The 144,179-nt window shown below is 39.0% G+C and overlaps 5 protein-coding genes across 11 annotated transcripts in view; 2 read left to right on the plus strand and 3 right to left on the minus strand.

Moving 5' to 3' along the window:
- Nucleotides 1-5,690: 5,690 nt before the first annotated feature.
- LOC308680542 (rhamnose-binding lectin-like) lies at nucleotides 5,691-9,372 on the plus strand. Its single transcript, XM_081348726.1, has 12 exons — nucleotides 5,691-5,800; nucleotides 5,964-5,996; nucleotides 6,203-6,247; nucleotides 6,350-6,479; nucleotides 6,601-6,710; nucleotides 6,790-6,834; nucleotides 6,928-7,063; nucleotides 7,603-7,718; nucleotides 8,300-8,344; nucleotides 8,488-8,626; nucleotides 8,864-8,973; nucleotides 9,125-9,372. Coding segments are annotated over exons 1-12 (987 nt in total). The 5' UTR covers nucleotides 5,691-5,724; the 3' UTR covers nucleotides 9,127-9,372.
- Nucleotides 9,373-13,426: 4,054 nt separating this feature from the next.
- ywhabb (tyrosine 3-monooxygenase/tryptophan 5-monooxygenase activation protein, beta polypeptide b) lies at nucleotides 13,427-78,324 on the minus strand. 5 transcript variants are annotated; one of them, XM_081349458.1, is made up of 7 exons: nucleotides 78,192-78,279; nucleotides 77,375-77,433; nucleotides 75,459-75,617; nucleotides 66,070-66,193; nucleotides 14,587-14,750; nucleotides 14,159-14,254; nucleotides 13,427-14,079 (listed from the first exon to the last, which is right to left on the minus strand). In XM_081349458.1, exons 2-7 carry the CDS (start codon nucleotides 77,396-77,398, stop codon nucleotides 14,029-14,031), a joined length of 618 nt encoding a protein of 205 aa, XP_081205584.1. In that variant the 5' UTR covers nucleotides 77,399-77,433; nucleotides 78,192-78,279; the 3' UTR covers nucleotides 13,427-14,028. The 5 variants fall into 5 exon arrangements, with proteins under 5 accessions (XP_081205584.1, XP_081205581.1, XP_081205582.1 ...); XM_081349455.1 differs by having other exon boundaries at nucleotides 75,318-75,617; nucleotides 78,192-78,273; XM_081349456.1 differs by lacking the exon at nucleotides 77,375-77,433 and having other exon boundaries at nucleotides 75,318-75,617; nucleotides 78,192-78,324.
- Nucleotides 78,325-112,865: 34,541 nt separating this feature from the next.
- Nucleotides 112,866-119,988, minus strand: LOC308680667 (eukaryotic translation initiation factor 2 subunit 2-like). 2 transcript variants are annotated; one of them, XM_081348920.1, is made up of 9 exons: nucleotides 119,762-119,988; nucleotides 119,281-119,458; nucleotides 118,987-119,087; nucleotides 117,600-117,732; nucleotides 115,251-115,345; nucleotides 114,973-115,121; nucleotides 114,126-114,182; nucleotides 113,941-114,026; nucleotides 112,866-113,221 (listed from the first exon to the last, which is right to left on the minus strand). In XM_081348920.1, exons 1-9 carry the CDS (start codon nucleotides 119,774-119,776, stop codon nucleotides 113,046-113,048), a joined length of 990 nt encoding a protein of 329 aa, XP_081205046.1. In that variant the 5' UTR covers nucleotides 119,777-119,988; the 3' UTR covers nucleotides 112,866-113,045. The 2 variants fall into 2 exon arrangements, with proteins under 2 accessions (XP_081205046.1, XP_081205047.1); XM_081348921.1 differs by having other exon boundaries at nucleotides 119,281-119,431; nucleotides 119,530-119,884.
- Nucleotides 119,989-123,807: 3,819 nt separating this feature from the next.
- chmp4bb (charged multivesicular body protein 4Bb) lies at nucleotides 123,808-127,098 on the minus strand. The gene is made up of 5 exons (XM_081350100.1): nucleotides 126,539-127,098; nucleotides 125,774-125,951; nucleotides 125,580-125,694; nucleotides 124,950-125,082; nucleotides 123,808-124,423 (listed from the first exon to the last, which is right to left on the minus strand). Exons 1-5 carry the CDS (start codon nucleotides 126,720-126,722, stop codon nucleotides 124,359-124,361), a joined length of 675 nt encoding a protein of 224 aa, XP_081206226.1. The 5' UTR covers nucleotides 126,723-127,098; the 3' UTR covers nucleotides 123,808-124,358.
- A 1,106-nt stretch (nucleotides 127,099-128,204) lies between these two features.
- Nucleotides 128,205-144,179, plus strand: part of pabpc1l (poly(A) binding protein, cytoplasmic 1-like) — a 70,486-nt gene continuing 54,511 nt past the window's right edge. For both annotated transcript variants that reach the window (XM_081349452.1, XM_081349453.1), the window contains exon 1: nucleotides 128,205-128,357. The gene's annotated coding sequence lies outside the window, so the exon portion shown is untranslated. The remainder of the gene's footprint in view (nucleotides 128,358-144,179) is intronic.

The raw sequence follows: 144,179 nt of genomic DNA on the forward strand, positions 1-144,179 counted from the left end.
CTTATCATTTTCAGAGTACCTCATTAAATGTATATACTTGCATGGCATTTGCAGCAGACACATTTCTTGAAGATTGTGGAAAAGGATGTTGATGTTTCCTTTGAGTGTCAAACATTGAAGTTGCAATCGTTTTCTTCTCCATTGGATGAAGAAGATATGATGAACTTGCATGGTTAGTTCACCTCTGTTCTGGGTTGGAGTGCAGATTGTGGCCTGCCGGCCCTGGGCCGGAGAGGACACGCAGAGCAAATGGTGGGAGTTGCGATGGAGTTCTTCTGCATTAAAAGAAGACGTTGTGCCAAACTCCTGAGGTTGTTCTTGATTCTGTTGTGGTTGAGAGAGTCCTCTCTCTCCTGAATGAACACATGGCGAGTTGTCCCCACAGACATCAATCCGAAGAAGCAGCAGTAGAGAGCCAGAAGAAGAGAGAGGAGGGTCACTGTGAATTTGTCTCTAATAAAGCCTGAGAAAGGCCACACCTCTCAGGGTTTGCTTGACCAATGAGAAGGGTGGAATTTCCAAGCGGGAAAATTCCTCTGTAATTGATTTATGAATCTTTGTTTTAAGCGTGCTCATTTGCATGTGCAGCTAGATTGGTTTCTGATGAAGAAACTAAGAAAGATTCTTGTAATACTAATATGCTGCGCAGCTACTGGCATATCATGTACACAATCATTTCGATCTTCAAAGTACCAATTTATAGAGATCAAACATGGTATAGGTGAAGTTACATTGACCGTTGGTTCTATCATAAAATACACAGTATCAAAAAAATAATAGAATTAAAAACACTACACAAGACAGTAAATCATTCACACAATTTACTGGGATGCATGTTCATTTATAGATCAGATTAATGCAGCAAAGTCTGTTTTAAAGTCTGTTTCTGTCTTCCCCATTGTCTCTGTCTTGACCAGTGACACATTTTTAACAGCCATAAAACCAACTTATCTGATCGTGGTCATGGCAGAGATGCTCACAAGAGTCCTAGAGTCCAAGTCAAGTCTCAAGTCTTTGAGCTAGAGTCCAAGTCAAGTCTCAAGTCTTTGAGCTAGAGTCCAAGTCAAGTCTCAAGTCTCTGAGCTAGAGTCCAAGTCAAGTCTCAAGTCTCTGAGCTAGAGTCCAAGTCAAGTCTCAAGTCTCTTGTGGTTATAATAAGTGTGGCATCACGTACAGCAACCCATCCAGGCTGCTTAGAACACTGCATAGCTATATATAAGGAATTCAAAGCATGTAATATGTTATTATGACTCCTTTATTTATTAGCATACAGTATCAGCTTTGATTTTGGTATATAATCAGTGTAAACAGGCTATTGCAACATGACAAAAACACCAAGAATGCTTTACTTTTTAAGTTAATATCTGTATTTTGCCTCGTAGCATGAACATGCAGTACAGTACAGACCAAAAATTGAGGTTCTGAAGAAAAAGGACTCCCTTGTCTGTCACTGAATTATAATGAAAGGCCTTGGCTCCTATTGTGCTGGCTCTGTGGGGCCATAAGACCAAATATAGAAAATGTTATACCTTATAGTACTAAAATTGACATACTCCTATTTAGTGCAAAACTGCAAAACATCACATTGTACACTGTTAGACTTTTCTGTAATTTCTACAGTTATTTACTTTAAATCCCCCAGTATTATACTGCTATTTCTCTTTACAGTAAATAACTGATTCCCATTGCATCATGGGAATTTTATGTGACGTCTAACACCACATACAGAGACTTACTGTATTTTTTAAATTTGCTGTATACTACTGTATTTGTCTAACACCACATACAGAGACTTACTGTATTTTTTAAATTTACTGTATACTACTGTATTTGACGTAACGGCCTCTCTGGCTGGCACCATTCCATCGTGCTTTTTATTTCCTAATTTTTGCCTTACACTGCGTGTCAACAACGCTATAATAGCCAGAGGCTGTCTATATTGGACACATTGAAGCGACCGGACCTTTAATACAAAATGCAAACCTGTTTGTCCCTTGTCAGAAATAGCGTGAGCGCTTGGACTCGGAGTACAGTACGTCAGAAATATAACGGCGCATCACTACACTGTCTGGGATTTGTCGTGTCGCGCCAGAGCATCCAGTGTAATATCACTGTCTTTTGTTGGATCGCGCCGTTCGTGTCTGGCCCGGGGAAGAGACGGAATTCACTTCACCTAGAGAGAGACCAGGAAGCAAGGTAAAAAAAAAAAAAACATTCTGTGTGTGTTGACAGGATTGTACGGTGCCCAGTTTAACCTAACGTTATGTTATAAAGATAGCCTACTCGTCAACATGGCGGTAACGAACTTTACCACGGTAAACTGAGCTAACGTTTCATTTTACAGACTTTGTTAGATTATTGAATTGTCGAGTTAAAATATGCCAACGAGCAACGCGTTTACATTAACAATAAATGTGAATAAACTAATGTGAAATTCTGTTTTGGTTGTAGATAATGTTGGCCTACTGATGAGAACCTTTATAGTTTTAGCATTAGTTTGCAAACTATAACATATTATAGGTTTTTTAATGGAATTTAATATTTACTTCCATTTTTATATGTGTTTAAAGGCAACTGCAACAAAGCGCCAATTCGCGCCAGTGACTTCAGCAAGATTCCGGAGGTAACGTTAGGCCATTTGTGATATATTTTGAGATAAGTTTGCTGAAATGATTAGCAATATGTGAAAATTGCTTTGGAGCCACTGGTGCAGACTAGGTAGCTTACAATATCTTATAAAATCTATATAAAATTGGCTAACTTTATATCAAATAAGTGACCTTTGCATCATGTCTAACATTATATTTATTACACAGCAAATGAACCAATCAGAAGATGGACCATTTTCTATGTTCAATCTCATCAGATTAAATGTATCCAGGTAAGCACTGCAGTAAAACTCACTAATTCATTCATACCAAATCTAGCATTCTAAACAACTTAAGTTTATATTTTTGCATTTTTGATATTTTATTAGCCAGAAGACTCTACCATTGCAGTCCCACCTGACCAGGAAGGTCCTAATATCAGTGCACAGGTGGGTTAACTACTGTAGGAAGGAGAACGATCATCACTCAGTGATTTCTTGCATGTGTCTTACTGTGTATTTGTCTCAAACAGGTACCGCTTCACTGCAGACAAGCTGAAATGGGCTAAAATCATCGATTTCAGTCTTTCTGTCTATGGATCTCAGCATTTTTGGACATAATTTAGGATTTGTAAGTATTAAAATTTAATCTGGCATAATTTAATTTAGTTCTTTTGTATGCTATTTATTGACAAAAGCTGTTTACAAATATATATTCTTAAGTTTTTGAGAAAATAATAAAAATTAACAAAAAAGGTGGTTAAAAATAATGTGACACTAATATTCTCTCTCTCTCTCTCTCTCTCTCTCTCTCTCTCTCTCTCTCTCTCTCTCTCTCTCTCTCTCTCTCTCTCTCTCTCATATATAGTGTTGGAACGGGGATCTCCTCTGAAGGACTGAGTACATTTGTGTTTGTGGACACACATACAGACCAGGGAACATTCTGACATTGTCAATCAAGTTCTGAACAGGAACTAATCTTTGGAGAAGTTCATTTATTCGCAAAGGTGGACAAAAACATTGAAAGATGGCTTTTTAAAGATTATTTTGATGATGACTTTTACTCCTATGCTGTAGAAAAGATGTAGGAGTAGACAGTCAGACATTGATAACAATAAGAAATGTTTCTTGAACATCAAAGAGACTTCTTTCAAAAACATTAAGACACTTAAATACTTTTTTGGCCACAAGTGTACATGAATCCAACAATTTTTTGGAAATAAGTGAAATTATTTTGAAGGTGGGGTTATGTGTCATGTATTGTGAAAAGAACTGTTTTGTCCTGTGTTGGACATTTCCTCTTTGACTTCTTAAAATGTATTTATATTCTGCAGTTTTATGAATATAATGTTTGATATTTCATTATAATAGCCTACTTGTATAAGCTAAACAACCAATGACTCTACATTCATTTAATCAAATGCTAACGTTTTGTTTAGGATTTTATGTATGTTTTTAACAATGTGTGCAGTGAAGGACAGCACATAATGTGTTAATTTAACACATTTACACATCTTTGTGCTAACCTTTCTGACAAATTTACTTTGTTAAAATCATTAACACAATGAATGAGTTAAAATTAAAACAAAAAACGTTGTCCCTAAACTCACCCATTAATGTGTAAAAATTTCACACATCATTTCCAGCATTGGCATACTGTTTATTTTGTGATGTATATGAAATGTTTTAAATAAAAAAATGGTATTTTGTGATAACTTTGTCTAATTGGTTTGTATGTCAGTAGTACTTATGTAGGATAAAAATAAAATTAATCATATATCAAAATTATGAAATCGAATTTATATTTAGTACAAATAAAAAAAAAACTAATTACAGTAGTGTACTGATTAGCTTCGTTTTTACAGTAATGCACTGTATTACACAATTACAGTACCATTTACTGTAAAACTGAAATACGGTTTGGTACTATAACTCTTAATTACAGTAACTTACTGGCAACAGTGTTGCCAGTAAGTTACTGTAAAAAACCCTTCTATCTAACAGTGTAGCTCTAACAGTAAATCTAACAGTGTAGCTAAATGCAAAACACTATTGCAACGAACCAAATGATGTGAAATATACTATTATAAAAATATACTATTAAATTTATAAGCAATAACTAACTTTTTTTCACTTACAGAGCACATCCATGTAATGTGCACTGCCTATGCAACTAATCATAGCTTATAAACTACTGTAAGTCAACACATCCCAGACTCTCAAACCAGTGTAACGTTATAACTAAATGAAACTGTAACGTTACATGATCAACACTAATCCTGTAACCTGTTTGCAGACAACGTTAATAATTAACGTGATGGCAGCCAGCGGCACGTAAATGATTACGCTAATCTACCACCACAAGTTTGGCAATTAAACAAACTCGAGTCCAAGTCGAGTCTAAACTCTTTCGAGGACGAGTCTCAAGTCGAGTCTGAAGTCACTTGTTTGTGCGACTTAAGTCGCACTCGAGTCCGAGTCTCAAACTCGAGTCCCCATCTCTGGGTCATGATAACTAAGACCTTCTTGCCCTTGTTGGGGGGATGGGACCACAGATCCCAGAGTGAGTTTTAAATATTATTTGTTAAACTATAACAAATATTTGTGTCTGATTTGTCTCAGTCATTACAGATTATTCTGTGGTTAGTTAGTTGATTTGTTAGTGATATTGACTTTATTTATTATCCTTTAAAAGATGTGATGGACTGAGAGAGTGTGAGTTAAACACTCAAGGACTTGAAGCTCAAGATCCATGCTATGGAACCTACAAGCCTACATATTTTCACTAAGTATTTGCACTAACTCCTGAGAAATTATTCAGGAAGTTTCTTTAACCAATAGTGAGTGTTTGCACAAGATCACATTTTTTACGGGAAATATTTGCATTAAGTTTTGCACTAAATACTAAGAAACAGTTAAGGAAGTTTCTTTAAAAAATAGAGAGTGTTTGCACAAGATCATATTTTTATGGGAAATATTTGCACAGATGCCTGAGAAATTATTCAGGAAGTTTCTATAACAATAGGAAATGTTGACACAAGATTTCACGGTTTCAACATTCTTACACGGATGTATTTACTTTCAAATAAGTTTAGAGGGAACATTGGAGAAGCAATCAGACAACAGGCCATATAAATATGAATCAACTTATCAGAGGCTACATGCACACCAACAGCAGAACCATGTTCATGCTCAGTGTCCTTCTGCTTACTTGTAAGTTTCCAAGTTGAATTAGATGCACAGTAAATACTGAGATACTTTTAGACATTTCAACAGCTCTGTTCTGGGTTAAACTCAGGATGGAGAATAGTGTGAATGGATTCAAGATTAGCATTGCAAAGGTATTTTAAACATTTATCTTATGTTGTTGTCTTAGTGGTGCAAGACTCCAGATTGCTGATTTCTGCAGGTATGTTATTTAACCATGTTAACATCAACAATCACCAGTTAAACAAAGATCATGTCTTAATTGTTAAGTCCAGTTTTAAATGTCATGTTTTTTGTTTGTGTGTGGGGGTTGTGGTGTCAATATGTCACCATACTGTATTTTTTTTATTATTATTGTTATTACAAATGACAAATAATACCTTCAAGGGGGACTCTTTTAATTTTCAGAGACTGTAGTTACATGTGATGGGTCTGTTCAGCGTCTAAAGTGTGGTAAGAGTTGTAGTTACAATAATTAGTTATAAGTTATTTATTATACTATTTTTTGTTATTGTTTTAACAGTAATCCATTAATGATGATTTTCTTATATTCAGATTCTGGTGTGATCAGTGTACAATCAGCAACATGTGGCCGCACAAGCAACATCATTTGCAGTGTTGGACGACCACAAGGCGAAACATCTAATACTCAGTGTTCGATAGATGTTCCTGCGGTCTCTAAACAGTAAAGATCTTTTTCATTGTCTTTTTGCTTGTGACAAAAGAATAGAATTAGTCTCTTGATTACTCTGTGGTTAGTTAGTTGATTTGTTAGTGATATTGACTTATTTATTATCCTTCCAAAGATGTGATGGGCTGAGAGAGTGTGAGTTAAACACTCAAGGACTTGCACCAAAAGATCCATGCTATGGAACCTACAAGTACTACACTACCAATTACATTTGCATCCAAGCAGGTCTGATTTTCTCTCTCTCTCCTCCATTTACATCTCTTTGCAAGCCTGTAACTATCTTCTGTACTCTAACTTCTTCCAGAAATAAGTGTGACTTGTCATGGTGGATACAGTTACTTGAAATGTGGTGAGCTATATTTCCACAACTCTTATTTTGTTTCAAGAAATCAGATCACATTGATTAAATTAAGAAATGCTATTATTTTTTATCTACATGAAGATAATGGGAAGATTCAGATAAATACTGCGAACTATGGACGTACAGATAAAATCACCTGCTCGGAAGGACGTCCATCCATTGAGCTCCAAAACAACAAGTGCTATTCTCCCAAAGCACTGGCTCCTGTGTCGAAAAGGTAGATGGATCAACTTGCCTTAAATTTAATTTGGTAATTTGTAGGTACATTTATATTCTTGGTCTTCTTCAAATACCATCCCAGCTAAGGGACATTCTCTAAACATTCTGGCACGGCTCTCTCAAAGTTATGAACAAACGTTCCTCCAGTAACGTTAATAGATCGTTCATTGTTTCATTGTATTCTGAAGTATTAATAATAATAATAATAATAATAATCAAACCAAGTCCACTCTCAGCTATTCTTGGGATATCTGGTAATTTTGAGAAGGTTGATATACATGAAAGACAAGCTATATTATTTGGTATAATAATTGCCAAGAGGCTGATTTCACAAATTTGGAAAACTGATTCTGTGCCTCAGTTTGAAACATTTAAAAGTAATATTCCTATATTGTTTTCTCTAACGTTTGAATGACATGTTTAAAAACATTCAGAGAACATTCAGAAATGATGTTTTTAAATGTTCTTCAAACATATTTTGTTAGTTGGTATAAATATGCAATGACTAATGTAGGCCTCTTTCTTTGACATGTAAAGCTGCAATGGCCTGAAAAGTTGTGAGGTTTTTGCGACACATACGGTCTTTACTGATCCCTGCCCTGGCATATACAAGTACCTTACAATCTCCTATTTTTGCCTCCCACCTGAAATTCGTGAGTATTTCTTAACCCGTTAGCTCCTGTTTTATCCTGTTTGCACAGAATGTAATGTTTTTAGATACTTAATTGCATTTTAATTGCAATTAAATAGCTTAAATTTATATTAAATTCAATTAACTGATCTTTATGATGCTTTTTGGCCAACTTAAGTAGGATTTAAGTACAGCTTTATATGTAATTTAATAATTTATTCTGTTGTCTTTGAAATATGGTTAATGTGTAAAGTAAAACTGTTCACTTTAGATTATTACAAATTCCTTTTGTGTTGTGTGGTATAAAAAAAAGTCATGAAAGTGTTCTCTCTTGTACTTAAGTGGCCTTTAATTTAATTAATATTACATTATCTGCAAGTACAGTTAAAAAAAAGTAAGATTTGAAGTACACTACAAGTGCACAATCAGTACAGCTAAGCACACTTCTTTTTCACTAGATAAAGCGCATAAACCACAGTCTCCATTTGATATGCTTTTAAAAGGCATGATCACAGTATACACATTAACTCACATAGACTTTTACTTCTATTTGAAATTTACTTTATTTTTTATTGCTTTACAACATCTCTCCTTTTTCTGTAGGTTCAAGTATGGTCTGTGAACACGAGACTAATGACCTGAAGTGTGGTGTGTGTTCTGTTGTTACTTGACTTGCTTATTTTTACTGTTTCATCTGTTAATCCAGAGTTTATTACTAAATGGTAAAACGTATAGTATATCATTACTTTTTTCATCCAAGAGATTGTAAAAGTTGGAACTGTTGTTTTCAGAGGATGGAACTGCCATACACATTCACAGCGCTAACTACGGGCGAACTGATAGCAGCACATGTTCTACTGGACGACCTGTTTCTCAGCTTACCAAAACTGATTGCTACGCCTTAAATTCACAGACAATAGTCACTAATGGGTCAGTTTACATGCACAATGTACACATTTCCACAGGTAATTAAGTCTTTGCTCTGATAAAAACAAACAACAAACAATCCAAACTATGCTGATCAGGCTGGGAGACCACCTAAGACCAGCCTAGGCTAGTTTAAGTGTTTCTTCCCAGCAGGGTAATACAATAATTTTAACAATAATAGAATCAAGCTAAGTTTTTTAATCAAGTTTTTGTTTATCAATTGGTATTTTTATGGTGTAGATGTGAAGGGAGAAACGGATGCTCCATTTCAGCCTCCAACAGTGTCTTCTCGGAACCATGTGTCGGCACATTCAAATACCTGTACATCTCATACTCCTGCGTATCCAAGTGTAAGTGTTACTGTACAGAGCAATGAATTTGCATACTTGAGCTAGTTTTCTAATCTGTTGATTAGTTTTGATTTGGTTTTAGGCCTACTCCTGAACTCACTCATCAGGTTAGATTGATTATTACTGTTGATGTTTTTTTCTTGTCTTGCAGAATACGTTAGCTGTTCTTAAGGATTTGGGCTCTTCAGTTCTCTATCAATATCTTTTCCACTTCTGATGTGCTGAAACTAAATCAATTTCTTGTTAACACCTCTGTAATATTATGCCGTCTTGGGAAATAAAATATGACATCTTCCCTAATGTAAAGATATAGCAGAAATAGTAATAATAGAATAATAGTATGCTATTCTGATTCTTTGCTTACACTAATTTCCTCACAATAAATGCTTTGAAAATGAGAATCTGTGTGCATCCCTGTTCTGAAAGTTTGCATGAAACGGAAGTTGTGATAGTCATTTCTTCCCTATTGTGACACATCCGATTGAAACGGTTTCTCAAACAAGAGAAATGTAGGGCAGGACTTGACTTTGATATCCCTGCAAGGCACATGAATTAAATAATAATAATAATAATGTGCATGCATAAATAATTTATAATATATTCTGCCACAATCCATAACAATATAAGAATTGCCCATTTTGATTTAATGGTTACTTTTAAGCACAGAGTTTGTACACACCAGCTTTATGTCATTTAGCAAGCATTTAGAAATAGAATCTAAAAGAGTACACTGTTTATTTATGTGCCTCTGGCTTCAAAGGGGTGGTTGATTATGATTTCACTTTTCTAACTTTAGTTAGTGTGTATGGTGCTGTTTGAGCATAAACAACATCTGCAAAGTTACAATGCTCAAAGTTCAAAGCAAAGGGAGATATTTGCTTTTAAAGAAATCGTTTTTTTTTAAGGACTACAACAAACGGCTGGTAGGGAACTACATGAGCTTCCTCCTGGGTTAGTGACATCACTAACCCTAAAATTTACATAAACCCCACCCCGGAACACGATTTACAGATTATAATAACAGAATATGCTAATCAATGACTAGAAGACAACTACACATAAGGTACATAAATTCATCAACTAACCATTCAGTAATGTCCTGTTGCATTCTACATGTTGTTACTTCTTTAGTCTCTCCATCTTTGTCTAACTCCGGTTTGAACATTAATTGAAATTTAACAGAAATTGTCAGTGCATGTGCATGTCTGTGTGAGTGCAAGCTGTTGAAGCTCCGCCCTCTGTGCCAGGAGCAGCAGCTCATTTGCATTTAAAGGAACAGACACAAAACGGTGCATTTTTGCTCACCCTCAAAAAGTGACAATTTTAACATGCTATATAAAAATATCTGTGGGGTATTTTGAGCTAAAACTTCACATACACACTCTGGGGACATCAGAGACTTATTTTACATCTCGCGAAAGGGCATTATACCACCCCTTTAATTTGGGACACTTAATATTCAACAATATAAATGATCTGTCTGTACTGATGCTGTTGTATGAGAAATGAACCGAGCTGGACGATGACAAAAAAAAAATTAAATAAAATTTCACACTGAACTAATCAACAAAACTGAATTAACACTGGACTGACTTCAGCTGAACAACAGCCGAAATGCATAATTTTCCTGTCATCACTGTAAAGCAGTGGTTCTCAATCCTGGGGCACGTTCAAGTTCAAAACGGTGCGCAACGTTTTGCTACGGTTTCCGGGTTGAACGTCATGTTTCCTGGAAACGGCGTGCACCGGGGTTTGAGATACGTTTTCTCTTGTTTGGTGGGTGTGTCAGAACTGCAGTCCAATCAGCAGCAACATGTATATAAAGCACGCGGTATTAAAGTGAACTCGCACAATGGGTTCAAGGAAAGTAATTTACAATGGTTCGATGCAGTTCGGTATACGCAACAACTGAGGATATTAGAAGACATGTTTGTAGTAAGTTTTATTGTAAAAATATAGGATATCAACATAATGATGTAGTTTTTAGCTTCATTGCAAGTGTATGACATTTGGTATAGAAATAAAAAATGGTAATTAAGTGCTTTTCCTAAAAATGAGAAAGAAAATACAGGGTATTAAAACAGTATGAACTACAAATAAAGTCAGTATGTGAGGCTAAATAGATGTGTTTTAGTCTGAATTAGGTAAGATGTGTGCTTCAGTTTCAGCAATCCCTTCACTCGATTGGGATGTTCTCTTTTGTTCTGGGCGGCAAGTGCAGTAACTGTAACATCGGGCATATTTTGTAGTATTAAACACATATTTATACCGACTTCATCAGGCTCCGAAAATTCTTCACAAAGAACACAAAGAATGGCCTTCTCAGCTGCCATAGTTGCAACTCTTGCGTCATCAGAACAGTGTGTTCAACGCATCACCGTTTCTGTTTAAAAAACGTTGTGCAACGTTTTGTTGGGGCTGAACGCAGCCCTGGTCCTGGGGACCCACAGCTCTGCACATTTTATATGTCTCCTTTATCTGACACACCCAGTTCAGTGCATTAGAGCTCTTTCCTAACGAGCTGATGATCTGAATCAGGTGTGTTAAATGAGGGAGACACACAAACTGTGCAGCGCTGTGGGTCCCCAGGACCAGGATTGAGAACCACTGCTGTAAAGCTACTTTGAAACTATTTGCGCTATATAAAGGCCACTTTACATATACTACCGACATTGGAACAACATAAAGCTGGTTGAAATTCAGCCAACATATCCTATAACATATGAAGTGCAAATCATTCCCCTGAAAAACTAAATGCCAGCTGTAAGGTTCAACCTTGTGAACCTTTTTATATCGTGCAACTGGACACGACGACAACGCAGTCCTGACGTGTCAACTAGTCTCTCCCCTGTGAAGGCCTCCTTCCCTTCCTTTTACCTCTGTACAGATAAAACATTGTCGAGATAATTCCGGTTCACATGGCTACGCGGAAGCGATAAATAATTCGGTATTATACATTTTTAAGGCCAGACAAGTAGTTTGTTGAGGGTTGGTTTGTAAAGGACTACACGCATGCGCACATGTTCAAGGCTTGCACCTTTGAACCTATTTCAATGTTTGCGTTCTTGAGCCACCAGGCACGGTTTCATGAGTTCACACTTCCATACAATTAGAGGGGGTAAAGTTTAATGCGTATTTGGCGTGCTGTCCGGGAGGATCCGAGCTCAGAGTTCGGCCTGAACACAGAGTACTCCCCCTCGTATGTAAGTGGTTAGGACTAGAAGTGTGGAGAAGGGGTGGTGGAGGGATGCTGCTAAACTGTCAATGGATTGAGGTGAGACTGCTGAATGTATATTTACCTCTTACCATTGATTGCTGGGTGCGAGTCTCCACTTGTATTAATTATCTGAACATGCTCCTCCCGAACTTTGTTAATAAAACATAATTTTGAGCAGATGAGCGGGCCGGAGCGCATTGAGGGTTTTCTGTTAGAACGGTATCGTGTTAGCAGCCCCTAAGTTAATAACTAATGATCTTTGCAACGGAAGTAAATCAATCAAAACTGACTTTAGCTGGACAATAACATTATTCTAGAGCTGCTGTAAAGCCAAAACAATCTCTGTTACTGTAATGTCCTATTATCACTGTAAAGCTGGTTTGCTTTATATAACCTATATTGTTAAAAGCGCTATATAAATGAAGGTGACCTGACCATACAAAATTGGTAAAACTGGAATTCCCCTTTTTTGCTTACTCTACCATTTGGGGTCAGTAAGATTTTTTTAAATGTTTAAGAAAGAGGTCTTGTATGGTCACCAAGACTGCATTTATTTGATATTGTGATATTATTTTTATATAGTAATATTGTGAAATATAGCAATTTTTACAACTATTTTCTGTTTACTACTGTTTTCTATTTATGTATATTTTAAGATTTAATTTATTCCTGTAATGACAAAGCGAGTGAGTTTTAAGCATCCTTACAATAAAGAAATCATTCTAATGTTTAAAAAAATATATATTTTTTAGAATGATCAATGTTTAAAACAATTATTTAAAATAGAAATCTTTGGTAACAAATGTCTTTAACTGTCCCTTTTGACCAATTTAATGCATCTGTATTGAATAAAAGTAGTAATTTCTTTCAAAATAGAAATCGCACTCAACACCTAGTGGCAAAAAATATGGGACTTTTCAAACATGCCATTCCAGCCTCATGTTAAAACCTGTTTAAATATTTAACTTCTGTTGATTTATATTGACTGTCAGGTTTTATAATGTCGAAGCAAAAACTATTTAGTATAATGTCGAAGCAAAAACTATTTAACACATAGGGCTTTTGTTTGCAAGAGAACTTAAAAGCTGTCTTTACTCATTCAAGTTACTACCATTTAAATAGTATGTGAAATACAATAGTGTCCTCTTATCAATGTTAAAAAAATCAAATGGCTTGTGCTTAAGAATATGAAGTAAAAAAATACAGCTTAATCAGAACAGATTCAAACAAGAAAGCAGAGAAGTCAGAATTAGTATTTGGTGAAAATAAACTGCCAGTTTAATAACCATACAATAAAACCTGTAAATACCAATGAATTATACTAAAAAATATGATTGTAAAAAAAAAAAAAAAAAAAAAAAAAAAAAAAAAGCACAACCAGCTAAAGTGGAACAAAGGGAATTATTAGGAAGGACGATTAGAGTTCACAACCCCTGATCCCCAATACACTCACTCTTACACTCACTACATACAAACACACATACTCACACAGCCACTCAGTTACTCTCTGTTAGCGATAGTCACTTACAGACACTCAGAGACACATAATGGACAGGGTTAAATAATCAGTACACATTAAATTCACAAGCAAAATGACTGGACCTGCTATAACGTCAGCATGTCTCCCTGTGACCCACCCCCCTCCCAGCCACTGGTGTCTGTAAGGGGCTGTGCTGAGCGTCTTTCTGTGGGTGATCAATCAGAAGGTATAGGGGAAGGGGCTAGGAACTGAATGGAGAGGGGTGGGTAGTTTTGGGTGGAATGAGGTGAAGGGTTGGTGGAAGCCATTTGTGTATTTAAAATGGATGTGTGAGTGTTTGGAGATCAGTGCAGCTCCCCTAGTTCTCATTATCGCCTGCTTCGTCACCTTGGTTTTCTGACGTCCAAAGCTGCAGGCATAAGAATCAATATATGAATTAATAAAGCACTTAAACATAACTGGTGCAGTATGTGTGATGGAGGACTCACAGTGAGGTTGTCCCTTAGAAGCTGCATGATCAATGTGCTGTCTTTGTAGGAGTCCTCATTTAAAGTGTCAAGCTCAGCAATAGCTTCATCAAAAGCCTGTAATAAAAAAAAGCTCAAATTTCTCATTTGGGCTGAATGAGTGAAATATACAGGTGCTTCTAATGGATACAGCTCAAAAATCAATGTAGTAAAAGGAATAAAATACACATTTATGTGATGAAGTGTATAGACTAGAGGCTGTTAACACAGGATGAGTTGTTACATCTATCTGAGATAAAAACAAAACAAAATGTAAACATGCATGGCTGTTTTTGGCGACTGTCCCTTGTCTCAATGTTTGTCAAGTTGAAAACAATCCAGCTTTTGCTAAAGACAAGAACTTGTCCTGTGTGAACAGCCCTTATGCTGCTAATCATTTCGATACTAACTGTCTTGGCGAGGTGACAGGCATTCTCAGGAGAGTTGAGGATCTCGTAGTAAAAAACTGAAAAGTTGAGGGCAAGACCCAACCGTATGGGGTGCGTGGGCTGCATGTCCTTCTTGCTTATCTCAAAAGCATCCTGGTAAGCCTTCTGAGAGCTCTCAACTGTGGCTGAGAAGAACAAAAAGATAATTTTGTATTGATCACATTCATAAAAGCCAAATATACTTTATAATTAATTTAGTATAAATGTTATACAGAGAGACAGATAGAAGACATTTCCTGATATAAGGTAATACGATATAGCACGATAATAAACATGCACTGTACTGTTATTGTGGGCACTAGTACAGATCTCTATAGTGGACCTTACGAATTATTCAGATTTTTAGAACACGGATGGGAGGCCAGCAGAACGAGTGGAGGTGCAACTGAATGAAAATGGCACTTAGATGTAGATGGCACTTATGGAACAACAGAAATGCAGCTTTTACCCCAGTAACCCCCATAAACAAAGCAGCTGTGCTACATTCTGTTTCTGAACAGTATTTAAATGTGTTAAACGGCCATTTGGATTTTTGTATTTGCAATGGTGTTCATCACAGCACCAAATACTTAAATTTAATAACAAATAATTTATTTTCACATTTAAACTTTTACATTTCAGCTATAGCAATTATCAAACATGAAAATATAATACTGTCAAATGAATAATAGACACACAATAGTGATTTCTTTTGCAGAAAACAAAAGTTAAGTTTACATTTAGCTGAAAAACCAAAAATAAAATGTCTTGAATTAAATTTGGGTAACTGAACTCTTCATGATGTTCAGGGGGTTGTATTCTCAGGTGATAAATTAAACCAGTCGTAGTTAAGTTCTTCGACAACAATCCACCTTTCTATATTTCAGCTGTACAAATGTTACATATTGCAAATCAGCATCATTTTGTGTCACAAAAAAAAAAGTGCATCAACATTGCTGACATGTTTCCCTGTAGTAGCTTATCCATTTTGTATTCACAAAGACACTAAAATATTGTTTAATATTCAACAATATTATTGATCTGCCTTATTTAGGGTGGACGATGATGCAATTTTCTTCTAGAAACAAACTTTGTTGTATTATTTTCATGTTATCAATGTGAAGCTGCTTTGATACAATCTGTATTGTAAAAAAGCGCTATATAGGTGACTTGACACTTAACCCCTTCAAGCACAAAACCACTTTAAGCCCAAAACAGGAAAATGACATGCTTGAACTCAAATGCTTGTCTTTCCTAAACCCTTTGCGGAATAATTTTAAAGAAAACAAATGTAGCTTTATTTTCCAAGTTTCAGAATTAATAAGTAAAAAAAAAACCTTGTCCAAAGACTATAGAGATAGGAAGACGGTTCACTCCTATTACTTATGAATGGGAGAAACTGCAACGCGCAATATGACGGAATAGTCCCACCTTCTAAAGTAAAAGAGCCATATGTAAAATAAGTAAAAAAAAAAAAAAGAAGAAAAAAAAGCATACCTTGTTCAAAGACTATAGAGATAGGAAGACGGTTCACTCCTATTACTTATGAATGGGAGAAACCGCAACGCGCAATATGACGGAATAGTCCCACCTTCTAAAGTAAAAGAGCCATGTGTTGATTGGTAAAGTTATAAAGCCACTGCAGCTGCCGTTAATAGACTTTTAAAAAAAATTAGGACTGCAAAGCTTTTTTAACGCTATTTGAGCATAAGAAACAACATTTATGGGACAGTTCATGTCAGATTTTGTTGCTAATTTGAAATACGTTATTTTTTAATTGTGAACTCGGAAAGCAGTTTTTGAGATTTCAGGATTCCTCCATTCAAATAAATAGAACTTGGTCTTGGATAGGGTTGGGTATTGGTTGGGTTTTATCCGATACCAGTACCTACTCTGTATTTTTTAAACGGTTCCGGTGCTTAAACGGTTCTTGAACCGGTACTCAATAAAACGAAACCGCACACACTTTTATCAAAAAAATAATACCTGTGTGTGTGTGTGTCCAAACTGGACACAATATTAACTTAAATCTTTAAAGATTTTCTGATTTCTGATTAAATGAAAAATTGCGCCGTTTAATAGGCTACTGATGTAGCCTAAAATTTAAGTTAAGATCAAAATTTTGTCTTCTCATTATGACTTCTACTTTAAAACAGAGAAATATCTGACTTATCAGAAATATCAGAAATATTTAACACACACAGTATAGCCTCATATAAATATACTTGATATACTTCATACTTGATATGCAAGATTTGAAGTTGGCATTAAAATACTAGACTTACCATGTCCACCACGATACTGGCAGCTGACCTTGAACTTTCGTCAAGCGTGTCAGAGGTTTTGGGTTCTAATCTGCATTCGTACAGTTTTTTTTTTTTTTTTTCAAAAGTGTTTTTTTTTTTTTTTCAAAAGCTCATCAGTGGTTGTATATCAAGCAGGGACACGTTTGTGTGCATTATGTTTTGTGATTTCACCGGAACGAATAGAGAGCCTCTGCAACGTATTGAAGCGCGCGTCCGAGTGAAGACAGTGCGGTGTGCGCGAGCCAAAAAAGAAAACACTGTATCAACGCCACTGATCGCAGTGGCAACGAGCACTTTGATCACTTGATTTAAAAAACACATTTCAGTGCTAGATCGTCTCTTATTTAACAAACAAACGAAATGAATGCTCTGCTGGTTAACTGGAGATGTTTTATTATTGGAACATTCGTGCCACGAGATGTTTTATAGGGGGCGGTAAAAAAAGTCAGGCACCGAAATCAGGCACCGAAAGTTTCGTTCTTATTCGGTCTCGTTACTACTGTTTACGTCGGAACCCAACCTTAGTCGGTTTCGGTACCTTAGTCTTGGATGCTCGAAATAGCTGCCCAGAGGCGTTGCAAATATGGGTTGGCGAGAGAACCGACTTTCCTTGAAAGGGACTTTGACCAGACGCGAGCGGCACGACTAAAAGCAATAAAACTTCTTATAAACAGTGATTCTGTCTACACTGAATGTGGTCGCGAGTGACAAATCTCCGACAGTAAACTGATGCCTCGTTCAATTTATGACATATTGACACGAAGGACATATACTTTGCAATGAGCGCTTTGAAGTTCTTGCAAGGTTTTTCCTCTGACTAGTGTCTTGAAAAATGGCCACTTGGAGCTCCAAAGTGCCACTTGATCTTAAAGCTATATAAAGTTAGTTACTTTTACATCTGCCACATATATAGTAAACCATTCTTTAAAAAAGTTAAATAAAGTTGTTGGGTTTTTTTACTTTTAAATCTGTGCACACGATTTTAGTGAGTTCATTACTAAATTCACACAAACATAGCTTTACACACAAAAAACAAAAAACAATTGGAGGCTATACATAAACTATTATCGCATCGATGGCCAATCATTCAGGCAAAAGACAGCATTTAGTCTCCAAAAAAAATTGGTCGTCTCAATACAAAGACATGCTCAAAGCAAGACATGCTGTGACAATAACTGTGACGTGACTAGTGACAGATGCAGCTGTCAAACAACCTCTGATTTCTGAATGGCCCAGACAGCTGTAAATAATCATAAAACCGCCTCTATGCGGAAAATAAACAGTACACGTTGTTGGAATCATCTTGACATTGGCTAAAAGATTTGTCCGTCAAAATTACTACAATGACAATGGGAATAGAATATGCCTCTCAATGTCACAAAATCCAACAGCACTGCTTGGAAATTGTAAGAAAAACTGCTGCCCTGTTTTGAAGAATAAACTTGGAGGCGGGCTCATTTGTTTGTGAGGGTCTAATGTACAGTTGGCACTCAACCAGAATAATACTTTTACAGTGGCTGTAAAATTGTGGATGTGTATTTGCTGCCTTTTACCGCTAAGAGGCGCTACAATCACAGACTTTGAAAACTGTCAGTTTATTCTATTGCGTAATCTGCCGCGGCACGTTGAGAACTGGTGGCAGATAAGTTCAAGTGAAACATTGTAGTTAAACGAACTCATAATCCCAATACTGTAATTACAGCACAAATTTGGAACTGAAACAAATGTAGGCTTCTATTTTTGCATCACATTTAAGCAAAGTAGGCTAAACGTTAACATTGTGTGCCCAGCTTTTCAATAATTTAGAAAGGCTAGATCTTATACTTTGTGTAATTTTAATTTGTTAGTAGGCCTAGATTTATGAGCTGAAACATAAGTGAAATAAACAATGTTAGTCGGTCGCATTTGTGTTTTAGCGTTAAGAATTAAATAGGCTTACAGTAGGTAGTTATGATAAATAATGAAAACACTTCAACATTAAACATTGCAATAGAAAAACATCACATTAATGAGGCTTTGCATGAGCATAAGACGTTAAGTTAAGCTCATGCTCATATTACAGCGTTCAAACGATAGCTGTGTGGTCCAAGCTTCAACGTGCTTCGCGGTGCTTCAAGCGGTCCGAGTTCAAATCTCAGCTCTACCATCTTCATTATTTTGTTTCTAGTTTAATAGGCTATTTGTCAAAAAAAAAAAAAAAAAAAAAGCTTCTGAAATGTTAATTTATTGATTCGAAATACTTTTCGGAGCTTTGTTATTAAATGTCTGTCATTTTTATCAATAGGCGTCTAGACGATAACATAGCCTATGCTGTTAACCGATGTTGGCCGATAGCATTTATGTTTTACCGTTCTTGATGCTTAAAATGGGTAACAAATTATTAAAGGGGTCATCAGATGCAAAATTCACCTAACCCTAACCCTTTTTTTATCCTCAAAAAGTCTAAACACTCTCAATAATCAAGCCGTTTGGATTTTCTGAGCAATATAATGTCATAATGCTCATGCTCCGCCCACGACCAAGTATGACATCCAGTGTCAACTGTCAAGTTTTAGCATATTTCCACCCTCAGCCATACGACACCCCCCATGGAAGAGAGGGTTGGGGTAAGCATTTGCTCATTATCATTTAAAGGGGAACTGAAAAGAACTAAATAATTCGATAACATGTTGGTTATTAAAATTGTAAACAAACTGATTCAAAAATAATATTGAAAACAAAACATATTAAGTTTTTACAGATACTGAAATTTACATTTGTTACCCTGGACCACAAAACCAGTCTTATGTGTAATTTTTTTTTAATTGAGATTTATACATCATCTGAAAGCTTAACACATAATCTTTCCATTGATGTACGGTTTGTTAGGATAGGACAATATGTGGCCGAGATACAACTATTTGAAAATCTGGAATCTGAGGGTACAGAAAAATCGAAATATTGAGAAAATCGCCTTTAAATTTGTCCATTTCTATTGGCGATAGTGCTGCATCCATTCACAAAAATAAATGTTTTATATATTTAAGGTGGGAAATTTACAAAATATCTTAATGGAACATGATCTTTACTTAATATCCTAATGAGTTTTGGCATAAAAGAAAAATCTATCATTTTGACCCATACAATGTTTTGTTGGCTATTGCCACAAATATACCCATGCAACATAAGACTGGCTTTGTGATCCAGGGTCACATTTGTTGTTATCAGAGCGCAGCCGTGTTCAATGACAACACTGGCATGGTACCACTGTAGGCTACTCTACTGCTACCACTCCTAAGGAGGTAAAAGAGTGAATTGTGTTTCACAATAGTTTTAAGAAGCAAGTGCCTTTTGAAATACACACTTTCACAGTACATATGAAGTAAATTCATACTAAATCTCATTGTTTATGAATATTGGTATATATAAATAAAAGTTAAGTGTTAATTAAAGAAGGTAAAAATTAGGAAATGAGTGACAAAAGGTGATTTATTTTGATGTTGGTGACTAAAGTGGTGTAATGAAACAGATGAGAAGAATGTGAAATATAGCTGCGAGCAGCGATTACGGCACCGGGGTGGCGGTACCGCCGGCTTTGGCCCTTCATCGCTGCTCGCAGCTATATTTATATATATATATATATATATATGTATATATATATATATATATATATGGCTATAATGGACAGGCTGCGATGTCAAGATTGCAATGCTGGAATGTGTGTGTGTGTGTGTGTGTGTGTGTGTGTGTGTGCATGTGTGTTCATGTTTTTATATCCCGGTGGGGACTTCAACCTGAATGCACACAGACTCATGGGGACTCGTGTCACAGTGGGGACCTAAATAGAGGTCACCATGGGTAAACAAGCTTAGAAATCATACAGAATGAGTCTTTTTGGAAATGTAAAAATGCAGAAAGTTTTCTGTAATGGGTAGGTTTAGGGGTAGGGTTAGTGTGAGGAGATAGAATATACAGTTTGTAAAGTATAAAAACCATTAAGTCTATGGAGAGTCCCCACAAAGATAGTAAACCGTGTGTGTGTGTGTGTGTGTGTGTGTGGGGCGTGGGCGCGATGGAACAGTGGACACATAAAAACATACGTCATTATACAGGACCACATTCAAACTGCAAAGTGTTAACTTATATTTGTGTACTGTCGCAATAAAACACAACATTGTGCTTTTGTAAAATAATTTCAAGCAATCCACCCCCCGAAAGGCGCTAATTTTAAAATTAAACTAAAATGCTCATGGCTGCACGGGCATTCATGGTGCGCATCCACGACAAGGAACGAGCAGAACAGAGTGAACGTTTTTCAGTTTATTCCTACTTCCATAGGAATTCATTTGAAACGCCCGCTCAACCGCTCACCCTGTGGTCTGTGTGAGTCCTAATGCCCCAGTGTAGTGACGGGGACACTATACTGCCAAAAGAGCACCGTCCTTCGGATGAGACGTTAAACCGAGGTCCTGACTCTCTGTGGTCATTAAAAATCCCAGGATGTCCTTCGAAAAAGAGTAGGGGTGTAACCCCGGCATCCTGGCCAAATTTGCCCCTTGGCCTCTATCCATCATGGCCTCCTAATCATCCCCATGTACTGATATACTGATTGGCTTCATCACTGTCTCCTCTCCACCAGTAAGCTGGTGTGTGGTGGGCGTTCTGGCGCAATATGGCTGCCGTCGCATCATCCAAGTGGATGCTGCACATTGGTGGTGGTTGAGGAGATTCCCCCCATCTATGTAAAGCGCTTTGAGGTCTCAGAAAAAGCGCTATATAAATGTAACAAATTATTATTATTATTATCAACCACTATCAATGTCAGTGCGGACGAAAATATTTTACTTTCATTTTGAATTTTGCGATTCAAAAGCCCCCAGTGGTGTCACACGTCGATTAACCGGTGGTAAAATATTCTCACCGTCACATACCTAGTATATTTTTATGTAAATACAATAGGCCTACCTGATTTTGAACACAAGAGGGCAGTATAGCCCTATGTATGACTTGACTTTTATGAGACTAAATAGTACAATTACTATTTTTAAACTTATAAATAATTATTAAATTAAAAAAAAAAAGAATAAAATGAGTTTGGTTGTGATATTTGTATACTTTTATAGAAATAAATGGTGTATAATTACATTTTTAGAAGATGAGGCTTTTAGTGTTTAATTTTTGTACATTACTTCAGTCCCTCACTATAGCAAAATCATTTGAGATGTTTAATATCCATTCACAATTTAGCATCTTTAATGTATTTTCATCATTTTGAAAAAGTTTGGTGTGAATAAAATAAGCCAGTTTGGAAGAGTAGCTAAAAACTCAGAGTCTGAAATATCCCAAAAATCCACATTCAAACCAAAATATCTGACTTTCTTTTGCTCTGAGCTAATGACTGTTAATTAGAAAGTTGTCCGGCTCGGTGAGACCAATATATATACTCATGTTTGTAACTGTTGGTAAAACTAACCCCCCCACTTTTGTCAAAAGCATGTTGAAAGTGACACACTTCCTGCTGCCAGTTGGTGGCGCTATAACTTTGACTCACAATAGTTACATCCATCTGATCGGCCTCTTACCACAAACACACTGCTGAAGTTTCATCAAGATCAGTTAATGTATGCAGAAGTTATAACACTTCGTGTCTCTCTTTTCTCGCCATAAATTCATTTCCTCGCCACGGCCAAACCGTTCAAGATATCAAAAATCCGTCCGCAATTTAGCATCCTCAATGCCTTGACTTCACGCTGACCGAGTTTGGAGGCGAATCGATGTATTTCCTAGGAGGAGTACATTAAATTCCACAGCAAGCGTTTCCAAACAACCCTAAATAGCCGACTTCCTGTTGGGCTGGCGTAAAACTTAGAGCACGAAAGTTGTTCGGCCCGATGAGATCTATATGTGTACCGAGTTTCAAATTAATTCATGCAAGCGTGTTTGATATATGGACCAAGTTTTAGAACCCCGTTCAAGGGGGCGCTGTTGAGCCCCCCTGCCACGCCCGGCTACCAGATTCAGCCCCGCCCTGATGGCCGCGGGTTCTGACCTGTGTGCAAAGTTTCAAGAGTTTTAGAGCACGTTTAGGGACCCAAAAGCCCCAGAAACCTTGAAAAACAAATGAAAAAGTAAAATCTCACTCAACTGACAAATCACCCCCACCCCTCACACACTCCGAGACAGAGAGAGAGAGAAAATTCTCCAAAAAAATCACATTCAAACCAAAATATCTGACTTTCTGTTGCTTTGAGCTATTAAGTGTAAATTAGAAAGTTGTCCGGCTCGATGAGAACAATATACATACCGATTTTTGTGATTCTAGGAAAAACTAAGCCCCCATTTTTGACTAAAGGTGGCGCTACTGAGCCATTCCACCACGCCCGTTTTTTAAACTTTGCACATGTCTACTGGCTAATAAGTGTGATGTGTCTGTCGAGTTTCATGCAATTTCAAGTATGTTAAGAGTCTCAAAAGCATCAAAAAAGAATAATAAAGTTTGATGCGTTGCCACGGCAACAGTATCTAAGATATCAATAATCCTTTCACAGGTCTACATCTGCCGTGTGTCTACATTATACACATAAAGTTTGAAGCAAATCGGATAAAAATAAGAGGGTGATTTCAAAGCATTTCGAAAGTGACACACTTCCTGCTGCCAGTTGGTGGCGCTATAACTTTGACTCACAATAGTCACATCCATGTGATCGGCCTCTTACAACGAACACACTGCTGAAGTTTCATCAAGATCAGTTAATGTATGCAGAAGTTATAACACACTTCCTGTTTTCATTATTCGCCATAAATTCATTTCCTCGCCACGGCCAAACCGTTCGAGATATCAAAAATCCCCTGGCAATTTTTCATCCTCAATGCCTTGACTTCATGCACACCGAGTTTGGTGGCGATCGGGTGAATTCCCTAGGAGAAGTGTTTCAAATACCAGACCATGCGTTTCCAAACAACCTTTAATAGCTGACTTCCTGTTGGGCTGGCGTAAAAAGTAAAAGTACGAAAGTTGTTCGGCCCGATGAGATCTATATATGAACCGAGTTTCATATTATTACATGCGAGCGTGTCTGATTTATGGACTAAGTTTTCGGACCCCGTTCAAGGGGGCGCTGTTGAGCCCCCCTGCCACGCCCGGGTACCAGCTTCAGCCCGGCCCTGATGGCCGCGGGTTCTGACCTGTGTGCAAAGTTTCAAGAGTTTTCGAGCACGTTAAGGGTCTCAAAAGTGCCCGAAAGGTTGACAGAAAAATAAGAATAATAATAAATATAGCTGCGAGCAGCGATTACGGGCCCAAGCCGGTGGCACCGCAACCCCGGTGCCTTTAGTTACCTAAAGGCACCGGGGTGGCGGTACCGCCGGCTTTGGCCCTCCATCCAATATATATATATTATTGTTCAAAAGTTTGGGGTCAGTAAGATTTTTAATGTTTTTAGGAGAAGTCTCTTCTGCTCACCAAGGCTGCATTTATTGATTAAAAATACAAACAAAAACAGTAATATTGTGAAATATTATTCCATTTTAAAACAGCTGTTTTCAATTTTTAAATATTTTACATAGTAATTCATTTCTGTGATCAAAGTTGAGTTTTCAGCATCATTACTCCAGTCTTCAGTGTCACATGATCCTTCAGAAATCATACTAATATGATGATTGATGCTCAATAAATATTCATTATTATTTTCAATGTTGAAAACAGTTGTGTACAGATTTTTTTTTTTTCAAAATGCTTTGATGAATGTAAAGTTCAAAAGAACAGCATATATTTCAAATATATATATATTTTTAACATTATAAATGTCTTTACTGTAACTGTTGATCAGTTTAACTCATCCTTCATAAATAAAAGTACTGATTTATTTTATTTATTTCCCCAAAAAATAAAATTTTAATTATTACTAACCCAAAACTTTTGAGCGGTAGTGTTTAACGTTACAAAAGCTTTAGATTTCAGATAAATGCTGTTCTTTTGAACTTTCTATTCATCAAAGTCTGTACACAACTGTTTTCGACATTTAAAATAATAATGATTGTTTCTTGAGTATCAATCATCATATTAGAATAATTTCTGAAGGATCATGTGACAGTGACGACTGGAGTAATGATGCTGAAAACTCAGCTTTGATCACAGGAATAAATAACAGTTTAAAATATATTAAAATAGAAAGCAGCTGTTTTAAATTGGAATAATATTTTACAATATTACTGTTTTTGTTTGTATTTTTAATCAAATAAATGCAGCCTTGGTGAGCAGAAGAAACTTCTCTGTTATGTGCGCGCCACAGACTGCACGCACGTCCGCTTAGAGTTCCGCCTTTTGCCTTCCGTCAATATTACGTTATTAGAAAAATATTTTTTTAGAGAATCGATTTTTTGACATTTGTGAATCGATTCAGAATCGTCCACGTCCGCATCGCGATGCATCTAAGAATAATTTTTTTCTCCCACCCCTAGATTTCATACAACAGGTTAATAAACAGTTACAATTAAGTCACTTACATTTTAGATGCAATGTTGACTGTTTTTGTTCTGTTTCAGCAGCGAAAATAGTTAAACAAAGATCACGGCAGAACCATCACGCATCACGTGTTTTCTCATAACTGAACGATTCAGCAGTTTTAACGAATCGGTTGACTCAAAGATTGAATGATCAATCCATAAACATCTGTCCTAATCATGATCGACTCATTCGAACAAATCGTTTGAACGAATGAATCAATGACTCGCTTATTAAGATGGATGCCTGGCGACACCTAATGGCGGTTTAGTGTTGTTTAAAAGCATCATTCTTTCCCACATGTGTGTGATATGTGTGTGCAACATTATCATTATTTTTCTTACACTATTATATTAGCGATTTAAAAGCACCCACTCGTGTCACACGTCGATTAACCGGTGGGAAAATATCCTCAGACACATACCTAATGCCGACAGTGGATTATATGGAGAAACTGGATTACATTGATAACCAACACAGAAGAAATAACATCTTAGTGGATGGGATTCCAGATGTAAAGGGAGAAAATTGGATTGAATCTGAAAGAAAAGTCAGAACCATCTTGGAAACTAACATGGGTCTAGATGCCAAGATCATTGAATTTGAGCGTGCCCATAGAGTTGGCCACTACCAAGAAGGAGGTAGGCCTAGACAGGTAATTATTAAACTTATGCGCTTTAAAGACAAACAGACCATTCTTTTATGTGCAAAGAAATTAAAAGGCACCAACATTTTCATAAATGAAGACTTTTCAGAAGCGGTACAGATAAAGCGGAGAGAACTTCTCCCCGAGCTGAAGGCTGCACGTAGCAGGGGAGAAATAGCTAGTTTAAGGTATGACAAGCTCATTATCAAAACCAGGAGTGGAAATGTGCTAACAACAGGCTGTTAATTACTTTATTTGTACTATTTTCTTTTATTTTGGAATGTTTGCTAAATTTTTTTCATTAATCAGTCATACGTCCAGGTCAAACCCCTGAAACTTTGGTCCATTGTTCTGGTGTACAATGTTTGAACACTTGTCCAGTTGATAGTTCTAATTTAGACAGCCAGATCTTCAAGCCCTTTGATTCCTCTGTTTTTGATCCTTACAATGGTGATATTGATCCTGATCAAAATTTCTTTTCTTCATTTGATGTTTCCAGCCTCTGTCTTCGTTATAATGAAACCCAGTTTAATGACTTATGTACTTCTATGTCTGGTGATATTTTTTCTACTTTTCATTTGAATATTAGAAGTCTTCCGAGTAATTATGATAATTTCATCCATTATTTATCTTCACTTAGGCATACTTTTTCTGTTATAGCCTTATCTGAAACATGGCTCACGGAGGACTCTAAAGAAATGTTTAAAATACCAAAGTATAAATCAGTTCATCGTGTTAGAGTAAACAGATCTGGGGGAGGAGTATCTTTGTTTTTTGAGGAAAATTATGACTTTAAAATTAGGGAAGACCTCACTCTAAAAACAGTTCAGGATGATGTGGAGTCGCTTTTTTTGGAGCTTATTAGTGCTTCTCATGAAAAGAATATTATTGTTGGGGTTGTCTATCGGCCACCTCATTCTATTATCAAAGATTTCAATGAAAGTTTGCTTTGTTCACTTGAGCGTGTTAACAATGAGAATAAGCCTTGTTATATACTGGGGGATTTTAATTTGAATCTCCTTAACTATGATACAGACACTCTCACTGGGGACTTTCTAAATGTTCTTTATTCTAGTTATTTTTTTCCTCTCATCCATAAAGCTACCCGAGTTAAAGAAAAATCTGCAACTTTGATAGATAACATTTTATGTAACTCTTTAGGTAAAGAAATGAAATCTGGGATTCTGTATTCTGATTTGTCTGACCATCTTCCTATATTTCAGTTATCTGTGACTAGAGCAAATGGATACAAGAATACAAACCAAGTATTGTTTATAAGAAATATGAGCGATGTAAATATCTGTAAGTTCAAGGATAGGCTTGACAATACTTCTGTCACAGTGTCTGGTGGTGTTCCCCGGGTATCCACTAGATGTCCTCCTTTTCCCCACGGAGTCATTCACAGGAACTACCTTTCCCACAATTCCAGTCTGTGTTATTTCACCCAGGTGTTTGTAATCTGTTACCCAGCTGTATCTCGTTGTCATCTCGTCTGTTCATGTATTTAATGCCCTGTTTGTTCCATGTTCTGTGTGTATCGTTGTTTATGTCACACCGTGTCGGTTTCTTGTGTTCTGTTAGCCTGTTTATTGTTTCGTGCTGCCTGTCTGGATTTTGAACCCTGCCTGTTTTTTGACTACGACTCTGGATTACCCCTTAAATAAATTCACCCAACTGCAATTGGATCTATCTTGCTTCTTTCCTAGTGTGGAACGTGACAGAACGATACACCCATGTTTGGATCCAGCAGTACGGGGGTTCGTATCCTTCCTCCCACCACTGTGAAGGAGAGGAGGGGAAGAATTCAAAATTTAAGGGCCCTACGCCAGCAGGGTCAAACAGTGAGTTGCTTATCTCAAACCTTTTGGACTCTATCTAGCGGTATGAACTATAATGATGCAACTCTGAAGGACCTTTTTAATCGCTGTCTGGATGACCCGTTGCCGCAATGGGAGATGAAGGGGGTGGAGATCCTTGATTTTTGGGGATTTACTAGGTATCTACACCATCGTAGCCAATGGGATACACCAGCCTCGCCTTCATCTCCAAGCGAGAATGCATCGCCGCTGCCCAGCCCGGAGAGTGCATCGCCGCTGCCCAGCCCGGAGAGTGCATCGCCGCTGCCCAGCCCGGAGAGTGCATCGCCGCTGCCCAGCCCGGAGAGTGCATCGCCGCTGCCCAGCCCGGAGAGTGCATCGCCGCTGCCCAGCCCGGAGAGTGCATCGCCGCTGCCCAGCCCGGAGAGTGCATCGCCGCTGCCCAGCCCGGAGAGTGCATCGCCGCTGCCCAGCCCGGAGAGTGCATCGCCGCTGCCCAGCCCGGAGAGTGCATCGCCGCTGCCCAGCCCGGAGAGTGCATCGCCGCTGCCCAGCCCGGAGAGTGCATCGCCGCTGCCCAGCCCGGAGAGTGCATCGCCGCTGCCCAGCCCGGAGAATGCATCGCCGCTGCCCAGCCCGGAGAATGCATCGCCGCTGCCCAGCCCGGAGAATGCATCGCCGCTGCCCAGCCCGGAGAATGCATCGCCGCTGCCCAGCCCGGAGAATGCATCGCCGCTGCCCAGCCCAGAGAATGCATCGTCGCTGCCCAGCCCAGAGAATGCATCGCCGCTGCCCAGCCCAGAGAATGCATCTCCGCTGCCCAGCCCAGAGCTCCATCAGTCATTAATTCCGTCCAGACCTGAACAAGCACCTCACCATCGAAGACGGCGGAGGGGGAGGAAAACCTCGGGCCTCTCCAATGACCTGGAGGCTGTCCCCAAGCAGCCCGTCGTCGTCCCGGAGGTCGTCCCCGAGCAGCCCGCCGTTGTCCCCGAGCTGCTCGTCCTACCGCCCCCGCCCACACCTGCCGAGTCTGTGTCTTCGGACAAGATGACCGCCGCCGAGCCTATTCAAGTCACGTCTGCCCAGTCAGAGACGGTTCCCGTCACGTCTGCCCAGCCAGAGACTGTTCACGTCACGTCTGCCCAGCCAGAGACTGTTCACGTCACGTCTGCCCAGCCAGAGACTGTTCACGTCACGTCTGCCCAGCCAGAGACTGTTCACGTCACGTCTGCCCAGCCAGAGACTGTTCACGTCACGTCTGCCGAGCCTGTGTCCCCTGACAAGATGGCCGCCGCCGAGCCTGTGTCTGGGCCGGTGGTGTCTGTTCCTAAACCTGAACCCTCAGTGACCGCGACACTGGCCATTATGGCCACAGCCATGTGGTGTGTGTGAGCTACGCACACACTTGAGCCGGTGGTGTCTGTTCCTGGGCCGGTGGTGTCTGTTCCTGGGCCGGTGGTGTCTGTTCCTGAGCCGGAGCCCGTGTCTGTTCCTGAGCCGGAGCCCGTGTCTGTTCCTGAGCCGGAGCCCGTGTCTGTTCCTGAGCCGGAGGCCGTGTCTGTTCCTGAGCCGGAGGCCGTGTCTGTTCCTGAGCCGGAGGCCGTGTCTGTTCCTGAGCCGGAGGCCGTGTCTGTTCCTGAGCCGGAGGCCGTGTCTGTTCCTGAGCCGGAGGCCGTGTCTGTTCCTGAGCCGGAGGCCGTGTCTGTTCCTGAGCCGGAGGCCGTGTCTGTTCCTGAGCCCGAGCCTGTTCCTGAGCCGGAGCCGGAGCCTGTGTCTGTGTCTGTTCCAGTGCCTGAGCCGGTGGTGTCTGTTCCAGTGCCTGAGCCGGTGGTGTCTGTTCCTGTGCCTGAGCCGGTGGTGTCTGTTCCTGTGCCGGAGCCAGTGTCTGTTCCTGTGCCGGAGCCAGTGTCTGTTCCTGTGCCGGAGCCAGTGTCTGTTCCTGTGCCGGAGCCAGTGTCTGTTCCTGAGCCGGAGCCAGTGTCTGTTCCTGAGCCGGAGCCAGTGTCTGTTCCAGTGCCGGAGCCGGTGGAGTCTGTTCCAGTGCCTGAGCCGGTGGGGTCTGTTCCAGTGCCTGAGCCGGTGGGGTCTGTTCCAGTGCCGGAGCCGGTGGGGTCTGTTCCAGTGCCTGAGCCGGTGGAGTCTGTTCCAGTGCCTGAGCCGGTGGTGCCAGTTCCAGTGCCTGAGCCGGTGGTGCCAGTTCCAGTGCCTGAGCCGGTGGTGCCAGTTCCAGTGCCTGAGCCGGTGGTGCCAGTTCCAGTGCCTGAGTCGGTGGTGCTAGTTCCTGTTTCAGAGCCGTTGGTGCCAGTTCCAGTGCCAGTTCCAGTGCTTGAGCCGGTGGTGCCAGTTCCACCGCCCGAGGGGTTGGCTCCGCCCTGGCCGCCCGAGGGGTCGGCTCCGCCCTGGCCGCCCGAGGGAAAGTCTCCGCCCTGGCCGCCCGAGGGAAAGTCTCCGCCCTGGCCGCCCGAGGGAAAGTCTCCGCCCTGGCCGCCCGAGGGAAAGTCTCCGCCCTGGCCGCCCGAGGGACAGTCTGCTCCGCCATGGCCGCCCGATGGACTGGTTTCTTCGCCCTGGCCGCCGGATGGACTGTTCTCTTCACCCCGGCCGCCCGATGGTCTGTTGGCTTCGCCCCGGCCGCCCGATGGTCTGTTGGCTTCGCCCCGGCCGCCCAATGGACTATTTGTTTCGCCCCGGCCACCAGATGGACTGTTTGCTTCACTCTGTTTCCCCGATGTACTGTCTGAGTCACCCTGGCCCCCTTTGAGTCTGTTACCCCCTGTCTCTGTTTCCCTTCATGGACCTGGCCCCCCGTCCCTCCCCCTGATCCTCCACCGTGCCACCTCCCTCCTGAACTTTTGTATTGTTCCGTGTCCTGTCTTGGAGTGTCTGGGAGCCACTCCGTAGAGGGGGGTCATGTCACAGTGTCTGGTGGTGTTCCCCGGGTATCCACTAGATGTCCTCCTTTTCCCCACGGAGTCATTCACAGCAACTACCTTTCCCACAATTCCAGTCTGTGTTATTTCACCCAGGTGTTTGTAATCTGTTACCCAGCTGTATCTCGTTGTCATCTCGTCTGTTCATGTATTTAATGCCCTGTTTGTTCCATGTTCTGTGTGTATCGTTGTTTATGTCACACCGTGTCGGTTTCTTGTGTTCTGTTAGCCTGTTTATTGTTTCGTGCTGCCTGTCTGGATTTTGAACCCTGCCTGTTTTTTGACTACGACTCTGGATTACCCCTTAAATAAATTCACCCAACTGCAATTGGATCTATCTTGCTTCTTTCCTAGTGTGGAACGTGACAACTTCATGGGATGACCTATATGAGGAGAGAAATGCAAATTTAGCATATCAAAAGTTTATGAGTATTATTACCAGTAATTTCAATGAATGTTTCCTTATGGGTAAATTGTCCAAAAAACAGACCACAGCTCTAAATAGACCTTGGTTTACAGTTGAACTAAGGAAACTGTTAAAGAAAAAGAATAAATTGTACAAAAAGTATGTTTCAAATCGTACTCCACTTATTTATGCTGTTTATAAATCAGCAAGAAATAAATATACAAGCTCAATTAGGTCTGCGAAAAAAAAGTATTTTAGTAATGCATTTCTTAAGTGTTCAAATAATGTTAAATCTACATGGAAAGTAGTGAATCAATTGCTTCAAAAAGAAAAGGTTACCAATGATTTACCCTGTTTTTCAGAATGGTGACGACTATTTAAATAATCCAAAGGAAACAGCTGAACATTTTAATAATTTTTTTGTCAGTATAGGTCCGAAATTAGCCAAGTTAATTCCAGATAGTGATGGAAATCCTTTGGATTTTATCTATCGGACATTTCCTGTTATGTCTTCATTCAAACCTATTGATGGCCATGAAGTAAGTGACATCATTGATCAGTTAAAACCAACCGCAGCGGGTCATGACAACATTTCAGCATACCTTGTTAAACAGGTAAAGCAATCCATTCTACAACCACTTTCTCATATTATGTCTTTGTCTTTAGAAACAGGAGTTGTGCCAGATGATTTCAAAGTTGCCAAAGTCTTTCCCTTGTTTAAAGCTGGTGATCCTTGTTGTTTTACTAATTATAGACCCATTTCTATTTTGCCATGTTTCTCTAAAATATTAGAAAAAATCATACATAAAAGGATAATTTCTCATTTAGATTCCTATATGATTCTTTATAACCACCAGTATGGCTTTCTAAAAAAATCATTCAACTTATATGGCTTTACTTCATCTTATTGATAAGGTTATTTCTGCACTTGAAAATAATGAGTTTACATGCAGTATATTTTTGGATTTTTCAAAAGCATTTGATACAATAAATCACAATATCCTCCTTGCTAAATTATATAAATATGGTTTCCAAGATATCACCTATAAATGGTTATCAAGTTATGTTTCAAATAGAGCACAGTTTGTTTCTTTTAAGGGTTATTTTTCCAATAAAGCTAAACTAAAATGTGGGGTCCCACAGGGGTCTATTCTTGGACCACTGTTGTTCCTCATTTATATAAATGATATGTTTAGTGTTTCGGATGTGCTTTCCCCCATCATGTTTGCGGATGATACAACCCTTGTTCTTTCACATTCACATTTTAGTACGTTAATGAACAATGCAAATGTTGGCTTAGTTGCTTACACTGCTTGGTTCACGTTAAATAAATTATCTTTAAATATTAAGAAATGTAATTTTGTTATTTTTAGTGGTAAAAAAACATATAACAAAGAACTAGCGCAAATTAAAATTGGGCCTGCTGAGATGCTTCACTTAACAACAACATTTTTAGGAGTTATTATTGATGAAGGTTTGAGTTGGAGAGGACACATAGACTATGTTTGTGGCAAAATTAACAAGTCAATTGGTATAATAAGGAGGATTAGTCATCTTGTTACTCCAAAATGTCTCCGTACCCTATATTACAGTTTAATTTATCCGTATTTGTCATATTCTAACATGGTGTGGGGGAGCACATTTCCTACAAAGCTACATAAAATTGTAATTCTCCAGAAACGGTTTGTCAGGATAGCGGCTCGTTCAGGTTCCCACACATCTTCAGCTATGTTATTTAAGAAACTGCAGATTTTTTCAATTTTTGACATTAACACCTTCCAAATATGTGTTTTCATGTATAAACTATTTTCATCGGAAGGAAAGATTCCTGGTCAGTTCATGTTATACTTTAAAGCTAACTCAGCTGTTCATGCCCATAATACCAGGCAGGTAATGGATCTCCATCCTCCAAACTTTACCACATGTAGAGGCCAATTTTCAATAAGATTTAAAGGTACACAGATATGGAATAGATTTTCTCATGTGGCGAGACAATGCACCTCAATAGAGAGCTTTAAAAGAGTTTTAAGAGGTCTGCTGATGAACTAGTTTGTGCATTTGGTTGATTCTATATTTTTCATTGTATTTTCATTTTACTGAGAAATGCTTGTTGTTTTATCACCAGTATTATCATGACATGATATTTGTGTGTGTTTTTTAATTTTTTATTTATTTATTTATTTATTTTTATTATTATTATTTTTTATTTTTTTATTAATGTTTGTATGAGTTGTATTATATTGTGTTTGCATTCTTTGGTTATTTTTTATCTTTCTTTGGTGGAGGCTTTAGATAAGCCATACTGGCTTTTTTGCCTTCTCCGGCACTGTATATGCATCAATATGTCCTTGGTGTTGTATTTTCTTTTAATTTGTGCAAATAAAAAATAAAAAAAATAAAATAAAATAAAAAATAATAAATGTATATTTAAATACAATATTGGCCTACCTGGTAAAAAGTTTTATATACTATTTTGATGTCCTTTTGGACACAAGAGGGCAGTATAGCCCTATGTTTTTGTTGAACCAAATAGCACTAAATAGCCTGTTTTAACTTTTTCATTCTTCTTGAATTGCAAAAACAGAATAAAATGGGTTTAGTTGTGATATTTGTATACTTTTATATAGAAATAAATGGTAATTACATTTTTAGAAGATTTTTAGTGTTTCCTTTTTGGACATTATTTAATCCCTCGCCATTGCAAAACCGTTTGAGATATTTATTATCCATTCACAATTTAGCATATTTAAATGTAGTTTCATCATGTTGAAAAAGTTTGGTACGAATAAAATAAATAGTTTAAGAGGAGTGGCTAAAAATTCAGAGGCTGATTTTGCAAAAAAAATTCACATTCAGACCAAAATATCTGACTGCCTGATGGCCAGAGCTATTGAATATAAATTAGAAAGTTGTCCGGCTTGATGAGAACAATATACAAACTATTTTTTCTTTACTGTAGTTAAAACTAACCCCCCCACTTTTTTCAAAAGCATGTTGAAAGTGACACACTTCCTGCTGCCAGTTGGTGGCGCTATAACTTTGACTCACAATAGCTACATCCATCTGATCGGCCTCTTACCACGAACACACTGCTGAAGTTTCATCAAGATCAGTTAATGTATGCAGAAGTTATTCCACTTCCGTGTTTCTCTTTTCTCGCCATAAATTCGATTCCTCGCCACGGCCTTACCGTTCGAGATCTCAAAAATCCGTCCGCAATTTAGCATCCTCAAAGTCTTGACTACATGCACACCGAGTTTGGAGGGGACACGGTGAATTTTCTAGGAGGAGTACTTCACATTCCACAGCAAGCGTTTTCCAAACAACCCATAATAGCCGACTTCCTGTTGGGCTGGCGTGAAACTTGACAGAGGGAAAGTTGTTCGGCCCGATGAGATCTATATGTGTACCGAGTTTCATATTATTTCATGCAAGCGTGTTTGATATATGGACCAAGTTTTCAAACCCCGTTCAAGGGGGCGCTGTTGATCCCCCCTGCCACACCCCTTTCTGAAACTTTTCACATGTCTACTGGCTAATAAGTGTTATGTTTCTATCGAGTTTCATCCAATTTCAAGCATGCTAAGAGTCTCAAAAGCATCAAAAAAGAATATTAAATTTTGAAGCGTTGCCACGGCAACAGTATCTAAGATATCAATCATCCTTTCGCAGGTCTACATCTGCAGTGTGTCTACATTATACACATAAAGTTTGAAGCAAATCGGGTAAAAATAAGAGGGTGATTTCAAATTATTTTGAAAGTGACACACTTCCTGCTGCCAGTTGGTGGCGCTATAACTTAGACTCACAATAGTCACATCAGTGTGATCGGCCTCTTACAACGAACACACTGCTGAAGTTTCATCAAGATCAGTTAATGTATGCAGAAGTTATAACACACTTCCTGTGTCCCATTATTCGCCATAAATTTGTTTCCTCGCCACGGCCAAACCGTTCGAGATATCAAAAATCCGTTCGCAATTTAGCATCCTCAATGTCTTGACTTCATTCACACCTAGTTTGGTGGTGATCGGATGAATTCCCTAGGAGGAGTATTTCACATTCCATTGTATGCATTTTCCAAACAACGTATAATAACCGACTTCCTGTTGGGCTGGTGTAAAACTCAGAGCACGAAAGTTGTTCGGCCCGATGAGATCTATATGTGTACTGAGTTTCATATTATTACATGCAAGCGTGTTTGATTTATGGACCAATTTTTCCGACATAATTCCAGGGGGCGCTGTCGAGCCCCCGTGCCACGCCCGGGTACCAGCTTCAGTGCGGCCCTGATGGCCGCAGGTTCTGACGTGTGTGCAAAATTTCAAGAGTTTTTGAGCATGTTAAGGGCCCCAAAAGTGCCAGAGAAGTAGAAAAAAATAATAATAATAATAATAATAATAATAAACAAATATATAAATATAGCTGCGAGCAGCGATTACGGGCCCAAGCCGGTGGCACCGCAACCCCGGTGCCTTTAGTTACCTAAAGGCACCGGGGTGGCGGTACCGCCGGCTTTGGCCCTTCATCACTGCTCGCAGCTATATTTATATATATATATATAAAAGACCAAAAATATTACTTGACTTACCTTATTCTGATTTTATGATACACTCAAAATATTCCACAACAAATCCTTTAAATTTAATGTAAAAATAAAAATGAAAGAAAGCAGTGTTGGGCTCACGTAACCCTCTTGTTTCAACATTTGCGATGTATTTGGATGCTAAACTATTCTTTATTATAGGCTTTGTTCTTCACTCATGTTCCAATATCGATGGAAAAAATCATCCTCTTCACAAGCGCAAAAATGTGCTTGGAAACATCACAGTGGAGCGGTGCTTACTGTGAATGTATGAATTGTACTACTGACTATTTAGAGCAGTGTAATTTTTATATGTTAGGTTGACTATTTTATTATTATATTTTATGAAGGCTATAATGGACAGGCTGCGATGTCAAGATTACAATGCTGGAGTGTGTGTGTGTGTGTGTGTGTGTGTGTGTGTGTGTGTGTGTGTGTGTGTGTGTGTGTGTGTGTGTGTGTGTGTGTGTGTGTGTGTGTGTTCATGTTTTTCTATCCCGGTGGGGACTTCAACCTGAATGCACACCGACTCATGGGGACTCGTGTCACAGTGGGGACCTAAATAGAGGTCCCCATGGGTAAACAAGCTTATAAATCATACAGAATGAGTTTTTTTTGGAAATGTAAAAATGCAGAAAGTTTTCTGTGATAGGTAGGTTTAGGGCTAGGGTTAGTGTGAGGAGATAGAATATACAGTTTGTACAGTATAAAACCATTAAGTCTATGGAGAGTCCCAACAAAGATAGTAAACCGTGTGTGTGTGTGTGTGTGTGTGTGTGTGTGGCGTGGGTGCGATTGAAAAAAAAAAAAAACATACTCCGTCTTTATACAGGACGACATTCAAACTGCAAAGTGTTAACTTATATTTGTGTACAGTCGCAATAAAACACAACATTGTGCTTTTGTAAAATAATTTCAAGCAATCCTCCCCCCAAAAGGTGCTAATTTTAAAATTAAACTAAAATGCTCATATTAGCGATTTAAAACGGTGCGCATCCACGGTGAGGAACGAGCAGAACAGAGTGAACGTTTTTCAGTTAATTCCTACTTCTATAGGAATTCATTTGAAACGCTCGCTCAACCACTATCAATGTCAGTGCGGACTAACATATTTTACTTTCGTTTTTAAGTTGGCAATTCAAAAGCCCCCAGCGGTGTTACACGTCGATTAACCGGTGGGAAAATATCCTCAGACACATACCTAATAAATGTATATTTAAATACAATATTGGCCTACCTGGTAAAAAGTTTTATATACTATTTTGATGTCCTTTTGGACACAAGAGGGCAGTATAGCCCTATGTTTGCTTTTTTGTTTAACCAAATAGCACTAAATAGACTGTTTTTAACTTTTTCATTCTTCTTGAATTGCAAAAACAGAATAAAATGGGTTTAGTTGTGATATTTGTATACTTTTATATAGAAATAAATGGTATATAATTACATTTTTAGAAGATTTTTAGTGTTTCATTTTTGGACATTACTTTAATCCCTCGCCATAGCAAAACCGTTTAAGATATTTATTATCCATTCACAATTTAGCATATTTAATGTATTTTCATCATGTTGAAAAAGTTTGGTGGGAATAAAATAAATAGTGTAAGAGGAGTGGCTAAAAATTCAGAGGCTGATTTAGCAAAAAAAAATCCACATTCAGACCAAAATATCTGACTTCCTGATGGCTGGAGCTAATGAATGTAAATTAGAAAGTTGTCCGGCTTGATGAGAACAATATACAAACAATTTTATTTTCTACTGTAGTTAAAACTAACCCCCCCACTTTTGTCAAAAGCATGTTGAAAGTGACACACTTCCTGCTGCCAGTTGGTGGCGCTATAACTTTGACTCACAATAGCTACATCCATCTGATCGGCCTCTTACCACGAACACACTGCTGAAGTTTCATCAAGATCAGTTAATGTATGCAGAAGTTATTCCACTTCGTGTTTATCTTTTCTCGCCATAAATTCGATTCCTCGCCACGGCCAAACCGTTCGAGATATCAAAAATCCGTCCGCAATTTAGCATCCTCAAAGTCTTGACTACATGCTGACTGAGTTTGGAGGTGATTGAATGAATTCTCTAGGAGGAGTACATCACATTCCACAGCAAGCGTTTTCCAAACAACCCATAATAGCCGACTTCCTGTTGGGCTGGCGTGAAACTTGACAGAGGGAAAGTTGTTCGGCCCGATGACATCTATATGTGTACCGAGTTTCATATTAATTCATGCAAGCGTGTTTGATATATGGACCATGTTTTCAGACCCCGTTCAAGGGGGCGCTGTTGAGCCCCCCTGCCACGCCCGTTTCTGAAACTTTTCACATGTCTACTGGCTAATAAGTGTTATGTGTCTGTCGAGTTTCATCCAATTTCAAGCATGCTAAGAGTCTCAAACGCATCCGAAAAGAACATTAAAGTTTGATGCGTTGCCACGGCAACAGTATCTAAGATATCAATAATCCTTTCACAGGTCTACATCTGCCGTGTATCTACATTATACACATAAAGTTTGAAGCAAATCGGGTAAAACTAAGAGGGTGATTTCAAAGCATTTTGAAAGTGACAAACTTCCTGCTGCCAGTTGGTGGCGCTATAACTTTGACTCACAATAATTACATCCATCTGATCGGCCTTTTACCACGAACACATTGCTGAAGTTTCATCAAGATCAGTTAATGTATGCAGAAGTTATAACACACTTCCTGTGTCCCATTATTCGCCATAAATTCGTTTCCTCGCCACGGCCAAACCGTTCGAGATATAAAAAATCCGTTCGCAATTTAGCATCCTCAATGTCTTGACTTCATTCACACCGAGTTTGGTGGCGATCGGATGAATTCCCTAGGAGGAGTATTTCACATTCCATTGTATGCGTTTTCCAAACAACGTATAATAACCGACTTCCTGTTGGGCTGGCGTAAAACTTAGAGCACGAAAGTTGTTCGGCCCGATGAGATCTATATGTGTACCGAGTTTCATATTATTACATGCAAGCGTGTTTGATTTATGGACCAAGTTTTCCGACATAATTCCAGGGGGCGCTGTCGAGCCCCCGTGCCACGCCCGGGTACCAGCTTCAGTCCGGCCCTGATGGCCGCGGGTTCTGACGTGTGTGCAGAATTTCAAGAGTTTTTGAGCATGTTAAGGGCCCCAAAAGTGCCCGAGAAGTAGAAAAAAATAATAATAATAATAATAATAATAAACAATAATCCTACCGAAAACAATAGGGCCTTCGCCCCTTTCAGGGCTTGGGCCCTAATAATCCTACCGAAAACAATAGGGCCTTCGCCCTTTCAGGGCTTGGGCCCTAATAATAATCCTACCGAAAACAATAGGGCCTTCGCCCTTTCAGGGCTTGGGCCCTAATAATAATAATAATAATAATAATAAATATATATATATATATATATATATATATATATATATATATATATATATATATATATATATATATATATATATATATATATATATATGAAAATATAAATATATAAATATAGCTGCGAGCAGCGATTACGGGCCCAAGCCGGTGGCACCGCAACCCCGGTGCCTTTAGTTACCTAAAGGCACCGGGGTGGCGGTGCCCCCGGCTTTGGCCCTTCATCGCTGCTCGCAGCTATATTTATATATATATATATATATATATATATATATTAATGTATTTTTATCATGTTGAAAAAGTTTGGTGTGAATAAAATAAACCACTTAGGAGGAGTAGCTAAAAACTCAAGAGTCTGACATATCCAAAAAATCCACATTCAAACCAAAATATCTGACTTCCTGTTGCTCAGAGCTAATGACTGTAAATTAGAAAGTTGTCCGGCTCGATGAGACCAATATGCGTACTGATTTTTGTAACTGTGGGTAAAGGTAACCCCCCCACTTTTGTCAAAAGCATTTTGAAATTGACACACTTCCTGCTACCAGTTGGTGGCGCTATAACTTTGACTCACAATAGTTACATCCATCTGACCGGCCTCTTACCACGAACACACTTCTGAAGTTTCATCAAGATCAGTTAATGTATGCAGAAGTTATAACACTTTGTGTTTCTATTTTCTCGCCATAAATTCGTGTCCTCGCCATGGCCAAACCGTTTGAGATATCAAAAATCCATCTGCAATTTAGAATCCTCAATGTCTTGACTTCATGCTGACCGAGTTTGGAGGCGAGTGGATGAATTCTGTAGGAGGAGTACATCAAATTCCACAGCATGCGTTTTTCAAACAACCCATAATAGCCGACTTCCTGTTGGGCGGAGCTAATAACTTAGAGTGTGGAAGTTGTTCAGCCCCATGAGATCTATATGTGTACCGAGTTTCATATTAATTCATGCAAGAGTTTTTGATATATGGACCAAGTTTTCAGACCCAGTTCAAGGGGGCGCTGTTGAGCCCCCCTGCCACGTCCGGGTACCAGCTTCAGCCCGGCCCTGATGCCAGGGGGTTCTGATTTGTGTGCAAAGTTTCAAGAGTTTTTGAGCACGTTAAGGACCCCAAAAGCCCCTGAAACCTTGATTAACAATATAAAAGCAATAGTCAAATCCCCCCTCCCCTCACACACACAGAGACACAGAGAGAGGGAGAGAAAATTCTCCAGAAAATCCACATTCAAACCAAAATATCTGACTTTCTGATGGTCTGAGCTAATGACTGTGAATTAGAAAGTTGTTCGGCTCGATGAGACCAATATACATACCGATTTTTGTGATTCTAGGAAAAACTAAGCCCCCATTTTTGACTAAAGGTGGCGCTACTGAGCCCCTCACCACGCCCATTTCTGAAACTTTGCACATGTCTACTGGCTAATAAATGTGATGTGTCTGTCGAGTTTCATGCATTTTCAAGCATGTGAAGAGTCTCAAAAGCATCCGAAAAGAATATTAAAGTTTGATGCGTTGCCACGGCAACAGTATCTAAGATATCAATAATCCTTTCACAGGTCTACATCTGCCATGTGTCTACATTATACACATAAAGTTTGAAGCAACTCGGATAAAAATAAGAGGGTGATTTAAAAGCATTTTGAAAGTGACACACTTCCTGCTGCCAGTTGGTGGCGCTATAACTTTGACTCACAATAGTCACATCCATGTGATCGGCCTCTTACAACGAACACACTGCTGAAGTTTCATCAAGATCAGTTAATGTATGCAGAAGTTATAACACACTTCCTGTTTCCATTATTCGCCATAAATTCGTTTCCTCGCCACGGCCAAACCATTCGAGATATCAAAAATCCCCTGGCAATTTTTCATCCTCAATGCCTTGACTTCATGCACACCGAGTTTGGTGGCGATCGGGTGAATTCCCTAGGAGAAGTGTTTCAAATGCCAGACCATGCGTTTCCAAACAACCCTTAATAGCCGACTTCCTGTTGGGCTGGCGTAAAAAGTAAAAGTACGAAAGTTGTTCGGCCCGATGAGATCTATATATGTACCAAGTTTCATATTATTACATGCAAGCGTGTCTGACTTATGGACCAAGTTTTCGGACCCCGTTCAAGGGGGCGCTGTTGAGCCCCCCTGCCACGCCCGGGTACCAGCTTCAGCCCGGCCCTGATGGCCGCGGGTTCTGACCTGTCTGCAAAGTTTCAAGAGTTTGAGCACGTTAAGGGTCTCAAAAGTGCCCGAAAGGTTGACAGAAAAATAATAATAATAATAATAATAATAATAATAATAATAATAATAAATAATCCTACCGAAACAATAGGGCCTTCGCCCTTTCAGGGCTTGGGCCCTAATAAATAATCCTACTGAAAACAATAGGGCCTTCACCCTTTCAGGGCTTGGGCCCTAATTAATGCTTTAAAAGCAACTGTTGTACTTAAAATTAACTTGTTGGTATTTAAACATATCTGCAGAGGAGCTGTGAAAGAGCAGACGCGACTCGTTCTTCACATTTTAACCTGTTTTACAGATAACAGTAATCTGTCAGCTGGGTCTCCTGAGCCGAGGCCTGCAACAGATTCTTGGGGGCTCGTCCGGGATCCACTCAAGGTGCTAGATTCCAAAAAGAGATAGGATACAGAGATTCCAGGACCGTGGGACAAGGTGGCACTGGGGCTAGAGGCTAGTGGCTGCTGCATCAATGGTGACAATGAGACGCACACAGAGGGCTGAACAGACGGCTGTTTTCATCCAGAGGATAAGGCAGTTTCGGAAAGAACAACGGAGAACGATGTCATGGGAGATCGTATGAGGAAACACTTGTTATGCGACATCAGAAAAGACCTGATCACACTGCCTGCTGATGAACTGTTTCGCATCGCCAAGGTCATCAGGCCAGTACGAGGTAAAGACTCATTTGAACTTGACCTGGAAGACAGTGAGGGTTGTTTCAAGTACATCGATGCCTTCATGTCAAGTAAATCTTTGCTCGAGACTGAGGACCAAGGTATGAGTGAACTGTTGTCATTGCAAGAGACTGTAAAATCAGTAAAACAGATTTGCACTGCTGTATGGACATCTGATATTGATACGACACTCACCTTACACATGTTAAATCCACCCACCTCTGATAACACTTATCTGACATCACATGTTGCACCTGACTCTGGGAGTGGTAAGGGAGCTGTACCTGAAACAAATACAGACATGCGTAAAATGCTTGCGGAATACGAAGAAATTGGCAGGAAAATGCGCCAGTACATAACACCTACCCAGAACACTAACTTGAATCACACTATAGCACAGGGAGGCGCCACTACAACATGTACCAGACTAAGCAGCCCAAAAATGTAGCTCATAACTTCACCTTCCCTATTGGGGGGGGGGGGGGGTTAAGTAATCCCTGTGAGTTTAAGATACATGGAAGCCAGATTGGAAATTACTCGTTAGACATCATGTTCAACAATGTCTGCAGGTAAATAGACAGCGGCCTAAAAGAGAACTTGAGCAATGCCAACGTTGTTAGAGGTGTGCTGCAATTTATCAAACCAGGCAGTTTTAAAGATATGCTGATGAACAAAGATGACATGACTGTAGCTGAGCTAAAGGGGTTCTTACAATCACACTTGGGGGTCCGAAATAGCACAGAGCTGTTCCAAGAACTGATGTGCACCAAGCAAAGTAAACACAAAACCCCTAAGCAGTTCTTTCGGGGTTGCAACAAAAAATACTCTTTGCGGCGAAACAAGCTGATCCAGACAGGAAGTATAGTGCAGCTACTGTGCAGGATGTGTTCTTACACACTGTTTACCAGGGTCTAAGCCACTGGTGTAAAGATATTTGCAGCAAGCTAAAACCCTTGCTAGCTGATAGTGATGTAACTGACGATGCTATCCTCAGGCACGTTATGAAAATCATAAGTGACGAGAATGAGAGGCTGCGCTGACTGGGCCCACCAACCAGAGCAAGACCATCCATGACTAATAGTGCCCAAGCTACTGATGAAACTGACCGAGATGTGAGTACTACAAAAGGGTCTGCTGCACAAAAAGGTCAGAATGACCAGATTAAACTTCTTACTGCCAGGATTGATACTCTAACCAGCATGGTAGATGCTATACAACACTCCATAACAGTACGAACTGAGGGTGGCTGCCAATGGTCCTCCAGCCAACCATCCTCTTGCCGGTTGAGCCACTGGTGTTGCTGTCCACGGTGTGCGGACGAAGGGCGACATGACTACACACCGTTTCATCTGTGGTGAGGATGGAGACCAGGCAGTGGGGTGCCTACAACGACCTCAGCGACAGGGAAACGGGAGCCGACCACTGCAAAGGGGCAACCTGCCAGGTTATGAAAATCACATAACATAACCTGCTCCCCCCAAAGCCGGCCAGGCCTAGGGAGAGAGAAGTGCTAGGACAAGAACACAGGCACAGGAGACAAAAATAAACAAAACTATAAACAAGGTGAGGTCCAGGAGTCAAGGAGCAAGTGTTCAAACATCAAACTGATCGGAAGCAAGGCACTGACCCATTGCAACTTGAATGGCTTGACCGTAAGGGCATTACTCGACACAAGTGACCAAGTAAGCATGGTCAACCATGAGTGGAAAGAGAAATATCTGAAAAGTGTTGAGGTGAGGCCGCTTTGGAAGCTTCTTGGGTGTCAAAATTATCTTAAAGTCTACGCTGTAAATGGAAATCTTATCCCATTTGACGACTGGGCGATCACCTGCTAGGAAATGAGGACCTAAGTCTATCTATTAATGTCCCATTCCTGGTAAGTAAGATGCCAATTGAGAGACCACTCCTAGGTTTCAACTTAGTTGAAGAACTGATTCAAGGGCAGTTGATTCTAAGTAGTTGATGCCAACACTTACAGTGAGGAAAATAAGTATTTGAACACCCTGCTATTTTGCAAGTTCTCCCACTTGGAAATCATGGAGGGGTCTGAAATTGTCATCGTAGGTGCATGTCCACTGTGAGAGACATAATCTAAAAAAAAAAAATCCAGAAATCACAATGTATGATTTTTTAACTATTTATTTGTATGATACAGCTGCAAATAAGTATTTGAACACCTGTCTATCAGCTGGACTTCTGACCCTCAAAGACCTGTTAATCTGCCTTTGAAATGTCCACCTCCACTCCATTTATTATCCTAAATTAGATGCACCTGATTGAGGTCGTTAGCTGCATAAAGACACCCGTCCACCCCATACAATCAGTAAGAATCCAACTACTAACATGGCCAAGACCAAAGAGCTGTCCAAAGACACTAGAGACAAAATTGTACACCTCCACAAGGCTGGAAAGGGCTACGGGGAAATTGCCAAGCAGCTTGGTGAAAAAAGGTCCACTGTTGGAGCAATCATTAGAAAATGGAAGAAGCTAAACATGACTTTCAATCTCCCTCGGACTGGGGCTCCATGCAAGATCTCACCTCGTGGGGTCTCAATGATCAGGTGAGAAATCAGCCCAGAACTACACGGGAGGAGCTGGTCAATGACCTGAAAAGAGCTGGGACCACCGTTTCCAAGGTTACTGTTGGTAATACACGAAGACGTCAAGGTTTGAAATCATGCATGGCACGGAAGGTTCCCCTGCTTAAACCAGCACATGTCAAGGCCCGTCTTAAGTTTGCCAATGACCATTTGGATGATCCAGAGGAGTCATGGGAGAAAGTCATGTGGTCAGATGAGACGAAAAGAGAACTTTTTGGTCATAATTCCACTAAACGTGTTTGGAGGAAGAAGAATGATGAGTACCATCCCAAGAACACCATCCCTACTGTGAAGCATGGGGGTGGTAGCATCATGCTTTGGGGGTGTTTTTCTGCACATGGGACAAGGCGACTGCACTGTATTAAGGAGAGGATGACCGGGGCCATGTATTGCGAGATTTTGGGGAACAACCTCCTTCAGAGCATTGAAGATGGGTCAAGGCTGGGTCTTCCAACATGACAATGACCCGAAGCACACAGCCAGGATAACCAAGGAGTGGCTCTGTAAGAAGCATATCAAGGTTCTGGCGTGGTCTAGCCAGTCTCCAGACCTAAACCCAATAGAGAATCTTTGGAGGGAGCTCAAACTCCGTGTTTCTCAGCGACAGCCCAGAAACCTGACTGATCTAGAGAAGATCTGTGTGGAGGAGTGGGCCAAAATCCCTCCTGCAGTGTGTGCAAACCTGGTGAAAAACTACAGGAAACGTTTGACCTCTGTAATTGCAAACAAAGGCTACTGTACCAAATATTAACATTGATTTGGTTCAAATACTTATTTGCAGCTGTATCATACAAATAAATAGTTTAAAAAAATCATACATTGTGATTTCTGGATTTTTTTTTTTAGATTATGTCTCTCACAGTGGACATGCACCTACGATGACAATTTCAGACCCCTCCATGATTTCTAAGTGGGAGAACTTGCAAAATAGCAGGGTGTTCAAATACTTATTTTCCTCACTGTAACTAGGGTGAAGAAAAAATCTTCACGCCCTGATGAAACTTACCAATTCACAAAATTAATGGAATGCATAGCTGATATAAAAAACTAGATGACTAGTAATTTCCTACTACTTAATTCTGAAAAAACAGAGATTCTATTTATTGGATAAAAAACTTCCACACGCAATAACCTAGAATACTGTCTAACACTTGATGGCTGCTCTGCCGAGTCTTCGTCGTCAGTTAGGAACCTGGGTGTGCTCTTTGATACCAATCTTTCATTTGAAAGTCACGTGTCTAGTATCTGTAAAACCGCATTTTTCCATCTTTAAAATATATCTAAATTACATCATATGCTCTCAATGACAAATGTGGAACAATTAGTTCATGCATTCATGACATCAAGGCTAGATTATTGTAATGCTATTATGGGTGGTTGCCCTGTATACTTAGTAAATAAACTACAACTGGTCCAAAATGCAGCAGCTACAGTTCTTAACAAAACCAGGAAGTATGACCATATTAGCCCGGTTCTGTCGACACTGCATTGGCTCCCTATTAAACATTGTATTGACTTTAAAATATTGCTGATTACTTACAAAGCACTAAATGGTTTAGCTCCCCAGTACTTGAGTGAACTCTTAAAGCATTATAGTCCATCACGTCTATTGCGATCTCAAAATTCCGGCCAGTTGATAATATCTAGAATATCAAAAGCAACTGCTGGCAGTAGATCCTTTTCCTATTTAGCACCAAAACTTTGGAACAGTCTTCATTGTCCGGGAAGCAGACACACTGTCAGTTCAAATCTAGACTAAAAACACATATCTTTGGCCTAGTATACACAACACACTATAGACCAGGGGTGGGCAAACTTTTTGGCTCAAGGGCCACACTGGGTTTTAAAATTTGACAGAGGGCCGGCCCAGTAGCAGATTATGAAACACGATCTCATGAAAGTGCGTATCTATACCACGAATTTTATTTCTCGTGCCATTTATACGCCAAAAATGTTTTTTGCGTGCATATGCTACGCACTGTAAACCTCTTGGTCAGGATTAGGGGTGCGGAGTGCGTGCCTATTATACGCCATAAAGTGCATATCATATGCACGTGAAAACTGCGTATCATAAGCACTACAAACACAATTCGTGGTATTCGCACTTTCATGAGATCGGGCTGAGCAAACACATTTACATTGTGGCAACGTCTGCGGGAAATTCAACAACTGAGAGACGACATTCTGACAATAAATTTTTTTATGCTAGATATCCCCCATTTAGCATGTTATGTTTTGTGTTTAATTTTTAATTAGTCAGATGTTAGATAATTATAGCCTATACTTTTTAAATATTGTTTATCCTTATTATTATTTAATGGGCCTAACAGTAAATTAGAAACAAAACACCTGCAAGTGTACACTTACAAGAGTAAAAATGACAGAAGGTTACGTTAATTCAACATTATTAAAACTGCATATGGAAATCAATTTGCACTTCCAAAAGTCATACATTTGTGGAAAAAAACAAAAACGAATATACAAATTTATTTAAAAAATAATAAAATAAAACATAAAAAGCAAAGGCAGATCAGAACATTTAATGAACAAAACCGGGTTCTGTACATCATGGCAGACAGGGGAGCGTAGTCGAAAGCCGGGCGATAAAGGTCGGTAAACGAAATCAGTCAGGATACATCCACAAATCCAGAGGAGCAAAGAAACTAAATAGCAGAAAAATCAAAGGAAACACTAAACAGGTGTGCAAGCGGTTACCAAACATTTTTTTTTAAATGGAAAAAACATGAACGTGCAACAAGTCTATGCGCTTAAGTCGCTGTCTGTTTGGTTTCCATGGTGACGCGTCATTGCTTTTTACGTGACACACCGCAGCCACAACAGCGCTGAATGAATGATGATCTGCTTTTATGTCATTTTTCCTTTTTTACATTTGTTAGCTGGCATGAAATATCTGATATTCCGATTGTCAAATATATGCAACGCAATACATATATATATATGCAAGAAAAAGGCCAAATGAATGCGATCTTAAGACAATTTTTTAAATACTCGACGGGCCGGATTAAACAGCCTAATGGGCCGTATGTGGCCCGCGGGCCGTAGTTTGCCCACCCCTGCTATAGACTTATATAATTCAATGTTAGGCAGCATAATTTAGGTCAGCCGGAACCGGGAACACTTCCCATAAATCCTGAAGTACTTGTTACATCATAAGGATGGCGTCTAAGCTAATATTAGTCTCTCTGTTTATCCCGAGGTTTACTGCAGTCTGCCGGATCCAGGCTGTATCCAGATCTGATGAAGGTTGTGTAAAGAAGAACTTTTTAAAGAAGGACTACACGCCTGCACATATATTCAAACGCGCATACCTATGGACTGAACATGTGATGCGCATGTTTGCGACGTCAGTGTTTGTGCAGAGGTTGTGTAGGTTTGCGCAGAGATAACTGATAATCATTTGCACCTTGAAACCCATTTCCTGGAGTGCGTTCTTCTGTTTTGTGCGGATGAGCGGACGGAGCGTGTTGAGGGTTTTCTGTCAGAATGGTGTTGTGTTAGTGGCCCCTAAGTTAATAACTAATGATCTTCACAACTGAAGTGAGTCAATCAATCAAAACTAACTTTAGCTGGACAGTAACTTTATCCTAGAGTTGCTGTAAAATGAAAACAATCTGTTACTGTAATTTCCTATTATCACTGTAAAGCTTGCTTTATTGTTAAAAGCGCTATATGAATGAAGGTGACTTGACTTGACATGAAGTGCAGAATCCCTTTGAAGATGGCACAGTCTGACTCGGTGGTCTTATTTGAGCCTCATGAAAATAGTGACCATTTAAGATTCTTGGACATTGGAGAGGGGATTAGGATTACAACCCCAAAGTGACCCTTGTGTTTCCATACCCATCGGAAATAGCACAGTGGGTGATGTGACCCTGCCACGTGGCATAGTGATTGGAACATTACAGCGGATTGAGAGGATACTAGTGGAGCCTGGTAAAACAAGTGAGCCAAGGCAGACAATGATCCCCACTCGAGAGGATGAGGTGAAAACATCATTGTGGCATTCAACCTTCAACCTGGAAGAGGGCCAACGAGAGGTTGTTCAAAGGATGTTGTAGAGGAGTCTGGTGCCTTTAGCAGAGATGACAATTACATTGGTTGCATACCCAGCTTGCAGATGCCAATCACACTTAAGGACGACATCCCAGTTTAGAAAGCGTACTCATCAGTACCAAAACCCCTGTTTAACGAGGTGAAGATGGATAGATAGATAGTCAGGATAGATAGTCAAATCAAAGTACCTATACACCACTCCAGTAGTCTTTGTCCACAAGAAGGATGGCAAGCTGAGGCTCTGTGTTGATTACAGTCTCCTGAACAGGAAAACTATCTCTGACCATCACCCATTACCAAGGACACAGGATCTGATTGACACCCTTGGGGGATACTCCTGGTTCAACATTCTCGACCAAGGCAAAGTGTACCACCAGGAATACATTGCAGAGGGATTCAGACACATGACAGCATTCATTGCACCCTGGGGGCTTTATGAGTGGGTCCAAATCCCCTTTGGGTTGTCCAATGCACCTGCTGCGTTCCAACGCAGTATGGAAGAAATGTTTGACTCATTCAGGGATGAGTGCTGCATTCCGTATTTAGATGATGTCTTATGCTATGCGAGGTCCTTTGAGGAGCATATTGAGAGTATCCGTAGAGTGTTGAGGGCCCTCCAGTATCAAGGTGTAAATCTCAAACCTGAAAAGTGTGAAATCTTCCGGAGTGAAATCAGGTACGTAGGACGGCTAGTGTCAGCAGAAGGAATGCGGATAGATTCTAAGGACCTGGAGGCTGTTTGGTCCTTAACAATCAGGACTCCCCAGACAGTAGGTGATGTGAGGTGGTTACTTGGGTTCCTCAGCTACTACAGTGCCTTCATTCAAGTTTTTTCCAGGACAGCAACACCCTTGTACGAATTGCTGCAGGCGAAGTCTGGAACAACACAGGATACTCACAGCAGGAAGAAAGCTAAAGGCCCACAAGTTCCCTCCAGAACTCCAGTAGAATGGACCAGGGACCACCGCCAGATCATGGAGGAACTAATTGGTATGTTAGCAAGCACACCTATACTGTCATATCCGGAGTTCAACTTATCCTTCACACGCCACACTTACGCATCCGAAAGGACTCTCAACCTCCCGTCTTGTCGCTGGTATAGGATGGCACCTACGCCAGAGTAACAGGGTACGGATCCAGAACATTGACAATGACGGAGAGGAACTACAGATTACACAGTGATAAACTTGAGTTCTTGGTATTGAAGTGGGCAGTGTGCGAGAAGTTCGGAGACTACCTGTTCTACGCCCCACACTTCACAGTGTACACCAACAACTACCCCCTGTCATACTGGCCATACATGAAAGCTGAAGTGGAAGAATATGTGACCAGAAAGTGCCCGTGTATAAAATAGAAGAAACCGACTCTACATGTACGAGCGCTCATGGGTAACATCACAACAAACTCAGCTATAGAGCTGGTCTGCATTGACTACATGCACCTGGAGTCGAGCCGTGGAGGATTTGAATATATCCTGGTCGTTATGGACCAATTCACAAGGTTTGCCCAAGCCTACCCAAACAAGAACAAGACAGGGCAGACTGCAGCTGAGCGCTTATTCCAAGATTACATTCCGCGCTTTGGATATCTGGCCAAGTTACATCACAACCAGGGTCGTGAGTTTGAGAATTAACTTTTTCGCTCTTCAACAGTTCGATGGAATCAGCCACTCTCGAACATCGCCAAACCACCCCCAAGGAAACCCAGTCGAGAGGTTCAATCGGACCCTACTACAGACGTTGAGGACACTGGCAGACAAAGAAAAAGAAAGGTGGAAGTAGCACTTACCTGGTGAAGCCAATGGACGGAGTCGCTCCAAAGGGATATGCAAATCTGTGGGCGGCGTGGATGGCTGAGGCATACAAGATTGCTGAAGGAAATAGCCGTCAAGCAAGCGCGAGAGGGAAGGCTCAATACGACCGAAAGGCGAGAGGAGTGGAACTGAAAGTGGTAGACCGTGTGCTCGTCAGAAACCTTGAAGCTACAGTGAGAATGTCTCCTAAAGAGAAAAGGCCACGACAGATTTACACTTATAATAATAATAATAATAATTAATAATTCCTTACATTTATATAGCGCTTTTCTCTGCACTCAAAGCGCTTTACATAGAAGGGGGAATCTCCTCAACCACCACCAATGTGCAGCATCCACCTGGATGATGCGACGGCAGCCATATTGCGCCAGTACGCCCACCACACACCAGCTTACTGGTGGAGAGGAGACAGTGATGAAGCCAATCAGTATATGGGGATGATTAGGAGGCCATGATGGACAGAGGCCAAGGGGCAAATTTGGCCAGGATGCCGGGGTTACACCCCTACTCTTTTTCGAAGGACATCCTGGGATTTTTAATGACCACAGAGAGTCAGGACCTCGGTTTAACGTCTCATCCGAAGGACTTATGACGCTTTAAGTCAGCCTGTGCTACAGCCATAGCCAACACTTAAGGCAGTAACAGCTTATCTGATCACCCATATACCTGTCTGGGGTATAAATAGTTACTTACCACAAATTGGTTATCTCAATTCATACACTCCTCACACATACATACCTTACAATTTCAATGTGCCTGTGTGTTGATTGCACATATGGGAGGTAAGAGGTTGACCACTGTAGCTTTTCTTATTTTGTCAGGGAGAGTGTGATAAAGTATGTATACAATTGTGTTTATTTTTCTTTGCTTCTTCTTTGAATATGTATATTGTTATGAGTAAAATGATTGCATTATTTTCTTATGCAGTGTTGATGTGCAAATTAACAAATGAATATTTACATTTAAATGGACAGAAAAAAAGACTCTTATTTTGATATTTTAGTTGGAGAGTCGCGAACGGAACAGTGAACTGCACGTGCTCCCTCATATCTGCAGAGGAGCTGTGAAAGAGTAGACGCGACCTTCTCGTTCTTCACATTTTATCCAGTTTTACAGGTAAAAAAACATGGACATTCAAGAGAGGAACCTTTAACTATACGACAGCGATTGCACTATTACCATGTATGGTGAATGTAAAGTAGGGATGGGCATAATTAATCGACGATCGATAATCGATCGTTAAGAATTTCGTCGATCACGTTTATTTGTTATCGATTAATCTAATGCAGGTTGCGTTGCGTGAGTCTTGAAGCAATGGAATTGATTTTAGCGCGGAGGTACCTGTGCATCCCGGCAACGTCATTCCCCTCAGAGCGGGTGTTTTCGGCGGCTGGACTGGCTGTCACCAGGTTGCGGTCGCATCTGATCCCAGATCATGTCAACATGCTTATCTTTCTCAACAGAAATCAGTGGACTGGTGCAGAAGTTCTATGGGAACTAAATGCGTTTTCTCAGATCGGATAGCTATCTGATTTATCAAAACGATTCCATTTACACCCGGTCATATAAATGTGTTTTTGCAAAACGGATATAAATCCGATCTTGAAATCCCGCGCTACATTTTTAAATTGTTGCACGTCCGGAAGCAACTGATATGAGCTGCATTTTATTGATCATCAGCGAAAATTTCTAAATCAAAGACTGCAACAATATTGCGGCAACAGCCCTGGTAAGATCATTTCGGTTCTTTACTTTTAATGAAGATGATTGTGTTTTGATGAATGACTTTCACTTTGATTTGCGATAGTTTGCACGTTGGCTTGAATAGATGCTCATCTGTGGTGATGCGTGTTCCAGTAACGCCGTCATATCTGGCTATAACATGACATATAGCCTAGGCCTATAAAACGCTCTCACATGTTTATTTCTTAGCATTTTTGGGATAAGTCAAATTTACATAATGTAGTTTCAACAACCAGATGCATTTACTCTTGTCCAGTTTCGTCTGGAATGCGTCTCAGTTCTCCTCCTGAAGTGGTTTGAGCGATCGGGTTTAAATCCGCCTCGAATGCGTTTCGGAGGGCATTTACATTTGGTCTTTTCACGATCGGATAGTTATCCGATCACAGAAAACGGATGAAATGGCCATGGGTCTCTGTTCAAGAACGCCGGCTCGCTGTTCCGCTGTTTTAGAGCACCGCAGGGCATCTTCAAGTCTAACGTTACCGAACGTGCAGTTTCACTGCCACAAGTTGATCTTCTTGTAATAAAGATCTCATCGAGGACAAACAAACTGTATTTTTGTATTTTCATTGCATTTTTAATTTATAAAAAGTTGAAGAAATAATGAATTTCAACATAAAAATATTAATGATTAATCGATAGTCGATCGTTAATTCTCCCGACGATCGACTAAGAAAATTTAATCGAATGCCCATCCCTAATGTAAAGTGTTGAAATTGTTTTAGTTGGTCATGATATATGCTCACTATAATATGAGGAAAATTATACAAGTATGCTCCAGTGGTCATTATATCTAACTAGTGTTGTATTAATAGTTTTTGGATCATAAAAAGTTTGTTTGCTCATGTTAATGAGTTAATAGGTAGCATTAAGTGCATCTTTGATGCTCACTCTGTGATCGCGTTTGGCGTGCTTGCCAGTCACGTGACCAGGCACTGAAGAGAGCATAGAAAGCCACTGAGTCTCTGTGTATCCATCATAAATCCACTCCTATGTAGGTAAAAGAGTGAATTGTGTTTCACAATGGTTTTAAGAAGCAAGTATCTTTTGAAATACACACTTTCATAGTACATATGAAGTAAATTCATACTAAATCTCATTATGAATATTGGTATTACTGTTTTGTTAATCTGTCAGATCGGTCTCTTGAGCAGAGGCCTGCAACACAATTAAATGAATCAATATTGCAACATTTCGACAAATAAATGATCTGATTTTACATTTAATTAGAGTGAGATTTTCACTCTTACCTTGTCCTTTCCTCATTGGGACGCGCTCATACACATGATAAACATGTTTGAGCAGATCCTCTGTAACTCTCGGTTTCATATGGATTACAAAATCAGATAACATTTATTAAATATTTAGACATTTAAAGCTTTTGACATATTTATTATTCTGACTGAGCTGAGGCAAGTGGCTTTCGGTTCATTCTTGTGACGCATAGTTCCCGGAGACAGAGACCACAGAAAACGTTTTGTTGTTAGCCTATTGTGAGTGTACATGACTAAAAGTTTAGTTTTGAATGATATACTCTTATCTGTAAGAACAAAAAACGGCAGAGTATATTAAGTTCTTTTAGCTGTTATGAGAAAAATAAATCCAAATGAAAGTGACGCTGCATCTGTCGAACGCTAATTCAACATGCCCGAATAAAACCAGATTTTAGAACAATGCGTAGCGCCACTCGTCGTGGTACAAATAATTCAGCAGAAGCAAGGATATTTAGACCAAATGGAAATCCCCATCCCCCCCGGCAAATCGCACCTTGCTTACAACGTTTTTAAAAACTCTTTCTGTATAGAGAACCCCATACATTTTTTTTTTTTTTTTAACAGAACTGCTTTTGAAATTACAATTGAAATTATTATACAAATGTAAATTCAGTCATTCTGTTAGATAATATTTGTTCTTTAGTGTAAAATGGAAATGCATGGTCATTTTATTTTATAAATACAAGCAATAAAAACTATATGGTGTAACAGTTTTAGAACTAGACAAATCTCTGCATTAATAAAAAAAATAAAAAAATTACAGTAGCCCATGTTTGTTCGGGATTTGAACTAGTGTTATCTAAATTATTGAAACCTAAATTATACTACTCGACCACGAATTTACTAGAAAGCCCAGAAGTTTGGTTGTCCATCAGTCAGTGTGTCCGCGTACTTAAGAGAAAAGTGCTCTTCATTTGTCACATTCCTCAATAGAATAGTAAAAATATTCAGCGTCATTGCACCCAATTTACTTTCACTGACTGCGAGATAGACCTATGATTTTTCTGTTGCCCACCAATGTCTACAGCATGAAGTATAGGCTATATTGTTGTCATCTCTATTTTTAACTTTTTATTCTATTTTTCTTTTCTAAGATTGTTCTCGTTTAAAATGTAATTTTACATATTGAACTTTTGCTTTTGTTAAATTTAACTAATTCTGTTGTAGCCTAATAGGCAATTTAAAAAAAAAAAAAATATATATATATTTATATATGTTTTAATAATCAGATTATTATAATAGTTCACTGTTCGTTCAAATAATAGTCTATATGTATGTATCGTTTGTTGAAACATTAACCAAATTTTCTTTATTTAATAATAAATTATTCATGCAGTTTCAACTCCACCAAATCTTAAGTTGTTTCATTAGTGTGCAGCAAATGTCAATAGTTATGTTTGTTGTAGGCTTATTTGGAAATTACCATAGTTGTAGTATTTCATCCTTATTGTTAATTGACATTAGCCCCACTTACGTTTCAAAATGCAGCAATTGCAACTGTTTTGCAAAATGTCCCTTTGCGCCACCTGGCGGTCATTTTGCGAACAACTTTAAAATGCAACTGGTTTATTTTTACACGGTGGTAATAGGCATTCTGGTTGACTACCAACTGTATATCATCATATAGAGTTATACAACATAAACGGTGCCAGGATTGCATAATTTCTTGAAGAACAATGATGGATAGATTGTTCAGGTGAAATTTGCCATAAACAATGGACAATATAATCAATATTTCACAGATTTAATGCTTTTGTGGACAAAAAGTGCTGTTGGATGTTTTTCAATAGACGCTTGTCATGGACATTTTACCCAAGTGTGACGGATTGGATTCATCCCGTGACCACTATTTCGTAACATGTATGAAGTCCTGTTTTGATTTTGCACGTTGTTACTTGCACTCCCATCATAAATTACAATATTACTGTTGCTGGAGCATCTATATTGTAAAACAGACACTGCAGATTGACACTAAACCCTTAGAACTTTCAAATGATGTATAATTCGTTATTCTTAATATTTTTCAGGGGTGCAAACACATGTATGGTCAAAAAAGAGAGAGGTAATCGAAGCCCTCGTCCCGCGGCAAATATCTACATTACTACATTACTACAAATATCTACGATACTACATTGCCACCATCCCCAACCCACCCCTATAGGCACATAGAGTCAAATGAAATTTAGAAAAACTATCTTGCACTACTTCTTCTTGCTTTACTGCTACTTCCTGAAAACAATGTCACCTGATGATTTGAATAGCTCTTTTTGTAAAGAATTAATAATTCTAGGATGATTGGGGTAATTGTGTAGGGTAGGCCTAGTGCATTTGAATAGAAAATAATAAACAAAATACAAATATAAATACAATAAAACACAAATACACAAGAAATAAAGCAGTGCTTTATGTTTTTCAGGTAAATTAACTGTATTAAATATTAATACAGTTTATCTTTTGACAAAACGTGATTTTTCTCTTTCTCTTTTGTTGTTTGATTAACTTTGGTGACACAAACAGCTGCAGGTATATTGGGTGCTGTCCCTTTAAGACGAATGCACGTATTTAATACCGGTAATGACACGCATCCGTTTTATTTTGACTGCGTTTACGGGGAAACTCGTTGAGACGGACACTGGCTTATTTTTTCGTGCACATGTCTGTTCAAACACAAATAGATAAGAAAGAAAAGGAAATTCGGTGTTCACGAACTTCACGTGCTGTCTGCGACTGCGTGGCTCTGTGCGCCGACAGACCATCTACATTTGGATGTTAAACATAATATGTATAGCCTGATACAGCAAAGACAACGTCGGCAGTATTGACGGCAAAATAGGCTACAGAATATTTCGTTCTGTAGGCCTATTGACAGGGGCAATATTTGAAAATCGATAATTAGGCCTATTTTTTAAATTACAATTATATATGCATTTGTCAAAAACCGAGAGACTTTCAAGCATCAAAATGTAATTTATTAATATGTATTTGCGCCTTCTATTTTGTCTGAAAACTTCCAACACTCTTGCGTGTCGCGTGAAAAATAGGCGTCGGTTGCGGTTCTATTTCTAGCACGCGGTTTCGGCGCGGCTCGAGAAGTGTGTGTGTCACGCAGGCATTGTGCTCTAACACAAGCTCTAACCAGTTAACATGAGAGCCGACATAAAAACGGACACCACGCCACGCAGAGAGAAATGTGATGCAGTGGCAGATCCAGAGTGAGACAGAAACACTAGTGGTTCACGCTTGCGCACATACTGCTGGTTTGGCACGCAGTGTTCTGATTCGCTTATTTCCCATTTACTTGTTGGTGGACGCAATCCAGAATTACTGTTGGTTAAATTATAATCAGACCCTCTCAAACCACCACCACCCCCCCCCCCCCTCCTTAAAAAAAACCTCTTCGGATCTGCACGATTCACACAAGTCACCCAAACTGACGTGAAAAAAGCGGGAGACGCCGAAAAGCGCGCTGTTTGCACCCCTGATTTTTAGACAGTCTCCTATATACAGGGGCGGACTTAACCAATAAGCGAGGTAAGCAGCCGTTTAGGGCACCAGAGAATTAGGGGGCCCCCGACAAATACCACGAAGCCTATAGGGTTCCCACACCTTGGTTGACTTCTAATTCAAAGACCTTTCAAGGACTTTCCAGGTCCAATGCCCTCAAATTCAAGGACTTAATGTGGGGACACATTTCAAGTAAGAGCAAGGTTACATCGTTTGACCGTTTTCATGTGTCAAACACAACTATGCAAAAAAGTTTTTTTTTTGCATTTATTTTTGGCCATATGACAGAGATCTGATATTCTGTGTCACATTTCTGTTTTGCATAAAACTGAAGAATATTCTTAAAATGATCTGATATTAACTTATGCATGAAACGTTGAGGTATCATCGTAGTAGTTTTGTGCTCACGTGAACGTCATGACAACGTACTACACAAAGTACCTCATGTGGGAAACACTTAACATAACGCGTAAATGCGCATAACTAACGTAAATCAAGCAAGCTAGTATGCATAGGCCACGAAGTGTTGGCGAAATAACACATTAGCGGACCGGAGGGAATAACATGGAATTTTTCTCCAGAAATTTCTTGCACAAAATAAATGGCTGTGTTTACTGCATGTACACGTTTTGTTTTAATCAGACTGAATTCATTCCGATTGATGAATCCCAACGTAGTGTTTACATGAAAACGAAAATTGATGGTGTGTATGTGCGTGTTTATATGTCACAAGCTTTAAATCAGAATTGATTTTGATTGATTGGATTAGAAACGGAATAAACCACCCCTTTCAATCCGATCGAAATTTCATTCAGATCAAGCTCAATTGGATCGAAGTGTGCCAGTTAGTGTAGCCCGCGAACATGAACAGCACAGAGGGAGTTTTAATGAGTGACGATCCTGCTTTCTGGCCGAAACACCTATCAGATAATGAGCTTTGAGTTTGTGATTTTTTCTTATATTTGTGAATTAATTTTTATTATTATATGTTACATTGAAAAAATACAACAGTTCCCGGTTACAGAAATTGACGCATAATATTAAAAGTGTAGTCTAAAAGTGTAGTTTGTGAATTTAGTTTTTTTTAATTTGTGAATTAAATTGTATTTAATTTTAAATTGGGAAAATAAAAGTTTCAGGTTACAGATATTTTTAACATGCAGTTTATCTACAAATGTAGAGAAAGAAAAAACAGAGAAAGAAAAACCATGGTAAACAAAGTGACAAAGCTTGAGGTCTGGACAGTGATCGTCAAGAGGTTAAATAGACAAAACAATGACATTTAAGTAGCACTAATTAAAGGGATACTTCAGGATTTAGCATTAAGCTTTGTATAAGTAGAAAACCTGTAGTATTTTCGAATTACCGTGCTTTCCACACTCATATCCCCCTGAGACGAGAGATTTATGTATTTTTTTGGCTAAAGACTACAGCCAGTAGTAGGGGCTGTCCCGCATGTTTTCAACCCGCCCATAGAGGGTGGGATCTCACTCACAGAATGTACACATAGTGTCAGCCGTCTTTCTTTGGAAGCTAAGCTAGCAGGCTCTTGTTCTGTGGAGAAAGCTGAGTAGTAGGAGAAAGCTGAGTAGTAGGGGTTACCATCCTCTTTTTCCCGGACATGTCCGGCTGTCGAGATCGTCCAAAATGTCCGGGATTCGGCTTTTGCTTTCTGCAATCGTCATTCATTGTTTACATGCACACCTTTTGTTTCAATCTAACTGAATTCATTCCGATTGGTGAATCTGAATGTAGTGTTTACATGAACGCTAAACAAGTGATCGGTTGATGTGCGTTTTAACATTACTAAGAAAATTCCCGCTCCTCAGTGAGAGATACGAGACTGGTGCGTCTCACAGGTGCCGCTCATCAGCAATCACGCCACCAGCCTCGCGCCGTTCTCCCGCATCCCTCAGTCTCGTCCTGCTCGCCACAGTAAACATAATGAATGGTGACTGTAGAACGCAAAAGCCGAATCCCGGACATTTTGGGTGATCTCGAAATCCCGGGAAGACTCGTCTTGGAGACTCACTAGTAGCCTAGCCTTTTTGTTTAAGCTGGTAGGCGTGGCTTGGGAGTGGCCTCCTAGGGCAGCGAAGCAAGTGCATTCTGGGAGTTGTTGTCTTTCATCCACATACAGTGAGGAAAATAAGTATTTGAACACCCTGCTATTTTGCAAGTTCTCCCACTTAGAAATCATGGAGGGGTCTGAAATTGTCATCGTAGCTGCATGTCCACTGTGAGAGAGATAATCTAAAAAAAAAAAAATCCAGAAATCACAATGTATGATTTTTTTAACTATTTATTTGTATGATACAGCTGCAAATAAGTATTTGAACACCTGAGAAAATCAATGTTAATATTTGGTACAGTAGTCTTTGTTTGCAATTACAGAGGTCAAACGTTTCCTGTAGTTTTTCACCAGGTTTGCACACACTGCAGGAGAGATTTTGGCCCACTCCTCCACACAGACCTTCTCTAGATCAGTCAGGTTTCTGGGCTGTCGCTGAGAAACACGGAGTTTGAGCTCTCTCCAAAGATTCTCTATTGGGTTTAGGTCTGGAGACTGGCTAGGCCACGCCAGAACCTTGATATGCTTCTTACAGAGCCACTCCTTGGTTATCCTGGCTGTGTGCTTCGGGTCATTGTCATGTTGGAAGACCCAGCCTCGACCCATCTTCAATGCTCTAACTGAGGGAAGGAGGTTGTTCCCCAAAATCTCGCAATACATGGCCCCGGTCATCCTCTCCTTAATACAGTGCAGTCGCCCTGTCCCATGTGCAGAAAAACACCCCCAAAGCATGATGCTACCACCCCCATGCTTCACAGTAGGGATGGTGTTCTTGGGATGGTACTCCTCATTCTTCCTCCAAACACGTTTAGTGGAATTATGACCAAAAAGTTATATTTTGGTCTCATCTGACCACATGACTTTCTCCCATGACTCCTCTGGATCATCCAAATGGTCATTGGCAAACTTAAGACGGGCCTTGACATGTGCTGGTTTAAGCAGGGGAACCTTCCGTGCCATGCATGATTTCAAACCATGACGTCTTAGTGTATTACCAACAGTAACCTTGGAAATGGTGGTCCCAGCTCTTTTCAGGTCATTGACCAGCTCCTCCCGTGTAGTTCTGGGCTGATTTCTCACCTTTCTTAGGATCATTGAGACCCCACGAGGTGAGATCTTGCATGGAGCCCCAGTCCGAGGGAGATTGGGGATCTTACGGAGGTGGACTGATTGTATGGGGTGGACAGGTGTCTTTATGCAGCTAACGACCTCAAAGAGGTGCATCTAATTTAGGATAATAAATGGAGTGGAGGTGGACATTTTAAAGGCAGATTAACAGGTCTTTGAGGGTCAGAATTCTAGCTGATAGACAGGTGTTCAAATACTTATTTGCAGCTGTATCATACAAATAAATAGTTAAAAAATCATATATTGTGATTTCTGGATTTTTTTTTTTTAGATTATGTCTCTCACAGTGGACATGCACCTACGATGACAATTTCAGACCCCTCCATGATTTCCAAGTGGGAGAACTTGCAAAATAGCAGGGTGTTCAAATACTTATTTTCCTCACTGTAAGCCAAAAATACATTTTCTGGCTTTTCTCAGTCTGAAATCTCCAAATTCAAAAATAATTTCACATTTCTTCTACATAAATGACCAAATACACATTCATCTTTCCAGAGGTGAAGTATACCTTTAAATGTCACTGTATGGATGGATGGAAAAATATATTTGAATAGGAGTTTATTGGCCTGGCACATCTTGCCTTGGAAATATTTGCAAAAACATTCATTCCAAAACATTAATCTTTCTTTGCTGAAACCATTCTTTTGCTGATTTAGATGTGTGTTTTGGATCATTGTCATGCTGCAAGATGACTAGTTCTCTTCGTTTATGCTTCGATTAATCGGCTACCTATCGCTATGGGCCGATAATTAGGGGGCAAGCACTGAAAGTGCGTAGGCACCTATTGAAATCGTTGGCGTTCTTATTCTTCTTCTGTATAGAAGTCTATGCCAGCCCATAGAACCACATTTGGCACACTGATAGAGGACAGTCGGAACGGTCACCATAACAAATTTGGAGTCTCCAACTCAATGCCACTAGCGCCACCAATTGTCCAAACTTTTACTCATGTGTCTGCTAATAACTTTTGAACCATAAGGGCTAGAAACAAAATTTTCCCACTGATTCCTTGGCTCAAGACGATTCGATTGCATCATATGACGTAATTCTTTCTGCCATTTAGAATTTCTTTTTAAAAAACCTACTTTTTTAAACTCGTCCTAGATGTTTACTCTGATTTTCACAAAAATTTAACCAGATCATCTTAAGACCATGCTGACAAAAATGTATGGAATTTTTGGAAAAATTCATGGAACATTTTGGTATTCAGACCAAACTTGGTATATGTCATCACAAGCATGACTTGAGGCTACATGCTGCGTTTCGGTGCAGTGCCACCTACTGGGGTCCAGTGCTATTTTTGGGTATAACTTCTTAACAATTTTTTCATATAAGTAGTCTCGTTAAATATCGGGCGCCATGCCGAGTCAAACGGTATCCAATTTGTCCATATCGGCAATTTTGAAATGAAAAATTGAAAAATGCTGTATTTTATGAACGCATAAACGCATCATTACAAAACTTGGTATGGGCCATCGACACAATGCTCTGAAAGAGTCTGAGAAGTTTAGGATGTTTAGAAATTATTGACATGCTTATAACTTTGGATTTGGTTGACTTATTTTCACAGGAGTCATATCCTTACATTCCTGAATCCTTGAGTCCAAACATGCTAGGTTTCGCAACGTTGTAAATTAGCGCTTAAACTTTTGCGAATATCTTTGCAAATCTGTTTGAGACTAAACCACTGTAGGAAATTCGGAAAGTCACTAGCTACATGTTTGTCAATTTTGATAGTAAGTGGCAAATAAATCTAATCAAAGTCGCCCATGGGTAATTTTTATGCTCTCATTCATATAAATGTCTATAACTCTGACTATAAACTATAAAAATAATTTATATTTTGACCAAATTTGACACGTATGGACTCACTCTGAGAACACACAAAAAAAGTGGTGGAACTGCACCCCTTGGTGGTGCTATAATAGAACAAAACAAGGACATTGCCATTAATTACAATATAATATCATGATATTAAATGCTACACTTTACGAATGCAATGTGGCTCTTCAGCTATCAGGTTAACCATAAGCATTAGCATTAAGATAGCTTAGCATGCAAATCTGGTTAACATGCTTTTGTGTGCTAATTCTAATAACCGAAGCCTCTCCTCGGCAGTTTGGTAAGTCAGCGTCAACTTATTATAAATAATGTTCTTACACTGAATGTTTGGATTTTGTGAAGGTTTGTGGTAATATAATAAAGTTCTGTGTAACAAATTATTAACGAAGGAATTATTTTGAATTTCTTTTTTCTGTTGAACATGAGTTATTTTGAAGAATATGGGTAACCAAACAGTTGCTGGTCCCCAGTGACTTCCAAAGTACAGTAGGGGAAAAAATGTTTTGATCCCCTGCTGATTTTGTAAGTTTGCCCAATTTAAAACCTATATATAATGTGTTTTTCTGGATTTTTGGTTGATATTCTGTCTCTATCCGTTAAAATAAACCTTCCATAAAAATTATAGACCCTTAATTTCTTTGTAAATGGGCGAACTTACAAAATCAGCAAGCAATCAAATAATTATTTCCCCCACTGTATATTTTTATACTATGGAAGTCAATGGGGACCAACAATTGTTTGGTTACCCACATTCTTCAAATTATCTTTTTTTTGTGTTCAGCACAAGAAAGAAATGAATACAGGTTTGGAACAACATGAGAGTGAGTAAATAAAGACAATTTTCATTTTGTGGTGAACTATCCCCTTTAAGGACAAGGGGCAGCATGTTTACTATTAGGCTGATGTCACTTTAAGACCTGTGTGGGAATGCAAATTTGTTAAAATGTTTCATTTAGGTTTACTTATTACATATAAGGTTAGGTATAAATTATGATTATCAGGGTTTTCTAGCAAACGACTCTGGTCAGTCCTGTTTTACTGAATCTCTTGGAGTTTGTGTTTTAGCAAGAAAGTCCAGCCAGTCCTGTACTCGGGTCTCAGTGTTTGAATAGATATGCTGAGTGGACTAGGGTGGGTTCCTAAACCTGTCTTTTTCGGTTCCTGCCCCTAAATGTATATAAACTGTAAGAGAACATTCACGTCAGGCTTGGTGACTGCAGCTATCGACGGCTCGTGTTCTCAATAAAGAAACCTGCTGAAGAAACAACCAAGTCTCCTGGTTTTTCGATTCTAAGTTCACAACACCTGCATGCACCTAACTTGCATATAAGCATCCGATTTTCTGTCAACTGTGTAGTTTGACAGTATTAAAGCAATCAGACGCGAAAAATAAAGTCTTGTAATCGGGCGCTATTTGATAGGCTTCTAGTGAGCGTGCGCTTCGTGTGTACACGCTCAGAAAAAGCGTCAGAAGAGCACGTGAACAAAATGTTTAACCACCAAAGCACATGCAAAAAATTATGCTCTCAGCCACTTAGTTCGCTTATGCCATGGGCCAGCTCTGATTGACGGAATTGTCTCTGATTTTCTCTTTGTCTTTCGATGTTTGATAAACAATAATGACACTCTGCACACTGCTCTTGAATGATTAACATTTGTAACTTTAATTTTAAGGATTTAACTATTTAATTTATGCAGGGAAGACTATCCAGTATATTATTTTACATTTGATTCTTTATTCAATTTCTTTAGTATTTCTTACCTCAATACTACTGTTAGACCTACCTGGAAAAAAACAACAACTTAAAGCACTGTTTATTTCATTTGCATCTTTATTGTTTTGTATTCTATTTATTTGTATTGCTTCTGTTTATTTGTACTTATTTTATTACTAACTGATTACTTGTCGGGGTTTTTTTTTCATTCAAATCAACAATTGAAATTAGGCTTGTGCTGTGTCAGCTATTGTGCAACAAAATTGCCACAATGTAACAAAAATGCACTAATGTAATGCATGATCAATCACTGCATGATTGTGCTATTGTTTGATATTTGCTCTTATTTTATTACTGACGGTTTACTTTTTTTTGTAAATTTAGTTCAAATTTTCAGATAAAACCAGTGCTCTATGTAAGCCATTGCAACAAATTACCCAAATTATAAAAAGAAATATGAGATAATAAAAATATCTGTATGGCAGTATATATATATATATATATATATATACAGTGAGGAAAATAAGTATTTGAACACCCTGCTATTTTGCAAGTTCTCCCACTTGGAAATCATGGAGGGGTCTGAAATTGTCATTGTAGGTGCATGTCCACTGTGAGAGACAATCTAAAAAAAAAAAACCCAGAAATCACAATATATGATTTTTTAACTATTTATTTGTATGATACAGTTGCAAATAAGTATTTGAACACCTGTCTATCAGCTAGAATTCTGACCCTCAAAGACCTGTTAGTCTGCCTTTAAAATGTCCACCTCCACTCCATTTATTATCCTAAATTAGATGCACCTGATTGAGGTCGTTAGCTGCATAAAGACACCTGTCCACCCCATACAATCAGTAAGAATCCAACTACTAACATGGCCAAGACCAAAGAGCTGTCCAAAGACACTAGAGACAAAATTGTACACCTCCACAAGGCTGGAAAGGGCTACGGGGAAATTGCCAAGCGGCTTGGTGAAAAAAGGTCCACTGTTGGAGCAATCATTAGAAAATGGAAGAAGCTAAACATGACTTTCAATCTCCCTCGGACTGGGGCTCCATGCAAGATCTCACCTCGTGGGGTCTCAATGATCAAAGGTGAGAAATCAGCCCAGAACTACACGGGAGGAGCTGGTCAATGACCTGAAAAGAGCTGGGACCACCGTTTCCAAGGTTACTGTTGGTAATATACTAAGACGTCATGGTTTGAAATCATGCATGGCACGGAAGGTTCCCCTGCTTAAACCAGCACATGTCAGGGCCCGTCTTAGGTTTGCCAATGACCATTTGGATGATCCAGAGGAGTCATGGGAGAAAGTCATGTGGTCAGATGAGACCAAAATATAACTTTTTGGTCATAATTCCACTAAACGTGTTTGGAGGAAGAAGAATGATGAGTACCATCCCAAGAACACCATCCCTACTGTGAAGCATGGGGGTGGTAGCATCATGCTTTGGGGGTGTGAGGGAGCTCAAACTCCGTGTTTCTCAGCGACAGCCCAGAAACCTGACTGATCTAGAGAAGATCTGTGTGGAGGAGTGGGCCAAAATCCCTCCTGCAGTGTGTGCAAACCTGGTGAAAAACTACAGGAAACGTTTGACCTCTGTAATTGCAAACAAAGGCTACTGTACCAAATATTAACATTGATTTTCTCAGGTGTTCAAATACTTATTTGCAGCTGTATCATACAAATAAATAGTTAAAAAATCATACATTGTGATTTCTGGATTTTTTTTTTTTAGATTATGTCTCTCACAGTGGACATGCACCTACGATGACAATTTCAGACCCCTCCATGATTTCTAAGTGGGAGAACTTGCAAAATAGCAGGGTGTTTCCTCACTGTATATATGCCAGTTTTCCCTGTGGGATCAAAAATGTTATAGAATATTTATATTTTTCAAGGCATCATATCGAAGTTAGAAATTTCAGTATAATGACAGCACTAGTGCCTACGATAAAAATAACATGCATGTTATTTTTAACGTGATATATTGTATTACCGTATGACGGCATCTGTCTAATAGATAGACCGATAAATGATTATAGATAGAGAGAGAGAGAGAGAGAGAGAGAGAGAGAGAGAGAGAGAGAGACAGAGAGAGAGAGAGAGAGAGAGAGAGAGAGAGAGAGAGAGAGAGAGAGAGAGACAATAGGATAGAACAGTCAAATCAACCAATGACCATTTTTATTTAAGAAAAAGTGAAACTAATTTTACAATGCACTTACCGGTCTTAGTTTCTCCAGATGCAACCTCAGATAAGTATCTATAGTAATCACCTTTCATTTTCAGATAAAACACCTTGCTCTCTGCTTGAGAAGCATTGGGAATTAAGAACTTCTCCAAAAGACCCTGTCAAGACAAGTTGGGAGCATCAGGATGGCTCATATTGTGGAAAATGTCCCTATCTTTCTGAAGGAAGGTTAAAAATAATGAATGACATTTGAATCTTATTGTTAAATTAAAACGAAATTAACTGTTCTTTGACAACTGAAAAATAAATTTTTTATTTAAGAAAATGTGTTCAAGAATGAACATATTCAGAATGCAACTAATGATTATTTTGATTATCGATTAATCTGTCCATTAATTTTCCAAATTAATCCATTATTTTAAACGTTAATCCACATCATGCCAATGTCGTCTTCCAAACAAAGTGTAATATTAAGCCTATGAAAACAAATATAGTGAATGTATCTATGCAGACTATACTATTCATTACAAGAAAGAAATTTGTTAAAATACAAACATTACATACTAAACCTAAAATCAACTGATTGCTTACTATTTTAATGCAAAAATTAAAACAACTAAATTAAAAATGATAAACAAAAACAAAAGCACAAAAACTGAACTTATGATGTATGAAAAACACAATATTACATTAATGTGCTATTCCAACAACAGTGCATTTACAGTTACTCCTCTCATTAATATGATTGTTACATGAAGAATTTTAAACCTACACTTATTTCTAACAAAAAATATTTTAGCAAAATGTGTATTTTAGTCAGAAATATACAATAGTGTATTTACTGTTACTGCTCTCATAAATGATTACTTGGGTTACATGTAGAATTAAATAAAATATTTTAGCAAAAATGTGTATTTTATAATTATTGCGCTCTATTCTACTGCGCTCCATCTGTTTGACGCGGATGCACCCACCGGCACTCGTTCATTGAACACTGAAGTTTAACAAGACCCTTGTTGTCCGAATATGCTAACAGGAAATAATCACAGGACTTTTTAAAAGGATATAACCATAAAGTTTAATTTAAGTTAAGTTAAGTTGAGGAAAACATGTCAAAGGCATTAAACAGCACACGCATCTGTCAAAGCACGACAAACCATGGTGGTAAACAAATATAAAGCATTCTCATGTTTCGGATAACTTGTATCATGTACCTTTCCGGATCATGTACAGCAGCTCACTCTGTGTCCGCCGCTATTTTCCATATGCGTTTTGTTAATAGAAATTAGTGGTCGACTGATATATCGTCAAGGCCGATGATATATCCGATGTGTTGGAAGAGGGACTTTTATTTTGACGTCGCTCCAGACTTTTATTTTGACGGCTGGCGCTAAGAACACCAGCCCCTGAGAAGAGAACGGCGGCGCCTGATCACACAGCACTCACTCACAGTATCTGTCTTCATTAGTTTACCATCTCTGTCAGTTATATCTAATACTTTGTTAGACAGAACTGTATGGAAGTGTAAAGTGTTCATGTAGGTGTCATTTTTTAGATAGTTAAAATTAAAATAAATATGAGCTCATGTGCTACTGAAAAAAATAGCAATATGTAGGCCTACACATGATTCGACAGTTTATTTGACTAAATATAAAAAAAATTAAAGTGTGCATCATTTAACATCATTTAATCATGTAACTTTAGAGACGGTCCCTAAATGTGCAAAATATAAAAGCTTTATCAGCTTTTCCATATGATAATCATCACAATTCATCGCCCTGATAATAATCACAAATAGCCTACTGCTTGCTCCATTTCTGTAATTCAACGAATGAATGAGTCTCTCACCCATTGCTCTATAGTTTTCTTCGTCAGCAGCCGCTTGCACCCCCTGCTGGTGAAACCGACTAACAGCTATGGAGATCATCAATCTACTGATATTCCTGCCGTTCCCGGATGTCAAATGTTGAATTTTCTGTCGAATTTGAACCACTGAATTTGTGGAAGCGAATTTGTAAAGTGAAATAAAATGGTCCGAAAATTGCCGGTCGAATATTATAGGTTGTATTTTTAAACAGAATGAACATTTTGGAAGTGAAATCTGAAAGGTGAAAATGGATTATTGAATTTTTAATAATGAAAACGTGTGAAATGTTTTGAATTGAAATACTCACAGCTTAAATATACAACCATGTTGAATTTCAGCCCATAAAAATGCAAGCCTTGAAAATACAATGCATTAAAATGCAAGCAGGGTTAATGGAATGCATATTCTTTCAAGTAGTGCAATTCAACAAGCTTTTTTGTTTCAAAAACATTTGTCATTATTATACTTCCATATAACTGGTAAAAGAAAGTAAATGGTATGCGAAAAAGTAAAGCGTTTGCTTTTATATTATTTGTAACAGAAAAGGCAAAAAATCAGGCTAAAATACTTTCTCATTTACCATCAACATTCAGCAAATGCGCATCTACATCATTTAAACAAATCTCTGAATATCTCATAAACATTTAATTTAACAAAGCTTGCAGATTTAATGGAAGCCAGCTGTGATATCTTGTGAAGTGTGCATTTGTAGCCTGCATAAACGTGTTACTGTCGGTAAATATTTGTTTTCTAATTTCTTAAATATTGTTTAAAGTAAATATAAAGTGTGTATGTATTATATATATATATATATCAGTGATGCGCGGGTTGATCCGAAATGAGCGGGTGCCTGCGGTCACCCGCGGTTACCCGCGGTTACGAGTCATCCAAAAATATTTTTAATGATATTCGGGTCGCGGTCGGTCGGGTCGTTTGAAATAAAGATGCCAATTAAACCTTTGTAATTGATATAGTTCTAGACACAATTTTCTATGAATACGTTTTAAATTTAATTTACACTTTATTGGCTGAATAACTGGCGCGAAGATGACGCACGAGCTCAGTCTGCAGGCAGAGATGGAGGCGGCAAGAGAAAAGGTGAAGACTGGGGAGTGGAAGCTCCGCAAAATTTATACACAAATAGAAAGAGCAAAGTGTGGGAGACATTTGCCGAAAAAATGAAAGATGATGACCAAAGTGCTGGCTTTGTCATGTGTAGGCTACTTCTTGCGATGCTATTTGCACATTTGATAACCACAAAACTGGCACGACCAACCAGGCACGGCGCCAGGATTCCAGTTTTGGATAAGCCAGACCAATTGTGGGTGGGCCTTAAATTAAAAACGTTAAATAAAAATAAAATAAAAAAAACGTTATCCAATCACTGCTTAACCTAATAAAAAAATATTGACTAATATAGCCTACTGTTATATTATCTGTGCGTATACATAATATAGATTTTAATAGCTTGATGCTCTTTAAATATTGTGTTGCATTGTAAAAGTAAATCCGCGATCGCTCTCCATGGTTCTGACCAAAGAAGAGAGCTTTGGAATCTCCATTATGAATATACCTGGGCTGCATTTTCCGATAACATTGTCTCTTAGCGCGCTGCGATAACTTAACTAAAGGTATACTACCACTAAAGGTATATCATTGCTAGGCGTCTTCAGGGCTATCATCCACTCGTGAGGCAGAGGCGCTGAGAGGCAGAGGCGCTGGCGCCCTCCTAGCAACGGCGCTGTTTTTGGTAAAACATGATTTTGACGACTTCATTAAGTTTTGTTTTATAGAAAACTCTTTTTAAAAGATTTTCGTTTTGTATAAATTGTATCTTAATTTTGATCAATGTTTTATCAATCAATTGCCCGTATTTATTAAATAAGAAGCAAATATATAGCAGACAAAATAAGGCGCCGGTACGCGATCACTGCATGTGAACTGGGCAGCGGCGGTTTCTTCATTAGGGCGATCGGGCGACGCACCACCTCAAGCCTGGTTTATACTCGACGCGTCCGCACGAGCGCGAAGGTGCGCGCGGCAAAAATGACGTCATTGCGGTGTGGGCGGTCGTGCGCGTTGGGTTCGCAAGACCCAATTTCGCCTGGCGGTGTGCGCGACATTTTTTGTAACAACGCGCGCGGCGCCGCATCCGAAGATGAACGACTTCGAGCCGAATCTGGCCGAGCTCGAACTTCTCACCACACCAGCACCCAGTTTGCACGTCTAAATGAGTTGCTTACATATAAAAAATGAGCATACAATAGCATAAAAAGTATTTTTAATGAACATAAAGGTCCATGTTTAATAAAAATGTTCACGAAACTTAATGAAATGTTTAGTGAAATTAAAAAATATGTAAGAGATCGTTAATATAAGTTAGTTATGTTTTATACACATTCTCATATCCATATATTTTGTTTTATTGTCACTAGTATCTCAGGGTTTACTGGGTTTTACACGATTCTTTTTGTAGTGTGGTATTGGTGGTGGTGTACTAAAATAAACATTGTCACGTGTGTATAGCTTTCTTCTTCTCACTGCTGATTCCTGATGGTTTAGAGGACAATTACTCGAGTCGCCCCCTGTCGTTTCACAGAATAGTACAACGGCGAGCGCGTCAAGTATAAACGCCTCGTCCGTTTGCGGAGGTGCGCGCGCAGTCTGCGGAGACTCGCGCTGTGGAGCCAGGCGAAAGTATAACCAAGGCTTAAGTGTGAAAGGGACTTTCTATCACTATCTCATTCAACCACAGAGTTACGCTAGCAGTCACTCACTGTTGTTCTGCCTCTGGATATAGTCCAATCAGCGCCGAGTCACGTTCTGTGGAGTACCGCCTCTTTTTGGGCGATTTCACTCTGGCTGAGAATCGCCCAGAGTCTTCCCATAGACTTACATTCAAAGATTTTTTTTTTCGAACTGCAGGCACTGCAATGCATTCTCTATGGGTTCCGGGAGGGCTCGCACTAACGTGCTTTCGTCATCATACGTAACCTTAAACTTGTGCAGCGATTGGTGGAAACAAATGTACCTCTATTAGTATTTAGCCATAAGCTGAAGTGACATCCAATAATTTCCTCAGTGCATAACTTACATTTCACGGACATATTCTCCATCTGTAAATGTTAGAAAGTCCAGTTTGCCGTCATGAGTGGGCGAGCTTTCTGCAAGCTATACTTCCGTGAACGAGCGCCCCCGCGTGCATGCGCGCCGAACAGACGGAGCGCAATAGAATAGTCTGAGCGCAATTATTCTGACTAATATACATTAGCACTAAATTATAAATATATTTAGCTAAAACATTTGTTGTTGAATATTTGTTGTTGTTGTTGGTGAACATAAATGTGCTAGATAATTTCAAACCTACCTGTGTATTTTTATGATATTAGCTTTTTTTTTTTGGTTTAGAAAATTTAACTACTTCTTTAAAAAACATTATTTTGTTTTTAGATTGTAATGTTGCAATGTTAGAATGTAATGTGATTCATTTGACCCCTTTTTTGGATAGACTGCAGATAGACAGCAAGGTTGCACTATGTTTGTTTTTATAACCTTCAATATAAACATTGTTTGTAGGACAATATCGATCAGGATATTAAATATTAAAAAAAAAAAAAAAATACAGGTTTTTTTTTATTCAAATAGAAAAATAATAATTAAATACTCAGATTATACCATTTATGCCATTTAGCCCAAAAATTCAGATTTATTTGGCAATTGGCTATTTCCCAACCCTACCGGCTGAAGTTTTAGCTAAACTTTAGGCTTATGATAGCTACATTATTATCACTGTTAAATTGTTATTTAACAATAAGCCTACATTCAGTCCTGAATTAAAAATTCAGTTTGTTGTGCCCCCCCAAAAAATTTTAGCACCAGCCGCCACTGGAACTGGAGGGCGCCGAAACTCAACTTGTGCCTCACAGATAAATATATTTGATAAATATAGGCTATATATTACAGAAAGCTTGAAATGTCTACTTTTAAACGAAAATATTCAAACCAAAATAAATAGGCTATACTCTCTGATTATGTAGGCTAATCCATATGAAATGTATACATTTCTCTCTGGCGTTCATGGCGAGTCCGCAATCTCCGCATTGTCAACTTCATATTTGCAGCGACACAGAAAACACCAGTTTATTACTAAACAATTAAATGTCTCCTTGCTAATTTAGACACATTCATAATCATTACTTCAACCGGTTCTTTGTGGCAAGCTTTAAGCGTGCGGTCATTACGCTTATTCCTGTAGGCTAGCCTTTAAGTAATTAATTTAATATAAAGGGGCGATTTGTCCACGAATGGCTTAAATGAACAACTAGTCGACAAGAAAAAAAAAAATAGTCGGAGGCAGCCCTTATTCCACATATTTTCGAAACAGCAGGCCATCTGGGTTGGGCGAGCGACCATGAGCGGAGCGGAATATTCAGAAATGCGCTCTTCGCTCACGAGCTCTGATCGGAACAAACCCGAACCTCACTGTCTGCTGAACTTGCGCAGAAACATCAAAATAGATATAGCCAGCTTTTTAAAATTGTTTTTAAAACTAAATATTTAGACTATTTTAGTACAAATTATGAGCTTATATTGACGATTTTTTATAATTCTTGACAAAATTAGAATATTAAGTTATATTAAGAGCTACGATGAGCATTATAGCTATACTTTTAAAAAAAATGCGGGTCAGGAAGCGGGTCGGGTACAATATTTTCTTTTTCGTTTTTTGCGGTCCGAGTTGCGGGCGGGTTAGTTGAAAACGTCGGTCGGGTGCGGTTTGTTTATACATTGACCCGCGCATCACTGATATATATATATATATATATATACACACACACACACACACACACACACACACACACACACACACACACACACACACACACACATATATATGTATATACACACATACATACACACACATATATATATGTGTATATGTGTGTGTGTGTGTGTGTGTATATATATATATATATATATATATATATATATATATTAGGGCTGGGAATCGATTAAAAAAAATTAACTAATTAATTGCGCAATTTGCTGTAATTAATTAATTGCATTTTCCCTAAGCTTGTAATCTTCAATATTTAGACTTAGAATAATTAAATTAAACAGGGAAAAAAAGGAACAGAAAATAGCCCTATAGCCTATTAAAATAATATTAAACATCAATATATCAATATATTATAATTTTTCAATAAGCACTCAACATAATCAACAGATCAACATAATTTAACAGATTTTTTTTTTTTTTTTTTTACTAATTATCAAATAAAATATAGTCCTGCAAAGCTATTATTACCAGAGCATGTGATCAGAGCAGGTCATTTTACCATTGTTGCCCAGCATGGCTCTATACCAGCTCAGCAAACAGAAGTCTACTCAGAGACAATTTATCTACTACAGAGAAATGTCACGTTATTTGAGCGGACTTTACTTTTCCAGTGCGTGATCGGTACATGATTGGAGCGTTTGGGCCGTTAAGGTCAGAGCAGAACGCGTAGCGCAAACACGAAGCAGAACATTGAGCAGAGAGCGCCAACACACACACACGCGCGCGGAACGGAGACCGCGGTGCACACACGGAGCGGAAAAGACCCGCTCATGAAAGCTGCGCGAGAATGAAAAGTGATCGCCGAACACGGAGGGGCGGGACGGCCTTTTCAATAGCAGCCGCAACAGGAAATCATTAAAACGAGGCAAAAAAAGTGTGCTGCGTTAAATGCGTTAATTTTTTTTAACGCGTTAAACATTTCAAATTAATCGCAAAGATTAACGCGTTAATTCCCCCAGCCCTAATATATATATATATATATATACAGTACCAGTCAAAAGTTTGGAAACACTACTATTTTTAATGCTTTTGCAAGAAGTCTATTATGCTCATCAAGCCTGCAGTTAAAAACAAACAAAAAACAAAAAAAAACAGTAATATTATGAAATATTATTACAATTTAAAATAATGGTTCTCTTTAATATACTTTAAAATATAATTTATTTTTGTGATGCAAAGCTGAATTTTCATCAGCAAGTACTCCAGTCTTTGGTGTCTTATGATCCTTCAGAAATCATTCTAATATGATAATTTGATACTCAGTTATTATCAATGATGGAAACAGTTGTGCTGTTTAATATATTTTTTTGGAATACTTTTTTCAGGATTCATTGATGAGTAAAACGTTAACAGAATTTATTCATAAAAACAGCATTTATTCAAAATAAAAACATTTCTAACAATATAAATCGTTACCATCACCTTTTATCAATTTAACGCATTCTTGTTGAATTAAAGTAGTAATTTCTTTAAAAAAAAATAGTTATTGTTCCCAAACTTTTGAACGGTAGTGTATATTGTTACAAAAGATTTCTATTCTAAATAAATACAGTTCTTTTTAACTTTTTATTCATCAAATAATCCTGAAAAAAGTATCTCAGGTTATAAAAAAATATTAAGCAGCACAACTGTTTCCAACACTGATCATAAATCAGCATATTAGAATGATTTCTGAAGGATAATAAGACACCAAAGACTGGAGTACTTGCTGATGAAAATTCAGCTTTGCATCACAAAAATAAATTACATTTTAAAGTATATTAAAAAAGAGAACCATTATTTTAAATTGTAATAATATTTCATAATATTAATGTTTTTTGGGGGTTTTTTTTGTTTTTAACTGCAGGCTTGATGAGCATAAGAGACTTTCAAAAGCATTAAAAATAGTAGTGTTTCCAAACTTTTGACTGGTACTATATATACACATATATATATATATATATATATATACACACACACACACATATATATACACACATACATATATATATATATATATATATATATATATATATATATATATATATATATATATATATATATATATATATATATATATATATATATATATATATATATATATATATATATGTATGTGTGTATATATATGTGTGTGTGTGTGTGTGTGTATATATATATATATATATATATATATATATATATATATATATATATATATATATATATATATATATATATATATATATATATATATATATATATATATATATATATATATATATATATATATATATATATATATATATATATATATATATATATATATATATATAGGCTGTATCGGCCATCCTGCTCTCTAAGATATCGGAATCGGCCATCAAAAAAACAATATCAGTCGACCACTTATAGAAATAGATCATTACTTTTTCAGCACTGTAAAGCGATTTGACTGGATGATGGTTTCCGAGCACAGCTTGCAGACTAATCGATAATCAAATTCATTGTTGATTATTTTCATTATCGGTAATAATCAATTTTATCGATTTGTTTTTGCAGCCCTACATTTCACTCATCATAAAAGGTTTAGAAAGTCAAGAGAAAGAAATGAAGATACCAGCACATCATTGCAGATGTCCTGCAGTTCAGTCTCAATTTTTTCACGGTACTCGCGTGCCATTTGCTGCTTCTTCTCATTCCCCTCGGTTTTCTGCTCAATGCTTGAGATGACACGCCAGGAGGAGCGGCGGGCGCCTACCACGTTCTTGTACGCCACGGAGAGCAGGTTGCGCTCTTCATTCGAAAGCTCCACACCGCCCTCGGTAACAGCCTTCATAGCTGCTGCCATGTCATCATAGCGCTCGGCCTGCTCAGCGAGCTTGGCTTTCTGCACCAGGTCACTCTTGTCCATTTTACACTGAGAATCAGATACGAATTGGTATGAGGACAGTATATCACATAAACCACTAAATGAAATGGAATTTAAGGTTTTGAAAGCACAAGACAGAAACATGCAACACACTCAAGACCCCGATAAATTTCAAGCGAAAAATCAAAGAAAGAATTGGTGTGACAAATTTTAATAACATCAAGCCAAAAGGAAGTTCATTTGGAGTTTGTAACAGCTTGTTATTTTGTGAAGATACAAGTTGTAATCTTATGTTGTATAAATTGCCGATTAAAGCTTTAGTTCACCCAAAAATGAAAATTCTGTCAGTAATTACTCACCCTCATGTTGTTCCATCTTCGGAACACAAATTAAGATATTTTTGATGAAATCTGAGAGCTGTCTCACTGCTTCATAGGCTTCTAGGCAATTTCATTCTACCGGTCCAGAAAAGTTTGTAAAAACATCATTAAAATAGTCCAAGTGACTACAGTAGCTCAACCTTAAGTTTATCAAGCGACGAGAATACTATTTGTGCGCAAAAAAAACTAAAATAACGACTTTATTCAACTATTCATTTTCTTCTGTGTGGGCCTCTGATGTGAGTTCACGAGAGCGCCACGACGCATGCGTGAGAACTGAGATGACGCAGATGGGTCTCGATGTAGCGTTTAAAATGGTTCTAAAATGTGCATTTCCTGGATGTCCGAATCGTGAGAAACCAACAAGAAAACGTAAAAGTGCCTTACAAATGTCTCAAAATGAATGGCTTACCTTTCACACTTTCCCATCAAATGATCGTGAGCATCATCTTCTCAGTTCTCATGCATGCGTTGTGGCGCTCTAGTGAACTCACGTCAGAGGCCCACACAGAAGAAAATGAATAGTTGAATAAAGTCGTTATTTTTGTTTGTTTTGTGCACACAAGAAGTATTCTTGTCGCTTGATAAACTTAAGAATGGAGCCACTGTAATCACTTGGACTATTTTAACAATGTTTTTACTAACTTTTCTGGACCAGCAGAATGAAATTGCCCAGAAGCCTATGAAGGAGTGAGACAGCTCTCAGATTTCATCATAAATATCTTAATTTGTGTTCCGAAGATGAACGAAAGTCTTAGGGGGTTGTAACAACATGAGGGTACGTAATTACTGACAGTTTTCATTTTTGGGTGAACTAACCCTTTAATCTCATATAGGATGCATTTCGTTGAGTTAATTAACCCACAAAGCACTTCAGTTTTCCGGTGTTCATTTTTCAGCTTCAGCTTAGTGCTGTTATTTGAAACAGTTTTTTAAAGTTTTTAATTCATATTTTAATTAATGTGGTTTAATTCAAATCATTTCATTATTTTCTGTGCATGGGCTATTCCATTTTATTTTTGCACATGCATTTTGATTCTTTATATGCAAGTAATGTTGTCCAGTGACATGTCTGCATTATTCTGCCTTTTTTTTGTAAGGCAAAAGTTTTTTTGATAATGAAAGTTGGCCATAGGAGTGTAAAAAATCATTTTAAAAGATAAGGAATCTTACACTGGTTCACTATAGGCTACTGTACTATTTATGTTGAAGTGCTTGGGACATGGCTTTTAATGGTGAGCATTATTTTTGTAGTCAGGTTCTCAAAAAATTATCAAAATTTGGATTTAGCTTTATCAGCCAATATATTGGTTAATTACTTTTTAATACAAATAATTATAGATATATGCCAAAATTGTCATATTAGTGCATCCCTACTTTATTTTGTTATAGCAAGAAAAGCGTGCAGCACATGTTTAACGTTACCTTAAAGACAGCTACCAGCACCATGGGCGGTGTAGGGATGATCGCCAACAAATTGATAACTAAAATTAATGAGCTTGTGAATCGGAAACGAATCGTGAAATCTGTCAATACCCATCTCTACACAGGTTTGTGATCTCCAACAGTCACAGAGAAGAAAGTGATAGGAAACTGACAAAAATGTAATGCGATACCAGCAGAAAACATTATGGCATCATGTTTAAATTGCCCCTATTATGCTTTTTCGAATATTATTATTTCATGCAGTGTATAATATATAGGTTTATGAACGTAAAATGTCTGCAAAGTTCATCTGAACGACAAACGACGTTACTCACTTGTCACACATTTACATTTAAAAAGTCTGCTTAAGGGCAAATAACATGAAAAATGCGTATTTGAATAGGACTGTGCCGCAGCTTTCATAATTTGTCAGTTTCTCGGTCGTGAAGTTCAGCCACTCGATTCAATTGAACTCAGTCATGCTCTGCTGACGTGAACTAGCAGGCTAAACCACACATCCTCATTAAAAAATAACAAAATTCTTATAGAATGTGTAATGATTGTCAATCTTCAAAACAATACTGCTAAACATTATACTATAATCAAACACAAAATGCAAGCAGTAAGCTCGTATATTTCATTGTAACTATTCACCGCGTCTGGCAGACAGTGAGGCCTGAAGCACTAAGCAACCTGCTAAATCCCTTCGCTGCCCGCAAAAAAAAGGGCAATAGGACAGTTACGCAATCAAGGGAATGGAGACACGTTATGTAAGACACATGGGGAGGAATATAACGAAAAAGGAAAGTACACTCACGTTCTGAACGGCGTTTACTCTTACTTTAATCGCTAAAAAGACACAATTCGGTTCCCGTGCTCCGCCTTGCTCTTCGGTTGTTCTGGGCAGTACCTCTTTCGCTTACATTGACACTTCCGCTTCCTGCGTGCAAGCTAGTCGGAGAGCCCTAACCCTAATTTCAGCCAATGCCACTTATAGCCAACATAGAAGCGTAAAAGCTGTACGCAGTCCTGTCTTCTTCTTCTTCTTCTTCTTTTCGCTTTATGGCAGATTTCAACCATGACGCAGTCCTGTCCTCTAATGTTCAGCATTTTACGCTAATAGTTTTTATTTTTATTTTTGACATATAGGCTATGTAGATTTTACAATGATACATTTTTATCCAAGAGAAGTCCAAGTAGGGAATGTCGTGATAGGTGGGATCCATTTACGGCATTACCATCAATAAATGTGTTGTAGTATTTAATAATAATATTTAATTTAATATTGAGTAGTAGGCCTATTGTATATTGCCTAAAGAAAACATACAATAGCGATGTTTCTTTCTTTCTTTCTTTCTTTCTTTCTTTCTTTCTTTCTTTCTTTCTTTCTTTCTTTCTTTCTTTCTTTCTTTTTTTTATTTTTTTTTTTTTTTTTGCTTTCACGTTTTACCAATTATAATAATTTTGGATTGAATTGTAATAAGACTGATGCTGATATAATGCATGTTTAAGAATAAAGACTAAATGTACAATTTTAATGACAAATATTGTACTATATTGTTGTTTAAAAAATTATACGTTCTCTCTATGGCTTCCAGGTTTCACCGTTTCAATAAATAAATTAGGCTTGAATTGTAATGTGGAGAGAGAATGCCAGCTCCTGCAAGGACTTCAGATGAAGCAAGCTTTGAATCAGCATGCACCAGTGATACATTTTTCTATATATCCTAATCATTTGTTAACAAACATGTATTCATTACTTCAATGAGCTAATTGTTTCTGCCTTTAATACATTGTTTAAATTAATACATTATTAGCTAACTTTGTGATTTGTACATTTCTGAAATACATAACTTGGACACAGTCACCTCTGATAACATATCCCTCTAAATTGTAATGTAGACATGCATTTTCTGTAAAGCTGCTTTGAAACAATATGTATTGTGAAAAGCGCCATACAAATAAATGTGAATTGAATTGAATTAATGATTTATTTGACTGATGATTGACTGTTGTGTATATATCTAATAATGATAGAACGCTTTTTAATGAATGAAGGTAAACAAAATATGAAGATTTTAAGAAATAAATGTATACTTTCTATGACTTCCAGACTTCAAGAATTAAATTACAATTACATTTTTATTGACTAGTATCACTGCTAGTGCTATTTATACCCAATAAAGCAGTTTTTTATTCAACAGATTCAAATCTAATCTTAAATGTGGTTCCCTTTTCGAGGTTGGTCTCTTGACAACGTCGATAGCTGATGCAGTGGAGAAACTCCCTTAGCCAATAGCCAATGGCACTCAAATGCGACAAGGCCCGGCAGCTATATAAGCCCGCACTGAGTGCTTTTGTCTTTGAATCTTTCTCCTGTTTTCGCCTTGTAGGCGCCTGCATATATGGAAAAAAAACACCTAACCCTAAAAAAATTCTAACAAAAGGTTTCTCAGCTGTTTTTTGTAGTATTAGGTGTCCTTCATAACATACTAAAAGTTTCCCAAAGTTTGACCACTAGAAAGGTGTAATTTTCAAGATGGCGTCCAAGATGGGCAGGAAGCCTTTAAAATATCCTAACTCCTTCATTATTTGACCTAGCCAAGTAATCTTGGTGTCTAACCCCATGTTTTCTGGGTCTGTGAATCCATTGGACTTGTCTAAATTGCACTGACATGATTACATACTTATGGAATACATGATTTTGTGAGATTACTGTCAGGTTTTATCTTTGTTTGGGGTGAACCAGAGATGTAAACGATTTAGCCATGTCATGTAACTCCTACTCAGTGCGTGTTTTTTTTTTTTTTTTGCTAAAACACAGACTTGACATTCAGTGTAAAAGTTATTGCACCCAAAAGTAACTTAAATTGGAGTTGTATAACTTTGATCATAAACAACTCTGAATTAGCCCGAACAGAGGCCTGTGTGTGAACCCTCTAAAATGGTCACTCATTTCAATTTGAATAAGGTAATACATATGTAATACATCCTCTATTAGTCCAGTCATTTTATGAAAAAAGGTTGAACAAATTGCAACAGAAGAAAAAGAAGGACTCCATCATGTCAAGATCCGCGGTATGGGTTTTCGTAACTCTCCATCAACCACCAAGAGGGAGAGGAGGCAGCAGAGTGGGATTTTGCGAGCCGAAGAGGAGGAGTCTCGCATGACTTTATTTGACTGTTTTGCTCTATGTGCTCACATCAGAGAGGAGAGTGCTGCACTCCCGGTGAATTCCGGGGAGAGAGCAGCATCCAGTCGCTCGTGGACATGACGGAGGAAGAGGAAGACTTCCTGTCTCCCTAATGTCCCGGAGACCGTCCCCATGCAGCCTGCTGTTGTCCCGGAGGTCGTCCACGTGCAACCCGCTGTTGTCCCGGAGGTCGTCCCCGTGCAGCCCGCTGTTGTCCCGGAGGTAGTCCTCGTGCAGCCCGCTGTCGTCCCGGAGGTCGTCCCCGTGCAGCCCGCTATCGTCCCAGAGGTTGTCCCCAAGCTGCTTGCCCTGCCGGTGCCACCCCAGCGCCTCGCCCTGCCGACGCCGCTCTGGCGTCTCGCCCTGCCGGCACCACCCCAGCGCCTCGCTCTGCCAGCGTCGACCCAGTGTCTCGCCCTACCGGTTCCACTGATGCAACCTGCCGATCCAGAGACTGTTCAGGTCACGTCTGCTGAGCCAGTGTCTCAGGACAAGATGGCCGCGCCGAGCCTGTTTCTCCTCCCTGGCCTCCTGAAGGATCGTCTCCTCCCTGGCCTCCTGAAGGGTCGTCTCCTCCCTGGCCTCCTGAAGGGTCGTCTCCTCCCTGGCCGCCCGAGGGAAAGTCTCCGCCCTGGCCGGCCGTGGGAAAGTCTCCGCCCTGGCCGCCCGAGGGAAAGTCTCCGCCCTGGCCGCCCGAGGGACTGTCTCCGCCTTGGCCGCCCGAGGAACTGTCGTCTTTACTCTGGCCGCCCGCTTCATGGCTGCCTGATGGGTCGTCTGCTTCGCCCTGGCCGCCCGATGGACTGTCTGCTTCACCCTGGCCGCCGGCTAAGCCGTCACCCCATTTCTGTTTCCCTTCATGGACCTGGTCCCCCATCCCTCCCCCTGATCCTCCACCATTCCACCTCCCTCCTGGACTCTTTTTTTTGTTTTATAGTTATGTCTTGGAGCGTCTGGTAGCCGCTCCGTAGAGGGGGGGTTATGTCACAGTGTCTGGTTTGTGTTCCCTGGGTAACCACTAGAGGTCCTCTTCCCCCACGGTGTCTTTCACTCATAACTACATTTCCCATCATCCTGTTATGTCACTCATTGATCATTGCACTCAGCTGTTTCCCGTCACCTTGTTAGTATCTGTGTGTATATATACCCTGTCTGTTTAGTCATTGTCATGGAGTCCTTGTATATTGTCACGCCACTTCTGAAGTCTGTTTTTGCTTGTTCTGGTTTGTTTCTTGTTTTTGGATTGCCTTATTGGATTTTGACCCTTGCCTGGACTAGTTTGTGAGTACGGATTTCCCAAATAAATACTGCGATTGGATCTTACCTTTTCCCTGTGTGTGTATCGTGACAATTAGAGCCTTCCCTTGAACCCTTGGAGTCAGCTCCGGACCGGATTCTTACTCTCAAGGTGGCACTTTTGTTAGCGTTGGCCTCTCTCAAACACGTGGGGGATCTGCAGGCTCTTTCTGTGAGTGAGCCTTGTATGGAGTTTGCCCCAGGTCTTGTGAAGGTGTTTCTATGGCCTAGACCTGGTTATGTCACCAAAGTTTTGCCATCAGCCAATGAATTGGTGTGATTCTATACGGGTTCAAACAATCAGCACATGCCTTCACGTGGCAGCCCTGTTTTGACTAATTTGACAGTACCACACAGTTCTAATGAATTTATTCTTTATTGGAATCAAAAGAATGGTTATGAACCACAGAAACCACCAACACTAGGCAAAACGATATGAGAAAGGAGAAATATGCAATTACTTAAGGCGAGACACGGCAGGCAAAAGCATCGCTTTTTTTTCACTGGTCAATTTTGAGATTTTGGGATATTTGTCTTCAATAACATAACATGTCTTCTTTCAGACTTGTGGCAAAAAAAGAGTCTGAAATACACATTTATGTCTTTATTTTACTACGCTTTGTCTATTTGCGTCTGTAGATTTCTCATAAATTCAACAAAAGTTGGCGTTCTAAATCATCCCGCTGCTCCGCGATTGCTGGAGCACCCTGCACCCTGTCATCACATACTCCGTAATTTTTTTCCCATCTAATATGTGAACACAATTAACAAATTATTTTGAACCTGGCTTTATCCAATACTCAGATTTTATATATATATACGTGACATGATTACATACATATATATATATATATATGCAAATAAGCACATATTTAATTAGATAATGCCTAATTTGCATATTTAAACATTAAATTACAGAAAACTTGTAATACATTTTTTACTCATCTTAATGTAGACAATCAACTGGGAAAGTTTCATGGTGATATCTGCTAGTTAAAAATGTTACCCTATTCACCTGTAGTGTCTCGCCTTAAGGGAAATTTTACTTATTTTTTTGCATAAATATGCTTGTAACCAATTGCTTTAATATATAATTTTACTGTAATCACTTATCTATCATGCAAATATGTTAATTAGAATATTACATGGCTCAAACATGTATCTGGCACCAGTATTCCTGGGGCCTGATGTATAAACGTTGCGTAGCCTACGCACAAATATGCGTACGCATTTTTCCACGCACATATCGGGATTTATAAAAAATAAACTTGCCGTAAATAAGTGCGCACCGTAAGGATGCTCTTGACCGTGCGTACGCACTCTTTTAGAAGAGTATGTGTTTTGGCGACACCAACTGGCCCAAATAGCAATAACTATTTAAAATGAAAAACTTCTAAATTATCCTATTACATCACCCAATAAATCAAATTGCATCAACCTGAATTATCATTATGATATGATTATGATGGAGTTTGATGGATTCATTGATTTTAATAAAATTTGGACTCTATTTCATTATAGCTCTGCACTGGTGTCTTGCAGAAGATCACTTTTAGACAGAAAATCTAAAGAAATACAAGATAATACAAATATAATTTCACTCACCAAGCCTGTCACTTGAAGCAAATATCCATCCCTTCTGAAATGTCCGCGCCAGCGAGCGCGTTGGGCCGTTTAGTGAAACTGAGGCAAATAACAGTTTAAATAAATAAAATAATGATTTAAACTATGTTTTACTTCTGATATAAACATTTAGATTAAATATGCCATTCAAATTAATGGAGAACACTTAAACATGAAATCATTACTGAGAAGTTACAACATTTTTTATATTCAAATTCAATCAATAGAAATATTTGTTGTGGATGCGACGTTTTTGAATATGAAGGACTAAAAATGACAGAACGAAAAATAAATAAATAAATAAATAAAAGTAGAAATAAATAAATAAATGCAGAAATAATAGTGAAAATAAATACATTTTGGTAATATAAATGGCTATTTCTGTATTTTTACATGTATTTATTTATTTATGCATTTCTATATGTATGTATTTATTTATGTATTTATACATTTATTTATATATTTATGTATTTATATATTTATATTTATTTATATATTTATATATGTATTTATTTATACATTTATTTATTCCTACATTTATTTATTTCTGTATTTCCACATTTCTACATTTATTTATTTCTGTATTTCCACATTTCTACATTTATTTTTCCCTGCATGTATGCTAATTGACCTATGGCTAAGCCACGCCCCCTCCACTCACTCGGACAAACATTTCACAGGAGGCAATTGATGATTTTTGGAGACAGAAAGATTATATATTATCTCGATGTCACCAAAAGGGCCTTAAATATGCATTGGAGGGTTATATTAATAATTTTATTGTTGAGAAGGTCGATAAGCTTCAGCTCCAGACAAAGATTTACAGTTCACAGTGTAAACGTTATAGTTTGGTGCTATTTCGCTTCAAACGCTCGCTTTATACGCGTCCTATTCGCTTTGGATTCAAAATGTTCAAGCGTCGAACTAGACGCGATACGCGCGAATTTGACGCTCTATTCGCGTTTGGTGTGAGCGCAGAATAATGAACAGGCTGCGATGTCAAGATTGCAATGCTGGAATGTGTGTGTGTGTGTCAAAGAGCGGGCTCGATCGAACAGTGGAAACATAAAAACATACTCCCATTTTGTTCATACAGGACATCATTAAAACTGCAAAGTGTTTAGCCTACTTGTATTTGTGTAAAACACAACATAGTGCTTTTGTCAAACTGTAAACTCTTGTCAAACTGTAACCTACAACTGTCACCCAACCAAAATCACACACACACGCTGTTTAAAAGCCAAAATGACAAGAAAAAACATAAAAACGAATGAAAACGATACTTGGTTACTCACGTAACCTCGGTTCTCTCTAGAGAGGGAACGAGTATTGCGTAAGCTTGCTTACGCTGCGGGAAAAGTCTTCTTTTCTCGAGATACTGAAGCCAAAAATTATCCTTAATTTCATATTTTGTCAACGCAGTGCAGCTGCGGGCAGCTGAGCTAGAGCGGCATACTGCACGCTCATTGGCTGCCGCGCGGCAACTGCTTAAGCCTACCAGTGAGCCTGGCGTGACGTCGCGCCCAATGAGGGCGCGCGCGCCCTCGCGCGTCACAGCCCGCCAGAATGGGCGGCGTCAGAGCGTATATAAGGAAGGCTCGTAGGCTATATTCTCTGTTTTCTGTCGAATGAAGCGACACGAGCTATAGGCTTTAAGCACGGCAGGGAACACAATACTCGTTCCCTCTCTAGAGAGAACCGAGGTTACGTGAGTAACCAAGTATCGTTCTCTTACGAGAGGTTCTCTCGTATTGCGTAAGTTTGCTTACGCTGCGGGAACCCCTTGTCCACGGCGTGCGCACGGACAGCGCATGCAAATCACCCACTCGTTTGACTGAAGCCAGAGCTAGCAGAAAAACGGTTTTAAGCGTCAAGTATTTCAACTCCACAGAGTCCAAAGGCTCGAAGGGATGCACTTTTAGGGACTCTAGGACCAGAGACAGGTCCCAAATAGGGACTGACGGGGGCCGAGGAGGGTTCATCCTCCTGGCCCCGCGCAGAAAGCGGGTAATGAGTTCGTTCCTGCCCAGTGAGCGGCCGCGCGCAGAATCGGCGAACGCTGCTATGGCCGCGACGTACACCTTGAGCGTGGAGGGGGACCTGCCCGCGTCCAACATCTCTTGGAGAAAGTTTAATACCTGTGGGACTCCACAGGACCGAGCATTAGAACCCTTTTCCACACACCATTTGCTAAACACCGACCATTTAGACGCATAGAGCCGCCTCGTCGAGGGGGCTCTGGACTGCGTGATCGTGTTAATTACCCCTTCTGGCAGATCAACGAATATCCGTTGATTTCCCACGCATGCAGAGACCAGTGCTCTGGATGGGGATGCAGAATCGATCCTCGGGCTTGAGAGAGAAGATCTCTCCTCACCGGAATCGGCCATGGGGCTGTGTCTGCCAGTCTCATTAGCTCGGGGAACCACGGTTGGTTTTCCCAGCATGGAGCTATGAGGAGCACTGCGCAGTCCGCCTCCCTGATCCTCGCTAGCACTTGAGGCAGCATCGAGATCGGGGGGAACGCATACAGCGGAACGCTGGGCCAGGTCTGGGCCAGCGCGTCCTCGTGTTTTGAGAAAAACCTCTGGCACTGAGCGTTCTCGCTCGCGGCGAAGAGGTCGATCTCCGCTTCGCCGAAACGACGCCAAAGCGTTTGGACCGTCTGGCGGTGTAGAGACCATTCCCCTGGGGGAACGTTGTCCCTGGACAGTCTGTCCGGGCCGTCGTTCAGACGACCGGGTACATGAGCTGCCCTTAGGGAGTGCAGCGGGCCCTGAGCCCAGGATAGGAGGCGCTCTGTGAGAGCGCGCAGGGTTCTGGATCTGATTCCGCCCTGGCGGTTCACGTAAGACACCACTGACATGTTGTCCAAGCGAACTAGCACATGGTGTCCCCGTAGAAGCGGTAGAAAGTGCTTCAGCGCTTTCTCGACCGCCAGCACCTCTAGACAGTTTATGTGAAGGCTTTTCTCCGTATTCGACCATGGGCCGCAAATCGGACTGCCCTCGTGAGTCGCTCCCCAACCCATGTTGGACGCGTCTGTCGAGACCACTTTGAGGTGTGCGATGACCCCCATCGTCACTCCCCGCTGATACCATTCGGCCGCCAGCCAGGGCTGCAGGGCTGAGACACAGCGCTGAGTCACTCTGACTGGTGCACGGCCCGAAAACCATGCATTGCGGGGCACTTCCGACTTTAGCCAGCATTGAAGCGGGCGCATTCGAAGTAAACCCAGCTGCAGGACCGCTGCGGCTGACGCCATATGGCCCAAAAGCCTCTGAAAGGTTTTCAGGGGAAAAACTTTCCCCACTTGAATGGAAGCGGCGAGGTGTCGAACACAGCGTGCGCGCTGTGTTGACAATCTGGCCGTCATCGCCGCCGAATCCAGATCTATACCCAGAAAAGTGATAGACTGGCTGGGGGTTAGAGAGCTCTTGTCCCAGTTCACGGAAAGACCCAGGCTTTCCAAATGACCGAGAAGCGCTATCTTGTGAGAAACTAGTTCCTCTGTTGAGTGCGCTATAATGAGGCAATCGTCCCGATAGTTCAGAATTCGCATTCCCTTCGATCTCAGTGGTGCGAGAGCCGCATCCATGCACTTCGTAAATGTACGGGGTGCCAGGGACAGGCCGAACGGCAGGACGGTGTACTGATATACCTGACCGTCGAAGGCGAATCTCAAGAATGGCCTGTGACGGGGTATAATCTGAATCTGAAAATACGCGTCTTTCAGATCGAGAGAGATGAACCAGTCCCCCGGGCGAATCTGCGCGAGGATTTGACTGGTCGTGAGCATTTTGAACGGTCGTTTCACGAGCGCTTTGTTCAAATGTCTCAGATCTAATATAGGTCTGAGCGCTCCGCCCTTCTTGGGTACGAGGAAATAACGGCTGTATAAGCCTGCCTCGGTAACCGGCGGGTGAACTCGTTCTATCACCCCTTTGTGCAGCAAATTCGCTATTTCTGCGTGAAGCAGATGAGCTGCATCCGCCTTCACTTGAGTCTCGACCCGGGCGCGAAAGCGCGGGGGGCGGCGAGCGAATTGAAGCGAATAGCCCTTTATCACTGTGTTTAGTACCCACTTCGACACTCCCGGAATAGCTTTCCATGCATTCGCACTCATAGCTAGGGGTCGAATCGCCTCCGGGTCCCGCCCGCCGCACAGCGCGGGACAGGGAGCCAGTGGCTGTATGTGCGCGGGTCGCGCAGTGACAGTGAGGGGAGACGGGGGCTCGCTGATAGCGGCAGCCGGCTGAGTGACGCTGTGAGAGAGCGTTGTGTGTGACGGCTCGCGGCGCGGAAGCGGGGCGGGCTCGTGAGTGTTCACATGAGAGTGTGCGTGCTGTGTAGCGGGCACAGGGCTCTTTATTAAAGGTCCCGTTCTATGCCCCTTTTCACAAGATGTAAAATAAGTCTCTGATGTCCCCAGAGTGTGTATGTGAAGTTTGAGCTCAAAATACCCAACAGATCATTTTTTACAGCATGTTTAAATTGACATTTTTTGGGGCTCAGAAAAACGAGCCGTTTCAGTGTGTCCCCTTTAAATGCAAATGAGGTGCTGCTGGACGACACAGGGGGCGGAGCTTCATGAGCTCGTGCTCAGTCTGTCAGGAAAAATTCATCTCACGGAATGATAATAATATCAGAAACTCTCAGTAACGGCGTTCATTTCAAGTCGGACAATAATGCCTACAGAGTCAGATTGCTGTATAGAGATGGAACAGGTATGGTTTAGTAGTTTAATTACAGTTATTATAACGTATTTGTCATCTGCTTGTAGGCTATGTATCCATTATTTATTAATAGCCTACAAGTCTGCTGTTTCGGACCAGGTCTGAATGATGATCAAACATGTACTGATGAGTTTAATAAAGTTTATTGTACATCACACAAAAGATGAAGCGTCAGTTTTACTTCAGAAAATCACCGTAAGAGCTGAGTAAACACAGTAGGCTAAGTTATAAGAAGTGCGCAAGTAGCCAGTAGAGTGGAGGGAGCATTCCTGTGGGCGGAGGTTAGTCAAGAAACGGTTCTGGTGATGTCACTAATGCAGGATGTAGAGGGGTGTAGTCCAATCGAGCCGTTTTTTGTAGTCAACTTCTGTTAAATAAAATATCTCGCTTGGCATTGAACTTTGAGCTTTATAATTTTACAGATATTATTTATGCTCTAACAGCAACATTACACACTAACTAAAGTTTGAAACATGGAATCGCATGCAACGGGACCTTTAACACACAGCCGGTGGCGGATTGCTCTGGACCCCGAATGAGTGAGACAGAGCGAGCACTGTGTAGGTGTGAGCACTGGGGCGTGGGCACGTGACCTACAACTAACACTCGAGCGGCCGTAGCGCGCTTTATGTGAGTGCACTCTGTGGGGTACACAGGGGAGATTGTGCTTGTGTGTAGCAATGAACACTGGGACGTGGGCATGTTTACTACACTCATAACACTGACGGCGTGAGCCGAATGACCAGATTTTACACTCTTTATTTGATTTATCTGGGTCGCCGTAAAAATGGCGTTTGTGTGCAGGCGAGAGAGTCGAGAAACTGGCTCGTTGGCTGCGGTGGACACTACTGCAGTAGCCTTTATCAAGGGGACTGGCAGAGGGATACAAGTTAGCTTTGATGGCGGTCCGGCCGCGGCGGGACTCAACCGTCTTTTCCTCCCGACGAGTGCTAGGAGGACTTCGCAGGCTCGGGTTTCAGCGAAACTCTAGGCCGGGGACCCCGCGGGGGTAGCGGCCGGTGCTGGCTGGTGGAGCGGGACCTGGGTCGGCCGCGCTGGCGCTGCTGCGAAGCTGGAGGTCGAGACGGGCGCTGCGTGGAGCTGCGTGCAGGAGGCTGAGTGTTAGAGCGGCCTGCAGCGGAGCTCGAGCGGCGGGGCAGAAAGAGGTTCATGGCCTGTGACGCCTTCTGTACTTCAGAGAAGCGGTCCACGAGGCCACTCACCGCAGGACCGAAGAGACCGGTGGGTGAGAGCGGGGCGTTGAGAAACACGGACCGCTCTTGTTCCCCCATGTCGGCTAGCGTTAGCCAGAGGTGGCGCTCTATGACGGTCAGCGAAACCATGGAACGTCCGATAGCTTGGGCCGCTGTCTTCGTCGTGCGAAGGGAGAGATCCGTCGCACTGCGCAGGTCGGTCAAGGCAGACTTATCCAGTTCTCCCTCGTCGAGCTGGCGGAGGAGGTCGGCTTGGAGAACTTGAAGGACCGCCATTGTGTGCAGGGCTGAGGCGGCTTGTCCAGCGGCGGAGAAAGCGCGGCTGACAAACGCCAAAGTAGTCCTGCAGGCCTTAGACGGGAGGGCAGTCTTTGAGCGCCATCTCGAGGATTGGGGGCAAAGATGCGCTGCAACCGCCTGTTCGACCGGTGGGATCCGGTCATACCCCTTCTCCGTGGCTCCGTCCACGCGGGAAAGAGCTGATGAGGCCGGAGAGCGGAGTCTGGCCGAAACTGGAGCATTCCACGATTTAGCAAGCTCCTCGTGAAGCTCCGGTAGAAAAGGCGCTGGTCTGGACGCTGGAGCTTGTCGACTGGCGGGCAGGAAGCAACCGTCGAGCCTGTTGGGCGGTGGCACCGCTGGCGGAGACCATTCGAGGCCCAGGTGCTCGACTGCCAAAGTGAGGAGGCGGAGAAGCTTGGCGTCCACACTGGCGTGAGTCCTGCTGGACGCTCTGGTGGAGGAGGCGGAGCGGACAGAACCGGACCATCCCTCGCTGTCCGACGCCATTAAAGAGCACGTGTCCAGTAGCGCGTTGTCATCCGCTTCATCCCCTGAGGCGACGGCATCGAGGGCGAGAGCCGTCGGCTGCGCGTCGGGAAGCGGGGGCGGAGAGGGAGAGAGCGAGGCTCGCGGGAGAGGCTCCGGCGAGGCCCTGGCTCGAGTCTCGGGCTCCGGTGGTCGTTGAGAGCGGCGTTTCTTCTTTCGCGGCCCAACGACGGTTGGAGCAGGCTCTGTGAAGAGGGCGAGTCGAGCCCGCAGGGTCGACATCGGCAGCTCTTCACAGAAGGTGAAGGGTCCCGGCCCAGGCAGAGAGCGCAGATAAGATGGCGGTCTCTGTCGCTGAGCGTAGAGCGGCATGAGCCGCACGTGGTGCGAGGCATTTGCAACAACGCCTTAGCTCTTTTAGTGCTGCGGAAGCAAAACACACAGAAAAGAGCTTGCAAAGGATATCGCCGGATAGCTGAGCTGGCACGGCAGGCTGAAGGCGGCGAAGATTCATCCGGCTTCCTCAGGCTGTCCTAAGCTGGCTCGTTAGCTGTTCCTTGCAGGACAACGGCGACGGCTTCCTCTCAGAGTTCAGCGATGCGAGTGCTTCGCTGAAAAGACAGAAATCAGAGAATATAGCCTACGAGCCTTCCTTATATACGCTCTGACGCCGCCCATTCTGGCGGGCTGTGACCTCATTGGGCGTGACGTCACGCCAGGCTCACTGGTAGGCTTAAGCAGTTGCCGCGCGGCAGCCAATGAGCGTGCAGTATGCCGCTCTAGCTCAGCTGCCCGCAGCTGCACTGCGTTGACAAAATATGAAATTAAGGATAATTTTTGGCTTCAGTATCTCGAGAAAAGAAGACTTTTCCCGCAGCGTAAGCAAGCTTACGCAATACGAGAGAACCTCTCGTAAGAGAACTAATAACTGCAATGCATTTATCGAGGAAGCAGAGAATGTCCGAGTGTATTGGGTTAGCTATGCGTACTGTGATTGGCTCATCGCGTTTGGGGGCATGGCTTAGCCATAGGTCAATTAGCATACATGCGCAGGGAAAAATAAATGTAGAAATGTGGAAATACAGAAATAAATAAATGTAGAAATGTGGAAATACAGAAATAAATAAATGTAGAAATGTGGAAATACAGAAATAAATAAATGTAGGAATAAATAAATGTATAAATAAATACATATATAAATATAAAATAAATAAATATATAAATACATAAATATATAAATAAATGTATAAATACATAAATAAATACATATAGAAATGCATAAATAAATAAATAAATACATGTAAAAATACAGAAATAGCCATTTATATTACCAAAATGTATTTATTTTCACTATTATTTCTGCATTTATTTATTTATTTCTACTTTTATTTATTTATTTATTTATTTTTCGTTCTGTCATTTTTAGTCCTTCATATTTGAACACGTTTCCTGTAGCGTGCTGTGTTTTAATGTTTTAACCACAGAGATAATTGCTTATCATGATAATAATACCAGATTGTCTGAGAAAATAGTTTCGTGCAAATAATGCCCAAGGCCTATCTGTTTCCATTAAAAATATAAATCAATTAAAAATACTATTCGGCCAGTGGAAAAGATTAAATGTATTTTACACTATTTGATTTATGTATTCAAAAACAAGACAAGGATAGGCAAATACATGATTTTTATTAATGTAATGTGTCTTGTACCGTTAAACGTTATCACGTGGATGAATAATCATATGCAAATGATATGCAGATGAGGATCTGCATAGTAAAACTAGGCGTTGTAAGCTCCATATATGGTTATTTCAGGGTGGAGAGCATGTGCGCACAATCTTCCGCTGACTGGGATTTATAAAGTGAATTCTGCGCAGGTTCTGGCGTACGTACGGTTTTATAAATCTGAAAACTTTTGTGCGTACGCAAATTCTGCCTTATGTGCGTACGCACACTTTAAGGATGAAATCTACGCAAAGTTTTATACATGAGGCCCCAGGTCTAGGAGGAATACAAAGGAGTAATGGTCATTTTAAGGGTCCTGACGGCCGCCATTTTGAAAATGGAGCCTTACTTGGAGTCAAACTTTGGTAAACTTTTAGTATGTTTTTAAGTACATCTGATACTACTGTAAACCACTGAGAAACCTTTTGTTAGAATTTTTTTGGGGTCAAGCCATATTTGCAGCTGACTATTGGATATTTGCGCAGAGCGGATAATGCAGAAAGAAGTTCCCCACTGCGATCCAGGTAAAGAAGATGTCGCTAAGAGGATGCCGTGTATGGGGCGGGCTATTTTGGAATGCATGCCATGATACACTGTCACCCTGGTTCGACAGGTCCATGTACGATCAGGGGATCAGCATGGGCAGGGTGGTCAGATGGAAGGTGACCACCACAGATGTGTCGCAGAGCAGCTGGGGAGAACCTCTGCTTTTGGAGTTTGGTCGACCGCCCAAAACCATTGGCATATAAACTGCCTGGAGATGAAGGCTGCTCATTTGGTCCTGCAGGAATTGTTGCCATTTGTGAGAGACCGCCATGTTCTCATTTGAACGGACAACATACCTGGTATTCATCAATCAAAGTTAGTTGAACTTTATTAACTTGAGCGCCGCATTTTTAGAATGTTGTGTCATACGCGAGATGCTGCAAAATACACGAGAGCAATGGTCAAACACATCCTTCTAGCTTGTGTTTACATAGAAAAACAATGCAAAAGTTGCACAGTAGAAATGGGAAAACGTGTTGTGTGTGAAGCCCGTCTAAGCCTGCTAGATGTTTGGCAGAGAGTGCTGAACACGATAGAGGAAGCAAGAGCTCCGTCAACGAGACGGCTGTACGCTCTCAAGTGGAAAGTGTTCTCAGCTTGGTGCATAAGCCAAGAACGAGAGCCCTGACACCTGCTCCATACTGGTGATCCTGGCTTTTTTGCAGGACCAGCTGGATGTGGGAAGCTCGCCCTCTACATTGAAAGTATATGTGACCGCTATAGCTGCCTTTCTCACCACTATTGAGAGACGATCAGTTGGCAAGCATGCTCTTATAACGAGTTTTCTGCTGGGTGCAAGGCAATTGAATTCTCCTTTCCCTTGTTTGATGCCAGTCTGGGACTTGTCTTTAGTACTCAGAGCGCTGTCATGTTCGCCCTTCGAACCACTTCATGCGGCGAGTTGAAAGTGCTCTCGTTTAAGACAGCGCTGCTACTCGTGTTAGCATGTGGGAAGCGAGTAGGAGATATGCAAGCACTCACTGTTAATCAGGGGCGGCTGGCCAATAGAGGGCGCTAGGGCGCCGACCCCATGAGCCAGACCACAGTTTCTGAGCCACATGCAATAAATAAATACGTACATAAATCATGTATACATATTGTCAATATGTGTGTTTGAGATATTAAATGCACCCAGTATATGTGAAAAATATGATAGAAATTCAAAATGCTTTTTCTACACATCCCCTCCACCTGTCTGCACGTCTTATCAGCATTGGGGTGCTGGAGAAATCGTCCCTGGGAGGCAAATCTGTGGAGCAGCTTAGCCAATTGCTGATTTAAGAAATAAATGTTTGACATAAACTGTAGCCAATCAGCGAGCTCAAATCTAGCCCGATATGAGCGATTATTTTAGCGCCCCAAGCGTGCGGCCGCAGTCCACTACTAAAGCCAGGACGAGTCTTAGGGAGCCATTTTTACTGTATGACAATGGCAAACGAAGTTACTCCTACAAGACCCAACCCTAACTCGGTACAATCTCCCCTCTAAGATCCATTTGAGAGGAGAACTTTGGCAAATAAACTCCTTGTGAAAGAGCTGGGCACAGATCAACCTGACATCTCTATCAGACAGCAGGCTAGCGATAAAGGAAAGCAGGATGTGTGAGGCTTCTCTCATAGCTGGTACACTAGAAAGGCCTGGCTGGCTGGATGTGGTCATGCTAATGCCTTATTTTGCTTTCCGTGCTTACTTTTTAAAACAACGGGGACAGATCCAGCATGAACAGTTACCAGAGTGAGGGATATGAAGCACCTGTCTGAGAAAGTAACGAAACACGAGAACACATGGATAATTCCGTTAAGCTAGCTATACTTGGAATAGTTAATCTACATCGCTACACAGCTTGACGAAGGCCACAGGGTTGCGGTAAAGAAACACAATGAGGAGGTGGATAAAAACCGCCACATCTTATCCAAAATAATCGTCTGAGTGAAGTTTTGTGGGGCTTTTGAGCTGGCCTTGCGTGGGCATGACGAGACTGACACCTCGAACAATCCCGGCATTTTCAGGGGATTGGTGGACTTTGTTGCCTCACTCTACACCGTGCTGGAGGAGCACCTTAAGACAGCCACTGTTTTTAAAGGTACGTCAAAGACCATACAAAATGAGCTGTTAGACTGCATGCTGTCAGTGCTGAAGGATTACATTCTGGAGGAAGTAAAGCACGCAGATTTCATTGCCATACAAGCCGATAGGACGACTGACATTTCCACCCACTGCCAGCTGGTGCTTGTGCTAAGTTACATCAACAGCAACAACAACTTCCAAGAGCGTTTTTTCAAGTTCATTACGATCCAGAATGCCATCGCAGACACCATTGCTACAACGCTTCTGTAGAGGCTAAACATCATACTCCCAGATGGACAAAAAGCCAAACTTATCGGCCAAACTTATGACGGAGCTAATGTGATAAGGGGAGCCACCAGCGGAGTGCAGCGCAAGGTAATGGATGTCCACAAAAATGTTCACTACGTCCACTGCCATGCGCATCAGCTGAATCTCATCATGTAGCAGGCAACGTTACACATCCCCAAAATCTGCACATTTTTTTCTGATCTTGCAGGATTTTCTACTTTCTTCACCAGGTCACCCAAGTGAACCAAGGTGCTTGACCAAGTGGTTGCCCATAGACTTCCCAGAGCCTCTTCAAAACAGTGGAACCTCCACAATCGCGCTGTGAACAGTGTACGAGCACAGGGATGACCTCCTAAAGTGTTTTCAGACCATCAGAGACAATGGAAACTTTGATCTCCTGTAAACACAAGCATACAGGTCAAAAACTCTTCATCCTAATATAAAATTAAAACTATTCTCTATAAAAACAGGGATGGAATAGTTATACATAATACAGTGTTTTCGTAGAATATGCCTGTTATTTGTAAGACGCCAGTGATATTTAACATTACATTTCCCTGTTCAACGGAGGTTACGGTGCTGCTTGCTCGGGCAGCTCTACGCAGCGGATCAAAAACACGGCATTCCTGCAATTTAGTTCCATTGCTAGATATATGTTTAATGATGTTGCTTATATTTGCACCCTTACACGTAATAACATTCTTGCAGTTATTGCAAACGGCATCATTTTTGTCTTGTTTAGTAAAATAAAGCCAAGCTTTAGATCGTCTCTTCCTCTCCCGATTCCCTCCTTTGGTCAAATTGCTTTGACGTCATGACGCACAGATGAGTAGGACACCGTGCTATGGTGCCCGATAAAGGACAAAAGGGACAGTTGTGAGTTCACAGTCTGTATATATGGCTGTCGATAAGATAAGATAAGATAAGAGGACTCGTTAACATCGAGGGCATACAATATTGATGGTTCATAAAACTTCTCGAGTGGAACCGGATTTCAATTCCCATCCCTAATCCTGACCCATGCCAAGGAGCGGTTCTCCTTCACCCAGCACCACATCAGTGCAACACTGTTGCATGGAGAGCTGTTCCCACAACACAGTGTGAAGTTCCCTGACACAGCGCTTGAAACAACAGTGAAGGCATACCCCATGCTTAACAAGGCCAAGCTCAAAACAGAACTGTCCCTCTTCTATGAGAACGATGAGTTCAAGGCTTGCAGTAGTGCAGTGCCTCTGTACCAGTTTTTCATGGAGAACAACCTTCAGAGCACTTTCACAGAGACTGTCAGTCTTCTCAAGATCCTTATCACCACACCCATGACAACAGCTGAGTCTGAGAGGTGCTTCTCTACTTTAGAGAGGATTAAGACCTTCCTGAGAAACACCATGACACAGGATCGCCTGAATCCTCCATGGAGAATAAACTTATCAGGGACATTCCTGACTTCAATAATAGGGCCATTTAGAGGTTTGCCACTCAGAAGGAGAGAAGGTACAAATCCTGTACAAATAAGATCACACACACACACACACACACACACACACACACACACACACACACACACACACACACACACACACACACACACACACACACACACACACACACACACACACACACACACACACACACACAGCAGCCCTGACCACATGTTTCTTTGTATATATTAATTTTGGTAAATAGAAATTTTGTCTTAATAGTATGTTTGCTATTTACTGTACGTGTTGTGGAATATTTGCTTGAAAAATCACTCAAAATTGTTGCCGGAAATACTCTTTTATTCTGTCAGCTAATTAATTAATCACTTAATTGTTGCAGTTCATTTCATTGTTGCAGTTCTGGGGCACATTAACTATTAGTAACATTTGCTTTGATCATAAGCAATGTATGCTATGCAACAAGTCAGATGTTTGAGTTCAGCCACTTAAAATCAATTTCTATATTGTACATTCTTTATTCACTGTGATATTTACTAGAAACCAAGGCCCTCCCCAGTGAATTTCGACTAAAATCGCGTAATTGTTGGTGATTTTAATATCCATGCAGATAATGAAAAAGATGCATTGGGATTGTCATTTAGAGACATTCTGAGCTCTGTTGGAGTCAGACAACACGTGTCAGGACCCACTCATTGTCGTAATCATACTCTAGATCTAATATTATGACATGGAATCAATGTTGATGCTGTTGAAATTCTGCAGTAGAGCGATGACATTATCTAGTCTTGTGTATACTACATTTAGCCAAGTCTGCAAAACCAACTCCTTGTTACAAATAGGGTAGAACTATCACTTCTACCACTAAAGATTGATTTATAAATAATATTCCTGATCAGTTTCATCTCCTCAGCATCCCAGATAGCTTAGAAGAACTCAATATTGCGACAGAACTTTTGAATCTCTCTTTTCCAGCATTTTAGACACAGTTGCTCCTTTGCGCTTAAAGAAGATTAAAGAAAATAGGCCAACGCTGTGGTACAACAAGCACACTCTTAAGAAAGCAGCCAGAAAAATAGAGCGAAACTGGAAGAAAACAAAACTAGGCGTTTTTTGAATTTCGTGGAGAGAGAGCACGATTGTGTACAGAAAAGCCTTAAAGGGATACTTCACCGATTAGCATTAAGCTTTGTGTCAGTAGAAACCCGGAAGTATCTTCGAATGACCATGCTTCCCTCCCTCATGTCCCCCTGAGACGAGAGATTTCTGTATTGTGTGTCAGGAAAAAAACCTCTGATGACGCAAAAAAAATGACGATTTTTGCGTCATCAGAGGTTTTTTTGGCCAGAGGCTAGAGACTACAGCCAGTAGTAGGAGCTAGTTCCGCATGTTTTCAACCCGCCCATAGGGGGTGGGATCTCACGATAAAACGGCATCTTTTCAGTTTCGAGTCAACGCCTAGTTATATCATTTCTTCCGATACTGCCCTCTTTAACCGGTAGGCGTGGCTTGGGAGTGGCCTCATAGGGTAGTGAAGTTGTCTTTCTGTCACAGTTCATGAATCGGCTGTCTCATTTCTGATGTGTGTGTGTGTGTGTCTGTGTGTGGGTGTGGTTACTCATTGTGTTGATTAGTGTCGCCAGCTGTGTTCAATCCCTGTTCCCTTTATATGTGCAGTCATTCCCATCTCTTGTTGTCAGATCATTGTGGCTTCCCCGGTGTCGTGTCCTGTTCCTGTGTTTTGCTCTCATCTCCTCGTGTGGATTCCTGTCTTCGCGGACCCTCGTCGTTTGTGTTCACGCTGTCTGGATTGTTTATTGTTCCTGGTTCCTGAGCACGTCGATCACCGCATGCCATCTCCGGGTTGCCCATTGAAGTCCCTGCGTCATATCTCCACCTGAGTGTTTGTTTCCCCGACCTGTGTTCATCTGACCAGCTCAAATAAAGATCCCTTTTACTTGCAATTGTATCCGTCTCTGTTTCACAACACTTTCATCCACATGAGCCAAAAAAATTCCATTCATTCATTGCAATAGGAGAGGAAGAATCATCTAAACTCTTTAAATCATCTAAATCAACAACATGCATGTTACACCCTATAACGACTAAGCTACTGAAAGAAATGCTTCCAGAGGTCATAGATCCTCTTCTTAATATCCCTTTCGCACGTACGATCACACCGGTGTGATCAGTCTAGGCTGGTCCCTGGAGCGTACGATCACACCGGTGTGATTAGAACGGCCAGTGCATCACGTGATCAACTGCTAAATTCAAATGTGCTTTCGCACGTTGGCTGGCGCTGAGCCAGAGACAGGCGCGCTCAGAGCTGTCATATATCACAACTTTTCAGTGTTTTCAACCACATAATGTTTATTTTAGATTTCAGACATATAAGTACTAAAAAAACAATACATTTAGAGTTTGTAAAATACACACTAATGTCAAAGGAAGAGGCAATAATAATCCTTTTGATTATAATTAGACACGTTTTATTCATATCAGATACATATTGTGTAAGTAACTTTAAAGTTTACTCTATTCTTCTCCCAGTTCACCAGCCACTTACTTTTATGTATTTCGGGAGAAGTGGATGAATTCACGTGTTGTATAAAATCCAACAGATCCGATTCTCTGAACTGCGTCTGCGGCACAAACTAAGATGGCGGCGCCCATCGCGCATACAGCTGAACTAACGCGATCGTTATAAAGGTGTTTAAACAACAAAACACTTCCACTTGCATATTATTTGACAATCGGAATATCAGATATTTCATGCCATATCTAACAAATTTTGAATTAAAAAGGAAAAATGGCATAAAAGCAGATCATCATTCATTCAGCTCTGTTGTTGCTGCGGTGTGTCACGTGACAAGCAATGATGCGCGTCACCATGGAAACCATAAAGTGACACATTCTAAATAACGGTCGCCTTGAAAAACTCATGCTGGGGGGTCAGCCAGTATATTTTAAACTTACGTGTGAAAGGGAAATTATTAATTCATCTTTGTCACTAGGATATTTACCGGAAGCTTTTAAGCTGGCTATTATTATACCTCTTATTAAAATAACACAACTTGATCTTAGAGAATTAGTCAATTACAGGCCGATCTCAAATCTTCCTAGATACTAGAAAAAGCAGTATCCTCACAACTATGTTCCTTTTTAGAAAGAAATGGTATCTGCGAGGATTTCCAGTCAGGATTTAGACCGTACCATACTGTAGTTCTGAGACTGCTCTCATTAGAGTTACAAATGATTTGCTCTTATCATCCGATCGTGGTTGTATCTTGTGGCAGATTTTGAATAGATAAAATAGTAAACTGTATATTAAACTAACCATGTTTCTAACATCTTACCTTATTTCTCTTTTTAGGCCTAACATGATAACACTTTGAAACACAATGTACTAAAACGTTCTGTCCTGTTTTTGAATTTTGTATGTTGTGTTGCCATACCCCATTTACTTTGGTTGTGTGAGTGTAAAAATAACAAATATGGGAATTGAAACTAGACAGATGACTAAATTTGAACCTTGTGATTAACAATGAAGTAATCATTAAAAGTAATCATTAAAACAAAGTTTGCTTTACCTGGTAACAGAAGGGTTTGTCTATGAAAACCAAACAAATTGTGGGGAAATTATGTAATACAGCATGACATTTTTGCCATACCTCCTTATTCTATAAAAACAGTTGTATTCTTTTAGCTGGTGGGATTCTCAATGGAATTTGTCTGAGATCCTCCGGCCTTGCTTCTTCTTGGGGGAAATTCTCTGAGAACTGCTCGAGAGATCCTCCGGCTGTGATTAAAGCATTTAAAGGACATTTGCTGAGGTCTGTTAGTCGATTATTCCTGTGCAGGAAGTAAGCTAGTTACGGGAACAGGTATTAGCACCCAGCCGACGTCGATGTGTAGATGCGCTAGGGTATAGTGTCACCGGTGCAGGCCGGGGCGGACTCGGATGACCAGCCGCCCCTGACTCCAGACACCACCGTGAGGAGCCGACACCACAGGCACGCAACAGATAGACAAAGGAGGAGGCAAGTAATTGAGTTCAAAAGTAACAATCTTTATTGAATAATAATCAACTTGAGGAAAGAATGAGCAACTCCTGTCTTCTCGGGCTATTGGACCGGAGTAGCCGCTGGAACGATTCTCCACTGTCTTCGGGACACAATGGAGCGATAGTGGCTAGGAAGGCTTACTCCACGGCGTTGCTGCACATCTGCAGAACTCAAACGATAAGTAACAGGTAATGTTCACTTTCTCAACAGCAGATTCTCTTATCAGGACGTGAGAGGGGAATTATAACTTTAAAACTCACTTCACAGCGTTGCTGCACATCTGCAGGACTCAGACGGTAGGTGGCAGGTAAGGTTTCTTCTCTTAACAGCAGATTCTCTTATCAGGACGTGAGAGGGGAATGGTGACTTTAAAACACACTTCACAGCGTTGCTGCACATCTGCAGGACTCAGACGGTAGGTAACAGGTAGGGTTTCTTCTCTTAACAGCAGATTCTCTTATCAGGACGTGAGAGGGGAATTATAACTTTAAAACTCACTTCACAGCGTTGCTGCACATCTGCAGGACTCAGACAGTAGGTAGCAGACAAGGTTTCTTCTCGTATCAGCAGATTCTCTTAACAGGACGTGAGAGGGAAATTGTGATTTTAAAACTCACTTCACAGCGTTGCTGCACATCTGCAGGACTCAGACGGTAGGTAACAGGTAAGGTTTCTTCTCTTAACAGCAGATTCTCTTAACAGGACGTGAGAGGGAAATTGTGACTTTAAAACTCACTTCACAGCGTTGCTGCAGTCTTCAGGATTCTTCCCTCAGCATCAAACACTTTCATCAGACATTAGCGAGAGACTCAATAGGCAGCTTTACCAGCGATGTTGTACATCTTCAGAGCTCCATCAGTAAGTATAACGGTTCAGACTTTTCCACAGCCATACGGTTCTTCACGAGACTTGTAATTTCAGAGAGAGAGAGGGTTAACAGGAGCCTTCAATGAGGGATGACCTCACGACAATATTCAGTGGAAGAGAGGATAATACAAAGCATTACTTCACCAGTTCAGATGTATCGTTCTGGGATTTAGATGGGGACAAGTAGATCATTTCACAAGAATGAAAGCAGGCGTTGTAAGACTCTTCTCAGCATAGCACACAGCACTCGTGTTCTCTACAAATCCACAGCATTAATTCGACGTGCATCAGGTAAGGCAAACAACTGCAAATCACTCACACAGTAGGGCTGATCAGAAGCCTCGCTTCATCCATGCATTTCAACAGGAATATTCAATTCTCAATTCCTCTCCAATGTATCTGCAACAGATGTCCTCCTCAACAGTAAATTTCACATTCACAGTCTTTTCTTCAAGCTTTACATTTGATTCAATGATGAAATTAATTCACTTATCTTTCTTCCTTCCTCTTCCAGCGCAGATCCAAGCAGCAGTTCAATCCAGTAGTATTCCACAAGCAGTTCTAAACGACAGACTCCAATGGCAGTTCTTCTCTTACACAAATTTCCAAGATCACAGTGTCCAATGTAAGCACTCAAACAGGAGATCTTCTACCCCAAAACACAACGACAGAGACCCAGCCAAAAAACTGATCAACTGAACACCGATTGACTTTTACCAGTTCCAACCTCGACCTCAACTCGACTTCGAATGGCTCTTTTATCCTCCTCTTGTGAAGCGGGAAGCCTGTGCAAACACACCGCTCCTCTCTCCCTCGCACCTGTCGCGCATCGGCGGTAATTAGTTTGAACAATATCTCCGCTACACCCGGAACCGGAGTGGGGCGTTACACCAAAATAATTCCCCTCGGGGAACATGGAAGAAAAACAAAGGTTCCGCTTTTCCCAGCATTTTGTCACCCGTGACAATAGGATTAGACTCAGCCGCCGTCGATGTGTAGACACGCTAGAGTATAGGATTAGACTCAGCCGACGTCGATGTGTAGACGCGCTAGAGTATGAAATATTATAGGCCCAGGTAGACTTAGGTCAGATGAGATAGGACTTAGTTGGGTTAATCTCTATTAGTGTTACTTGATCTTAGTGCTTCATTTGATACCATTAACCAGAACATTCTTTTAAATAGACTCAAAAATTATGTTGGCATTAGTGGAATTGCATTAGCATGGTTTAAATCATACTTATCAGACTGTTATCAGTCTGTAGCAGTAAATGAAGAAACATCTTATCGATCACAAGTTTAGTATGGAGTACCACAAGGCTCAGTACTAGGACTGTTGCTGTTCACTCTGTACATGCTACCTTTGGGAGATATCATTAGGAAGCATAGAATTAGTTTTCACTGTTATGCTGATGATATTCAGCTCTATATCACTTTGCGCCCCAACGAAACTTGCCAATTCAAGAAATTAACGGAATGCATAGCTGATATAAAAATTTGGGTGACTAGTAATTTCCTATTACTTAATTCTGAAAAAACAGAGTTTCTAATGATGGACCAAAAACCTCTGCACGTACTAACCTAGAATACTGTCCAACAATTGATGGCTGCTCTGTCAAGTCTTCGTCGACGGTTAGGAACCTGGGTGTGCTCTTTGATACCAATCTTTCATTTGAAAGCCACGTTTCTAGCTAATGTAAAACTGCATTCTTCCATCTTAAAAATGTATCTAAATTATGACATATGCTTTCAATGAAAAATGCGGAGCAGTTAGTTAATGTGTTCATGACCTCAAGGCTAGATTATTTTAATGCTCTTATGGGTGGTTGCCCTGCACGCATAATAAACCAACTACAGCTGGTCCAAAACACAGCAACTAGAGCTCTTACTAGAACCAGGAAGTATAACCATATTAGCCCGGTTCTGTCAACACTGCATTGGCTCCCTATTAAACATCGTATAAATTTTAAAATATTGCTGATTAAAAAGTACTAAATGGTTTAGCTCCCCAGACACTCTTGTCTGCTGACATACACATAAAAAATGATACCTTGCTATTATTTAAATCAGTTAAATGATTATTAGGCTGCATAAATTAGGTCAGCTGGAACAGTTCCTATAACACCTGATGTACTTGTTACATCCTGAATCATTGTCATACACTGTTCGTTCATTGGCCAGAGGAGAACTGCATGGCCCCCCGACTGAGCCTGGGTTCTCCCAAGGTTTTTTTCTCCATTCTGCCACCTGTTGGAGTTTTGGTTCCTTGCCACTGTCGCCTTTTCCACCTTTTTTGCCATTGGCTATATATATATATATATATATATATATATATATATATATATATATATATATATATATATATATATATATATATATGAACTAAATTAATAACTCTTTTAAAACAAAAATGAATCATCACTGAACTTACTTAAGCTGGACTGTGATGCTATTTTCTTCTGGAAACAAACTTTTTTGCATTATTTTTCTGTTATCTCTGTAAAGCTGCTTTGAAACAATCTGTATTGTAAAAATAATATAAATAAATGTGACTTGAATTGAATCCTCGTCCAATGTGCAATGGGTTGTGGGCAATATTAGCCGTTAGAGTGTACATGGATCTGCACTAGGAATTCTAACCAGAAAAGTAGACCACCCAGGTATCTTTAGAATACTCATTTCAACATACTATGGTTTGGGACACATAATTCTAATTTCGAATACTATTTAGGGTGGAAAAAAAACCTTGGGAGAAACCAGGCTCAGCCAGTTCCCCTCTGGCCAACGAACGAACAGTGTGTAATTATGATTCAGGCAACATTACAGGTCAGAAGTAAAGACTGGATCGGAACATTCAGAATATTTATACAGTTCCAGATCGGAGGTCTGAAGATCGGAGTCATCACGCCAGTATTGAGACGGCTTTGTTGAGGATCAGTGCCACTGGCTGCCGTGTCAATGTCCAGATAGCATGTAATTATTGAAACAATGAGTCAGTGTTGATGCGTCAATGCTAATTGCATTTAATTAACGTTAAAAAGTGATGTTGCTTTAGTATCACTCTTGCAGTTAGTGAAATAATGTTTAGATTTCAACCACAAATCAATGGTAATAGTATTGATTCAACATTACAAAGTGATATTTTATCCAGTATTAATGGTGAACAAAAATCAATGGTAATGTAATTGAATCAACATTACACTATGATTGATTCTACATCACTGATGCTGAATCAATACTGAAATTAACAAAAATAATCAATGGTAATATTGTTGAATCAGCGTTACACTATGTTAAATCTACAAAATTAACAAAAATATTTGGTAATATGGTTTGATCAATGTTACAATGTGATGTTGATTCTAATTCACTTTTGTTGAAACACTGAAAAGGAATGTCAAATAATGTTGCCATCTGATGCACCAAGTTAAACATGTTTGGGGAAACCTTTAAAATATAAATGACACATTTCTAGCAGTTGAGTCAATTTATTTTATTCAATCAATCAATCAATGACAAAAATATAATAAAATATTATTCTATAAAAAAGAAACGGGGAGAAATAGGACAAAAGCATTTCAACCTTTAAAAATAAAATTGGCTTTAGAAGTCTGATGTCATAACTACAGGTGGTCCAACGGTTCAGTCGTTTAAAAATCTGTCTTACATCAGACGGCCTCTTTTCCTTCCAAAAGAAAGCATGATGTTACTTAAGAACAAGTCAATTCAGTTGTCACAGTCACATTCAATAATGTTAATATACTTAAAACAATATGATTCACTTTTTAAAAAGGTTGCTGAACAAAACATTCTAATTACAATTATAGTATCATTAAAATCTGTTTATCTAAATTACACTGAACAAAATTATAAACGCAACACTTTTGTTTTTGCCCCCAGTTTTAATGAGCTGAACTCAAAGATCTAAGACTTTTTCTATGTTCACAAAAGGCTTATTTCTCTTGAATATTGTTCACTAAGCAATGAAAAAAAAAAAAAATGAGTGATCAACATTACAACCGCTGTGTGCCTTCGTGTTCACAACCCATGTCTGACTTGGACACACATGATTATTGTTTTGTTTGTTTGGTTGTTTGGGGGAGGAGCACGTGGCTCTTGCGTTGGAACAGGTTGAGTGCGAGCATTGTGAGCTGTTCACAGTGAAGATTCTGCGTGCTCGCCATGGTTTCTTCCAAATGCCCGCACCCACCAAGCCGTCTTGGGGCTCCCGAATGGATTTGGCTGACGAGCGAGAGACGGGTCCTTCCCTATCACTCGCTTGTTCACAAGATCCACGTGTCCCTTCACGAGATCTCGAAGCACACTCCGGCGCTTCTTCAGGTCATACGGGGGACGATGAATCTCATGGTTCTGCGGACTTCGAGCAGCCTACCTCTGTGCGTTGCTCGCATGATGATAAATCCGTCGAGGAACTACTTGAGGTGGTAACTCGCGCAGTGGCCAGATTACAACTAGACTGGCTACGCGAACAAGTGACCACCAAACGATCCAAGTTAGAGGATAGGTTTCTGTCTGGTGGCCAGGGAGAGGGACCACAAAATCAGTCTCTCCCCTTCTTCGAGGACCTCCATGACGAATTAACCCGTTCATGGAGGAAACCTTATACTTCTCGTGTCTTTGTGCCCTCCTGTTACCCTCAAATCTACCAACATCTTTTACCCACTGGGGTCAATTTGACCCCAGCAATTTAAACCCCCACAATTTGATTTTTTCCCCAAAGGTTTAAGTCAAGTACTTTATGTTTCTTTGTTAACTACTTAAATAGCCCTTTAAATAAAACACTACCAACCCCCCACCCCCACCCCCACCCCTTATACATCCAGAATACCTATTGCACGACTATGGACAAATTAGCAAATCACTATAAAATGTCACTGATTTATCTAAAATTCAAAAATTATATATATTTTTGGTGTTTTAATAGCTTTTTATTTATTATATTATACAATATATTTTATCAAGGATGGGTTTGGGGTCAATATGACACTCCCATTGATAGTCTCAGGATGCCTCACTGTTGGCACGACACAGGACTCATGGTAGCGTTCACCTTTTCTTCTCTGGACAATCGATTTTCCAGATGTTCTAATCAGACACATTAACTTTGCACCAGTCTTCTGCTGTCCAATTCTTGTACTTCCTGCAGAATTTCAGCCAATATTTGATGTTTTTATTGGAGAGAAGTGGCTTCTTTGCTGCCCTTCTTGACACCAGGTCGTTGTCCTAAAGTCTTGGCCTCGCTGTGTGTGCAGATGCACTTACACCACACCTGCTGCCAATATTGAGCAGTTCTGCACTGGTGGTGATATGATTCCCTAGCTGATTCCTCAGGAGGAGAAGTTCCTGGTACTTGCTGGACACTCTGGGACATCCTAAAGCCTTCTTCACTGCAGCCGAACCTCTATTCTTGAAGCTCTTGATGATCTGGTAAATGGAAGACATTTTGATGCAAAGATGATCCTCCATCTTTCTTTGGAGGAAACCATTGCTAACAGAAGAATTGATTGGAAGCACTTCTTCCTTCCTTATAGCAATTATGTGCTGATGATATGATTAGTAAAATGATGTTAGCTGGTAATTTGGTGCCAAGGACAAAAACAGTGAAATTTGGGGTTTTGTGATAAAGCTTTTTGAAATGATGTAAAATGCCTCTGATCACTCTGCACAATAATCTAGAAAAATGTGAATCAACATCATAACAACTGAAGCAGCAAAAATTTAAAATTTGGCCACAGCTGTACCCTGTCATTCAAGTGGGAAGTATCCGGTTGGACAAGGTGATGTTGGTGGCGCATCCGCTGTTCAGCTCCCGCAAAAGGTCCACGTACTCGTAGGAGATGCCCAGTTGTTGTAGGGCGAGCAGTACGGCATTGATCTCTATGCTGTCGTAGGCTTTCTCGTAGTCTACGAAGGCCAGTACCAAGGGCATCTTGTACTTCCGGCAGCGTTCAAGCAGTTGGTTCAGCACGTGGATGTGGTCCATTGTGCTGTAGCCAGACCGGAAGCTGGCCTGTTCGGATGGCTGTTGTTCGTCCAACTGCCTGGCTAGTCGGTTGTACAGCACCTTGGTGAAAACCTTGTACACGGTCGGAAAGAGCATAAAGAGAGAGCTCACAAAGCACAAAGAGAAATGGTTTATAAGGCTTCTGTGGAAGCTTTCATACATTTGCTCCTCCCCTATATTATGTTTTCCCCTCCCCCACGGAACAAAATATCAAAGTTTTCCCTTCCCTGGAAATATATAATTGGCACTGGAAATATCTAATTTCTTGTGAGAATTACGATTCCCCCCTCCACTATATCGTGTGAACTATCAGTGGTTCTCGCAATACTTGAAGTAGGCCTATATGGTAATGTTAGGTTAGGGCCCTAAAGCAAAGTGAAGGTTTTTGAAGATCATTAAATCTCAACTTATAATGACCTCAATATCATCCAAAATAAATGTGGGATTTGTGCCTAATCACCAATGTGAACAACCAAAAATTTGATATTTCTTATATGTTTTATACAGCAAAATGAGCCTGGGGTCAAATTGACCCCAAAGGACACCGATGCTACAAAAGTACATACAGAACATTGAAAACCTATCATCATGTTAATTTTATGTTTACCCAGTTGTCCCCATTAAATTAGGAAAAGTCTTTAAATATGAAGCAAAAAAAATGTTTTAAAGTATGTATTTAGAGACGTTAAACACTGAATGGGGTCAAATTGACCCCAAAGGTAATAGGAGGGTTAAACGTCGACATATGCGACTATCGTGGGTGTGTTGAAGAGACGCTCGCAGGCTATCTCTCACCTGGCTCGGCATCCTTGTTGAAGAAACCGTCTCTCCCCTCAAAGCCTTGTAGAACCACCTCAACGCTTGTGGGGAAAGCCTATCAAGCAGCAGGTCAGGCTGGTGATGCACTGCACACCATGGCGGTGTTACCAGGCTGACCTGTTGAAAGACCTGAGTGCGGGTGGTATTCGTCATTCACGGAGCTTCGTCAGGCCACAGATCTGTCTCCCCGTGCAACCAAGCAAACGGCCCATGCCATCGGCCGTTCTATGTCTGCTTTGGTTAGCACGGAGAGGGACCTGTTCAGTTCAGTTCAGTTCATTTCAAGTTGAGTGTCATATGCATATTAGTACAGAGTACCACATTAAAGGTTTAACCTGTGGCTAAACCTCACAGGCATCAAGGATAAGGATTGTGTATTCCTACTTGATGCCCTGGTCTCAGCTGAAAAAACAAGCGGAAGCTTTTGTGCAATTTCTTCCTCACGGCACTCAGGGGGAGGGGCTGTTGGCCACCCAGTCCCTCCCTGGTCCTTCAAAAAGACAGGCACAAAAGCAGAGTGTGGCGAGCCGCGCTCCCCCTTGTAAAGATTGGGGACTGACTCGTCGCACTCAGCAGCCTCCAAGGCAAGACCTCCAGACCATCATCTCTAAAAAGAAGTCCTGATGGTCTTGCACCCAGCCCTGTGGGGATAGCCCCCCTCGGGACGGGTCGTGCAAAACATATTCTCGCCCCTTCCCGATATCCCCACGAAACCTCTGTACCATCCCAGCCACCTCTGGTGTTTCGGGGGGCAGCAGTTTCCAGCGAAATGTTAAGTGTTCCGTCGCTTCCTGCTATCATCCAGGACACGAGACATCCAACATCCCCTCAACGGGAAGTATCAAAACTGGTACCCATTTCAGAGAGTCTGGCAGCGTGGAAATTTCTGCCAGGCATTTCTGCATGGGTGCTGAACACAGTAGAAATAGGATACAGAATACAATTTTTTCGTCATCCTCCGCGTTTCAACAGTGTGGTCCGTGAAGCCGGAGTCACATGTACACATGTACCAATTGCATGACTTATACGTGATCTAAGCATAACAGTTACATATACAGTGGGGGAAATAATTATTTGATCCCCTGCTGATTTTGTAAGTTTGCCCACTTACAAAGAAATGAAGGGTCTATAATTTGTATGGTAGGTTTATTTTAACAGAAAAACACATTATATAAAGGTTGTAAATTGATTAGCATTTGATTGAGTGAAATAAGTTTTTGATCCCCTACCAACCAGCAAGAATTCTGCCTCCCACAGATTGGTTATGTGCCCATGTGAAACACAGATTATTCCTGTCACTTTAATAAAGTACTCCTAATGTCAGCTCATAATGTGTATAAAAGAAACCTGTCCACAGAATCTATATCTTCCATTACATCCTCTCCACCACCATGGGCAAGACCAAAGAGCTGTCAAAGGACATCAGGGACAAGATTGGAGACCTGCACAAGGCTGGAATGGGCTACAAGACCGTCAGCAAGAAGCTTGGCGAGAAGGAGACAACTGTTGGTGACATTATTCGGAAATGGAAGAAATACAAAATAACCATCAATCGCCCTCGGTCTGGAGCTCCATGCAAGATCTCGCTTCAGGCCCGTCTGAAGTTTGCCAGTGAACATCTAATGATTCAGAGAAGTCTTGGGAGGAAGTGCTGTGGTCAGATGAGACCAAATTTGAGCTCTTTGGCATCAACTCAACTCGTTGTGTTAAGAAACCTTAATGATTTAGAGGATCTGTAAAGAGGAATGGACCAAAATCCCTCCTGAGATGTGTGCAAACCTGATGACCAACTACAAGAAATGTCTTACCTCTGTGCTTGCCAACAAGGGTTTCTCCACCAAGTACTAAATTATGTTTTGCTTGGGGATCAAATACTTATTTCACTCACTGAAATGCAAATCAATTTATAACATATATATTATGTGTTTTTTCTGGATGTTTTGGTTGATATTCTGTCTCTATCCATTAAAATAAACTTACCATAAAAATTATAGACCCTTCATTTCTTTGTAAGTGGGTGAACTTACAAAATCAGCAGGGGATCAAATAATTATTTCCCCCACTGTATAGGTCGTAGACATGATATAGAATTATGTAGTTGAACAATGTTTGATTATAAGTCCGTCAAGAATTGTTTTGGGATGATTTTATGTATTTTGATATGTCTCAGTCTCTGTGGTTTTAAGAGATTTCAACCCTGGGGTCATTCAGAGTTCCTAAAGGAGAAGATCTGTTTTGTATATCTGTCGTGGGATCAAACAACCTCTGCCATTATCTTGGTCGGGCTCGAGCTGTGCCATCTCTGAGCCAATCCGTCTTTTCCAAACTATCTAACGTTGACAACGTTCTTCCTTTATCTAGGCTCATCTATTTGAAACTACATGGCCATAAAGTATGGCCGCTGGGGGTTTCGTTGGTTACCTTAGACTGGTTGGAGCCTGGATTTTATGGTCATGGATGGTTGATTTGGGGGTCTGGAGTGTTGAGTTTTGTGTGGAATTATGTTTGAACAAATCATCTGTAAGATTCATTTGTGTTTGGTTCGCCCTTAAATTCTACACTGTGTCACTTGGCAGGGTCCCATCACCCACTGTGCTATTTCCGATGGGTATGGAAAAACAAGGGTCACTTTGGGGTTGTATCTCTAAGAGTCTCTCTCCAATATCCAAGCATCTTAAATTATCACTATTTTCATGAGGCTCGGACAAGACCACAGAGTCAGACTGTGCCATCTTTGAAGGGATTCAGCACTTCACCCAAGCCACCTGCCCTGCCCGGATAACTACTCCTCTCAGACCAACTTTCAAGTGCCCGTCTCGATCATCTTCTTCAGCAGTTTGGACCACCTTGACTAAAGTTTGTGCTTTTTTTGCGAAGGATATCAATGACTTCAGCCAGTAGTGAGGAAAGTACTGTCATCAGTTGCCCTGTATCAGGTCTCTCAATTGGCATCTTATTCACCAGGAATATAATAGATAGACTTGGGTCCTCATTTCCTAGCAGGTTGACTGTGATAACTGCCAAGCCTCCAAATGGGATAAGGTCTCCATTTACAGCATAGACTTTCAGATCATCTTGACACCCAAGAAGCTCTCAAAGCAGCCTAACCTCAAGACTTGACAGGTATTTTTCTTGCTCGGTCCACCATACTAACTTGGGCACCTGTGTCGAGTTTTGCGTCCAATCAGCGTAATTATGGTGCTGGACCTTTTAGACCCACTAGTTAATCAATGGTTAATAAGTATCAGTCTTTTCAGATTCAAATTAGACTGACTTTAAAAAGATATGACCAGCCTTGAAAAAAAAATGAATGACTAAGATGTAAGACTAGTCTAAAAAACGTATGCAACCAGCCACAAAACTTGTAAGCTAGTCAGGCTAGGAGACCAGCCAAGACCAGTAGCCAGTAACTTTGTTTTTGTTAGAAAAACAAAGTTTACAAAATTACTTTTTAGACTGAGGAAGATACATCAGCCTTAAAAAGTTCTTAGCTATATTGTCATTCAAAAGTTTGGGGTCAGTAAAAAAAACAAAAAACAATTCCCCAAAAATTATAATGTACTCTGTAATATACTCTGTCTCTTATACTCCCATGAGTTGCATTTATTTGATCAAAATACAGTAAAAATTAAAATATTATGAAACATTATTGCAATTTAAATGAACTGTTTTCTATTCTAATATATTTTAAATGTAATTTATTCATGCAAAAACAAAATTGAATTTTCAGCATCATTACTCCAGTCTTAAGTGTCACATGATCCTTCAAAATCATTCTAATATGGTGATTTGGTACACAAGAAACATATCTTATTATCAATGTTGAAAACCGTTGTGCTGCTTAATATTTTTTATACATTTTTCCAGATGAACAGCAAGTTCAAAATAACAGTATTTGAAATAGAATTGTTTTGGCAACAATGTAGAAAAAAAAAATTGCTATCATTTCTATAAATTTAATGTATCCTTGCTGATTATCCTGTAAATCTATTTTAAATCTTTTAATATGAAACACATGAACTAAAACAGGCAACACTTTTTCCATTTTCTATTAGCCAGAGTTGAATCTCAGTTGTGGCCCATTCTGACCATCAATGCAGATGGCGATACTAGCTGATTTAGATCCAGATGTAAAGAGGGAATGCCTTGTTTGTTGTTGACAGAAAAACTGGCTGCAGCAATTCTATAATGTGGCTTTGCACATAAAATAATTCATGAATGCATCAATAAGCAAGAAATAAAGGCAAAAAAATAATGATTTCCATGCTTATTTAAAAAAAAAAAAAAATCAAATTTCAAATATGCAAACAAGCCTTTATTTCCATCTAAGCCCAGCGAAACATGCCCACACATTTGCTGTCTATTAAAGAAAACGGCACAATATGTATGTATTTGTCTGTGTAATTAAATTTGGAACTGAGTTCTCATTTTCTAGCATTTAGAGGAGATTCGAAGTCACACTTTGCTGGATTCCTGGATCACAAAGAACTTGTTGGGATCCAGTCTGAACATTCCTGCATTCTTGTGCAATGACTGTCCCATAAGTTAACATTTGAACAATTAGTTTTCCATTGATAAAACAAAGTTCAATATAAAAGGCTATGGTTCATTTTTCAAAAGCAAGGAAGATGATATATGCCTATTTCTGGTTTTCATCCAATAATATCCTTGTATTTTTCTTTGAAAAAATACTGCTCTGAGAGCAATATTCACTATATATACAGAAATATGCTCTGGTAATCAGATATGCTGAATACAGAGGGGAAAAACATAATATTTCCAGAGGAAGGAGGTAAAGTAAGACGAGCAAATCAGAGGCAGCCTGTTCACTAAAGCACTCTAGCTTCAGAGTCAGATTTATTAATAAAATTACACTCAAAACCTTCTACAGGCCACTCCTGAGGTCCAAGCCTTGGGTCATTCTACTGCACTTCAAAGGAGAGCAGTGAGGACAGTTGTCAGCAGAGCATCAGTCTGAGAATGAGGCCAGAACAGGGTGCTTGTATTAGTTGGCTTTGGCTCGAAGCTGGGCTCTTTTGCCAGTGACGGCCTGGAAGCCTGTCTTGATGCTGGCTACAGAGCAACGTGAGTGACAGGTTTCACACTGCAGGAAGTAGAGACGTGTGTCCTTCTGCAGAATTGTATCCGGTGAGCGGCAGGTATGACAAGTCACATATTCCTCTGTGAAAAAGAGAAAAGAGAAATGCCTTGTCAAAAATCTATTAGGTCAAACTAAATCAGAGTCCTGCACGTGAGGTAAACCGCTAATTTTGATGTAACGGGTGGAATAATATTTAAATTGTCATTTGCATTGCGGGTGCGGGTGCGGGTGGGGAATCAATAGGCACAGACTACTTTGACTCAATTCGGTACCCACTGATGGGCAGCTGCTTTCAAGTAGTCCTGTGCTTATTTGTGTTCGCACTCTATAGTCTGAAGACCCTAAAATGTTTAGAATGTTTCAACGTGGTTTAGCGTTGAGCACAGCAGCGTTTGAGAGCTGCCTGCAACTGTAGTGATTTGCCAGCTTCAGTCCATCTGAACATGGTAAATTATGCCATATTTGATGAGAGGTAATGGCACAGTGCATACAGGGGTTGAACAATAAAAATAAAATACTGATCAATATAGTGTTACAAGTTCATGTCTATATATGTGCATATATAGGTGGTCAATCTTCCCTGATTTTACATTCCACTAGTAAGAGCAAAGAGTGAAGGTTAAATTAGCAGAGCAAAGCTGTACATAAAATATTGCAATCCACACAACATAATGGGAGACATCAGTTCAAAAGAGAACAAATTGCTGGTGCACGTCTCGCTGGCTGATCTGTGACCAGGAAAACCAGGTTTTATTGGTAAACCAGCTACATATTCATACATTCAAAATATTTGACTTACTTATATATCTTCTCAAGACATTCTCTATTTGTTTCTGTTGAAAGCGTCCTTTGATTACAAGCTGGTTATTTCCATCTATGGAGCCACTAGATATAAGAAGACATCTCTTTAGTTACAAGAAAAAAAGAAAAAAAAAAATCACCTTTTCACATCTGACAATTACTGAAAAGCAATTAATAACTCACCTTGTTCCCAACTCGGCTAACAGGAATGCCAAAAGATGTTTGGGCTGTCGATGCAACCTGAAGATGAAAAAGTAAACATGCTATGGTTTAATAGACAAAATTAGGCCAATATATTAGAATAACTGGTTTGATTAAATTCATATATTGGTCAATGTCAATAAAAGTGTCCAAATTGAAGAAAAGGAAAATACTTAAATATATTAAATATATTATTCAGTGTAAAAAAAAATATATATATATTTTTTACAAATATCATAAATTATCAATTAAATTACCAAAATATTTGAATGTATATGTAATATATTTAAGTTATTTATTAATACAGAAATATAAGATTTGTCATTTTACAACCTGAACTAACCTTGTCTTGACAGTTTTAAAATATACCTTGAGACAGTCATGAGGGTCATGTTTTTTCTTTTCTTTCTTTCTTTTTTTTTTTTTTGCATTTTAGTGCACTTGATTTGTTTGGTAGACAAATCTTTTTAAAATATTAATTTGATCATTTTAATGAGGATTTATTTTATTATCATATCAGGACAATTGTATCACCCTGACAAGTGCCTTTAAATTGAATCTTCAGAAATTAAAACATGCTTCAAGAAATTTTAAAATATGCTTGTATTCAAGTCATTGTTAGTATGATTTTTTTTGTGCTGCTCTAATGTACTTTTGAATAAATTAAAAGGTAGGACAAAAATAGCGTAATGTGTGACTGACCCATATATCATCCATTGCACTATTACCTAGAAAATACATTCATTAAAAGTTTTTTTTAAAGACCATAAGCATTCCTAGTTTTCTCTAGAACCCAGACTCAGCAGACATGCTAAGTGTTTGCACTCACAGTTTGCAGATGTCAGTGAAGTTTACAAAAGATGTTTTTTTTGTCCCAACTCGGACCACCTGAGGCGGCTTCATCACAAACTTCCTCTTCTCTCCTGCAACCATATCAGGATTTTTCTCCCTCATGATGTTAAACACCCGGCTCAACAACTGTATAGACGCAGACAAGTAAATAATGTAATAAATTAAAGGAAAACTATGTCACAAACACTGGGTAGAGTGATGTGTGATATAGAAGAAGAGAGAAAGTACTCATCATCATATGAATCAACTTCATACCTCATCATAAGTGTAATCTCTCTCTGAATCTGCCCATGCTGGGCCTGATTGTGAGCTGAATGTGATGCCTTCTGTGCTTTTATCATCCTCGATGACTGTAATAAAATATATGTGAAGACTCATAAATTCACATTTTTAATCAGCACAAATGAAATCTTTGTCATAAGCTCAAAGATTAGAAGATTCATAATTTGAAACAGTACATCATGTAGTGCATTAAACACCTTTAAGAGGAAAGAAAACAAATTATTTTTTCCCTGACATTAATGTTTATACTAGCACAATTTAAAACAACAAGCTGACCAGTGTGCTGTACATAGCATAATATAGAACTCAATAGAGATTGACACAACAAACAATTACCAGTCAAAATAGGCACAACATCATTGATTTAAATCTATAGAAAACAAATAAGATTTAAGTTGATTAAAAATTAGGGATGCACCGATACTGATACTGATACTGATCGATACTGATACAGCACACGTGTCATGTGGATTAAAACTAAATTAAAGCATGAACCGTTATCTGATTTATGTATAGCGAGTGGTTCCCTACATTATTCCAGGACGTTTGCAAGTCAAAAAGTTTCATGAAAGTGCGTGCCCCGAAAATCAAACAGCACATGAATACTGAATTGAATTGTCTTTCACATCTTGCACTTGTATGGATTAATTCACACAAAATTATGTAAAAACGCCCTTTCTTGGGGAGTATCCTAGTAAACATAGTTGGTTAAGTGAACATAGACAGACTTCTCAAGTGAACGTAGACAGTAGCTTATTCATATTGGACCTGGTCATAAAGGGACAGCAGTCTAATAAACCTGCTGCTGTTTTAATGTTAATCAAACAAAGGACAAAGAAATCACTCACTGTTCTAAACTAAATACCTTTTGCAACTTTATAAAGATCCATCTACATTTAATTTATAAAGTAATGAATATGCAGTGTTATTTCACATTTGATTACTTTATTCAAATTTCTGTACCTGAAAACTACTGCTAGAGCTACATGAAAAAAAAAAACGAAAAAAAAAAAAAAACAGCTGTTTATTTCATTTGTAGCCTTTCTTTGTTCTATTGTATTTATTTGTGCTATTTGTAATTTGATTATTTTATCTTATTTTATTACTGACCGTTTACTTGTTTTTAATAATGTTTTAAATTTACATTAATTAGGCTAGTAGTTTTGCAGTAGTATCAAAATTGGAATAGAGAATTGTGATATTTCACTGCTGTCTAAACATTTGAACGACTGACCCAATCCTCAGCACTGAGCCGTGCTGAAGCAGCTCTAAATATGCGCTGTATTATTAAATGGAAGATAAAATATAATAGAGCAATAGAATGAACAGTGAAAATAACAGAAGCTCATACAATACATTTTAGCAGGCTTAATTAAGCATGAAAATAACTGAAAATATATATATATTTGCTGAAAAAATTAAAGCCAACTAATATGATTTATATGATTTTGGATTCTCTAGCTGATACATTTAAAAATTACAAATGCAGTGAAAATACAGGTATTGGTACTCTATATCGGCAAGTACCAAAAATTAAAGTATCGTATCAGACTTGTTCTGGAAAAAGTGATATTGGTTCATCCCTATTTAAAATGATCTACTGTTGTAGCAGTTCTAATAGTAACAGGCAGACCGTTCCACAGTTTTTGCACTGCTACTACAAATGCCCGGTCACCTCTAAAATTTAATTTTGTCCTTGTAACCTTTTATCCTTGTTTTAAGATCTCAGAGACCTCCCAGAGCAATGTTACGACAAGAGATCAGTAAGATAAGATGGTGTTAAGGCATATAGAGCTTTGTAGACCATTAAAAGAACTTTAAAATCAATTCTGTAGCAGACCGACAACCAGTGTAATGGAATTAGGTATTATATGTTCATGTTTCTTGACAGCAGTCAGGAGCCTAGCAGCTGCATTTTGTATCACTTGTAGCCTAGAAAGAGTAGCTTGACTAATTCCTATAAAGAGTGAGTGGCACTGTATTTCAAACTTAAGAAACTTAAACCTGACATTATAAATCTAAGTAACACAAACTGGATCTGAATTATTTTTACAGACATATTGAAGAAAACCTATGTAGAATCTAAGTTGACTCTTGCAAAAAAAAAAAAAAGTAACAGCCAAGATTTTGTACAAAATCTGTTAAAGCCAGTTTTGAGGCTGATGTGATTTTAGAGTAAAATTTCCTTGTAGATTGCAGTACATGCTAACTGAAAGCTTGATTATACAGTATTTTTCTGTAACTCCTACCTTTTATATTCACATTTTTTAAATAATATTAATAATGCAGCACATTCTAATTAAATAAAGTGTATGTTCATACCATCCTCTTGTTCCACAGTGTCTCTCTCCTCAACAAATTCCACTTTTTTTGCTTTCTTTTTTTTAGCTGGAAGCATCAAGTCCAAATCATCTTCCTCCATTATTTCCTGCTGGTCTCCCTCAATTCTCAGCTCCTGGTCACCAATAAAATGAAAAGAGTCAACAGCCGTTAGATAGAAGAACTATCAAATACAAGAAAATATGCTTACTGGGCATCACATTAGTGATGGGAAGTCCAATTCTTTTTCTGCAAACTGATTCTTTTGGACAGTTTGTTTCAATAAACCAGTTAAAAAAACAAAGACAATGCACACAATAGGGCTTTTCACACTGCACTTAAACCCGAGTTATCATCATTCTAAACCCTGGTTTTAACCCAGGCTAAAGAAGCATTTCACACATTTTAGAAGCGGTGTTAGCACCGCGTTTTACCTAGGGTTACGGGGCTTTTGCTGTGTCAACCCCGTATTGTGGTGCCAAACGTGTACAGTGTGAAATGAGGCAAGTGCTGGAATGTTACGGCTAGATACTTTGCAACAGACAGCCAATCACATGCCTCATAATCATGTTTTACAGTCACAGAAACACTGTGTGTTGCTAAACAGTAACATTTTTGAATAGTGACAGAACACATGACAATTGGAGTGAAGAAGAGATCATTACATTCTTTCCTTTACAGTCCAAAAACTCCCTTCAGTATATACCTGATAGTACAGGCGGCAATATATAAAATGAGGATTTGCAATGCAAGACATTCGTCCAATTCATGACACTCACTGACACCACAAATAAGAATGTTAACCCAGGGATTAGTAGTGTACAATCTTAAATAGCAGATTATGAATTATTATTATAACGATTTATTATTAACCCTAGGTTAATTATGAGAAATGATAACCCAGGATTCAATTTACCCAGGGTTTTAGAATGACCCGGGGTTAACCATTTCAGGTGTAAAGCCCTAATAAGTGCATTGTATCAAATGATTAATTGTAAATGCTAGTACACAGTAGTTAAAGACAGTTAATATTAAGTGGGTCTAATTTTTTAAATAATAATATTAGTTATGCAGCACACTAATAAAACAGAAGTTGCGATTGTCTTTTCTTCCCCATTGCATATCAAAGTGAAATGGATCCTCAAACGAGAAAAATGTTAATGGTTTTGATTAAAGATTATGAGGCCACATTATTATTTTTTGAAAAAATGACATGAAAGGACAAATCATTTAAGTGTTAGTACATAGTACTTAAAGACACCTAAAAGAGGGTCCCATTTAATTATCCAGCTATGTAGGCTACTGGTCACAGGAAACTCAATTCATGTGTATTGCAAAGAGTTAATCATTAAACAATTACCAGACAATTTCCTTATCAACAACTGCTAACCTTTATTCCTTCTTCAATGTCATTTTCAAACACCTTCTTTGGTTTCTTTTTCTTCTTTTTCTGATTAAAGAAGTTCAGATCATCTAAATCATCCGAAGGCTCTGTAAAGAAAGTTGTAGAACAGTGTCATAAAGGTCCCAATCTCAAATAGCACATTTTTTTACAAACTCCTTCACACAACTTTTCAAGGTTCTGGTTTAAATACATTTGTTGAGAAACATGACTAAACCCAATGCCACGGTACAAGAGAAAAGCAAAACACTGCATGGTTTATGGAGAAAAATGGCCTCTCACCCTTTTTCTTGATGTCATCATCTTCAGGGTCGATTTCTCGTTCCTCTCCTGCTTCAGGCTCAACTTCTCTCTGTTCAACCTGTTGGGCTTCCTCTCCAAGCCCATCTCCATCTTCGTCGAGCATGAAGGGCTTCTTCTTCTTCTTTTTCTTCTTTGATGTAGTGGGGTCGAATAAAATCTGAGGACACATAAGGCACCAGAATCATTTGCTAAAGCATGCCTCGCTGGGGTGAAGGAAATAATACTCACCCGTTTTTACTACTCAAGCAATGTTTGAGTGTTCTTTATTAGTTTTTGCATTTTATACAACTAGAAATAATACGTAATAATGCAATAAATAAAAAAAAACAGCAAACGCAGCCTACAGCACGTTATAGGCAACACTAACTGCTCTCAAATCTATTCCCAAGTCACAACATGATTGAATATTTCCACTAAACTGTGAATATTAACAAAATATAAAAATAGACCACCACACTACCTCGTCTTCTGACATGATGATTGAATTAATTATCAATGATTTTCGTCCTTGTAAATATCGTTCGCACGGTTAACTACTCTCATCCACTGTCTTGCATCAGCACAATCAGCGAGCTTAACGCGCAAGCGTTCTTCCGACGACAAATGATTACATCATCTCCACGTCCACGACAACACCATGCGACTTTCCATGGCTGCGCCCAGAGAATGTCTGCTGCGCCCGAAATTGCATACTCTCGAGTATGAACTTATTTTGAATAAGTATTTACTTCACGAGAATCATGACAGTTAAAAAAAAATATGTCAGTGTGTAAATTAATGTAATCTGGACGTAGCCTAGGCCTACTACATTGTCATGTTGTCATTTTTTTTAATCATAAATGGGCTTTATTAATTTGGATTTTGTATTATTATTTATTAAATGGCAGTCACATTACGAATAATAAACATGATAATAGTCCAACATATAATATAAAAAATATTGAACAAATATAGACTGCAACAAATAGGAAAAGAAAATATAGTATATTAACAATAATACAAGTAAAAAGAAAGAAAAAAATAATATAAACAGAAAAAGGAACAGGTATGAGATCATCATATAAATAGCATAAAAGCTTAATATAGAGACCTAGTGCGTTTTGCTTTGCTATTTTTCAACCCAAGTATATAACTCATAACTCAATATAAGTTTTCATATCTATCTGAAATAACAAAAAAATGTGGTTTTCCTTTAGCCCATTTTTGTTTATGTATTTGGAATTTCCCCATAATCAAACAAAGATTAACAATAAAGGCCACACTTGGTCGTAATCTTTGTCTATTAAAATAAAAAATAAAAATACATATTTCTCAGAAAAGTAAACTTTCATAAGCATTTAAAAAAGGAAACATTCCAAATCTATCCAAAACATTTTACTATAAATGCAATTAAAAAATAAGTGGACAACACTTTCTTTCTCAGTCCCACAGAAATCACATTTAACATCTACATCAGTGCAAAACCTATTTTTTAGGCAGCAACCATGCATATATCCAGTCAATGTTCTCAAGTTTAGAATGCCAGTATGTTTTAGAAGATATTGGGCACGTTCTGTTTGTAACTTCCTTAGAGTAATGATTCCATCTTCTATCAGTAATAGTAACTCCTTTAATTGAAACATCAGGTCTGAGACCCACAGTCTCCTTATTCACATTTCCTTTAATTGATATTTAATTGATAACAGATATTTTAAACTGGATGGTATAGCATCAAACACTATACAATATTCGTTATTCTTTAATATTATACCTTTGAATAAATTCTATGTAGGTATACCCCATTTTCATTAAATAACTTTTTAACAAATATAGTATCAACCCATTTTTGAGTTTTATGTTAAAACATTATATATCTGTGATTCCAAATTATTGGACACATTGCTTAATCTGACTGGAATCTTACTGATTTCAAAGTTGCATTGCAACAGAAAAGCAACCCCACCCATCTTTTTAAAAATTAGATTAGGAATTAAATACCAACTTTTATTTATGTATTGAAAGTAATGCTTGATCCATCTATTCTTTAAAATTGTATTTAAAGTGCTGAAATCAAGCAAATGTAAACCTCCATAACCAACCAAATTAGTTAAGCTACCTTTTTTAATGTAATATTACTCCAAATGAAATTTAAAATATTTTTATCAACTTCTTTAATGATGTTATTCGGGACTTAGTGAAATAGCAGGACAGAGCAAACGAGATAAACATTCAGCTTTTGATTAAATAATTCTACCGTTCATTGACAAGACTCTCATTAACCATAAATTAAATAAGTGTTTAACTTTTTGAACAACAGATTGAATATTTAGCTGACCTTCCTTTTCATCTTTACATATTTTGATTCCTAAATATGTAACAACATTCTTTACAGGGATGCCAAGAAGTTCACTATTTTTAATAACTCACATTTGTTTACATTTAATTTTAACCCTGAAACCGGTGAAAAGTAATTCAAACAATCAATCACACTTTTAATGAATCACTAACAAATATTGTTGTATCATAATTGACTAATTGACTGCATTTTATTTCTCTTTCTAAAATCCTGATTCTGTGAAAATTATATTTGTTATTGTAAAGATTCATTGTCTGAGTTACAAGTAAAAACAAAAAAGGAGATTGGGCATCCCTGCCTAATTTTCTTTCTGAAAGAAATCTGGGGGTAGTGCCATGTGCAAGTTTTACTGACTATACACCCATTACATAAAGTATAAATGGCCCTTTTAAAGAAATTACCAAAGCCAAAAAAAATCCAAAGTCTCAAATATAAATTTGTGATTAACGGTGTTAAATGCTTTATAAAAATCTATAAAAAATATAAAACTTTCACTATCAATATACTCATTATAATCAATTATATCTAGGACCAAGCGAAAATTATTACTTATACTGTATGTCTGCCCTTCATCAATCCTGATTGGCAATCATCTATAATTTGTTCTAAGCATTTTTTTTAATCTTTCTGCAAAAAAATAATGGCACATACATTTAATATTGTTATTAAGTCATGAAATAGGTCTCCAATTGTCGGTTAGGGTGGCATGTTATGTTGTCATTAACGTGACCAACCAGGGTCAGTTACGTAGCTTTACTGCCATTCATAAATCCATATCGTGGCCTCATGGGATAATAAAGTGTCCATCATCTGCACAGTGCACACTTCAGAATCTCACCGGAAGAAGTAGGTCGTCCGGGACCTAGGTATTTTTTTTATTTTATTGAACAATATGTCATGTACAAACAACATTACAACAAAAATATATCATTACAATATGACAGTAGGATAAGGTGCAAAAGTCCATTACATGAAAATAAAGTAAAAGAAAAAAAGGGAGCTTGGGCTTGCTCTTCAAGTCATATTCTTCTATTCTAGCAAAAGGTATTTTTGCATTTTTACTTTTCATCATTATTTATAGCATTTGTATAGGAAATAAACTCTTTGTGAAATACACAAAACTTAGGTTTTACTTTCTTGCCTACACTTTTACGAGTACTGTGAATTCAGACATGCTTCTATTGTCACATGGCCTACTGTTTTTCGCCTATGATATAGTATAGAAGTATGCTATGTCGGGTGCTGCCAAAGATGTGTTTCAATTTAGATTTATAGTAATAATTATTATTTTGATAATTATAGTTTGGTTTGTAGCTTCTTCGAAAAAAAAGTATGGCGAACACCATGAGTCAAACATGTTAAACGAATTTGCAACTTTCTTTTCAGAAACAAACAGCCATGTGGTTTATTGAAAATTAATCCACCCAAACCCCTTACCTACATTAAGGTAAAATAAAGGACATCAAAAGGGACTTGGCAAGGAATAAACAAAAAAGACAAGAGAGGAATATACAGTATACACCACACTCTCCCTATAAATGTTATCGGTCAGCTGAGGCATTTTACACAGTTAGTCATTTGAAGACATGCCACTCAAATTGAATCAGCTTGCCATTAAGTAAGGCACATAACACATCAGACACATCATTGTATGCTTTTGAGTGCAAGAACCAAGGTTACTTTTTTATACATCATTTTAACAAGAGCTAAGATGCCACAGAAAGACTAACACCAAAGAAAAGGAATCCAAAAGTTTAATGATCTCTCAAATAAACGCCATCTGAATTTTTTCAAATATACACATACACCAAATATGCCTCAACCTGAATAGATACAGCATTTTTCAAAAAAGTATATGCTCCCATATGAGGAAAAAAAATGTAGTATTGTTTATTTTGTATGTTTTGAATAATTACAGTCATCTACTGCCAGGAGAAAACCCTCAGCATATCAATGAATCAGACCAGAAAAGATATCAATGGGAAAAGTCTGTTATTAAATAGGTAATTTTCTGCAACTATTCGGACACAGCATCAAACAATACATGATGGGCAGTCATTATATATATATATATATATATATATATATATATATATATATATATATATATATATATATATATATATATATATATATATATATATATATATATAATGAAGCTAATGTCAGTTAATCCAGGGTTTTTTGTTTGTCACCAAACCATTACGGCATTGTCATCAAGCTGTAAAAATGTTTATGTTGGAAGTACTGAATAACATTCATCTAACAGAACATATTAAGATCAAAGTTTGAAGCAAACAACAGTACCGAACATATTTAATATATCAGACGAGATGAGAGAAAGATGACCATGAATATGAAACTTGTGTGTTGGCAAACATGCTAATTTCATGAAAAAAAAAAAAAAAAAAACAGTTTCTGAAGTCAAATAAGAAACAAAAATTAGAAACATCAATGCATTACCTAAATAACAATGGCCAAATATTTAAGGTTCACGTCATATATTATGTCATCAGATTGTATTGTCTTATTTACTTTAAAAACCTGCTTCATATCTATTTTTGTTTGTAACTCTTGTTTTTCTAGACTTATTTTAGCCATACTGCAAGAGACATGGTAACTCAGAAAATTTGTTTTGTAGTGTTAACCCTCTGAAGGTACATGGGTTTGCCTACACAAGCCAACAAGGACAAGCAATGAAAGTCTGTCAGATTGGGTAAATTCACATAGCCCATGCCTTGAGTTCTTCCATGTCATCCTCATCCTCCTCTTCTCTCTTTTTGTGGGCTGGAGAAACACAAAGACAGATGGTTATTGAGGGTTTCCACAGGGGAACCTCTCTGCATGTTAGTATTAAAGACTATTAAAGTGGTATTCCACTTTTCTTTAACTTACCAAAGTCCAACTTCATATGTAAAGTTTACTTTTGATTTAAAATTATTTATTAGTTTGTGAGATACAAAACAAATTATTACCAATCTACAATAGTCAGTCAATAGATTTTTTGGTAACACTTTACAATAAGGTTTATTGAATGAACAATACTTCTTTAGCATTTGTTTAGCAAAGGCTGTATTTGTTAACATTAGTTAATGCACTGTGAACTAACATAAACAATGAACAGTTGTATTTTTATTAACAAACATTAACAGATTAATAAATACAGTAACAAATGTATTGCTCATTGTCAGTTCATATTAGTAAATACATTATCTAATGAACCTTATTGTAAAGTGTTACCGATTTTTTAATAGACTTAAATCACATGAATTTTGGTACTATGTTGATATGTAATGAACAGCATGAAACGAACCGACAGCTGTTTTTTTGGGTAATGGATTTGAAGGCACACTGGGCAGGGGGACATCCTCTGTGCCACTAATTTCCAGCAGGTTCTTGTCCAGTTCCTCCTGTTCCAATTCCTCCAATTCAGCCAAGAGCTCATCCTAGAAAAAAAACAAGAATCTTAATGTTCATTCAACATCTGTAAAAAAAAACTGCACTTGAAGAGAATGTTAGAGCAAAAAGCAATGAGGGACACATCTATGTAAAATGTATTAACAACCATTTCACCTTAATCAGAGGTTTAGGTATAACTGTTCACACATGCACTGTGCAACAAAAAAGTCCAGTAGTGAAAATGCTTCTATTGCTATTTTTTTTTTATGTTGAACTGAAAAATTAACAATAGTTAATTTCTAATTTCCTAAGTATCTGCTTCATTTCCCTTTTGCTTTATTGTTAGCAGCATAGAACTCAATCTTAATCTTGATGATCATGTTCTCCAGCATGATTTAAGATGACCCTTGTGCTTCAATGTAAGCAAAAACATCTGAGTCACATGTCACAAATGTTCTTAAAATAATGCAGTTATAATGTTTTTTATTCCTAAAACTTTCTGTTGGGGTTGGGCAACACTGCAGACCACATAAAAAAAACTAACCTCATCAAAGTCTTCTCCAAAACCTACAGGTCTTGAAATGGCATCAGAAATCTCCTGCGCCAACTCCTGCTGGTCTGTGATGTCTTGCATGAGGTCATCCACTTTGTCTAGATCCCTGAAAACATTCAATAATATGATTATGTGCTGCACTCTGTGCTAAGGAATCAACAGGACATTTGAATCAGGTATCTTACATATTTTCATGGGCTGTCTTCATGGCCTTGGCAGCAAAACCCATGTTTTTAAGCACTTCTGTGTTTGTATTGGCATTCTCTAATGCTTCTCGCTGGAACTCAATAGTGGAGAGAGTTCCATCTATCTGAGCTAGTTGCTTTTCATATCGCTTCTTTCTTTTAAGGGCCTGTAAAGCAGCTTGAGAAAGAAAGAGACAGACATGCACACCATAACTTAATGGTAAAAAATATAAGGGTTAATTCAGGCTAATTGGGACATTTTTCCCATTCATCTAAATGTCTATATATATATATATACACATCCCATGAAAAAATTAATTCCCACATATGTAACTAACTTTTTCATTCAACCATACCCAAATAAGAAACAATACACTCGATGCAGTTAACCATGTTCCCTGTTAATGGCTGTTCTTTCACAACAAATCACATGACACTAATCAGACGTAACTAAGTGATATGAAATCCAATCCTTTATTAAGTCAAAACTCTTTTATTCAGTTTCGTGACAGCAGGGATTTTACTGTTCCTATCCACGTTCTTCCATATATATGTATACGTTCTTCTACCCGACATAGGTTTTATTTTTATAAATCGACTTCATAGTTTCGATACTCACTCAGTTTAGGTCAAGTGACGCATGGGTGTAGCTACCCAACCATACTGAAATCGACGACAGGTAGGGCGAAAGAAGAGGGTAGCTTTCTTTTTAAAGTTATTTAACACACATATGACAAAACGGGACGATTCGTTTTTAATACATACCTCGTTTGTTTTTCGTGCCGTTTTTCTTCGCCGTTAATAGCTCCGCATCAATTTTTTGCTCTAAGTACTCTTGTTTCTTGGTTAACATCTCTTCTGTCTCACGGAGTTTCTGGATTGCTTCTTGTGGATTTGGGCCTTTGCCGCCTTTCCCCCCACCGCCAAACAATTTGCCGAAAACGGACATATTGTTTTATATTTTCCGAAACTAAGAAATCCCTCTGAGTCTGTTTGTTTCTAGACACTACTGGTAACGTCAATCGCTGTTCCGTGTTCAGTTGTTGATTGTCTTACTTCCGCCTTCAGGCCTGCTGTCGTCATGAAACTCGTCATGGTCAGGCCACCTATCAACGCTACAGCTGCTGGAAAGTGATTGTCAACATGGAAACAATGTTGTTGTTTTTTTTTATGCGATAACTAACTGACTGTAAAGGATACTATTTGTTATTACGAGCATTAGGTCAAAAGTATTGACAGTTTAGTAAACGTTATAATTCTGAATGTCAAATTCTTTACCCTCATCCTTCCCTCACAATTTTTTTTTTTTCACAGATCTTTCCCTCGGGGCTTAAAATGACCCGACGCCCTAAAATTATACTTATACTTTTTTTTTTTTTTTTTTTTTTTTTACTTAAAGTTTTTGTAATACTTCATCTTGATAATATTTAATCTATTTTTTTAATGCGATTTTTTGTTATTGTATTTACCTTTAAATTACTAGATTTGATCGATAAGTATTAAATAAATAGTCATTTAAGTACATTCCTCACATTCTTTCAACTAAAATTCTAAATAACTCAATTTCATGCATAACTCTTTTAATTCAGCTCAAAATATCCAGTGTATGATCCATTGTCTGTCTTGGGTTAACTTTTTTTACTCCTCTCCTCCCCTACCCTAGACTATTCTCGTCTAAATTTCAGGCAAGGCAAGGCGCATCTCAAACGAGCCTAACATATATCAAAGACACAAAATACATAATATGCTATACAATATGCAAGAAGCACAAATGGCGTGTCAGTGAACAATGTACTGTGATGGAATGCATACATTTGCAAGAAATGCAACATACATAATGTAAAATTTCTATTTCAAATAGCCTATGTCTGTGATTTTAGTAGTGCTGAAATGTTTACATGCCCTGATATTGTTTCAGGCTGCTACGTGTTTTGTTCTTCATAAGAATAATGATATATTTGTATTTGTTCCAAATCAATAAGCGTTGGATTGTGGTGTTTTCAGTCTCAATTTCTTTTTTTTTCCAAAGTCAAAAATTACGCAAAATAATCCATGAGCTTGATTATTTATTGCAATGTATAATTTATTGAAGAACTGAAGCCAAGAATATAAACCAAAAGATACAATAAAGATAAAGTACAGCCTACACATTTACTTACTCAAGTGTTGCTGAAAATTAAAGATGTCTCACACACACTTGGAGAGTTAGGCACTCTTGTATTACTGGTCCAGAAATGTTCCCAAAATAGACAACAGATGATTATTGAATGTAGGCCTACTACAGCACAATAAATTAACATCATCGTTGTTGCCCACATTTTATCTAATTTATCGTACATAGGAAGTAATATAAATCATTGTAGGCTACATTGAGCTCGCACAAGAACTACTTTCACACGCGGAACAAGACGGAAAAAAAGTTCTCACAGATGAGTTTTAATTGGTAGGCTACACAGTGGAGCGCGTTACAAATGACAGGTGTTCCTCAGTAATAATTAAACTGACACTAAAACAGTCACAACGGGGTGGAGCCCTCTTGCAGCTTACACTGAAGGATATGCTTATTTGCTCCACATTACACCAGGTAACTGTAACTAACATTGTTTCTACAGAGGGTTTCTTGTTTTAAAAGTTTTTAAAATAAAACTTTCATTAAGTTTTTGGACAAAGATACAGTGGCTGGCGAGTGCCCAATTTTAACGATTCACATATAGTAGCCTAGCCTATTCACGTATACAATATAGCCTATGCAATATCTCATATGCATGTGAAATTTAGCAAAATTTTGAAAATGAATAGCAAATCTTATTTTTCGCGTTTCAGTGAATTTGAAAATGAGCTGTGATTGAAGACAAGGTAGTTGTCCGTTATAAAATTAAAGTTAATGAGTAAATGGCAGCATCACTATTCCCAACTCGTCCCGCAGAGCAGATCACAGCAGGGCAAGCATTCTCCACTCCGGATCACGTGATAATAAAGGCAAAATGACTTACAATTTTCTGTAAAAGAAGTCCAATTTCCAAACACTGTTATCGCCATTTCTTCTTGCATGCGTCCGCCATGTTAGTTTATTCTAAAGTCGAGATTTCCCGTGTATACAGTCAGGACTCTGGTTGTTTGTAAAAATCAATCTGCCTGTGTGGTGTGCTGTCTTGTATGGAATTCCAAAGCTGCCAAAATAATAAATAAATTAAAAAAATACATGAATATACAAGGAAATGTAATAAATAAATAAATACCAAAAAGGTTACACTTTATTTCCATAGTCCACTTTAGGCATTCTACCAACTATAAATAACTTTGCAGCTACATGTCAACTATCCCTCATTAGAGTATTAGTAGACTGTAGTTGACTGTCAGTAGACTGGTAGGTTATAGTTAGGGGTCAAGTTACTTAGCCTATAGTAAGTAGAATATCTGTTGGAGGACCAACAAAATAAAGTGTTAGCAAATATTATTCATACAGTCTACTAATACTCTAATGACAGTTAGTTGACGTAGCTGCAAAGTTACTTATGGCGCTTTTCCACTACACAGTAGGCTACCAGCTCGACTCGCCTCGCCTTTGTTTGGTTTTCCACTGTTTAAAAGTTGTACCTGTTGTAAAAGTTGTACTTTTTTTCGTATCACTTCCGGCGAGGTTCTGAGCGAGCTGAGGCGATACCAGAGAACGTTGGCGATACTAAAATGTGACGTGAAAACACGGCAGACTGCTGATTGGTCAGAGAGAATCGTCACTATTCACTGCGTCATCTGGGTTGACCCACCTGGAAACACTGGGTTTTCTGTTTCAGAATGGGAGGTATGTTAAACCTGAGAAAGCAGAGTAAGTCAAGCCCGTTTCTGAAAGAGAGGTAACTTGTATGCAGAGTCAGTTACCATGGTAACTATATAACTCCTTAACTGGCAACTGAAAATACAGTAGTAGATTAGAGTTACATAATGTGGTTCTAAACAAATTCTACAGAATTAAACTTTGGCATTTACTGGAAATCACTGAACTGTGTTGATCTGTGCAACAGAAGTTGATGGACCGTCCTCTTGCTGTTCTTCCACACTCTGGGGGCGGAGGGAGAGATAAGAATAAATACCTGTTTATACTTTGATTTAAACTTTGATTCTCCACATAAAAATGTGAAAAAATCTGAATGTGTAGATTGTTTGATGTGTAGACACATAATATTAACATTACCTCTGTAGGCCTCTACAGATAGGCCTCTCTGTGGCAGCAGAAACTATTTATCCCCATCGTCCTGTGAAGATGAGCATTTGGTTGAGTACACTTTATAACACTATTTGTCATAATTTCTGGTGTATTGAGTAGGCTACTTACAACTGCCTGCAGGTTCTGTTGGGACAGGAGGCTCCAAAAGACAGATATTACCATCAGAATCTTTTGGGACAACAAAAAACCCAACCCAAAGTAAAATAAATGGAAATATCAAAAATAGCCTATATAAAAAAATACATGTAAACCTCTTACATTTTATGAAGGCCCTTGGATCTTCGGGAGTGACTGGCTCTGAAGTCCCTCCAGGAATTCCCTCAGCCAAAAATGCTGCTGCACTGCTAGACACTGGATGCTATTTAGTTATTTAATATGTCAAATGTTTGTAAAGTCAGGTAGCCTACACCCATGATATGCTCAAGCCTTACTTGATTGAATTATGGTTTTATATTTAATTTTCAGCTGCTGCCATGTTCTTTTAATACCTGCAGGGTTGCCCCTACATGAAAATTAAAATTAGGTTGAATAACATACTGTTCTTCCAGTTTCACCACTCTGATATTATAACAGTTGGGTAAGTTACTTGTATTACTAACTACAAATGACATCTTCAACAGTGTAATTAGATTAATGCAATAATGACTATCTTTAGAAAGCATTGGTCTACTTAATACTAATTACTAAATCCCATATCAACCTCAACCAATTGAACAATACAAGGAGAGACAAGAAACTGCACTTTTAATGCTTTCAAATAAACAATATACAATTGCATGAATTATTCTTGAATTGACCAAAGTGTGTAGAGGAAGAAGGTTACATTAAAAATATACCTTTTAAAAATGTATGTTAAATATACAGAATTTTTAGTCTAATGCAATTACATCTGATTTTACTTTAAATTACAGAAGAATTAAGAGTAATCCTTTTAATTAAATTACAGCATTAATGTTCTAATACTGTAAAATTACAGTAATAATGTTCATACTCTCCATATGCTTGTAGAAGCACATCCAGTTCTGCTGGTGAGAAATATGAAGACCTCTTTTTGTCTGGCGCTGTTGCCATGGTGACTCATAATATCTGCGCTCCATTGATAATGGCTTTTTATAGTTGTGTCAACTCAGAGTTCAAGGTTTAACTCAGAGTTGGTTGAACCTCCTTTCTGAAACAGGCCCCAGGTGTGTGTTGCGTACTTTTATTTCCTTATGTGTAATAGTATTTTTTTTCCCACATTTATTTATTTATTTATTTATTTATTTATTTATTTATTTATTTATTTATTTATTTATTTATTTATTTATTTATTTATTTATTTATTTATTTATTTATTTATTTCCACATTTCTTTGTCTGTATGGTAATGAGGGTGGTGTAGGCTATTTTACTTCAGACATAGCAGTCGAGCTTAGAGCGCTGGTATAGGCAAGAAAGTGGTACTCACTCAGGGCCAGAGTGGCTATCACAGGGCCAGCCCACATAAAAAAAAAAAAACAAAAAAAAAACATAGTTTTATTCAGCAAGGATGCATTAAATTGATCATCAATAGTTAGATTAAAGACATTTATAATGTTCTAATGTTCAAATGATTCCATTTCAAATAAATTCGATAGAACTTTCTATTCATGAAAGAATCCTAAAAAAATTGCACAACTGTTTTCAACATTGATGATAATAATAATTAATGATTTTTGAGCATCTAATTAACATATAAGAATGAATTCTGAATTTCTGAAAATTCAGCTTGACATCACATGAATAAATAACATTTTCAAATATATTCAAATAGAAAACAGTTATTTTAAATGGTAATATTTCACAATATTACTGTTGTTGTTGTTGTATAATCAAATAAATCCAGCCTTGGTAAGCATACGAGACTTTGCACGACAGTGTATGTTCTTTCTTGTCTGTTGTTGTTGTTTATTATTATTATTGTTATTATTATTTTAAATAATGGAAAACATTTTGGGTTATCTGTCTGTTTTTAAAAAGTAAACGAGTTAACAATTTTGTAAGGCAGTCAAACCTCCCTTCCAAATAATACTAAATAATAAAAAAACATCAAGACAATCTCAAAGTTTTTAAACAGCTAAGCCATATTGATGTCTGATATTCATTTTAATTTATTTAACTTTAAGTTGTATGTGCAGTATGCTTATTTATAAGTTTGATTCTAGAATGTTTGCCTAAAAAGTGTAGTATATTATTGGTTATTTATCTGTATATTCCTGTTAAAACCATAGACTGTAAAAAAAAAATATGGACGTAGTGTCCGTGACATCACCCGTAGGGCTCTGAAGAGCATTTTGAATCCCAAAGTGGGCGGAGCGCATCATTTTATGGTGTTTTGATAAACCGAAGATGGGCAAAGAGGCGGGATTAGGTGAGGTGACGTGACCGCTAACAGATAGCAGACAAACGGCTAGTAGTCTACACGCCCTTAATTATGCAGAACTTTAAGGCTTAATATAATTTAAATGAATGAGTTATTTAAAAAAAATCACCCCCCTCACAGTTGTCATGAAGGGCAAAATTTGCTATATTATACAAAAAAACACTTTTTGTACCAGGCTGTAATCATATTTCTTTTTCTGCTGTAAAGTTGGACATTTTAACATGTAGTCTAGGTCCTGGGTAAGATTTGTATGCACTTCATTTAGCGGAGAATATCTCAACCGTTATAGACTAATATGATCCTATTGAACAACGTGGGATGTGTGCCAAAATCTCTACCCGGGACGAAAGTCCTGAAAATGACCACAACCGGTGACACTATCATCACACTACAGGTGAATGGGACTTTTTTTTTTCCTTTATAGATATCCTCATAAATTTCTACCAGTTTAATCTTCATATTAAGAGAAATACTTTTTGTATTACACTTTGTCTTGAAAATAAAATAAAATATGCGAATTTGGCAATATCTCATTAAATATGCGTACATATAAACCCTTGAAGCTACAGATTTTCTGAGGTGATCACAATGACCATGATTATAAGGTCATAGAGTGTAAGCACTGATTTGATATAAAGAAAATGGCTAAAAAACAATTTGACGACCTGCGCATTGCTGCGTTCGATAGTAATGCCTTTAAGATGGACTTTGAGAGGACCGCTTGCACCTCAACTAATGCATGAAAACCTATACAAAAGAGCCTATTATCAACAGCAGCTTTGGGTCCAAGCACCATTTACAGATGCCATCTCGATCTTAAATGCAGATGCTTATGGTTTTGTAAGAAAGGACAGTTTATTAGTCCCTGAGATTGTAATCTCAAAACCTGAAGGTTTGCCAGATCCCTGCTCATGTGGCAAGTGTGCACACAAGAATGGGTGTCCCGATGGTATCCGTTGTTGCAAGTACTGCAAATGCAAGGGAGGCAATAGTTGTAAAAATCATATAACTGAATGAGCTCTCATCATCATCCCCATACATGGAATCTGTTGCGAAAGTTTTACCTTGCAACACAGGGAATAAACCTGTTGTTTTGTAATAATAATAATAATAACAACCTTTATTTTTTATAGCGCCTTTAAATGTACATCTCAAAGCGCTGTACAGAAACAATTAAAACTACAAAGATACAGCACACAAAGAGACATAATATACTGTAAAATAAACATAAAAGACAATAAATCAAATAAAGCTAACCTAAAAAAAAATTGTTTTAAACTGTGATTTAAAAAACAAAAGATTTAGCTTGCCTAATCTCAATCGGTAGAGAATTCCAAAGGTTTGGAGCTAATGAAGAAAAAGCCGTCTCCCATTAATCTTAAACGAGTTGAGGGAACAGTTAAAAGACCAGTTTCCGAAGAACGAAGATCACGTTTTGGAGTATATGGAGTTAAAAGCTCGGTCAAGTATTGAGGTGCCAAACCATGCAGTGCCTTCTAAGTAAGCATCAAAATTTTGAAGTCCACCCTAAACCTAATGGGAAGCCAGTGCAAACACTCCAAAACGGGAGTAATATGACCTCGTATATTAGTTCTAGTAAGGATTCTGGCAGCTGAATTTTGCAAAACCTGCATTCTGTTTAGGGTAGCTTTTGACACCTTTTGATGCCAGATTTGTTTGAAACTCCACATTTGAGCCATCAAGAGTTAGAGTGACCGGCTCTGCTTTGCGTAGTTGGTGGGGTGAACCAACAAGCATAATCTCAGTCTTTTCACTGTTAAAACAAAGAACATTATCTGTCATCCATTCCTTCATCTTAGAAATACGCCCAGAGAGAAAATTAGCCGGCACAATTTCATTAGGTCTAAAATGAATGTAGATCTGGGTATCATTTGCATAGAAGTGAAATTTTAGACCAAGTGATCTCAAAAGCTGGCCAAGAGGATAAACATACATATTAAAAAGAAGAGGGCCCAAAATTGACCCCTGGGGGATGCCAGACTGCACAACATTAACCTCAGATCTAAATCCACATGGCAACGAACTGCTTCCGATAAAAAAGGTAGGACTTAAACCAAGTAAGAACAGTATTTGAAACCCCAAAAACAGTTTCAAGACGAGTAATTAAAATTGAGTGATCAACAGTGTCAAAAGCGGCACTGAGATCAAGTAGGATCAAAACTGAAAGAATGTTTTGTCAATATGTTTTGTATTTCTCACTTTAAGTTAACATTCCAATGTCACTTAATATCACCATAACTGTTAAACTGTATGTATATAGGGCGACCACACTCTTTGGCCTGGTTTCACAAACAGGGCTTGGATTAAGCCAGGCCGTAGTTCAATTAGGATATTTAAGTAGCTTTTATAATCATGCCTTTGAAAAAAAAAAAAAAAAAAACATTACTCGTGTGCATCTTGAGACAAAGCAATGGCACTGACATATTTTAAAGGGGTCCTGTTATGCCCTTTAATGAAGTCTTGATTTGGTTTTTGTGGCACCTGTTTGGGAAATGTCCCGCCCCTCCCATAACTGCAAGTTCATCTCTAGTGTAAATATGAATAAGTGTCCATTTCAAACCAATTCAAGCCAGATTCAGCCCCTGAAAATGTTCAAATTAATTTTAACCACTCCAAGTTCCTCAGCCTTATGAAGGTCAAATAAACATGTTTTGGAAATGTTGTGGAAAAAAGTGTCTCTTTGACATAGTGACAACACTGTCTTCTGCAGCTCAACCAGGCCAATTTAATCTGGGACTAGGCTTAAACCTAGTCTGTGAATATGGGAGATTATCTTTATCCCAAACATGGCTGTAAAAAATCGTCAGGTCAGGATTCAGATCTGATAACAGACACGGAAGTATGTGCATGTGAAATTATCCAGTATTAGTCACATTTAAATGCGCTGGATGGGTCTCATAAGAGCTTGCGTTTATTGTCGTTGAGACCGGCAAACCACCTCAGAACGCCGAGAAGAACCAGCGCCCATTTCACTGAAGTCTATGCAAATTTACATTACATTTGTGTTTCCTGATTTTGCATGCACATGTGAAAGTTAAAATGCTTAAACTCAGGGCCTGACCATCATAGAAAATGAGAGATGCATCCCCCCCCCCCCACCCGAATAATTAGAAATGGCCAAGTCAAGTCATCTTCATTTATATAGCGCTTTTAACAATGTAGATTGTTTCAAAGCAGCTTTACAGAATAAACGTATAATTTAAGGTAACAGAGATTGTTTTGGCTTTATAGCGGTTCTTTAATAAAGATATTTTCCAGCTAAAGTTAGTTTTGATTGATTCGCTTCGGTCGCAACGATCATTTGTTTGTAAATTAGGGGCCGATAAGACGACTCCATTCTCTCTACACAGACTTTAAACGCGAACCTGTGATAAACGCTGATGGCGTTCACATGCGCATTCTAAGAATTGGGCGTTTGAATATGTGCGCAGGTTTGTAATTCCCTACAAAACAAGCCTAAACAAAGTACTGGTCTTTCCTTATAAATTTTGATACAGAATTTTATTTTATTTTGTCACTTCGGGGTAGGTACGCGAAAAGAAATTTTCCCGACAACGCTTTATCTGTAGAGTGGGAAAGGGATCCTCCATAGGGAGAGACTAGTTGGCACTTCAGCACTGCGTTGTCATCGGGTCCAGGCGAAGGTCCTTCATCAGATCTGGATACGGCCTGGATCCGGCAGGCTGAGGGAAATCCTCGGGATAAACAAAGACACTAAAATTAGCGTAGATGCCATTCTTCTTATGATGTAACGAGTACATCAGGATTTATGGGAAGTGTTCCTAATCTATGCAGCCTAACATTGAATTATAGAAGTCTATAATGTATTATGTGAATGCTAGGTCAAAGAGATGTCTTTAATCTAGCTTTGAACTGACAGAGTGTGTCTGCTTCCTGGACAATGGTAGGAAGACTGTTCCAAAGTTCCCAAACCTGTCCTGGAGTACCCCCAACACTGCACGTTTTCTTTGTCTCCCTAATCAAACACACCTGATTCAACTCATCAGCTCATTATCACATAGGTTAATGAGCTGATGAGTTGAATCAGGTGTGTTTAAGTAGGGAGACAAAGAAAACGTGCAGTGTTGGGGGTACTCCAGGACAGGTTTGGGAACCACTGTTCTAGGTATTATTAACTGGCCGGAATTTTGAGATCGCAATAGACGTGAAGGACTATAATGCGTTAAGAGCTCGCTTAAGTACTGCGGAGCTAAACCATTTAGTGCTTTGTAAGTAATCAGCAATATTTTAAAATTGATGCGATGTTTAATAGACAGCCAATGCAATGTTGACAGAACCGGGCTAATATGGTCATACTTCCTGGTTCTGGTAAGAACTTGAGCTGCTGCGTTTTGAACCAGCTGTAGTTTGTTTATTAAGCGTGCAGGGCAACCACCCAGTAGAGCATTACAATAATCTAGCCTTGATGTCATGAACGCATGAACTAATTGTTCCGCATTTGTCAATGAGAGCATATGACGTAATTTAGATATATTTTTAAGATGGAAAAATGCGGTTTTACAGATACTAGACACGTGACGTTCAAATGAAACATTGGTATCAAAGAGCACACCCAGGTTCCTAACCGACGACGAAGACTTAACAGAGCAGCCATCAAGTGTTAGACAGTATTCTAAGTTATTACGTGTGGGAGTTTTTTGTCCAATAATTAGAATGTTTGTTTTTTTCAGAATTTAGAAGTAGGAAATTACTAGTTTACCAATTACCAATTTTTTATATCAGCTATGCATTCCATTAATTTTGTGAATTGGTAAGTTTCGTTAGGTTTTGAAGAAATATACAGCTGAGTATCGTTATTATAACAGTGAAAACTAATGCCAAGCTTCCTAATGATATCTCCTAATGGTAGCGTGTACAGAGTGAACAACAGTGGTCCTAGTACTGAGCCTTGTGGTACGCCTGACTGAACTTGTGATTGATAAGACATCTCTTCATTTACTGCTACAAACTGATAACAGTCAGATAAGTATGATTTAAACCATGCTAGTGCAATTCCACTAATGCCAACATAGTTTTCTAGTCTATTTAAAAGAATGTTGTGGTCAATGGTGTCAAATGCAGCACTAAGATCAAGTAACACTAATAGAGAGATACAACCACGATCGAATGATAAGAGCAAATCATTTGTGACTCTAATGAGAGCAGTCTCAGTACTATGGTACAGTCTAAATCCTGACTGAAAATCCTCGCAGATATCATTTCTTTCAAGAAAGGAACACAGTTGTGAGGATACTGCTTTTTCTAATATCTTTGACAGAAAAGGCAGATTTGAGATCGGCCTGTAATTGACTAATTCTGTAGGATCAAGTTGCGTGTTTTTAACAAGCGGTTTAATCATAGCCAGCTTGAAGGTTTTTGGTAAGTATCCTAGAGACAAAGACGAATTAATGATATTAAGAAGAGGATCTATGACCTCTCTTTCAGTAGCGTAGTCGGTATAGGGTCTAACATACATGTTGTAGATTTAGATGAATTAACGAGTTTGCAAAATTCCTCCTCTCCTATAGCGATACATGAATAAAATTTTTCCTTAGGGAGACTAAAATGCACTCCCTGATGCAATACTGTAGTAGACGGTTGCATAGTTATAATTTTGTCCCTGATATTATCAGTCTTATAAGTGAAGAAGTTCATAAAGTCATTACTGCTGTGCTGCTTGGAAACTTCTGGGTTTGAAGCTTTCTTTTTTTGTTAGTTTAGCCACTGTTTCAAATAAATACCTAGGGTTTTGTTTATTTCCTTCTAATAGGGTTGAAAAATAAGCAGATCTAGCAGCTTTTAAAGCGGGGCTCAGTAGTTTCGGGATTTCTTCGCTGTATTCTCGCCTTTTGCTCGCAGGTTTCTTTCTAGAGCTCCCCCCACAGCTTCGGAATAGATATTTGACAACACTGTTGTAAAAACTCGTTGGCGATTCTCAGACACCAGAGGCTAGTAGATCAACGACATCAAAGCAGATGGGACATTCTTTAAAACGTCTTCTTCATTCGGGTTCGAACAGCGTGAGGGAGCGCAATAATGACAGCATTTTAGCAGATTTCTTTTGGCCGTAAAGCAATTGTTTACATCGCGAGACCTGATATCATGCGATACTTCCTGATGCGGCCCGCCGGCTCAAAGTTGCAAGTGCGAATTTTCCACTCACGGGCACCAGGGGGGGTGCTAAACGACCACCATTCAACCCGAAATAAGTAATATAACCATTCCAATGACTCTGAAGCTGTTAAGGTAAAAAAGTTACTTAGTTCACCTTTAAAGCCTCTCTGTAAGTAATCAAGCTCTCCTTCCATGAAATCTGAAAAACCTCTAGTTTTGTTTTCTTAGTTGCGCTCCATTTTTCTGACTGCTCTCTTAAGGGCCCAAGTGTGCAGGTTGTACCACGGCGTTGGACTATTTTCTTTAATCTTCTTTAAGCGCAACGGAGCAACTGTGTCTAAAGTGCTGTAAAAGAGAGAGTTAAAAGATTCTGTTGCAATATCAAGTTCTTCTAAGCTATCTGGGATGCTGAGGTGATGAAACTGATTAGGAAGATTATTGATAAAGCAGTCTTTAGTGGCAGAAGTGATAGGTCTAACATATTTATAACACGGAGTCGGCTTTGCAGCCTTGGCTAAATGTAGTTTACACGAGACTAGATAATGATCTGAGATGTCATCGCTCTGCTGCAGAATTTCAACGGCATCAACATTTATTCCGTGTGATAATGTTAGATCTAGAGTATGATTACAACAATGAGTAGGTCCTGACACGTGTTGTCTAAGTCCAATTGAGTTTACAATGTCTTTAAATGCCAATCCCAATGCATCTTTTTCATTATCTATGTGTATATTAAAATCACCAACAATTAGTACTTTATCTGCAGTCAATATTAATTCTGATAGAAAGTCCGCAAATTCTTTGATTAAAATCTTTATGGTGCCCTGGTGGCCTGTATACAGTAGCCAGCACAAATCTCAAACGTGATTTATCGTTTACACTATATATTTTTACATTAAGCACCAACACTTCAAAAGAAGTATATTTAAAACTTGATTTCTTAGTGGTTTTGAAAATATTACTATAAATTACAGCAACACCTCCCCCTTTGCGTTTCAGACGAGGTTCATGTTTATAACAGTAATCTTGCGGGGTGGACTCATTTAAAGTAATGTAATTGTTTGGTTTTAGCCAGGTTTCTGTCAAACACAACACATCTAGATTATAGTCTGTAATCATATCATTAACAATAAGTGCTTTTGGAGTAAGGGATAGAATATTCAGCAACCCAAGCTTTAGCATTTGCTCATCTGTATTATAGCTGTTTTTTATTTGTTGAACATCAATTACATTTTTAACCTTAGATGGGTTTGGATGTTTTTTGGATTTCCAAGTTCGGGGAACAGACACAGTTTCTATATGATGATAGACAGGAGCAATCGATCAGCCAATTCTCAAATTATTGGCTGGATACTTGTTGCACTCTATTGTGTCTTGGTAGGAACGATCTAATGCTTAACAAATCGACTGTATCTTTCCTACACTCACTTAGAACATTTGATGCACGTAACTGAGCACTCCGAAGAGTTTTTTAAACATTACTCCAGTCACTCACTGAGTGGCTTTGTCCAAGAGCGCGTATTTTCGTTACGTGAATGCTTCACTTTGCGTGTAGGAATGTTTGAACCCAGACCACTATTCTATTTTTTTAAGCCCATTTACTAACATTTTTATATATAAAAATATAGCCTATATTACATTATCTTATATTCTTCCATATAAACAGTATAAAAAACTAAATTAGAGCAACATTTATTTCCCTCAAACAACTCTGTTGGTATTATTATAGGTATTATTATAATTTTTTGTTGCATCTTATTTATTGCCACACTTTAATATATGAATTATATTATCAGAAAACTAAATGCATTTATTGTTGTCAGGCTTTTATTTGTGCTTAACAGATAAAACAAAGGGGCTGCACACTTAGGTTTATTGCTGCTGTAAATTTTACCTGCCACAAGATGGCACTGTTTTCGACACGTTTTTGATGCTTTGAATCTTTAGAAACAATCAGGGAAAAGCTTAAAAGATTTAAGAGGCTTAATTTCCCCATCCCTACTCAATAGTTTTAGGCCTTTTTGCAAATGTTTCAATCAAGTTTAGCTATTTTAGAGATTCATTTAAAGTAATGTAATTGTTTGGTTTTAGCCAGGTTTCTGTCAAACACAACACATCTAGATTATAGTCTGTAATCATATCATTAACAATAAGTGCTTTTGGAGTAAGGGATAGAATATTCAGCAACCCAAGCTTTAGCATTTGCTCATCTGTATTATAGCTGTTTTTTATTTGTTGAACATCAATTACATTTTTAACCTTAGATGGGTTTGGATGTTTTTTGGATTTCCAAGTTCGGGGAACAGACACAGTTTCTATATGATGATAGACAGGAGCAATCGATCAGCCAATTCTCAAATTATTGGCTGGATACTTGTTGCACTCTATTGTGTCTTGGTAGGAACGATCTAATGCTTAACAAATCGACTGTGTCTTTCCTACACTCACTTAGAACATTTGATACACGTAACTGAGCACTCCGAAGAGTTTTTTAAACATTACTCCAGTCACTCACTGAGTGGCTTTGTCCAAGAGCGCGTAGCCTATTATTTTCGTTACGTGAATGCTTCACTTTGCGTGTAGGAATGTTTGAACCCAGACCACTATTCTATTTTTTTTTAAGCCCATTTACTAACATTTTTATATATAAAAATATAGCCTATATTACATTATCTTATATTCTTCCATATAAACAGTATAAAAAACTAAATTAGAGCAACATTTATTTCCCTCAAACAACTCTGTTGGTATTATTATAGGTATTATTATAATTTTTTGTTGCATCTTATTTATTGCCACACTTTAATATATGAATTATATTATCAGAAAACTAAATGCATTTATTGTTGTCAGGCTTTTATTTGTGCTTAACAGATAAAACAAAGGGGCTGCACACTTAGGTTTATTGCTGCTGTAAATTTTACCTGCCACAAGATGGCACTGTTTTCTACACGTTTTTGATGCTTTGAATCTTTAGAAACAATCAGGGAAAAGCTTAAAAGATTTAAGAGGCTTAATTTCTCCATCCCTACTCAATAGTTTTAGGCCTTTTTGCAAATGTTTCAATCAAGTTTAGCTATTTTAGAGATTCATTTAAAGTAATGTAATTGTTTGGTTTTAGCCAGGTTTCTGTCAAACACAACACATCTAGATTATAGTCTGTAATCATATCATTAACAATAAGTGCTTTTGGAGTAAGGGATCGAATATTCAGCAACCCAAGCTTTAGCATTTGCTCATCTGTATTATAGCTGTTTTTTATTTGTTGAACATCAATTAAATTTTTAACCTTAGATGGGTTTGGAGACTCATTTCCCAGACAGCAACATAGTGCTGGCCCAGATCTGGCCCACATCTGGTACGCGTGGAGTCTACATGTACCAGATGTTGCCCGGATCTGGGCTGACACTATGTTGCTGTCTGGGTTTGAGCCTGGTTTTAAAGATTAACTATCTTGCCAATCAGATTTATTATGACCCACCCCTCATGCACACACATTTGACTTTTCTCAAAGGCTGAATCTGAAAATGCCCCATAAAGCCTCATTCACTATTCCCTATGTTAGTCCACTGATACTTTTCACTTGGAGTGAATGAAAACGAGTAAGCGAATTCGGACAGCTGTTGAGGGTACATCGTTTGCACACTCATTTTTGCAGTGCAATGTGGGATTGAAAAAGTCCACTCAATAATGTCCACTATGGTTTTGGACACCACTACAAATGACTGTCCCCTCAAATAACGCCCTATTTGAGGGTATGGGGGAGATTTCGGATTCAGACCAAGTGTGTCCGACTGCGTCCCGCATAGGGGTGGGAATCTCTAGGCACCTCACGATTCCAGTACTTCCTATATTATTATTATTATTATTATTAATAAAACAAATGGAAGTGATTTGGCAAGTCAACTGTAAAGTTACATTAGCCAGCATATGCCCCAACATTGCAAAGAACCAACAGGAAAATAAATGTGTGCCTGTACTAGCAGCAAACTTGTAGTAAATGATTACAAACTTCAGCATATTCTAAATCTCTAGCATTTAATAATAGACTTCTAACCAACATCCTTCTGTTATTTCCAGTGAGCAATATAATAATATAATATAATAATAAATAGACATTGCTGTAGCAAAATCACAAACAGTTTTCGTTAAAAAATATAGAATTATGTACCAGCAGTTCTCATTCAAACATAATGCTTGTGGACTTATGTATATTCTGAATAATTAAAGCCGCTTTTATACAGAACTAAATAATAAAAAGTTATGACTTGAAATGTTTGCTGTATAGCCTACCACAATCAAAAACCGCTTGTACAAAAAAAGTGAATGAACATCTGCAAAGAGCACAGTCAAAATGTTACTTTTTGTGACTGGCATTGCACTGATACATACTGTGACTGTGGAGGGCAGTATAACGTACGTATAACAGATCGGTTTACAGCATATTGATGTGAAAACTAAACAATACAGAAAGCAGCTCTCATACAAAAAATACTAAATAGGTCACAATGAAACTGGCAATTTTCCATACGTTAGCTTTTAACAAAGAGGGTGCCGTTCATAACGGTGCGCGTCCATGGCGAGGAACGAGCAGAACAGAGTCAACGTTTTGTCCATGTCAGTGCGGACGAACATATTTTACTTTCGTTTTTAAGTTAGCGATTCAAAAGCCCCCTGCGGTGTCACACGTTGATTAACCGGTGTTAAAATATTCTCACCGTCACATACCTAGTATATTTTTATATAGATACAATAGGCCTACCTGATTTTGAACACAAGAGGGCAGTGTAGCACTATGAATGACATTATTTATTTTTGGACTAAAGAAATATTCTGGATGTTTTTAAACTTAAACAATTATTAAATAAAAAAAAAAGAATAAAATGGGTTTATTCCTGATATTTGTATAATTTTATATAGAATTTTTAGAAGATATGAGGCTTTTAGTGTTTCCTTTTTTGACATTAATCCCTCGCCATAGCAAAACTGTTTGAGATATTTATTATCTGTTTACAATTTAGCATCTTTAATGTATTTTCATCATGTTGAAAAAGTTTGGTGGGAATAAAATAAACCACTTAAAAGGAGTGAGTAAAAAAAGGCTGATTTTGCAAAGAAATCAACATTCAAACCAAAATATCTGACTTCCTGATGCTCGGAGCTAATGACTGTGAATTAGAAAATTGTCCGACTCGATGAGACCAATATGCGTACTGATTTTTGCGACTGTACATAAAATTAACCCCCCCACTTTTGTCAAAAGCATTTAGAAAGTGACACACTTCCTGCTGCCAGTTGGTGGCGCTATAACTTTGACTCACAATAGTTACATACAAGTGATCGGCCTCTTACCATGAACACACTGCTGAAGTTTCATCAAGATCAGTTAATGTATGCAGAAGTTATAACACTTCGTTTTTATCTTTTCTCGCCATAAATTCGTTTCCTCGCCACGGCCAAACCGTTCGAGATATCAAAAATCCGTCCGCAATTTAGCATCCTCAATGTCTAGTTTCATCAAGATCCGTTAATGTGTGCAGAAGTTATTACACTTCGTTTTTATCTTTTCTCGCCATAAATTCGTTTCCTCGCCGCGGCCAAACCGTTTGAGATATCAAAAATCCGTCCGCAATTTAGCATCCTCAA

The sequence above is a fragment of the Scardinius erythrophthalmus genome (assembly GCF_964197995.2).
Source record: "Scardinius erythrophthalmus genome assembly, chromosome: 20".
Taxonomy (NCBI): Eukaryota; Metazoa; Chordata; class Actinopteri; order Cypriniformes; family Leuciscidae; genus Scardinius; species Scardinius erythrophthalmus.

Coding starts and splice junctions, on each gene's coding strand:
- LOC308680667 (XM_081348920.1), bottom strand. Junction 119,088..119,280: donor TGATGACATCAAGAAAAAGG/GTGAGAGGCCAT, acceptor CTTTCTTTACAG/AGCCTTCGGATGATTTAGAT. Junction 115,122..115,250: donor GAGATTACACTTATGATGAG/GTATGAAGTTGA, acceptor GCGTCTATACAG/TTGTTGAGCCGGGTGTTTAA.
- ywhabb (XM_081349455.1), bottom strand. CDS start 77,398: ATGGTGCTGGTAGCTGTCTTTAAG. Junction 75,618..77,374: donor TGCTGGTAGCTGTCTTTAAG/GTAACGTTAAAC, acceptor TCTGATTCTCAG/TGTAAAATGGACAAGAGTGA. Junction 14,080..14,158: donor TTCTAAGGGACAACCTCACT/GTGAGTCCTCCA, acceptor TTATGCCTGCAG/CTTTGGACGTCAGAAAACCA.
- chmp4bb (XM_081350100.1), bottom strand. CDS start 126,722: ATGTCCGTTTTCGGCAAATTGTTTGGCGGTGGGGGGAAAGGCGGCAAA. Junction 125,083..125,579: donor TTGGAGAAGACTTTGATGAG/GTTAGTTTTTTT, acceptor TTTTTTTTCTAG/GATGAGCTCTTGGCTGAATT. Junction 124,424..124,949: donor ACCCAAAAAAACAGCTGTCG/GTTCGTTTCATG, acceptor GTGTTTCTCCAG/CCCACAAAAAGAGAGAAGAG.
- LOC308680542 (XM_081348726.1), top strand. CDS start 5,725: ATGAATCAACTTATCAGAGGCTACATGCACACCAACAGCAGAACCATG. Junction 6,480..6,600: donor GTTCCTGCGGTCTCTAAACA/GTAAAGATCTTT, acceptor ATCCTTCCAAAG/ATGTGATGGGCTGAGAGAGT. Junction 7,719..8,299: donor TTGCCTCCCACCTGAAATTC/GTGAGTATTTCT, acceptor CTTTTTCTGTAG/GTTCAAGTATGGTCTGTGAA.